This window comes from Lithobates pipiens, unplaced genomic scaffold, assembly GCF_037356315.1.
Source record: "Lithobates pipiens isolate NorthernLeopardFrog02 unplaced genomic scaffold, aLitPip1_a1.2 Scaffold_25, whole genome shotgun sequence".
NCBI classification, from domain to species: domain Eukaryota; kingdom Metazoa; phylum Chordata; class Amphibia; order Anura; family Ranidae; genus Lithobates; species Lithobates pipiens.
This window is the reverse complement of record NW_027507787.1, coordinates 205,070,189-205,188,969: the sequence shown is the minus strand read 5'-3', so window position 1 is coordinate 205,188,969 and position 118,781 is coordinate 205,070,189. Positions and strand designations below refer to the sequence as shown.

The window sequence follows — 118,781 nt, the reverse complement described above, 5'->3', positions numbered from 1 at the left end:
CAGAGGCCACAGTGTTTCCCCTTACATCAGGGTCCTCTGCATACATCAGAGTTCTCAGTGTTCCCTCTTAAATCAGGGTTCCCAGAGCATCCCTTATGTTAGAGTCCCCAGAGATCCTCCTTACATCAGAGTCTGCAGAGTCCCCCCTAAACAGTGAAAGGGAACTCTGCAGGTTCAGATGTAAAAGGGGAACTCTGTGGATTCTGATGTAAAGGGGGACTCTTGTGAATAACATAATTTAATCAGAAATGTTATTTAATTGCAAAATATATCTCTAGTTCATACTATAACAAAAGATTGCTGTGCGCTGCTAAAGTGTCCGGGTTTGACTTGAAGAAAAGGTGGCAACCCTATTCTGGGCGGAATGGGGTGGGCAGAACAGTGGGTGAGGACAGAAGCCGTCAGAAGATACCAGGACTTGACACAAACAGATGTCACACGCAGTACTGGTACAGTGCAATGAAATTCTACTCTACTCAGTTAAAGAGGAGTTCCCTACTGTGTCCCTACTGTGCATGCCTGAAGCACGCTTCACTTTTTGAATGTCTCAGCGGCGGGGGTGGGGGGGCTAAACTTCTGATAGACTCCACCACAGCGGCACCCGCCAGAAGTGGGGAAGGGTACTTATCAAAAACAGGTACCTGCTCCCCCCAGTGGTGGTGCGTCCATTAAGGGTGCACGGGCGCCGCCCCCTCTCTCCAGTCACCCCCTCTGTGACTAATGGATAGATTCATGCATTGCATCAATCAATAAATGAACGCCGCCACCACCCCCTATTCAGACGGCCGGGCCCTTTTTGGACGCCGCCTGAATTACAGTGGTGGGGTGGTTTTTGAAGCATCTGATTAGAGCCAGAAGCTCTAATAGGCTTCAAAAAAGGTGGACTCATGGCACAAAGCACTGCGCTCGGAGTCCACCCAGGTGTGTTATATTCATTCTCTTTCCTAACACTGAACCACAGCTGTGCCAATCAGGTGTGTGGGCTTTTACACGTCACCTTATTGGCTGAAAGGACAGGTACTGCGATTGGACCAGGAAGAGGGGAGGAGACGCATGGAGGACACAGGAGCCGCTGTCTGGCCCGCTACACAGTCCCACTGGTCGCCGCTATCACCCGCATGCACGTGGGGGGGGGGGGCGCACAGTGGCAGGATTTGATGTTTGTTTTTGTTTTTTCAGAATTTTTCTGTTCGTGCCCCCCAAAAAATGTTGAGCACCAGCTGCCACTGCGTTCCCCTCCCCCCCGAAAGGTTCCCTCGCCGCCTGCTCCTTTGTCACTGGCTTTGATTGACAGCAGTAGGAGCCAATGACATGCCCCACTGACACTGTCCTTTTTGGAGGGGGCGAACTGAGTCTTTGTCCCGGTTGAAACAATGTCTAGCTTTGCCACTGCATACAACACTTATATATGAAAAGAAGTTTGTTTTTCCACTTGCTGTGTTTATGGGAATCTGAGAGACTCCCACACTGTCAAAATACACAGATCAGTGCTGCAGTCTATTGCCTGCAGCGCTGATCCAGCAGATTTTATTTGACAGGGCATTTGAACAGAAGTCGATTGGAAGATCCCTGCTAAACCATCCGAATAATTTCAATCCATCTATAATCAGCTTTAGACAGTCACTGGTAAAAAGTGCCCTTACTGGAAACTATCTTTTCTATTCCTGTTCAGGTAACAACTCAAAAATGTGAAATTTCTCTCCTTTTTTGTCCCAGTGACAATGATCACCATAGAAGGTGAATCCCCATCTTCTGTTCTTCAGAACTATAGTCATAGCCCAAAATAGCGTTATACAAGTTCCTTAATGACCAATGCTGTAGGTCAATAATGTTGTCATGTATCAGTACTCTATACTGTATTGTACAGTTTTATATCTGTATGGTTTATAACTTTAATAAAAAACGACTGGAAAAGAAGGTGAATCTCCCCAGTTGGGACACAGACAGCAGTAAAACTATGATGGAGATTTTAAGCCTCTCTTTCCCCACTCTGTCTTTAGATACAGTTTGATGCAGCCTTTCTCAACCTTCTTTTTTTCCCAATACTTTATTTTAACCATTTGCTGACCAGCTGCTGTCATTATATGGTGGCAGGTTGGCTCATTCCAGCGAATCATCTCCTTTAAGAGCCATAGCAGGTGGGGGGGGCTGGGGGGGACCCGGTGCATGTAGCCAGCGGGCACAATGTCCGCTGGCCATCAGCGGTCACAGGCATGAGAGTGAGAACAGGGATGTGTGTATATAAAACACACAAATCCCCTTTCTGACAGGGGAGGAGAGACAGATCTGCTGTTTCTAGTAATTGGGAACAGCATTCTATTTCCTCCTTCAATCAGTCCCATCCCCCCACAGTTAGAAACACAAATGAGGAAACACATTTAACCCCTTGATCAACCCCTAGTGTTAACCCCTTCCCTGCCAGTGACATTTACGCAGCAATCATTTTTATAGCACTGATGGCTGTATGAATGTCAATGGTTCCAAAAAAAAGTGTCAAAAGTGTCCAATCTGTCCCCCACATTGTCGCAGTCCCAAAATAAATAAATAAATAAATAAATCGCAGATCGCTGCCATTACTAGTTAAAAAAAAAAAACATAAATCTATTCCCTATTTTGTAGATGCTATAACTTTTGTGTAAACCAATCAATATACGCTTATTGCAATGTTTTTTTACCAAAGATATGTAGAAGAATACATATTGGCCTAAACTGATGAAAAAATTTGTTTTTTTTTTCATTTTTGGGGATATTTATTATAGCAAATGTAAAAAATATTGCTTTTATTTCAAAAATTGAAGCAGTTTTTGTTGTTTATGTCGCAAAAAAATAAAAACCACTGACCTTCTCTCTGACCATCATCCAATTACATGAACTTTACGATTCCCTCAGAGAGAAACGTCTACCAAGATCTGGAGAATGGATGCTTCCCTTCTTACCGACCTGGGCGATGTAGCTTCCATTAGACAGGAGCTAGGTGATTACTTCCGAATCAGTGACAGGCCAGATGTTTCTCCCATGACTCAATGGGAGTCTCATAAGTGTGTTGTGAGAGGCCACCTACTTGCTATAGCGGCTAGAAAGAAAAAGGAACACCAGAAGTTTGTGAAGGAACTTTCTGACAAGATAACCAAGTTGGAAGCACAACATAAAGGCTCACTAATTATTAAGATAGCAAAAGAATTAGAAGTTACATGAGCACTTTTGTTGGAAGAACTATTTGCAAAAGCAAGATGGTGCCAGGTCTTATCTAGAAAACTGTTCTATGAACAGGGCAATAAGCCGGGTAGGCTCTTGGCCAGATTTACACAAAACGCACCCTTGATTCCATAGTACATCATGTGACTGAAGCGTCAGGTGTGACCTATTCCAAGAATGAAGATATTGCGCAGCAGTTCCACTGCTTTTATAGTAAACGTTATAACCTTAAATCTAGTGAACCAGACCCCCTAGCAGACAATACATGGAAAAAACTGATCCACGACTTTTTAGGCCAATATAGTCCTTGTGCCTGGTCTATAAAATACTGGAAAGCATTAGAAGCACCACTATCATTAGAGGAATGGGAGGGGGAACTGAAGACTATAAAGTCAGACAAAAGCCCGGGACCAGATGGCTTTCTGGCGCAATACTACAAAAGCTTTGCTGATCTTCTTGCCCCAGGTTTCCTTAAAGCCTTCAACACCTTATCTACTAATTCTTGCCCCTCATAAACCTTGTGAGAGGCATACATTTCAGTAATCCCTAAAGAAAAAGAAAAAGGACCCCACTATTGTTGCCAATTATAGGCCAATATCACTTCTAAACATGGACGTAAAACTACTCTCTAAGATTCTGGCAACCCAACCATCTTACCATGTGCCAGCTTGGGTTGGTCTGGATCAAGTAGAATTTTTCCCAGGCAGAGAAGTTAGGGATAATACTACTAGAGCCTCTAAAGGAGGGATTCTTTTTGGCAATGGATATGGAGAAGGCATTCGATCGTGTGGCCTGGGATTATATGGATGCAGTTTTAGGAGCTTTTGGGATTGGGGCCTGTATGCGTGCCTTCATCCGCTCACTATATGCCAATCCCAGAGCCAAAGTGAGGGTAAATGGCCACTTATCAGACACCTTCTCTATCCATAATGGGACTAGACAGGGATGTTCTCTTTCCCCCCTGCTTTATATTCTTACATTGGAGCCTCTGCTTCGTTGTATTCGGGCCAACTCAAATATAAAGGGAATTGAGGTTCACAACAAGGGATACGAGATTGCTGCTTTCGCAGATGATGTTTTATTCTTCCTTTCAACACCTTTGACATCCCCGCCTAATCTTTTGCCAGTCCTGGCTCAGTTCAAGCTTATCTCAAATTTGAAAATTAATTATTCAAAATCTTTTGCACTGAATGTTTCCTTAACAAAATTAATAAAGAAATACCAGGCCAATTTTCCCTTCCAATGGAAAACAGCTGCCATCACCTACTTATGCCACGTACACACGACCAGTTTTCCCATCGGAATAAACTCCCAAGGTTTTTCCGACATAGTTCCGATGGAGTTCCGCTGAAACTGTCTTGGGTACACACGATCACACCAAAGTCCGATCGTTAAGAACGTGGTGACGTACAACACATACGTCGGGACTAGAAAAAGGAAGTTCAATAGCCAGTAGCCAATAGCCTCCATCTCGTACTTGCTTCAGAGCATGTGTCGTTTTTGGTCTGTCGGAACAGCATACAGATGAGCGGTTTTCCCAATAGGAATTGGTTCTGTCGGAAATATTTAAAACATGTTCTATTTCTAGGTCTTGGTCCATCAGAATTTTCTGAAAAAAAGTCAGATGAGGCATACACGCGATTGGAATATACGATGAAACGCTTCCGTCTGACTTTTTCTGTCGGACATTCCGCTCGTGTGTACGTGGCATTAGGCACACAACTTCCTGGTAAATTAGCAGACTTCTTTGACAAACTTTTTTGCGGAATTAAAAAAGATACAAGATCTTTAACAATGGGATGAGCCCACCATCTCCTGGTTTGGGTGAGCCTCTATCATAAAGATGACGGTTCTTTTGCATTTACTGTACAAAATGCAGACTCTTCCAATTCACTTACCACCTTTCTTTGCAACCTACAAGAAAATATGTAGGACCTTCATATGGGGTAAGAATTCAGTGTAAATTGGATGGGCAAAGTTGGTCTTACCGAAGTCCAGTAGTGAAATTGGTCTTACCGACCTGCAATGCTATTACTGGGCGGTCCATCTATCTTGGGTAGTTGACTGGAAGATACATGCTTGGTACAAAGAGTGGGTAAACCTTCAATGCTTAATCTCAGCGTCTTATCTGGGCTCCATGCCTTGGTTCTCCAAAGAACATGTACCACATACCCTTGACTCGCATCCCCGTATTGGGGTTACTCTGTATGGCTTCGACAGAGCATGCAAAGCTCATGAGCTCTCTGCTATGGCGTGCCTGATAACACCTGTTAAAGGTAACCCCAACTACCCTCCAGGAGTGGCTAAAGTTTACCTAGCAGCAGATTGGTCTTATGTGGAGATGCAGGGAAGATGCTTCTTTTGTAGAGGAAGGTTCCTGAGCCAGAGGGAGCTTGCAGAATTATCCAACACCGACTCGTTTCCTTTCTGTTCCTATATCCAATAGAAGCATTACTTAGACAACCCAGAGAACAGAGGGGGTAATACTAAGGCCCACAACACTATTTGAATCTCTGTGTTTTGGCCCGGTCCCCCCGAGCCATGTGATCTCAGTGCTGTACGCCTCAATGTTTGGGAAACAATATAGTTCCTTGTGCTCTTAGCATATGTTCTGGGAGTCTGCTCTTAACACAGAGATAGATGATGCTCACTGGAATCGCATTCACTTATACATTCACAAAGGATCACTAAATGTGAATACCCAAGAAAACGGATATAAACTTAAAACGTGGTGGTATAAAACACCTGACCTGCTTCATAAATTTGTTCTGTCAGTTTCAGACCCGTTGCTGGAGATGCATAAAAAAAAGAGAAGGGGAAAAAAACATTCCGGAAGGCCAGGCAGAATCTCTGTACCCTGCAAGGGTTTTCTTTATTTTTTGATATCCAAAAAAAAAACCTGGCATGGTAAGAAAAAGAAAAGTGAAAAATATTGATTCTCCCACGCTATCACTAAAGGTGGAAGAATCCTGACTGCTGCAGACCCCGGTAAGCTGATCCATAGCTAATAGGGTAAATATAATATAAAAATGGTGCTGCCCCATCATATAATGATGTAAAATACTGTGATGAAATAAAATGAAAATTTTCTAAATAAATTGCCAAATACCGTACTTAACATACAAATGGTGCATACACCAACATCATAAAAGTGCAGTGATAGATGTGATTTACACAACAAATTCAAACATCAATAAATAAATATCCACCAGACAGACACTGAACTCTGATCAATAGTGTGCAATAAGTGACTTGGTGTATAAAATGACTGGTGCCTTTTTCCTTCCCATTATAGTGACACCTCTGTGCTCACAAGCCTCTCACCTTACTGCTATAAGGTAACAGCATAGGATGGATGTCTCTCTCTTTGGGATCCATGTGTCTCCACTTGTTAAATGGGGTCCTACTGAGGTGTATCCACCTTAAAGATCTTTTTAATGATTGGTGCTCCCTGGGGATCCCTCCCCGATGGTATCCTCAGTTATGCAGCATAAGAAAGAACGTTCCAATAGTGTGATGATGTACAAATCATTTATTGTTATAAACAGCTATTAAATTGCTAACTTTTCAGTGAAAAAAAACAAAACAAAACGTACACTCCGCGAGACATGAGCTCATACTCCTGCATCACTTCCGGTAGCCTGTTGCTTAGTCCCTAATCCAGTCAAACCCCCACCCCAGCAGATCCAGGATGCTCTCAGCACAATCTCCATTTAGGCGAGTTTAATTCAGCAAGGCCTTGTACTCATTAGAGTATACAAATTTGTGCAAGTAGAACCACTTCTTGAGGAATTTATCCCAGTGGCCTCTCTCAGTGGCCACCAAGTCCTCCATCTCATTCATTTCGGCCTCTCCTTTCAGCCAGACGGCTATGGGTGGATCCTGTGCCTGCTTCCAAAAGAGCGGGATGCAGCCTTTTGCCGCTGTGATCAAGAGGGGCAAATCTCAACCTTTTCAATACAGAGGAACCCTTGAAATAACTTTCCGGTCTCCCCGCTAATAATTAGCATATCTACAACTCATGATACAATAGTGTGATGGTCAGTGGGAAGAATGTTCCTTACTCTTGTGGCCATTGGGAGGAATTTCCCCTTCCAGATAGTTAACCACTTGCTGACCGCCTCACGCCCATATACGTCGGCAGAAGGGATCATACAGGCAGAATCACACACCTGTACGTGGCCCTTTAATAGGCCGCCAGTGGTGTGCGCATGCGTGCACAAGCTCCGTGAGTTGGGTGGCGGGTCCTGCGGACTCGATCGCAGCGGGGATACCCGCGATTGCCTCACAGGGAGGAAGAACGGGGAGATGCTAATGTAAACAAGAATCTCCCCGTTCTGCCTAGTGACAGTGTCACTGATCTCTGCTCCCTGTGATCGTCGGAGTAGAGATCAGTGACGTGTAGCATGTAGCCATGCCCCCCCCCCCCCCCACAGTTAGAAACACGCCATAGGACACACTCAAGCCCTACACTGCCACCTAGTGTACACTTAACACCTTCACTGCCCGTGCCATTTACACAGGAATCAGTGCATTTGTATAGCCCTGATTGCTGTATAAATGACAATGTGTTTTTTCAAAATGTACGCTTTTTTTTGTTTATAGCGCAAAAAATAAAAAACGCAGGGGTGATCAAATACCACCAAAAGAAAGCTTTATTTTTGGGAGCCACGTTGCACGACCACGCTATGGTCCTTTAAAGCAGCGCAGTGCCAAATCGCAAAAAGTGCTCTGGTCAGGAAAGGAGTAAATTCTTCAGGGGCTGAAGTGGTTAAAAAGATCAATGGTGTCAGTGGGAACTTAGAGGAGAAGAAACTACTCATTGTTCAAGGAACCTCTGGAGCAATTCTGGAGTTCCATGGAACCCTGGTTTAATATTATGTTTCTGGCAGAGTGTGCCTTGGCTTCTCCTAGGTGAGGTCTATGCCTGGTGAGCTACATAATTCCATAACTGGCACACACCTCTATTAAGAGGCCTCTTAATGCTGCTTTCTGCAGGCGATTAGACCAAAAGTTTGAATAGTCTCAGAAAACCCAGTACACAAGAGTACCCGACCCAGGAGTTACCATGGTGAGCTGGCGCCTGAGAATTATCAAGCTCCTTGATATCACAGACAATTGTGGGCCATGCTGTTCAGGAAAGATATACTGGGGTAGTAATCTGGGATGGCGATACAGCCAGGCATGTCTACAAAAATGGTTAATCTGGGCAACAAAACCTTAATTTCCATACATACTGTGCATAGTTCATAGACACAATCTTCAATGACACAGTTTTATCCTACACAACCAGGGGAAAAGTCTCTGTGTCATCTCTGGAGCAATCAAGCAGACTATTGCCAAATCTCTGCTGTAAAGTATCGCTAAGATTTGTAGAGCAGGACCTGACCCATTCTCAAATAAACACACAAGAAGCTTTTCTAAAAACCTGCCGGTACTGGCATAGGTTTATGTTTTTGGTAGAGGGCAAAATGTTGATGGCTGTGGTGGAGTGAAGGAGTATCTCACAATGTCCTCCCTTCCCTCATTTTTGATTTTCCTCTGTCTCTATCGTGGACTGGGCATTATTCCCCTCCTTTTTTGTTTTTACCTCCCCATTCTCTCTACCCATGAGATATATGAGCCAACCGCTCCTGCCCCCTGCACAGCCCGGTGCTCCAGTAAAGACGCTGGATGGGCAGAGCAGAGAGCTGATGACTTATGCCGTGTACACACGACCGTTTTTTCCATCAGAATAAACTCCGATGGTCTTTCCGATGGAGTTCCGCTGAAACGGACTTGCCTACACACGGTCACACCAAAGTCCGTTAGTTTAGAACGCGATGATGTATGACAGGACTAGAAAAAGGAAGTTCAATAGCCAGTAGCCAATATCTGCCCTTGCATCGTTTTTAGTCTGTCGGAATAGCATACAGACAAATGGATTTCCTGATAGGAATTGTATATTTCTAGGTCCGTCAGAATAATAATAAAAAAAAAGGCTGATGAAGCCCACACACGATCGGAATATCTGATGAAATGATTCCATCTGACCTTTGCTGCTGGAAAGTCCGGTCGAGTGTATACGGCATAAGAGTCACTCTCGGCTCACTGAAAATCAAGGACCGAGTGATCAGCGGTCTTTGATTGCTCGGTTGTTAGTCCTAGAAGCAGCGGGAGACAGATGCAGCATCACAGCGATGCTACATCCACCTAGTTGAGTATGGATTTTTTTTTTTTTTTTAATTTCTACACTTCTTTTTAATGTTGTCCACCCAGACAATTATGATGTAATTTATTTTGTGAACTGTTTAAGACTTCTCTTTACACAAGTGTATAAATAAAGAATAAAAAAAAAGAAGAAGAGGTGGCAGGAGGTGGAGAAACAGGTGTGAATGGGGAGCAGGCATGTTAAATTTGGTGTTATCGCTCTCACGTTCTCATACTGGTCGCTGAAAGTTCAACATGGCACCTCATGGCAAATAACTCTCTAAGGGTCTGAAAAAAAATATTGTTGCTCTACATAAAGATGGCCTAGGCTATAAGATTGCCAAGGCCCTGAAATTGAGCTGCAGCGTGGTGGCCAAGACCATACAGAGGTTTAACAGGACAGGTTCCACTCAGAACAGGCTTCACCATGGTGGACCAAAGAAGTTGAGTGCACGTGCTCAGCGTCATATCCAGAGGTTGTCTTTGGGAAATAGACATAAAAGTGCTGCCAGCATTGCTGCAATGGTTGAAGGGGTGGGGGGGGGGGGGGGTCAGCCTGTCAATGTTCAGACCATACGCCACACACTGCATTAAATTGGTCTGCATGGCTGTCATGCCAGAAGGAAGCCTCTTCTAAAGATGATGCACAAGAAAGTCTGCAAACAGTTTGCTGAAGACAAGCAGACTAAGGACATGGATTACTGGAACCATGTCATGTCCTGTGGTCTGATGAGACCAAGATACAATTATTTGGTTCAGATGGCGTCAAGCGTGTGTGGCGGTAACCAGGTGAGGAGTACAAAGACAAGTGTGTCTTACCTACAGTCAAGCATGGTGGTGGGAGTGTCATGGTCTGGGGCTGAATGAGGGGAGCTACAGTTCAATGAGGGAACCTGAATGCCAACATGTACTGTGACATACTGAAGCAGAGCATGATCCCCTCCCTTCGGAGACTGGGCCGCGGGGCAGTATTCCAACATAACAACCCCAAACATACCTCCAAGATGACCACTGCCTTGCTAAAGAAGCTGAGGGTAAAGGTGATGGACTAGCCAAGCATGTCTCCAGACCTAAACCCTATTGAGCATCTGTGGGGCATCCTCAAATGTAAGGTGGAGGAGCACAAGGTTTCTAACATCCACCAGCTCTGTGATGTCCTCATGGAAGAGTGGAAGAGGACTCCAGTGCCAACCTGTGAAGCTCTGGTGAACTCCATGCCAAAGAAGGTTAAGGCAGTGCTGGAAAATAATGGTGGCCTCACAAAATATTGACACTTTGGGCCCAATTTGGACATTTTCACTTAGGGGTGTACTCACTTTTGTTGCCAAAGGTTTAGACATTAATGGCAGTGTGTTGAGTTATTTTGAGGGGACAGTAAATGTACACTGTTATACAAGCTGTACACTCACTACTTTACATTGTAGCAAAGTGTCATTTCTTCAGTGTTGTCACATGAAAAGATAGAATAAAAAAATTTACAAAAACGTGAGGGGTGCAGTGTTGGTCATCTTACTTTAAAAAAGTAATTTGTTAAAGCGGTTCTCCACCCTAAAGGGGAAGTTCTGCTAATCTGATCCCCCCCCCCCCCCCTCCGGTGCCACAATCGGCACCTTTTAGGGGGGAGGGGGGTGCAGTTACCTGGATAATCCAGGTATCTGCACCCACTTTCAGGGACAGACCGCCGCAGACGCCCCCCCCCCCCCCCCCCGTGGTGTTCCCAGGACACCGCAGGGGCCAGCAGAGACGCGCAGCGCGACTCGCACATGCGCAGTAGGGAACCGGGCAGTGAAGCCGCAACACTTCACTTCCCGATTCCCTGACAGAGGATGGCGGCGGCGGCGGCAGTAGAGAGACGAGCGATCACTCGTCATCTACCGCCGACATCGCTGGACCCTGGGACAGGTAAGTGTCGATTTATTAAAAGTCAGCAGCTGCAATATTAGTAGCTGCTGGCTTTTAATTTTTATTTTTATTTTTTTTAGGTGCAGAACCGCTTTAAGTTACAAATTACTTCTCACAAAAAGTAATTGCGTTAGAAACTCAGTTACTACATTGGAAAAGTAATTTGTTATGCAGCAAAGTAACTGACTTTTTTTTTTAATATTCTATACGTGTAACTAAGGGGTGGGTCTAGTATTACTGTAACCAAGGGGCATTTATTATTATTGTTATATATTGTGTAACCAAGGGGCTGCTCTATTATTACTCTAACCAAGGGGCAGATCTGTTACAGCGTGTAAGCAAGGGGCGGGTCTAATATTATTATATCGTGTAAGGGGCGGATGGCTACAGAAGAGGGCGAATGTTAAATTAATGGGCAGAGCTCGATATATAACAATAATAATAAATGCACCCCTTGGTTACAGTAATACTAGACCCGCCCCTTAGGTACATGATAGACGCCCCTTGCAGAATAGCACGAGCATCGGAAGCGTGTGCCATCGCCTTGTACAATTACATGTTAACTGCGCCTGTGTGGTGTACAGTTCACTCAAAACTGTTCAGGTTCGGCAATTTTCGTAAGTTCGGTAGTCCTTCTTTGTGTGCAAGCGCTGCTCCTGAGCAGTACAGGGGGTCCTTATCCGGCAGGGGAACTTTTTCAGCAGGACACGGGAATTACACTACTGCCATCTAGTGGCGGTAGATGTAATTGCGGTAACGCCACCCAAGTAATGGGAACAGTAATCAGATTACTCTCTAAAGTAACTGCGTATTTTAACTCAGTTACTTACATCACTGGGAGGGGTGTACGTACACAGAACTGGTTCCAGGATGGAGCATCTCCCTAAGCATGCTGTTTTTTTTTTTGTGATCCCACTTACTTCAGCTGGGCTCATTAACTCTTCCCCTGTAGGACTCCCAGCACTCCCTCTAGTGGTATAAGTCGGCATAAAGCCTGAATCTAGGCAGGGCATATATATTTTACATCCTGGATGCAACCTGGTGACTTTATCTGCTGGCTGTCACAATATATATATATATATATATATATATATATATATATATATATATATATATATATATATATAATATAAAAGTATGAGCACTTTTTGCGATTCGGCACTGCGTTGTTTTAACTGACAATTGCGCATGCGATGCTGTACCCAAACAAAACTGAAGTCCTTTTTTTCCCACAAATAGAGAGCTTTCTTTTGGTGGTATTTGATCGCCTCTGCGGTTTTTATTTTTTGCGCTATAAACAAAAAAAGAGCGACAATTTTGAAAAAAACACAATATTTTTTACTTTTTGCTATAATAAATATCCCCAATTTTCAAATTTCAAAAAAAGGTCATTTGTTTTCTCAGTTTTGGCCGATATATATTCTTCTACATATTTTTGGTAATAAAAATAGCAAAAAGCATATATTGTTTGGTTTGCGCAAAAGTTATAGCGTCTACAAAATAGGGGATAGATTTATGGCATTTTTATAATTATTTTTTCTTTACTAGTAATGGCGGCGATCTGAGATTTTTATCCTGACTGCAACATTATGGCGGACACATCAGACACTTGACACATTTTTAGGACGATTGACAATTATACAGCGATCGGTGCTATAAAAATGCACTGGTTACTGTATAAATGTCACTGGCATGAAAGGGGTTAACACTAGGGGGCGATCAAGGGGTTAACTGTGTTCCCTGACTGTGTGTTTCTAACTGTATGGGGAGGCACTGACTGGAGGAAATGACGGATCGTGGTTTCTAGCTATTAGGAACTCACGATCTTTCTCTCCTCACAGAACCGAACAGGGATTTGTGTGTTTACACACACACGTCCCTGTTCTACCTCTCATGCCCGCGATCTCTCGTGGGTGTCAGTCATTGTGACTGACGGCCAAGAGCATCGTCACCCCCGCAGTGCGGCGTGTGCGCACCTGCTATCCTGCTTAAAGGAGCCGTATAGCTATGACAGCTCGGGGTTCGTGCTGACCTGCCTCAGTATAATTATGGCGGCCGGTTGGTAAGCAGTTAATGGCATCCCAGTCTTAGTCCGTAGGGTTCAATAAAGCAAAGTACATAAAGACATGGATGAGCGAGTTTGGGGTGGAGGAACTTGACTGGCCTGCACAGAGTCCTGACCTCAACCCTATAGAACACCTTTGGGATGAATTAGAGCAGAGACTGCTAGCCAGGCATTCTCGTCCAATATCAAATATCAGTGCTTGACCTAACAAATGCGCTTCTGGAAGAATGGTCAAACATTTCCATATACACTTTGCTAAACCTTGTGGAAAGCCTTCCTAGAAGAGTTGAAGCTGTAAAGAGTGGGCCAACTGAATATTGAACCCTACAGACTAAGATTGGGATGCCATTAAAGTTCATGTGCATACAAAGGCAAGTGTCCCAATACTTTTGGTGATGTAGTGTACATGTTACACATATGCCACAGGCCTTACACTAACAAAATATGCTTTAATACCCCGGTCGATGACAGCAAGGTGGCAGGGGTCACCCGGTGAAGTTACTGGGTGACACTGTTTCTTTGTTTATTTAGCGGCAGGTGGGAAGCGGAGCTGTCAGTTGATGGGAGCAAAGCACCAGATGTGGACTGTTTTTTTTTTTGGTGGGTCGGTGGACAGTATTCTTTGTGATTGATGCTGGATTTACTTCGGGGGGCATTTTTCTTTCTTTTTTTTTTAATAAAGGAAAAAAAACCTAGCATTCGGTTTTTATTTACTTTTTTTGTTGGTGAATGAGTAGGGTTACTATGATGCAGCCCCTACTCATTCACATGGGGGAAGGCTGGGATCTGGGGCCCTCTTTATTAACCACTTGCCGCCCGCCCTATAGGCAATTGACGGCGGCAAAGTGGTTTCATAATCCTGACCGGACGTCATATGACGTGATCAGGATTATGAGCCGCTGCGCGCCCCCGGGGGCGCGCATCGCGGCGATCGTTGTTGCGGGGTGTCAGTCTGACACCCGGCAACTACGATCTCGGTAAAGAGTCTCCGACGGAGACTCTTTACCATGTGACCAGCCGTGTCCAATCACGGCTGATCACCGTGTAAATGGGAAGAGCCGGTGATCGGCTTTCCCTCACTTGCGTCTGTCAGACGCGAGTAGAGGAGAGCCGATCGGCTGCTCCTCTGACAGGAGGGGTCTGTGCTGATCGATTATCAGCACAGCCCCCCCGAGGATGCCCACACTGGACCACCAGGGACGCCACCAGACCACCAGGGAAAAGGTAATAAAGGTCATAATCCTCCCTAGACCACCAGGGATGCCAGTCAGCACAATGGGTGCCAATCAGTGCCCATAATGGATGCCAATCAGTGCCCACAATGGGCATCACTGATTGGCATGCATTATTGTTTGGCACTGATTGGCATCCATTACTATAGTATAACACCGATGCCGCCTATGAGTGCCCACCTGTGCCGCCTATGAGTGCCCACCTGTGCCGCCTATCCATGCCCACCTGTGCCACCTATTCATGCCCACCTGTGCCGCCTATCCATGCCCACCTTTGCCGCCTATCCATGCCTACCTGTGACGCCTATCCATGCCCATCTGTGCCCATCCGTGCCGCCCATCTGTGCCGCCCATCCGTGCCGCCCATCCGTGCCAGCTATCAGTGCCAATTTGTGCCACCTATCAGTGTCCGTCCGTGTCGCCCATCCGTGTCGCCCATCCGTGTCGCCCATCCGTGCCGCCCATCAGTGCCACTTCATTGGTGCCACATTGGTGCCCATCAGTGCCGCCTTATCAGTGCCCATCAGTGTAGCCCCATCAGTGCCCATCAGTGAAGGAGAAAACGTACTTATTTACAAAGTTTTGAAACTGAAACAAAAAAAAACATTTTTTTTTTTCAAAATGTTCGGTATTTTTTTATTTGTAGCGCAAAAAATTAAAACCGTAGAGGTGAACAAATACCACCAAAAGAAAGCTCTATTTGTGGGAAAAAAATGATAAAAATTTCATTTGGGTACAGTGTAGCATGACCGCGCAATTGTCATTCAAAGTGCGACAGCGCTGAAAGCTCAAAATTGGTCTGGGCAGGAAGGTGTTTAAGTGCCCTGTATTGAAGTGGTTAAAGGGGGCTTCCATAATCTGGAAAGTTACTCCCGCACCCCCAGAGCCCTTGGGCCAGGGTTGGGAGGCTCTTGTTCTCATCAACATGGGGACAAGGTGCTTTGGAAGTATGGATTTTGGGGGGCCTCATGACAATTTTTTTTTAACTTTTGATGTGAGGTTACCCCAAAAACCCATACCAGACTCAAAGGGCCTGGTGTGGATGGGAGGGACCCCATGTTGGTTTTTTTTGTAAATTAATGTCGGCTCTTCTTTTCTTTACATCCTGCTGTCAGAGGCTGCAGACTCCTTAACAACCAGCTATTCACTGATTGTTAAAGAGGATGGCCAAGTTTCTTCAGCAATAAATCCTAAAAGAATAACCCCTAGACCAGTGATTCTCAATCAGGGTTCCTCCAGAGGTTGCTAGGGGTTCCTTCAGCATTGGGCCATTTCTGCCTCTCGGATAAATTTCCACTGACACCATTGATCTTTTTAGCTATCTGGAAGGAGGTAATTCTTCTCAATGACCACAAGTGTAAGGACCATTCTTCCCACTGACCATCACACTAATGTATCATGATTTCTAATTTTTAGCAGGGGTTCCTCGAGAACGGAGAAGTATTTCAAGGGTTCCTCTGTGTTGAAAAGGTTGAGAAAGGCTGCCCTAGACTGTCCACTGAGCCAGAAAGAGTGAATGTTGCTCTGTGCTTGGCTACTGCTATACCAATTTTGGGAAAGAACCTGGGCTAAATCAGTGGGCCCTTTGGGAGTGCGCTCCATACCTGGACCACTCTTTTGTTTTTTAACAATCAGAATGTTCCTTTATTGAAGAAAGGTATGGTACAGAGTACAGGTTATGGACAGCATCAAAGAACAAAACATATTATGCATTGACAGTTCTAAGGAGAGCAAAGAATATAACAGATACCCCGACAAACAAACAGTTCTAATACCATGGGTATACTTCAAGGCAGAGGATAATCATCAAAAAACAGAGTTGTGGAAGCATTGATCTTATTTCCCAATTAAGACCCAGCAGAAACAGTGTGAAGGCAAAGCTACCACCCCGGCCCAAGGCAAGGCACCAAAGAAAATAAATAAATAAAAAATAAAAGGGGGGTGGGGTGCCCAGCCTACTCCGTCCATGGCCGCCACACCTTGTCGAATTTCTTGGGGCAATTCCTGTTAATGTAGGTTAACTTATATAGATGACGGGTAGCATTAATTGCTTTTTCCCATAAAACCACGGAGGAAGGGGAGTGGGCATTCCCACTAAGAATAATTTCTCATTTAGCATAAAAGAAAAGGTATGTTAGTAGTAGTTTAGTGCATCTAGGCCATTGCTCGTCATCCTGAATTGCCAATAGAGCCATTTCCGGTGAGATCTGAAGAGCGAGCTGGAGGCGGCCATTAATGAGATCCATCACCTCCTCCCAATACCAAACAATCCTTGGACATCTCCAGAAGATGTGAATGTAAGTTCCCTCATTATTGTCACACCTGGGACATTCCTGCGATCTCTGGGGGTAAATCCTGTGCAGTCTCTGGTGGTATAATAGACCCTGTGTAAAAATTCCACCTGGATCAACTTGGAGGACACCCTAACACTATCCTCTAAACATTCATCCCATTCCTCCCTATCTAAGTCTGGAAGGTTGGCTTTCCACTTTGGCCAGAGCTTTTCCATCTTGGGAGATTCAACACTCAACAAGGCCTGGTACAGAGATTTAGTTAATGATTCTTAAGCTAGGAGTTCCTCGATTGGGTCCATCAGGCCCCTCCTGATTTTCTGTCTCCTCATCCTCCCCCCAGTCTCCTGCATACTTGCTCTGTGTGTCCCACTGAATCCCCCCTCTATCTTCAGTGCCATATGATGAGAGAACCCAGAGGAGGAGCACAGCTATTCTGCTCACAGGACATGCAGGGAGAGAGGTGAGCTGAGGGAGGAACATCAGTTTGGGGTGATAAGCTGAGCACAATACCTGGCAAAGTTTGCTGCCAGGAGGGAAGTTTATGTGGAAATATGTGAAGGGTTGGAATAGCAGCGAGTGTGTGTTGGAGCCCTGCAGAGTTTGCAGCCCCCCAAGCTAAAATACATCTCCTAAGCAGGAGCACATCACTATCTCCCCAAGCATTCTGTCCAGATAATGTGCAGTTCATTTATGACCTTTCCGTTTAACCCTGTGTTATCCAAACTCTGTTCAATGAAAAGTGTAAACTCACCACATAAACACTCTATATACAAAATAACATCCCCAATAAAGATCAGAACATGATGTTCTCGTTTGCATGGAAGCACAATTGAATGAATGCTGATTATTCAGAGAATTACCGTATTTATGTTTATTGGGGATTTTTTTTTTTATGTACTCACAGTTAAGCTTCATACACACAATACGAAAATTGGATGAAAAATACCACTTTTGAAGTGTTCGTGCATATGAGCGTATCATTTATTTTTTTTGGTGAAGGAGTGGATCTTGGGTGGGAGTTCCCACACTTTTTCCCCCAGGACTTGACCCCTGCCAATAGTGCAGTATTGTCTCTGTGAGATATACTTAATGGTAAAAATTGCAGTGCTGCATACAGGTATTCTGACTCAAACGAGTCTCCAATGCGAATAAAAATAAAAGGATTCCTTGCAAGTATAAAAATTCACAAACAAATGTGTGTAGGCGACTGTGCATGCGCAGAGCGTGTGAACGTGGCATCCCGCAATTTATGCTTCAAAATTGTGCCTGCTCGTGGAATGGTGACAAACTTTGCCATTTAAAAATCTCCATTGGCGACGTTTAAAATTTTCTACAGGTTACCAATTTTGAGTTAAAGAGCAGTTCTAGTGCTAGAATTATTGCTCTTGCTCTAACGATCGCGGCGATACCTCACATGTGTGGTTTAAACATCGTTTTCATATATGGGCACGACTTACATATGCGTTCTCTTCTCAGCGGGACAGGATACTGAATTTTGTTATTTATTTTTTCTTATTTACTGTATTTAAACTTTTTATTTTTACACTGTCCTTTTAAAAAAAAAACTAATTGGGTCACTTTTAATTCTATTACAAGGGATGCAAACATCCCTTGTAATAGAAAGAAAGCATGACAGAACCTCTTTAATATGAGATCTGGGGTCAAAAAGACCTCAGATGTCACATTTAGACTTAAATGCAATAAAAAAAAAAAAGAAAAAGTATTTAGAAAAAAAAAAAATCCCCTTTAAGAGCTTTGGGTGGAAGTAACGTTCGATGTACCTTCCATCGTCCAATGTTATGGAGCCTAGTGGGGGGCCATCTTTCCCTCACTCGGCATCCAGTCTCACAGGGGAAAGAGCATGACCATTTCCGCCACTACCGAAGCCTCTGGTAAGTGACAGAGACGACCGGATCCTGACAGGAAGGGTGGGGGGGCACCTTTCCCTCCAACGATAAAAGTGATCTTGCGGCGAATCCACCGCAGAGACCCCTTTAATCTGAAAGCCAGCCGCCCACTGTTTAAGAGGATAACGAGGTTATGGCAGCTATCTGATGCCATAACAATGGTATTCCACCTCAAAGTACCGTGGTATAATGACGGTGGCTGGTCGTTAAGTCGTTAAATTGCACAAATTCCTTCAGAGACGCCATAATAGATAAGGATGCAGATGTGCAAAATTCTAAGCCTCTATATAGGAGGCTATAGCAGTAAGTATGCTGCAAATATTCATGCCACAGGCAACCCAAAAAAGAGAAGATGATGAAAGGTCAGGTGCTCATACCTACAATCACAAAAAGCATGCAGATATTTCCAAACATAAAGAAGAAAGGACCTCCTTTTCCCATAATAACAGAGCGTAAAGAGCATGTTGATGAAGCATGTGAGAGACCTCATCAGAGGAGCAATTTACAGTAACAAGTTCTCTAAGCTTTATCCGATGAAGGCGGCTGATGCATGTTTAGGCGCTGCATTTTCAGTGGTGGATGCTGCCCTCTAGTGTCTGGCTCATCAAGTGTCTTTGCCTTTTTGTAACTCCGTTGCCTTTGGAAATCCTATGGATCGAAAAGTGGGCTGGTCTACATCAGATGCAGTCCAGTAAGTCATTTTTAATGCTGCATTAAGAACACATGGACAGTATTTAATATAGATTAGAATGACCTAGTTCACACCAGTGCAGCGCATTCTAGTGCAGTCAACAAAAGAAAGAATATGTTACATTTTTTTCTGTATGGAACACATCTGGAAAGTGGCAAAACGCATTGAGTGCACATCAAAAACACTTATGCAGAAACACACTCGGAACACTGAAATTATGGTGAACTAGCCGTCAGGCTTGCAGAGAATCAATACAGTTGACAGGTTCTGCCTGTTGAGCAGCAACAGCGTTAACTTCGATATATAAAGTGTTTAGAAATAGCTTTAAATTAAAGAGTGGAACCTGCACCTTGGCACAGTTCTGGAGGAGATGAAATTGGCTTAGTACAAGTGTTGGCGCATTCAGTCACAGCCATAAGAGCTTTGTCATTGCACCACTGGAGGACAGATGGAGCTTCCATACAATTCTTCTGTAACATTCCCCATAATGGGGGTTGTTATTTGGCAAAACTCTGGACAATGCAATTAAGAGAGTGAAAGAAGCAGCCATTTTTTTTACTCAAGTTTATTGAACTCCAGGAGGCCGAATCTTATAGGCCAGGGCTGCAAATTTAACAAATCACAAAGGAGATGGCTCAAAATTACTTTTTACATGGAATGAAATCCAGAGAAGGTTGCTAAGATGGCTGGAATCTTTTGAAGTTGTGCCTAACCAGTCTCTTCCCTAGGGGGCCAGGATAGCCTTCTTCTGTAGGGTTTGGACGACAAATATCAAAGACTGTAGGTCCGGTAGACCGTTAGGTGGGAGTAAAATGGAGAATTCCAAAGTCAACCACTAAATCAATTTCATTCATGACCAACAGGTCTCAGAAGAAAAAAATCTTGCAAGATTACTTATAAGAATTTATACTGCTTACAAGGCCATCGTGCCAGTGATGCCAGAAGAACAGAATCTGGGGTTTTTCTCCCCAATTTTTCTAGTACTCAAGGCAGGAGCCTTCTGACCTGTTTCGGTTTGAAGAAATCGAATGTGCACATACACACCAATAGGTTCAAGATGGAATCCTTGCAGACAGTCATGGTGATAGTTCAGCAGGAAGACCCGTTAGTGTCAATCGACCTGGCTGATTCATACTTCTATGAGCTAATCAATGCCGAGCAACCGAGACATGTGAGATTTACGGAGGTTATCTGTTACTTCCAGTTCAGGTGTCCGCCTTTTTAGAATTGGCACAACCCCAGGAATATTTTAAAGATCTTGTTGGCAAGAGTGGTGACTTGGGCCAGGTGGCACATGAGAGCGTTTAAATTTGCCTTTCTCAGTCAATGGGATGGGCTATCTATGGATCAGAAGCTCTTTCTGCCTGCACAAATTCAGCAAGAACTAGAATTCTTCGACATTGCCACTGTGCCTCTTTTGGGGCAAGCCTCTCAGCCCAGGAGATGGGATGATTTTGATGGCAGATTTCTGGGGCTGGGGAGTCCACACTCTGAAGAAACAGGTGTAAGGATGTTGGAGCTCGGTGGAATGCAGACAACCCTATTGTCTGGAATGTAAGGCAAAATTTCTAGCATTGCAAACCTTTTAGGATCTTCTTTAGCGTGGCCTGAGTGAAGTTAATTGACAACAAGGCAGCAGTAGCATACCTTGCATACATTGGAAGTAGACCTTCTGCTCCTAAACAGGTGCAAGCACCTTTGACAAGATGTGAGGAAAGTGGACTACCTTTTCATTTTGCCATCAGGTCCTCAAAAGTCATCTTCTATTGGATTACCAGAGTGATTTGATTGGTATGTAGGAAGTAGGCCTTTCCGCTCCGAAACAGGTGCACGCTCCTTCAACTAGAGGAGTGGAATCCTTTGGGGCAGTTATTCAGGATTCGGTGGATGATAAATGTTAGATGGCTAGCTTAAAGCAGACCTCCACCCTGAAGTGGAAGTTCTGCTCATCTGATCCCTCCCCCCCTCCGGTGCCACAATCAGCACCTTTCAGGGGGTTAGGGGGGTGCAGATACCTGGATAATACAGGTATCTGCACCCACTTCTGGGACAAGCTCACCGCAGCTCACCGCAGATACCCCGCCCCCTCGTTGTGTTCTGGGAAACACACAGTTCCCAGGACACAGCGGGGACCAGTACAGACGCGCAGCGCGACTCGCGCATGCGCAGTAGGGAACCGGGCAGTGAAGCCGCAATGCTTCACTTCCCGATGCCCTGACAGAGGATGGCGGCGGGGGCGGCGGAGAGACAAGCGATTGCTCGTCATCTGCCGCCGACATTGCTGGACCCTGGGACAGGTAAGTGTCAATTTATTAAAAGTCAGCAGCTGCAATATTTGTAGCTGCTGGCTTTTAATATTTTTTTTAAAGGTGCAGCTCCTCTTTAAGTTCTTGTACAGCATAAATCTTGCAAGCTAGATGTGCGGCCAGCGAGTTCAGCAAAGTTTGGGACAAGAGAGACTAAATACATTTTGTCTTTAGCAGCTTTTCTTTGATTGTCAATGTTTCTTTTCATGTGTTCTCTCCCGTCCATTTAGACCGCTAGTTATATCCCATTGTGTGCTAACATGAGGTAAGGCCAGGAAAACTGAAAATTATCAGAAAATTACTGTAATTTTCCTTTCCTGGTCCATCCTCACGTCAGCACAGGACTCGCTCCCTAGTGGCCTGTCGCAGGCTAGGTTATTGAACACTTCAGTTGGGGAGGGGCTGTCTTGTATTTAACTAGGAAGAGGTGGTCCTATGGTTCCCAGAGGGGGCTGTGCTGACGTAAGGATAGGCCAGAAGAGGAAAATTATAGTAATTATCTGATAACAAGTTTATTCTATTTTTCATGTTTCTTCCGGACCGCCCACCGTCGTTATACGTCAGTACTTTGAAGGAGAATATCCTTGTCTTCGGCGGATGGTCTGGTTTAAAATAAGTGGTCTCTGCGGCAGATTCGCTGCGAGATCACTTTTATCGGTGTCAGGCCCCCCCCTCCCGCCATGATCCGGTGCGCCCTCAGGCAGCGGCGGAAGTGATCGCATCTGTCCCCTATCTGGAGACGAGTGAGGGAAAGAGGGCCCCCCCCCACCTGTCTCCATATCACTGCATGGCGGAAAAAAGGGCCATTTTTTTTTTAAATGACAATTTTTTTTTTATTGCATCTTAATGTAAATATGAAATCTGGGGTCTTATTTGACTCTGGATATCATATTTAACCACTTAAGCCCCGGACCATTTTCCAGCTAAAGGACCAAGCCCCTTTTTGTAATTCGGCACTGCGTCGTTTTAACTGACAATTGCACGGTCATGTGACATGGCTCCGAAATAAAATTGGTGTCCTTTTTTTCCCACAAATAGAGCTTTCTTTTGGTGGTATTTGATCACCCCTGCGGTTTTTATTTTTTGTGCAATAAACAAAAAAAGAGCGACAATTTTGAAAAAAACGCATTATTTTGTACCAAAAAAATGTTTAACTATACTTCTACATATTTTTGGCAAAAAAAAATCGCAATAAGTGTCTATTGATTTTTATTGTGACTGCGACATTATGGCGGACACGTCAGACAATTTTGACACATTTTTGGGACCATTGGCATTAATACAGCAATCAGTGCAATTAAAAATGCACTGATTACTGTAAAAATGTCACTGTCAGTGAAGGGGTTAACCACTAGGGGCAGTGTAGGGGTTAAGTGTGTGTGTTTTTTTTAACTGTAGGGGGCGTGGCTTTGCGTCTGACGTCACTTATCGTCTTTTCCTATAACAGGGAACAGACGATCAGTGACAGCCTCAGTAGCGAAGCACGGGGAGAGGTTTGTTTACACTTACCTCTCCTCGTTCTTCAGCTCTGAGTCCCACGGCCACAGTCAGGGAGCTCAGGACCATGGGCCGCGAGTACGCTGGCGGCCGCGCGCTCGAGACCTAAGGCTGGGCACTTAAAGAGCAACGTACAGGTACATGCTTGTGCCCAGCTGTGCCATTCTGCCAACGTACATCGGCGTGAGGCGGTCCTTAAGCGGTTAAGAGGTCCTGTCATGCTTTTTTCTATTACAAGGGTACAATTTACATTCCTTATAATAGGAATAAAAGTGGCACAATTTATTTTTTAGTGCGCCCCATCCTGACGAGGTCATAAATGAATAGTGTCCGCATATGAAAACTATGTTCAAACCACACATTTGAGGTATCGCCGAGATCGGTAGAGCGAGAGCAATGATTCTAGCCCTAGACTTTCTCTGTAACTTAAAACATGCAACCTGTAAAAAATTTTTAACGTCACCTATAGAGATTTTTAAGGGTAGGGTAACCCCCAGACCTAAGGACTTATACTGCTGCCTGCAGCCCAAAGGTGATTCCATCTTACATACACTTTTTGCAAATGTATGTACTGAAGACCAAGTCGCAGCCTTGCAACGCACTGCCCAAGAAGCACCAACCGCTCTGGTAGAGTGCGCCTTAACTTGAAAAGGGGGAAGCTTTCCCTTTAAATCATACGTTTGAATTATAACTTGCTGAATCCACTTAGAGGCAGTGGATTTCGACGCTGCCTGTCCCTTCTTAGGACCCTCTGGCAGAATAAATAAGACGTCAGTCTTAGGAATCTGAGCAGTTATCTTCAAATAGATCTTCACTGCTCTCACTACATCAAGACAATGTAGAGACTTTTCTTCCCTGGAACCTGGTCTTAGGAAAAATTAAGGCAGGGCAATATCTTCATTCAGATGAAAGCCTGAAACTACCTTTGGCAAAAAGCCTGGACGAGGGCGTAACACCACTCTGTCCTCATGAATAACCAAATATGGCTCTTTACAAGAAAGAGCAGCCAATTCTGACACCCTCCTTGCTGACGATATAGCAACTAAAAATACCAGCTTCCTTGTCAAGAGGACTAAGGGAACATGCTGTAACAGTTCGAATGGCTGTTTTTGTAACACAGACAAAATTAAATTTAAGTCCCAAGGGCTTAAGGGTGATCTAACTGGCGCATTTATCCGCAGTACTCCTTGCATGAAACCCCGGACTAAAGAATGCGTAAAGATTGATAAGGCTGAGACTTGGCCCTTAATAGTACTCAGAGCCAACTTCATCTCTACGCCTAACTGTAGAAAGGCAAGAGTTCTGCCTATGATACAATCTCCGAGGGTGCCAACCCTTGGATTCACACCAGGAAACATAAGCTTTCCAGACTCTACAATATATAGCTCTAGAAGCTGGCTTCCTTGCATTAATCAAAGTAGAGATAACTGACCTGGAAAGCCCACGTTTATTCAGAATGTGGGTCTCAATAGCCAAGCCGTTAAATTAAGCATTCGTAAAGTAGGATGGAATATCGGTCTCTGAGATAGCAGGTCTGGCCTTAGTGGAAGGGGCCAAGGACCCTCCACTGTCATCTTTACGATCTCTGCATACCATGATCTTCTTGACCATGCTGGTGCTATCAGTATTACTGACTTTCTTTCCAGCTTGATCCTGGAAAGAAGCCGAGGCAGCAACCGGATCAGGGGAAAAGCATAGATCAGTGAGAACTGATCCCACGGGGCCACCAACGCATCTGTTCCGTAAGTGAGTGGGTCCCTTGTCCTGGACACAAAGTTGACTAGCTTTGTGTTGAATCTGGACGCTAGAAGGTCTACGTCCGGTGTCCCCCATCTTTGGCAGACAGCTTGAAACACTTCGGGGTGAAGAGGCCATTCCCCGGGAATAGCTGCTAGCGACTTAGATAGTCCGCCAGCCAATTCTCTACTCCCGGAATGAAAACTGCCAGGGGACATTCTCTTCGGCCCAAGTTAGAATCTGGTTCACCTCTTTCTGAGCTGAGAGACTTCTGGTGCCCCCTTGGTGATTGATATATGCCACAGCCGTGGCATTGTCGGATTGAATCCTGACAGAAAAATTATTTAACCTGGAGGTCCAGGTCTTTAGGGCCAGATACACTGCCCAAATATTTAGGATATTGAAGGGTAAGGTACTTTCGGTTCCTGACCATCGTCCCTGGACAGTCGTCTTCTCTAGTACTGCTCCCCAGCCTGAAAGGCTGGCATCTGTCATTACTATCTTCCAGATAATTGGTCTGAAGGTTTTTACCTTCAGCAAGTTCCGGGACAGTAACCACCAACTGAGGCTCTGGGGCACTCTTGGGGACAGCCGCATTTGCAAATCCAAAGCTTGAATCGTCTTGTTCCAAGCAGACAGGATACTGCTTTGAAACAGTCTCAAATGGAATTGGGCATGGGGAACTGCTTCGAATGAAGCTACCATCTTCCCTAACAATCTCATGCAAAGGCGAATTGAAGGATTTTTTCTTGACCTGATCATCCTCACTAGCTCCTGTATGGAGCTGATCTTTGCAGGAGGCAAGAACACCCTCTTCTGGGCTGTATCTATGATCATGCCTAGATACTCCAGCCTCTTTAGTGGCTTCAAGGAGGACTTCTTTAGGTTGAGAATCCAACCCAAACTTTTCAGGTAACTGCTTGAAACAGCTACACCCAGTCTTAAGTGAGCCACTGACCGGTCTATTAACAATAGATCGTCTAAGTAAGCCAAGACAGTTATGCCCTGTGCCCTTAACCTGGCTAGAGATGGGGCAAGTACTTTTGTGAATACCCAAGGTGCTGTAGCAAGGCCGAAGGGCAAGGCTACAAACTGAAAATGCTTCTTTTCTACCTCGAAACGCAGAAACCTCTGGTGAGGAGGGAATATAGGGACATGCACATATGCATCTCTGATGTCTGATGCCAGAAGCTCCCCTCCTTGTAGGATAAATACGACTGACTTGATTGACTCGATGCAAAAGGAACGGATCCTCAGGAACTTATTTAGATTCCGTAGATCTAGAATTGGTCTGATATCTCCATTCAGTTTTGGCACCATTAATAGGTTTGAGTAAAACCCCAAACCCTGCTCTTCTTTGGGAATCTGCATGATCACCCCTTGAGCCAATAATCGATCCAATGCTTGCAACAGGGATTGCCTTTTGGCTGGATCCCTGATAACGTTTGATCTGAGAAAATGGGCCGGTGGAAACTCTCGAAATTCTAGCTTGTATCCTAGAGATACAGTGGAGAGAGTCCATCTGTCCTGAATTTCCCTCTGCCAGACTTCTGAGAACCTCAGAAGTCTTCCCCCCACTTTGGTGAGGGGGGGATGCCTCTTCATGACGAGGCCTTGGTATTCTGCTTTGCAGACTTGCGGCCCCAGGTCCTTCTCTGTGTCTGGGTCTAACCCTGAGATCTCCTTGTTGGGTCCGATGCCAAAAGCCGTCGCCCCTGCCTAGAGGAGGATGCCCTTGGCGCTGGGGAAAAAGTCTGTTTAAACGACGTATATTTATATTTTCTTTTGACTGGTAAAAGAGTACTCTTTCCGCTGGAAATAGCTTGAATGTATTTATCTAAACTATCTCCAAAAAGGCTTTCTCCCTTAAAGGGGAAACCAGTTAGAAGATTTTTACAAGGCATTTCAGCTGACCAACCCTTTAACCAAAGGGTCCTTCGCATGTGTACAAGTACGAGCACCAGACGTGATGCCTGGTGAATAGAGCCCTTTATAGTATCTATGACAAAGCATAATGCTTTAGGTAGCTCGGCCAACTCCTGAGCTTGTTGTGCAGGGAGAACTTTGAGGGCATCTGTAAACTGGTCCTTTAAGGACTGACAGATGCCTATGGCTGCGATTGCAGGCTGAGTTACAGTTCCTGCTAAGGAAAAAAGAGGATTTTAACAGACCTTACAACTTTTTATCTGTTGGATCCTTAAGCATATGTGCATTGTCCACTGGATCAGTTAAACTTTTATTCACATTGGAAATCGCAGCGTCCACTGCGGGAATCTTCCACTTTTTACAGAATTTTTCCTCCATAGGATAGAGATTAGAGAATCTCTTAGGAGGGGAGAAATGCTTATCCGGATGATCCCATTCGAAATAAATAAGCTTTTCAAGTAATGCGTGTACTGGAAACGCATGTAAAGGCTGTAAAGGTTTCAAGGATTCCAAAGAGGAGACCGGACCTTCAGCTAACTCTGTTAGGGGTAACATGAAAGTAGAGCGAACCATCTTTGTAAGGCTCTGTACTTCAGTTTGTGATGGTGAAATTCCAAGTACTGTTTGCTCTGCAGAGGAATAACCGGTTTGTTCTTAATTAAAAAGGTATAATTTTATTTACAAAAGAACATGTTTACATAAATATATATTAAAAAAAGAAGGAACGATGGCAAGGTGCTGATATTGACTTCATGCCCGACATGTTTCGCACACCACACAAAATATAGTAAGGAATTTTTGCAATAATAATCTCATTACCCTTTTGCAGAGATAGAAAGGCGTAGACACCTATCACAGGGCCAGAGATCGTAATTTTATTCTATTTCTCCACCCAAGCTGGAGGGGTTTACAGGCAAGACGTATAGTTTAATGAGACTCCTATATGTTTTTATAGCAGGTTAAGAGCAGGAGCCCAAGAATATGATATTTCCTAAATAGGAAAATAGACAATAAAATAAGCTTAGAGCACCATTTTTTTTCTCCAGCATCAAATGTTGCACAAAGACTCAACATTAATTATATATTTTAATCAGGTACCAACATACACTCACCGCCAAGGGTTTACATGTAAGGGTAAATCTTACAATTTAAACACGTCCTCACAGCAACAATAACCAGTTATAAATGGAGAGATATTCGTAACAATGGATCAGTGGTACAGAAAGGTAGAGAAAGATAGTGGCAGTGGACTAACGGCAGAACCTGGAACATATATGGGTCTCATTAAACTATACGTCTTGCCTGTGAACCCCTCCAGCTCGGGTGGAGAAATAGAATAAACTTATGATCACTGTCGCTGTGATAGGTGTCTATCTCTGCAAAAGGGTAAAGAGATTATTATTGCAAAAATTCCTTACTATATTTTGTGTACCCCCTTAGTGCCCTATACAAGTTGTTCTATACTATGTGCCTTTACATCACTTTCAGTCCAGTTTGTCTAGACCCTTTGAAAACATGTGATTTCATAATAATTTCCATTGTGTCTTATTCATTAGTAAATCCTTGTTCTTAAGATTTAGTCATAACTGGGCCCCAGAGGAAGCGTCCTAAGTATGCGAAACATGTCGGGCATGAAGTCAGTATCAGCACCTTGCCATCTTTGATGTTCTACTATCTTGTCATCTCTATACAAACCTGAGACCATTTACCAATTGAAGACATCACCTTGTCACTCTTCAGTAATTATATTGTTTAAGATGATAGAAATGATGGTAACATCCTCTGCTGATAAACTTTGGAGTATATATGACTCGTTCCTTCTTTTTTAATATATATTTATATAAACATGTTCTTTTGTAAATAAAATTATATCTTTTTAATTAATACAATAGTTTTTTGTATCAGTGCCTAAAAAGTCCACAGCCCCCCTCCTTGCTATTTTCATTGAATGTAAATTAGGACGCGGCACTTCTATCATAATTTCCTTATAGGTGTATCCACCATACCACTAGGTGTATTGATACACCCAATTCCCATTTTCTTTTTTTCTAAAACCTCGTCTTGTCCCCATAGTTCTTTAGGACCCTCCACTGACTGTAAAGAGTCTAATGTGGGGGAGGGGGGATCTAGGACGTTTCCTATCCACCTGGATGGATGATGCAATTAAAGTCGCTAATCTTCCTTTAAGCCCTGCAGGGCAGAGGAAAGTGCTTCTTCAGTCACATATACAGGGGCTGAAGTGTGTGAAGCAGTTGCACCACCGCTAGCTTCCAATGACTCACCCTGGCTTGCCATGTCTGATCTCTCTGAAGACGAAGACAGTATGGAGGCATAACTGGGATTCCCAGCGCCTGAGGGTGACACCTTAGGTACCTTTACGGTAGGTCTGGAACACATAATGCTAAGTACAAAAGCAGAGGCTCACTCAATATTATCTGCTAAAAATTGTTCTAGCCAAACAATGCATGCTAACAACAGTTATTTTCCTGTACTGGAATTGCCTGTTTTACAACCTTACGTGTATTCCGCGCTAGATGTCTCTTAGTATAACAGACTCCTCTTCTCAGTGGACTATGGCTGCGATTGCAGGCTGAGTTTCCTCGTAACAGAGAGTGCTTCAATGTGTGAGCCTCAGGTGGACCTGTTTGGCGTCCACAGCGCTTCCCCCTCAGTAATCCAACGCTGTGTGGATAGACGTTGTGTCTTATACATAGCGTCATGTGACCTACGGCCACGCCCCTTTGCGTCATCCGCCAACACCCTTTCGATTTCAATATGCCTAGCTCGTGCGTGCGGGCGGCATACGGGTCTGCATTATGCAGACCTGAAGGGAGAGAGAACCTGCGCTGCTTTGAAAAAAACTGCTGGTATGTCGCTTCTCAGCAGGCTAGGATACCTACTATTAACTATAAGTAAAAGGATGCCAAAACAACTCTAAAGGAGGAGAGGGGAAGAGGGGGAGGAAAGGGGGTTCTGTCAGCATGCTGCTAAACTCTGCAAAGCCTTCATGATATGGGATAACTTTTCCCCTCAGCTGCTAAGCAGCTGATAACCATCCAGCCTGCTAATTCCCTCAAGCCCCATACACACTATCAGTTTTTCTGCTGAGTTTTTCCTTCAGATTTACCAAAACCATATAATATGAGGTCAAACCTTAGGAGTTTCAATGTGTATGCAATCAGGCAGGCCCTTCTCAGCAGAAAAACTGATAGTGTGTATGGGGCTTTAGGAAAGTAAGAACCCCCTCTGCTGGACTACACATATACTGAGAAAGCACTGTTCTATGGCTGTTCTATGGCATTTAGGCATATAAAGGTTCTTTTTTCTTTCAAAGAAAAAACGCATAACCTTTACCTTTTATTTTATTTTATTTTTTTTACCTTATCCTCGCTGCAGGATACTGCTGAAACAGCAGATCCAAACTTCACCCATCATGGCGGGCTGCGTTATCACACCCTCAAAGAGTGGGGCCCTTTAACCAGTTCCCGACCAGCGCACGCCGATGTACGTCGGCAGAATGGCACGTGCAGGCATATTGGCGTACAGGTACGTCCAATCTTTAATGCCGCCCTGCCATCGCGAGCGCTCTGCCGGCGGCTCGCTCGCGTGCTGGTCGGGACCCCCGTGAGTCCGGTCGCGGGTCCCGCGGACTCGATCGCCGCAGGCATACCCGCGATCGTCTCACGGGGCGGCTGAACGGAGAGATGCTGTTGTAAACAGCATCTCCCCGTTCTGCCTAGCAACTAGTGACGCTGATCTCTGCTCTATGTGATTGGAGCAGAGATCAGTGTTCACTAAATGAAAGCCCAGCCCCCAACAGTTAGTAACACACCCCTAGGAACACTTAACCCCTACACTGCCACCCACTGGTTAACCCCTTCACTGCCAGTTTAATTTTACCAGGAATCACAGCATTTATATAGCAGTGATTGCTGTATAAATGACAATGGTCCCAAAAAGGTGTCAAAAATGTCCGATGTGTCCGCCATAATGTCGCAGTCACAATAAAAAAAAATCGCTGATCGCCGCCATTACTAGTAAAAAAAAAATATATATATTAATAAAAATGCCATAAAACTATCCCCTATTTTGTAAACGCTATAACTTTTGCGCAAACCAATCAATAATCGCTTATTGCGATTTTTTTACCAAAAATATGTAGAAGAATACGTATCGGCCTAAACTGAGGGAAAAAAATTTTTTAGATATATTTTTGGGGGATATTTATTATAACAAAAAGTTAAAAATAATGCGTTTTTTTCAAAATTGTCGCTCTATTTTTGTTTATAGCGCAAAAAATAAAAACCGCAGGGGTGATCAATTACCACCAAAAGAAAGCTCTATTTGTGGGAAAAAAAGGACATCAATTTTGTTTGGGAGCCACGTCGCATGACCGTGCAATTGTCAGTTAAAGCGATGCAGTGCCGAATCGCAAAAAGTGGTTTGGTCTTTGGCCAGCAAAATGGTCAACACCTGAAGGTAGGCCCATAACCCACCAAGTAATTACTTGAGACTCTGTGTCCTATGATGTACAATAAAGAAATTAACACTGCACATCACCCTGAGCACATCATCCCCACCATGAAACATGGTGGTGACCAGATCATGTTGTGGGGATGCTTTTCTTCAGTAGGGAAGCTGATCAGAGTTGATGAGAAGATGGATGGAGGCAAATACAGGGCAATCTTAGAAGAAAACCCATTAGAGTCTGCAAAAGACTTGAGACTGGGGCGAAGGTTCACCTTCCAGCAGGACAACGACCCTAAACATACAGCCAGAGCTACAATAGAATGGTTTATATCAAAGCATGTTTGTGTTAGATTTGTCAAAAGTCCAGACCTAAATCCAATTGAGAATCTGTGACAAGACTTGAAAATTGATGTTCACAAACGCTCCCCATCCAATCTGACAGAGCTTGAGATATTTTGCAAAGAAGAATGGACAAAAAATATAACTCTCTAGATGTACAAAGCTGGTAGAGACACCCCCAAAAAGACTTGCAGCTGTAATTGCAGTGAAAGGTGGTCCTACAAAGTATTAACTCAGGGGGGCGCTATACAAATGTACCCCACACTTTTCACATATTTGTAAATCATTTTGAAAACCGTTTATCATTTTCCTTCCACTTCACAATTAAGTGCTACTTTGTGTTGGTCTATCACATAAAATCCCAATAAAATAAATGTCGTAACACGAAAAAAATGTGGAAAATTTCAGGCGGTGTGAATACTTTTTCAAGGCACTGTAAATAGTTTACTGGACCAACCAAACTATGACCTTAACAGATGCAGCGGCTCTCAGCATAGTACGAACTCTATGTAGCCTCAGCTGCAGGAAACATCGCTGTGTTCCGGTAGTGTGATGGGAGAAATTCCTTTCTCACACCCAGAACAAAATCCAAATGGGCTGTCCAGCTTAGACCAAATTAACTATTTAAAATTCATTAAAAACTAGAGATCAACTTTAATCCTTTTAGTTCCTGTGGATATTACTAGACCTATACTAAAATCTCTTCAGCGATCTTTATTGTTTAAAATGTTTTTCTGTAGCTGGAAAGACAGCCAGAGAGGAGAAAGAAAACGGAGAGAGGTTGAGGAAGGGGGGGGGGGTATCGTGGACAAACACGGCTGTACATTTGTAGAACTATTGCCACGTACACACTACCGGACTTTGAGGGACTAGGTCCAACAGTCTTCTCAACGGACTTTCAGCGGTGTTCCGACTGACTTTCTGAACAAACAGACTTGGCAACACGCAGGCACACCAAAGTCCGACGGATTCGAACGTGATGATGTACAACCGGACTAGAATAAGGAAGTTCATAGCCAGTAGCCAATAGCTGCCCTAAAGTCAGTTTTCGTCCATCGGACTAGCATACAGCATTTTCGACCGGACTCGAGTCCCTCGGAAAGATTTGAAAAATGTCGAAATTGTTCGGTGGATACGTTCCGTCGGACCTAGTCCGTCAAAAAGTCTGATCGTGTGTATGTGGCTTAAGAGGGCACTGCTGCATTTTTTTATTTTTTTTGTTTACAGAAATAACCACCAAGTTGAAACATATGATATTAAAAGAGAAGTATGGGTTTTTTTTTTTTGCTAATCATACTGATGCTGCAGCTGTCCCTGCACTGAGATACGAAACTCAGAACACCGCCGATAGCTCGGTTCTCACTCCTCCCCGAGCAGAGAGACGCTGCCTGTCAGTCAGCATCGCTCCTGGTCTGCTACTCCATGCTCATTGGAGCTCTGAGCTGTGGAGGAGCGGGGATCGGCTGAGACTGCCATCAATCAAGGCAGCTGGCGGATCCAGACTTGGGAAGTCGGGATAACGCAGTGCCTCACTGATGGCAAGGACGTCAGCAGAGAGCGTATTCAGACCACTCTCCGGTGAAAACCGGTCACAGGAGTACAAAATTAATTACACTCCTGTGACCCAAAGGAGAAGTCCAGCCTAAAAAGCTCAGGCCGAGCTTCTCCTTTAACTTATTTTGGAGTGACTTAACCGTTTAGATCCTTAAACCTTTTGTAAAAATTATAAATGGAATAGTTTCTACACACATGTTGGTGGATCCAGCTTCCTTTCAGCTGTTAAAGTAGAACCATAGGCAAGACTTTTTTTTTTTCCATTTTGAATAGAGTAAGGGAGGGTTATAACCCTCTCCCCGCCACCCCGTTTACATCCACTTGCCCCATAGACAAGAGTGGACTGGGTCTGTGTCTGCAGAGTGAAATGGACACGGACCTGTCATCCACCTGCTCAGTGGAGAGATCCACTGCAGAACAAGCGGATCCCGCTCCACGGAGGCGCCCGTGTGAAAGGGGCCTTACAATACTTTTCTGAGGCTGACTGATAATATGTCACCTCAGAACACACGGGTGTGCTAATTTGTTAATTATTAACAGCTTGGAAAAGTGGCAGTCGTAATTTCTCCCAGGATTCTAAGATAAGATGGAAACCTTGCACTCAAAACATGGATGCATTAGTGGGAGACATAGGTGGCTGCTGCCTAAATTAAATCCTGGAACGAAGGAGCTGAGGGTGAGGCCGAGCCATGCTGTTTGCGTCTATGGGCACAGGCAGCGTGTCTCCAAATCGAACCAAAATGAGTGCCCCCCTAGTAAACAGCTTGCCAGGGGGGCAATTGTAGAAGAGGAGGACCCCATTACACAGAGCAGGCAAGTATGACATTTTTATTTTTTTTTTTAACGAAGCTTTAGAATTACTTGAAAACAACGGTAAGAAAAAAAAAAAAAAGCAATAGTATAGTTGATCTTATAGAACGATTGATGTAAAAATCGCATGCCAGTCAGATTTTACGCTCCATCAGGTTACCATGCACTGCACGTGTGTTGTAGTCACAGAATGTTAACCATTTATAATGCTTCATTCTGTATTTATTTCTTCTCTTTAACAAAACGCACAAAGAGTTCACGGTAAAGGCTTCATGGTACAATGTCTGCAGGAGAAATCCTGGGGAATCCTGGCAGATTAGGATGACGACTCCTGCAGGCTGTTCTCTTGGCGGTAGCCCAGCAGAAGCTGGTTAATAAGAGTCTTGTCATTATCCCTCTTTTTAACAGGTAAAGGTGGATATGGGTTTTCCTTGTATTCTATTACGCCCATTTTGGCTCGGTCCAGGTTCTCTCGGTTCGGGATCTGGTACATGCTCGTGTAGTTTCCATTGTATGAACTGAAGCGAGGAACCAGAACCTTGAAAAGCTTATGAATGAGGTCCTTTTCCTGAAAAAAAAAGCATTAAAAAAATTTAGCTCCAAAAATATTACTATTAAAGCAAGCAATAAGGGCTGCAGCCTTATGAGTTGATGTGAAATCTCCATAAATACCTGTACAATATTGTAATTAGAAATATATTTCCATTAGAGGGAAATATATATTTAAAGTATTGAGTGTTTGTGTTGGTGTTACTGTAATTAGTTCAACTTCAAAGCTTGGCTTTTTGTTTTCCCTGATAACATCTCACCTGGGAAGTAAACTGATTGACTCATCCAATCAGGCTGTTCCCAATATACATTTACTTGGTACAGTGACCAATTAGGGAGAATTATATTAGCCACACTACAGAAAGTAGGGGGGGGGGATATAATGCTTTGTGAGCAAGCCAACTCACTCTGGTGTGGGAACACACGGCAGTCACCATGGGCTGACCTGAAGTTAACAGGTCATCTAACTCTGAACTTGCACCTTATATTGTATTGTAAATATGGTTCTGTGAGTAATTTGTAAATATCATGCAAGCCAGGGGACCTACACTGTACATTGTGTTGTAAATACTCTCTGGTGTGTAATTTGTATATATTATGTAACCCTATAAATAAATGTGTATTGCTGATTGAACTACCTCTTTTGTACAAAATCTCTCAGATCTAGATATGTATATGTCCATACTACTACAATGATTGAGGTGTATGCACATAATCATAAATACTAGTCAACAAACTTACCAGGCGTGTCTTCAAAAACACGCCAATATTAAAACATGTATGTTAAGGCACTGTGTCTTCTTGCTACAAATCCCCTTTGTTATAGTAAATGACTTGCCCCAGTGTACTGTATGCGTTTTGTAGAAAATATGCCGCTATTTACCTTATGTTATAGCACCGCTCATGTGACCGGTTGCCTCTCTCCTCTTTCGATCTGACAGCAAAGCGGGCAGGGCTGAGAATCCCCCGCTGACGTCAGCAAGGAGGAGAGGGGCGGCTGGTCACGTGAGTGTCACTCTAAAATAAGCTATATAGTGGCGTATTTTTTACAAAACACATGCACTGGGGCAAATAATTTACTATAACAGAGGGGACTGTAGCACTAACACTAAGTTATGATAGCAGCAGGAATGGAGGGCCGGATAGGAGCTGACAGAAGGCAGGGGGTTAGTTAGAGAGCTGTGAATGACGGAGGCACATAAACTGACCAGGGCTCAGTAGCCATGGTAAAGCGTGGTCAGTTAACTGGGGGGGAGGGTGTGTGTGTGTGTGTGTGTGTGTGTGTGTGTGGCAGAACCAGGTATTTCAGGTGATACAGGGGACCAAATGACACAGCACAAGCACTGTGCTGCATAATATGCTTTAAAGGAACAGGATCTCTAGATGAAAGGGTTACAAACACTTTAGGCCCCTTTCACACAGGGCACGTCCATTTTGACAGACTCGCTTGCTCAGTGAAGAAATCGATCCATTGATTTCCGCCGAGCAGGCGGATGACAGGCCCAGGTTCGTCTCCACTCACTGTGCTGAGACAGACCTTTCAGAGTCTCGTTCTCCTCTATGGGAGATCGGATGAAAACGGATCCACCTGTCTGTTTTCATCTGATCTGTCAGACAGTTGGAAAATAGGGTCTCCATCTATCTGGATTTGACAGATCGGAATGGCGGCAGATGTCAGCAGACATGTCACAGCCAACATCCGTTGCTCCATAGAGGTGAATGGATCGTCCAATCAGCTCCACCTGAAAAACAGACAGGCAGACCTGATCCGACAGCATGTGTGAAAGGGGCCTTTAACTACTTGGCAATCAGGCTTTTTCGGTCACTTTTTGTTTGCAAGTTTAAATCAGTATTTTTTGCTAAAAAAATTACTTGGAACCCCAAACATTATACTTTTTTTTTTTTTTTTTAACATTTTAGGGAAAAAAATGGTAATCATTTACCCAAATTTTTTGTATAACGTGAAAGATGATGTTACGCTGAGTAAATAAATACCCAAAATGTCATGCTTTAAAACTGTACGCGCTCGTGGAATGGCGACAAACTACAGTACAGTGCACAACCATGGAAGGATGGGGGAGCGTTCATTTTTTATTGTCTAATGCCCCCCCCCCCCTGCTAAGAAAGGCTGGCTTACAGCATTCAATAAAAGTTTCAGCTCTGAGCAGAGTGACACTTCAACCACTTCCAGCGGGGATATCTGAATTTGCCAGAGATTCTGTGCACCGTAAAAACAATCATAGAGGCAGTTCCACCGCTTGATCGTTCTTACAGGGACACCCCCCTTCTCCGGGCTCTCCCGTGCCATCGGACCCAGAGAAAGAATCTGCTGCCGCCAGGTGAAGAACATAGAGATTGATGACCATCTGGTCACTGGAAGTCATCTGTATGACCTTCAAAGGCCCAAGCGCGACATTATGACGTCACGTCTGGGCCGCGGATGTCAACAAAGCAGCGATCTAAACTGGAAAGCATCAGATATGTAATTTTTTTTTTTTGATCTGATGCTTTCAAGCCTGGAGGAGAGATGTGGAGTCTTATGGACCCCACATCTCTCCATAAAGAGGACCTGTCATACACACCATTCCTATTACAAGGGATGTTTACATTCCTTGTAATAGGAATAAAAGTGATCAAAATAAATAATTTTGAAAGAAAGTGTAAAAATCAAAAAAAAGCTCCCCGGTAGCTTGCGTACAGAAGCTAACGCATACGCAAGTCCCGCCCACATATGTAAACGCCATTTTAAACCACACGTGAAGTATCGCCACAGATGTTAGAGAGAGCAATAATTCTAGACCTCCTCTGTAACTCTAAATATGTAACCTGTAAAAAAATTTAAAGCGACGCCTATAGGGATTTTTAATAGGGATGCACCGAAATTTCGGCCGCCGAAACATATCGGCCGAAAATGCCCTTTTCGGCAATTTGCCGAAAGGAAAAAACGGCTGATAATTGAGCCGAAAATGGGGCGGGCCTGGGGGCGGAGCCCCGCCCCTGGTGCCGCCCATGATGGGGGTGAATAGCGCAGGACTGATGCAGCCAGCGATGCCCCTCTGCAGTGAAGAGAGCCGTCTGGTTGAATAGAGCGCTGGGGAACATCACAGCTTTCATTTCAATAGCTGTGTGTTCCCCGTCGCGCGCCGTCACACACAGCCCCTCCCCCTTGTCCGGGGAACTTTGATAGACAGATCACCTGTCCAGATTGGACGGGTGATCTGTCTATCAAAGTGCCTGGACAAGGGGGAGGGGCTGTGTGTGACGGCGCGCGACGGGGAACACACAGCTATTGAAATGAAAGCTGTGATGTTCCCGGCGCTCTATTCAACCAGACGGCTCTCTTCACTGCAGGGGGGCATCGCTGGCTGCATCAGTGGGGGGGGCATCGCTGGCTGCATCAGTGGGGGGGGGCATAGCTGGCTGCATCAGTGGGGGGGCATAGCTGGCTGCATCAGTGGGGGGGGGGGCATAGCTGGCTGCATCAGTGGGGGGGGGGGCATAGCTGGCTGCATCAGTGGGGGGGGGGCATAGCTGGCTGCATCAGTGGGGGGGGGCATAGCTGGCTGCATCAGTGGGGGGGGGGCATAGCTGGCTGCATCAGTGGGGGGGGGGCATAGCTGGCTGCATCAGTGGGGGGGGGGCATAGCTGGCTGCATCAGTGGGGGGGGGGCATAGCTGGCTGCATCAGTGGGGGGGGGGCATAGCTGGCTGCATCAGTGGGGGGGGGGCATAGCTGGCTGCATCAGTGGGGGGGGGCATAGCTGGCTGCATCAGTGGGGGGGGCATAGCTGGCTGCATCAGTGGGGGGGGGGCATAGCTGGCTGCATCAGTGGGGGGGGGGCATAGCTGGCTGCATCAGTGGGGGGGGCATAGCTGGCTGCATCAGTGGGGGGGGGGCATAGCTGGCTGCATCAGTGGGGGGGGGGGCATAGCTGGCTGCATCAGTGGGGGGGGGGGCATAGCTGGCTGCATCAGTGGGGGGGGGGGCATAGCTGGCTGCATCAGTGGGGGGGGGCATAGCTGGCTGCATCAGTGGGGGGGGCATAGCTGGCTGCATCAGTGGGGGGGGCATAGCTGGCTGCATCAGTGGGGGGGGGCATAGCTGGCTGCATCAGTGGGGGGGGGCATAGCTGGCTGCATCAGTGGGGGGGGGCATAGCTGGCTGCATCAGTGGGGGGGGCATAGCTGGCTGCATCAGTGGGGGGGGGGGCATAGCTGGCTGCATCAGTGGGGGGGGGGGCATAGCTGGCTGCATCAGTGGGGGGGGGCATAGCTGGCTGCATCAGTGGGGGGGGCATAGCTGGCTGCATCAGTGGGGGGGGCATAGCTGGCTGCATCAGTGGGGGGGGCATAGCTGGCTGCATTACTGGGGGGGCATAGCTGGCTGCATCACTGGGGGGGCATAGCTGGCTGCATCACTGGGGGGGCATAGCTGGCTGCATCACTGGGGGGGCATAGCTGGCTGCATCACTGGGGGGGCATAGCTGGCTGCATCACTGGGGGCAACACTGGCTGCACTTATCTCTTTTATCATGTCGCCAGTCTCTGACCACCTCCTGTACCATGTCGCCAGTCTCTGACCACCTCCTGTACCATGTCGCCAGTCTCTGACCACCTCCTGTACCATGTCGCCAGTCTCTGACCACCTCCTGTACCATGTCGCCAGTCTCTGACCACCTCCTGTACCATGTCGCCAGTCTCTGACCACCTCCTGTACCATGTCGCCAGTCTCTGACCACCTCCTGTACCATGTCGCCAGTCTCTGACCACCTCCTGTACCATGTCGCCAGTCTCTGACCACCTCCTGTACCATGTCCCCAGTCTCTGACCACCTCCTGTACCATGTCGCCAGTCTCTGACCACCTCCTGTACCATGTCGCCAGTCTCTGACCACCTCCTGTACCATGTCCCCAGTCTCTGACCATCTCCTGTATAAAAATATTTTTTAAAAACAGTCATTTTCGGTATCGGTGCTGTTTCAGTATCGGTTTCGGTTTTCGGCCTAGTGTATTTTTCATTTTCGGTATCGGTTTCGGCACCAAAAAAACCCATTCGGTGCACCCCTAATTTTTAACTACCAAAGTTTGGCGCCATTCCATGAGTGTGCACAATTTTAAAAGTGTAACTTGTTGGGTATCTATTTACTCGACATAAGATCTTTTGTATTATGCAAAAAAAAATTGGGTGGTTAAACATGCAAACAAATATTGACTTACCGTCAGCCAGAAGTCCGCCATCTTCATTGCTTTCTCGTTGGCATCTCCGCGCTTTCCATAATCAATAATCTGAGAAAAAGTAAGCAGAGATAAAAAAAATTTTTTTATATAAAACCGTAATTTTTGTTTGACGAGAATTCACAAATCATTACAACAGCAATGCATAGGATAATATAGAGAGTTCTTGTTTCTATTTTTAATGAAAATTTAAAATATTGCATTTTGCTTTTAAATTGATTAAATTGGCTGTAAATCCCAAATCTTATTATAAGGGAGAAAATGACTATCTGTACAGACATGCTGGCACCCCCTGCGCCCCTCGCTACACAGCACAGGCACCCCCTGCGCCCCTCGCTACACAGCACAGGCACCCCCTGCGCCCCTCGCTACACAGCACAGGCACCCCCTGCGCCCCTCGCTACACAGCACAGGCACCCCCTGCGCCCCTCGCTACACAGCACAGGCACCCCCTGCGCCCCTCGCTACACAGCACAGGCACCCCCTGCGCCCCTCGCTACACAGCACAGGCACCCCCTGCGCCCCTCGCTACACAGCACAGGCACCCCCTGCGCCCCTCGCTACACAGCACAGGCACCCCCTGCGCCTCTCGCTACACAGCACAGGCACCCCCTGCGCCTCTCGCTACACAGCACAGGCACCCCCTGTGCCTCTCGCTACACAGCACAGGCACCCCCTGCGCCCCTCGCTATACAGCACAGGCACCCCCTGCGCCTCTTGCTATACAGTACAGGCACCCCCTGCGCCTCTCGCTATACAGTACAGGCACCCCCTGCACCTATCTCCCTCACCATGCTTTGTAAGAGGAATATCATCCCCCCTAAACCGTACAGGTGAAGTGAAGAGAGATTTGTGTTAATTACTCCTGAACCCAGCATTCTGCATTACAATTAACCTCTGAACACTGCCGTACTTACTACTGACCTGTGCTCTGCGTTACCCGTTCCTGCCCTTGGTGTTACTCGTTCCCGACCCTCTGCATTATTCGTTCCTGGAACCTGCCCTTGTGGTACCCTTCCTTGCCCTTGGCATTAGTTGTTCCCAGCCCCTACCCTCTGTGTTATCTGTACCTGTTTTTGGCCCTCTGCATTACCCGCTCCCTGCCCTTGGTGTTACCCATTCCCGGCCCCCGCCCTCAGCGTTACCTGTTCCCAGCCCCTGCCCTTGGCTTTACCCATTCCTGGACCCTGCCCTTGGCGGTACCCTTCCCTGCCCTCTGCATTGTTCCCAGGCGCTGCCCTCAGCATTACCCGCTCCCTGCCCTCAGCGGTACCCATTCTCGGCCCCTGTGTTTCTGACCCCTGCCCTCGGTGGTAATTGCCGGTGACCCCTTGGTGTTCAGTGATCAGTAATCGCTCTACCATACAATGGTGTCTCATACTCCCGGATATAATGTACATCTGATGTGTCCCCTTCTCACCACCAGAACTCTCTCACGGTTACAAAGCTGATAGGTAGAATGTAGACATATGTCATCCACCAATCACACTAAACCCCCTCCCCCCACACACGATCAGAGAGCCCGGGGATGTCACCTTGTTAGCATAGAAGGTCAGCTCATCGGCCCGGGCCCAGGTGGTCTCTATTCTCTCATGTCTGACCAAAGCAGTCAGGAGATTCCGCAGCATATCTAGCCGGGATCGGGGCCCGAGCCCCATACGCCGGGCCACTCTGCCATGAGACACCAGAAGTCCCGGGAACAACCGCATGACAACAGCCACAGGTCTCCGATAATTCACTTCCGGGTCGTGAGGACTACTTCCGGCTTCTGTATGCGCTTCACGCACTTCCTTGTTCCGTACAAAAGAAGCCGAGTTCATTTCTAGAAATGCTCATATTTCTGTATGAATTTCCGGTCAGGGAGCGATCATACTTCCCAGATCTTCTTTATCTCCTCTCCATCACGCGTCTTACTATACCATCTCTTCTCATCAGGGACCTCATTATCTTATCTCCGCCCATCTCGGCGCTTATTGTCATATCTCCTCCTATTGGGTTTCCATAACTCCCCACTTTCTGAGATGGAATGAGGGACACCTGTAAGCGAAAGTATGTCGTCATAAGACACCCCCCTTGCCACGCCCCCTTAAAGGAGAAATATACAAAAAAAGAATGATAAGTTAAACCCACACGTGCTTTTTTATCACTACTATTCCTTTATATCAGCTTTTGGAATTTACAAATACAGCATTTAGAAATCAGATGAAAAGTTTAGCACCGGAAAACACTTTTTGAAAGATAAAAAGTGCATTTTATATACAACTATATAGATCAGACCAAAATGAGGGACAAATGAGGAGGAAAGAGGGACAGTCCCTCCAAATCAGGAGAAAGAAGGACAGAGGGGCTCTAGAGTAAGTGCAGCATTATTTTTATATTTCAAAGCTGCACTTAGTTTGGCGCCCCTCCGTCCTTTTCTCTTGTATTTCTAGAATTTCCTGCTTCACTGTAAGCGTAGAGAGCTACTAGTCATTGCCTGACATCATGGACAGGGGCGTAACTATAGGGGGTGCAGCAGTCGCGACCGCAACTGGGCCCTGTGATGCAGGGGGCCCATGCAGCCCCCTCTACATATGGCCGGCAGCAGCATAGGCAGCTAGGGGTACCAGTGCACCATGCACACGGGTGGCTGGAGGTGGAGGGTGACTAGCAGAGCTCCATGCTCGACTATCGCACTGGCTGCTCTTTAGTTGTGCATTTCCTGCATGACCTGTGTCCTCGGCCGGCTCCTCAGAGTACCCATCTCCTGCCCCATGCATTGCCGCTCAGTCCGATGTCTGTTCTCCCCAGACAGAGTCCCGCCCCCCCCCCCCACGAGTCCGGCCCACACTGCACTGCATACTTCTCCCAGGTAAACAAACTTTGAGCACACAGATGCAGTGCAGTCCTATGAGAGCCCCCCAGAGGACACTGCAGGCTTGTCTGCCAGCCCCCCTCCTCCCCTCATACACAGATGATGAAAGGTCTTTCTGGGAGATATGCTGATCGCTCATCCAGCACACTGGATGGAGCCCAGGCCAACATGGATGAGTGCACGGCCTGCAGCTTGGTCATGGTGAGTGAGAGGACCCCATCCCCCACACACCATTACATACCACCTCCATCTCTCCCTGGGGACAGGGACCCCCACCTCCCCTGGGGACAGGGACCCCTTCTCACCCGGTGGCAGTAACTTCATCTGCCCTGGAGAAAAGGAACTCATCTCTTCTGGGGATGGGGATCCCATCCTGCCTAGGGACAGTCCCCCAATGGGGCACCTAAAAATGTAAAAAAAAACGAATAAAAAAAAAACTACTGATACCAGTGGTGGAACTACAGGGCTCACAAAGGTCATACCTGTGACCACACCCTGGAGTTCCACCGCCGGACTCGGAGGGAAGGGCCCTGACTGGGGTTCAGGGGGGCCCTTCATGGTTTCTTGCATCGGGGCCCTGAAGGTTCTAGTTACGCCACTGATCATGGACTTTCTATTATGGACTCATTGTTTTACATTATGATGTTTTCATGACCAGTATCGCGCTTTTCTTTTATATTTGTACTACATACCTCTAGCGCCACTATCCTTGTTTGTTACAATGTTAAATCAGGAACAGTTGGAAGCTATGTGTTTGTAATTATATCTCCTCCCATTATGGTTCTCATTATCATATCTCCTCCCATTATGCTTCTCAGTATCTTATCTCCTCCCATAACAATTCTTAAAATAGTTTTACCTTTCATCACTGTTTTCCTATTTTACCTCTCCTTTTCACAGTGCTCATTATCTTGTCTCCTTCGTCATTTTACTTCCTCTTAGAAAACAAGATAAGGTCTGGTGTCACCGGTAACACACCTCCATCCCTGTAATATGCAACAAAAAAAAAGAGAAATTCGCCCTGGGACTTTAGATGAGGTGAGCACCACTAAGCCAATAAAAGTAACAAGAGTAAGTACAGTGTTTTTATTCAGTAAAAGTATTACAAGCATATTGTCATTAAAAAAAGCCACTTAGTACAAGGTACATAAAACTGGATTGAATAAAATTGGTAGTAATAGTAGTACAATTGTATATGAACAATCACATAACATAACATACAAACATCAGGTGTACCCGACATGTTTCGCGAGTCCCAGATCGCTCTTCAGGGGTAGAGGTGTATGATTTGTACCTAAGGTAAAAGGATACAGTTTGGTATATGGCAAATACTTGGTATTATAAGGCAGAGGGTAAGAGGGGCCTAATAAGTAGAGGCCCCATACTCACCAATACACATTTTTTTTGATTGAAAATGTATACTTTATTTTTCAAGAAAATATACAAAAAACAAAATACTTTTAACAGGGTACATTCCACACTGTACTGCGACGCAGCGCATAAAATACACTACATAACAATACAGTTCCAAACATACAAATAAATTACATTCATTCTGCGGTATGATGCCTGATGTGTTGTGCAGAGTAATAATACCCCGAAACATCACTTCATGCATGACGCCGCATTACCCTGAAAGCATTACCAAAAACCATTACCAAATACATGTCAAGTCATACAGTCTTAGTCAAAGTCAAAATCAGAATGGCATTTCAATGAGCAACAGGTGTGATGGGGGGGGGGTTGGAGAAGGTGGGGAGGGGAGGGAGAAAGAGTTCACAGGCCCGAAGCTTTATTGAACTGCCAAAAAGGGTACATAGTGGTGGGGGAGGGGGGGGAGGGGAAATCTTCAGACCTCCTCTTCCTCCATGTTGTCCATCAGGTGATAGTCTCTGAGCAGACTGTGAATCAGTCTGCGGCAGTCCTGGATGGACATCCTCTCCCTCTGGTGGATGAGGCGCTTTCTGGCGCACCAAACAGCGTCCTTAAAACAACACAGCACCCGCCAGGCACTTTCAATGTCCTCTTGTGAATGAGTCCCACAAAAGAGTCAGTTTAACACACCAAAGTGTGTTATAGCAGTCTGTGGAACAAAGTCTTTGAGATCAGATTCCAGAGCCCTCAACAGGCCCTGTGCAAAGGGACACTCCCAGAAAACATGCAGAGCAGTTTCCTCCTGGATGATGCAAAAGGGGCAGTGTCTGTATCTGCACAGATTTCTGGCATGCATGAATGTCCTGAGTGGCAACCCCCCTTGGATTGCCATCCATGCCAGATCTTTGTGCCTGTTGGTAAGTCTCTTTGAAGAAACATTCCTCCAGACCACTTTGCAAGTGGCTGAAGGGAGGCCTGGAACAGTCTCAGCAATGTCCGATGCTCTGATCAACTTGTGGATAGTTTTTGGCTTCCACAAGTCGGGCTTCACTCCATGTAGCCCCTGCTCCTTAATAAACTTGAAAGTATCCAAGTAATACCAAGGAGTGTCCCAGTTGTAGGGGATGGAGCTGTCCCATTTGTCCCATCCAAGGGACCTCCAGAGAGGCAGGAGGAAAAAACGGGACATGGAGTTACCGCCAGAGTCTACAGTTCTGTCCACCAAAGTTCTGCGGATGCAGTTACAGGCAAAGAAGACCCTCAGTAGAGTGGCGATGTCGGGCACGCCCTTACCGCCCTTGAGGGGTTCCTTGAACATAACCGCCCGCTTTACTCTGTCCATTTTGGAGCTCCAGATGAAGTGAAACACTGCCCTGGTGATGGCCTTGCAGGTGTTAACCCGGGGGGGCCAGGCCTGGGCGAGGTACTGCAACACAGGGAGAATCTCGCTGCGGAGTACCAGTGTTTTACCTTCGATGGTGAGTTCTCGGAGGCTCCAAAGTCCAAACTTCTGTCGCATCTTTGCCAGTCGTTCTTCCCAGGACTTCAGGGCTGCGCCCTCTGCTCCAAACCAGACCCCAAGGATTTTGATGAAGTCTGCTTTGACGCTGAAGGGCATAGGTGCAGAAGAAGGCAGGAACCACTTTCCGAAGAGCATGACTTCCGACTTCCCGCAGTTGACTTTTGCCCCTGAAGCTTGGCCGAAGTCCTCACACGTCTGGGCGAGTGTGTCGATGGAGTGCCGGTCGGCACAGAACACCGTCACATCATCCATGTAGAGCGAGCACTTGACCTCCCGTCTGTCTGGTCCTGGTGCGGTGATCCCTCTGATCTCTGGGTTCCGTCTGATGCTTCGGGCGAAGAGCTCTATACAACAGACAAAAAGCAGAGGTGAGAGAGGGCAGCCTTGTCTGACCCCAGACAACACTGGAAAGGGGTCAGTTTTCCAACCGTTTACCAACACCACACTACAAATTTCATTGTACATTACATTTACATATTAACAGAACATTTCCCCAAGACCAAACCTGCGCAGAGCGCTGCACATAAACTCATGGGAGACACGGTCAAAGGCCTTCTCCTGGTCAAGGCTGACCAGGGCCGCGTGCACACGGCGGCCATGAATGTACTGGACCGTGTCCCGGACAAGCGCGAGGCTGTCCGCAATCCTGCGACCAGGAATGCCACAAGTCTGATCCGGGTGGATGATCTGTCCGATGACAGATTTCAGCCTGTTGGCCAAAACCTTGGCGAGGATTTTGTAGTCCACGTTCAGAAGAGAGATCGGACGCCAGTTTTTCAGGTCCGATCTCTCCCCCTTGCGCTTATACAAAATCGTGATCATCCCCTCCTTTAGGGTCGGAGGCATTCTGCCCTCCACCACCATCTCCTCGTACAGCTCGAGCAGGTCCGGGCCTACGAGATCCCACAGCGTTACATAAAGTTCAACTGGGAGACCATCGCAGCCCGGGGTCCTGCCTTGCCTAAAGGATTTAGCGGCAGAGTGCAGCTCCTCCAACACCAAGGGGGCGTTGACGTCCGACGAACCTGCAGGATCAATTTGGTTAGAGATACCTGACAGGAACCTGTCGGCTGCCTGTGAATCTGTTGTTTTCGGGGAGTAGAGGTTGGTGTAGTAGTCGCTGACCACTTGCATCACAGCCTCCTTTCCCTTCTGGAGTGTTCCGGTCTCGTCACGCAGCTCAGACAAGGGTGTGTGTCCTGAGTGGAGTTTCCTGAAAAAGAAAGAATTACACTTCTCACCTTTCTCAAGGTTCTCCACCTTGGCACGGAAGACAATGTGCCTGGATTCTTCCTCAAAGTGCCCTTTCAGGCTCTTCTTGGTGTCCTCCAGGTCCTGCCTAACGTCCCAGCCACAGTGGTGAAGGTCCTGCAAAGCCCTCGCCCAGGTCACCCCGAAAGTGAATAGCCCTGTGGTCAGAGAAAAAGCAGGGGATCATGGAGAAATCGCGATGCTTGACTGCTCTTGAAGTGAGCACGAAGTCGATCCTGGAACGCACTGATCCGTCGGGACGGCACCATGAGTAGTTCACGGTACCTCTCCCTATGGATCCCACGGCGTCCTGCAGGGAAGCCTCCGAGATCATCTCCTTGAGCAGCCTGGATGTAGCATCAAGTTTTGCGTACATGCTGGAGCTGCGCCCATCCTCCTCTATCGGACAGTTAAAATCACCGCCGATTACTACTGCCCTGGTGGTGACGAGTTGGGTCCGCAGGGTCTGGAAAAGTTCCAGCCGCTCATTCTTATCTGGGGGGGCGTACACGTTGATGAGCCTAATTGGCTCTCCCACCCATGAGCCGTCTATGACCAGAAGGCGGCCACAGACTAGCTCATGGATGGAGTCAACCGCGAAGCGCCCACCCCTGACAAGAATGGCTACACCTGCAGACTTACAATCGCCACCCCCGGACCAGTAGGAGGGACCGAGGGTCCACTGGGAGGTCAGATGAGTGTACCTCCTCAGAGGAGGAAGTGCGCACTCCTGGAGCATGTAGACATCACTCTGCTGTGTGGCGAGAAATGTCAGTGCCGCTTGCCTTCTAGATGTATCCTTGATACTCCTCACATTAATGGAAAAGATTGAGATCTCTGCCATAATGAAAAAGGGGTATGAGGTCTAGTCGGCAAGGGACCGAACTTACCTCCCCGGAGGGGGGTCTTCCGCTGCCTCTTCTGCTTGTCCTGTGTTCGCGGACAGGCCGAGCTCCTCAAGGACAGCATCCATCATTTTCTGGGTGATGGGGACGTGGATGTCGGAGGGGAGGTCAGGCTCAGGGATGGCCATGACCTCCTCCTCCCCCTCCACGTCCTCATCCTCCTCCCCCGCTGACTCGAGGTCCTCCACTATTGGCTCTGGTCCCTCGCTTTCGCGCTGGTCGCCAGTGGGCCTTTTAGTGGAGGAAGCGGGTTCCTCTGCTGTTGGACTCCTAGGCCTCCGTTTCCGGTTTCCTGAGAGTCCACTGGTGGGGGTGGAAGGGAGGGTGGGGAAGTCCTCCAGGGAGGACAGGTCCGGGGTCGGTGGGGGGAGGGTGGGGGGGGTCACCTCCAGCACAGAGGGGGTGGGTGGGGGTGTGCTGGAGGCAGGGGCTGGGGCAGGGGTCTGGGCTGGGGCCTGGACAGGGGTGGGGGTAGGGGTGGGGGTGGACTTACCAGTCTTCGTCCGTGGTTCTTTTTCTGGCTGCTTCTTCTTCCCGGAGCTGGGGGATGGTTTGCCCTGGATCAGGACGCCAGCATAGGACCGGGACCGCTGGGGGCAGTGTTTGAACACGTGCTCAGCCGCTCCGCAGAGGTTGCAGGCTTTGGACCTCGGACAATCCTTGGTCTCGTGGCCTGCAACCCTACAGAACCTGCAAGCAGGTTCTTTGCAGTCCTTCCCCATGTGTCCGGTGTTGCTACACCTGTTGCAGGTGAAGGGTATACCGGGGTAGAAAAGGATGCCTGCGGAGTTGCAGGGCTGCAGGTGCAGGATGTCCCCCGAAGGGTCCTTCCTGAACTTGCAGAGTACTGACCACTTACCTATCCAGAAGCCGTTGGCATCGAGGATTCGGACGGGGTCCTTCACCATGGTGCAGAACCTCTGGAGGTAAGTGGCTATATCCTTACCTGAGGTATGGGGGTTCCTCATGGCCACCGTCACCCACTTCTCGTCCCGTGTTATGGGGCAGTTCGCAGCGAACTTACGGAAGGGGGATTCAGGTCCACTCGCCTTGACCATATCCCAGTATCTTCTGCAGGCCTGGAAAGACACAAAAGTTACAAAAAATTTACCTCTTGTGACGGCCTGCACTGAAAGCGTTTCCACTTTGCTGAACCCCTGCTCCAGGATCATCTTCTTGCCGAAGATCTCCGGGGTCATGTCGGGGACCCTTCCGTCCACCTCCTTCAGTTGCAGCACGACCGTCTGCTTCATCCAGGACTCCAAGGTAGGGAGCCCGTCTGCAGGGGGGGAAGGCTTGGCTGGTCCCGGCTGGCTGGTGCTGGCCGGGGTAGAGGTGGGGGTTGGGGCAGCAACATCCCCGGGGACCTTGGTGGAGGTGGCTGGAGCGGGGTTTTTCTTGCTGGTCTTTCTCTCGCTCTTCCCCATCGTCTTGGAGAGAGAGAAGTCGCTTCAGGTGTTCTTTCGGCGGCTTCCTTCTGGATTCCTCGACATCTTCGCTCTGAAGCCTTTATAAAGGCTCTTGCATCTACTGCCCGAAGGTAGTAATGCGGAGGGGGGGAGGAGGGAAGACCGCAATCTCGTTCCTTGTGGGGGCTAAGCCTCTGGCCCAATAGCAGCAAGTAGGTGAAGCTGAATTTAATCAACGATCCTACAAGGCCGAGCAGAGGGTACCCCACAAGGACCTAATGGCTTGGATAGATACAAGTGGTTCTCAACGTCCTAGCTGTGAAGCAGAGACACCCCTAAGGGCTATAGTCGATACTACACTTGATCTTAGCCAAAAGGCCGAGAAGCGATCACCAATACACATAGCCGAGCCAACAAATGTGAAGCCTTCAGACAGTGGCAGCAAATGTATCGCCAGGGAGCTGAGGAGGCAGAGCCAGAAGAAACCCCACACAGGGCAGATTGGAGGGAAAGCATCGCATGGATGGGAAATGTGTATCCCTATTGGTCTCACTATGTCCATGGTAAGTGTTGACTGTAAACAAAAAAGTGTGTATCAGATAATCTGGAGTAGTAGGTAAAATATAAGAGTAGTAACATGGACAATTCTATATACAATATATAAGACTAGAGCCTCTTATCACGGTTGCATTGTCATATCTTCTCTCACCATGGTACTCATTATCATATCTCCTTAATTTTCTCCCATCTTTGTTTGCATTATTATATCGCCTTCTTTCATGGTTTCATTATCTTGTCTCTTTCCACCATCTTATCCCCTTCTATCACAGTTCTCATTATTTTATCCCCTCCTATCAAAGCTCTCATTTTATCTCCTCCAATCACAGTTCATATTATTTTATTTCCTCATATAACAATTTTCATTATCTTAGCTCTCTCCTCCTATTACAGTTCTCGTTATTGTATCCCCTCCTATCATAGTTCTAATTTTATCTCCTCCAATCACAGTTCTTATTATCTTATCTCCTCCTATCACAATTCTCATTATCTTATCTTATCTCCTCCTATCACAGTTCCCATTATCTTATTGCCGCCTATCAAAGTTCTCATTATCTTATCTTCTCCTATCACAGTTCTTATTATCTTATCCCCTCCAATCACAATTGCCATTTTCTTATCTTCTCCTATCAGTTCCATTATCTTACCTTCTCCTATCACAGTTCAATTATCGTATCTCCTCCAGTCACAGTTCTTATTATCTTACCTCTTTCAATCACAGTTCTCATTATCTTATCTCCTCCTATCACAGTTCCATTATCGTATCTCCTCCAGTCACAGTTCTTATTGTCTTATCTCCTCCTATCACAGTTCTCATTATCTTATCTCCTCCTATCATAGTTCTCATTATCTTATCTCCTCCTATCACAGTTCCATTATCGTATATCCTCTTATCACAGTTCTCATTATCTTATCTCCTCCTATCACAATCCTCATTGTCTTATCTCCTCCTATCACAGTTCCATTATCGTATCTCCTCCAGTCACAGTTCTTATTGTCTTATCTCCTCCTACCACAGTTCTCATTATCTTATCTCCTCCTATCACAGTTCTCATTATCTTATCCCCTCCAATCACAGTTCTCATTATCTTATCCCCTCCAATCACAGTTCTCATTATCTTATCTCCTCCTATCACAGTTCTCATTATCTTATCCCCTTCAATCACAGTTCTCATTATCTTATCTCCTCCTATCACAGTTCTTATTATCTTATCTCCTCCTATCACAGTTCTCATCGTCTTATCTCCTCCCACACAGTTCTCATTATCTTATCTTCTCCTATCACAATTCTTATTATCGTATCTCCTCCTATCACAGTTCTCATTATCTTATCTCCTCCTATCACAATTCTCATTGTCTTATCTCCTCCTATCACAGTTCTCATTATCTTATCCCCTCCAATCACAGTTCTCATTATCTTATCCCCTCCAATCACAGTTCTCATTATCTTATCTCCTCCTATCACAGTTCTCATTATCTTATCCCCTCCAATCACAGTTCTCATTATCTTATCTCCTCCTATCACAGTTCTTATTATCTTATCTCCTCCTATCACAGTTCTCATCGTCTTATCTCCTCCCACACAGTTCTCATTATCTTATCTTCTCCTATCACAATTCTTATTATCTTATCTCCTCCTATCACAGTTCTCATTATCTTATCTTCTGCTATCACAATTCTTATTATCTTATCTCCTCCTATCACAATTCTCATTATCTTATCTCCTCCTATCACAGTTCAATTATCGTATCTCCTCCAGACACAGTACTTATTGTCTTATCTCCTCCTATCACAGATCTCATTATCGTATCTCCTCCTATCACAGTTCTCATTATCGTATCTCCTCCTATCACAATTCTCATTGTCTTATCTCCTCCTAGCACAGTTCTCATTATCTTATCCCCTCCAATCACAGTTCTCATTATCTTATCTCCTCCAATCACAGTTCTCATTATCTTATCTCCTCCTATCACAGTTCTCATTATCTTATCCCCTCCAATCACAGTTCTCATTATCTTATCCCCTCCAATCACAGTTCTCATTATCTTATCTCCTCCTATCAGAGTTCTTATTATCTTATGTCCTCCAATCAAAGTTCTCATTATCTTATCTCCTTCTATCACAGTTCCATTATCTTATCTTCTCCTATCACAGTTCTCATTATCTTATCTCCTCCTATCACAGTTCCATTATCGTATCTCCTCCTATCACAGTTCTCACTATCTTATCTCCTCCTATCACAGTTCTCATTATCTTATCCCCTCCAATCACAGTTCTCATTATCTTATCTCCTCCAATCACAGTTCTCATTATCTTATCTCCTCCTATCACAGTTCTTATTATCTTATCTCCTCCCAGACAGTTCTCATTATCTTATCTTCTCCTATCACAATTCTTATTATCTTATCTCCTCCTATCACAGTTCAATTATTGTATCTCCTCCAGTCATAGTTCTTATTATCTTATCTCCTCCAATCACAGTTCTCATTATCTTATCTCCTCCTATCACAGTTCCATTATCGTATCTCCTCCAGACACAGTTCTTATTGTCTTATCTCCTCCTATCACAGTTCTCATTATCGTATCTCCTCCTATTACAGTTCCCATTATCTTATCTCCTCCTATCACAGTTCCATTATCTTATCTCCTTCTGTCACAATTCTCATTATCGTATCTCCTCCTATCACAATTCTCATTGTCTTATCTCCTCCTATCACAGTTCTCACTATCTTATCCCCTCCAATCACAGCTCTCATGATCTTATCTCCTCCAATCACAGTTCTCATTATCTTATCTCCTCCTATCACAGTTCTCATTATCGTATCTCCTCCTATCACAATTCTCATTGTCTTATCTCCTCCTATTACAGTTCTCATTATCTTATCCCCTCCAATCACAGTTCTCATTATCTTATCCCCTCCAATCACAGTTCTCATTATCTTATCTCCTCCTATCACAGTTCTCATTATCGTATCTCCTCCTATCACAATTCTCATTGTCTTATCTCCTCCTATTACAGTTCTCATTATCTTATCCCCTCCAATCACAGTTCTCATTATCTTATCCCCTCCAATCACAGTTCTCATTATCTTATCTCCTCCTATCACAGTTCTCATTATCTTATCCCCTCCAATCACAGTTCTCATTATCTTATCTCCTCCTATCACAGTTCTCATTATCGTATCTCCTCCTATCACAATTCTCATTGTCTTATCTCCTCCTATTACAGTTCTCATTATCTTATCCCCTCCAATCACAGTTCTCATTATCTTATCCCCTCCAATCACAGTTCTCATTATCTTATCTCCTCCTATCACAGTTCTCACTATCTTATCTCCTCCTATCATAGTTCTCATTATCGTATCTCCTCCTATCACAGTTCTCATTATCGTATCTCCTCCTATCACAGTTCTCATTATCGTATATCCTCCTATCACAATTCTCATTGTCTTATCTACTCCTAGCACAGTTCTCATTATCTTATCCCCTCCAATCACAGTTCTCATTATCTTATCTCCTCCAATCACAGTTCTCATTATCTTATCTCCTCCTATCACAGTTCTGATTATCTTATCCCCTACAATCACAGTTCTCATTATCTTATCTCCTCCAATCACAGTTCTCATTATCTTATCCCCTCCAATCACAGTTCTCATTATCTTATCTCCTCCTATCACAGTTCTTATTATCTTATGTCCTCCAATCACAGTTCTCATTATCTTATCTCCTTCTATCACAGTTCCATTGTCTTATCTTCTTCTATCACAGTTCTCATTATCTTATCTCCTCCTATCACAATTATCATTATCTTATCTCCTCCTATCACAGTTCCATTATCGTATCTCCTCCTATCACAGTTCTCACTATCTTATCTCCTCCTATCACAGTTCTCATTACCTCATCCCCTCCAATCACAGTTCTCATTATCTTATCTCCTCCAATCACAGTTCTCATTATCTTATCTTCTCCTATCACAATTCTTATTATCTTATCTCCTCCTATCACAGTTCAATTATTGTATCTCCTCCAGTCATTGTTCTTATTATCTTATCTCCTCCAATCACAGTTCTCATTATCTTATCTCCTCCTATCACAGTTCCATTATCGTATCTCCTCCAGACACAGTTCTTATTGTCTTATCTCCTCCTATCACAGTTCTCATTATCATATCTCCTCCTATTACAGTTTCCATTATCTTATCTCCTCCTATCACAGTTCCATTATCTTATCTCCTTCTGTCACAATTCTCATTATCGTATCTCCTCCTATCACAATTCTCATTGTCTTAGCTCCTCCTATCACAGTTCTCATGATCTTATCTCCTCCAATCTTAGTTCTCATTATCTTATCTCCTCCTATCACAGTTCTTATTATCTTATCTCCTTCTATCACACTTCTCCTTGTCTTATCTCATTCCACACAGTTCTCATTATCATATCTCCTCCTATCATAGTTCTCATTATCTTATCTCCTCCTATCACAGTTCTCATTTTCTAATCTCCTCCTATCACAGTTCCATTATCTTATCTCCTCCTATCACGGTTCCCAATATCTTATCTCCTCCTATCACGGTTCTCATTATCTTATCTCCTCCCACACTGTGTTCATTATCTTATCTCCTCCCATTACGATCCTCATTATCTTGTTATCTCCTCCTATCACAGTACAAACAAATGGCCACTGCCCCCACCTATTACTGGCCTCTGCAGCAAGGATCACATGGAAGGGTGATGCATGTCAAACAAAACCAAAGAAAAATACCAGCTCAACTTACTGACCAGTAGGGATGAGCCGAACACCCCCCGGTTCGGTTCGCACCAGAACTTGCGAACGACCCCCGCGTTCGAAACGAACGTTAGAACCCCATTGAAGTCTATGGGACTCGAACGTTCGAAATGGAAAGTGCTAATCACAGTTCTCATTATCTTATCTCCTCCTATCACAGTTCTCATTATCGTATCTCCTCCTATCACAATTCTCATTGTCTTATCTCCTCCTATTACAGTTCTCATTATCTTATCCCCTCCAATCACAGTTCTCATTATCTTATCCCCTCCAATCACAGTTCTCATTATCTTATCTCCTCCTATCACAGTTCTCATTATCTTATCCCCTCCAATCACAGTTCTCATTATCTTATCTCCTCCTATCACAGTTCTCATTATCGTATCTCCTCCTATCACAATTCTCATTGTCTTATCTCCTCCTATTACAGTTCTCATTATCTTATCCCCTCCAATCACAGTTCTCATTATCTTATCCCCTCCAATCACAGTTCTCATTATCTTATCTCCTCCTATCACAGTTCTCACTATCTTATCTCCTCCTATCACAGTTCTCATTATCGTATCTCCTCCTATCACAGTTCTCATTATCGTATCTCCTCCTATCACAGTTCTCATTATCGTATATCCTCCTATCACAATTCTCATTGTCTTATCTACTCCTAGCACAGTTCTCATTATCTTATCCCCTCCAATCACAGTTCTCATTATCTTATCTCCTCCAATCACAGTTCTCATTATCTTATCTCCTCCTATCACAGTTCTGATTATCTTATCCCCTACAATCACAGTTCTCATTATCTTATCTCCTACAATCACAGTTCTCATTATCTTATCCCCTCCAATCACAGTTCTCATTATCTTATCTCCTCCTATCACAGTTCTTATTATCTTATGTCCTCCAATCACAGTTCTCACTATCTTATCTCCTTCTATCACAGTTCCATTGTCTTATCTTCTTCTATCACAGTTCTCATTATCTTATCTCCTCCTATCACAATTATCATTATCTTATCTCCTCCTATCACAGTTCCATTATCGTATCTCCTCCTATCACAGTTCTCACTATCTTATCTCCTCCTATCACAGTTCTCATTACCTCATCCCCTCCAATCACAGTTCTCATTATCTTATCTCCTCCAATCACAGTTCTCATTATCTTATCTTCTCCTATCACAATTCTTATTATCTTATCTCCTCCTATCACAGTTCAATTATTGTATCTCCTCCAGTCATTGTTCTTATTATCTTATCTCCTCCAATCACAGTTCTCATTATCTTATCTCCTCCTATCACAGTTCCATTATCGTATCTCCTCCAGACACAGTTCTTATTGTCTTATCTCCTCCTATCACAGTTCTCATTATCATATCTCCTCCTATTACAGTTTCCATTATCTTATCTCCTCCTATCACAGTTCCATTATCTTATCTCCTTCTGTCACAATTCTCATTATCGTATCTCCTTCTATCACAATTCTCATTGTCTTAGCTCCTCCTATCACAGTTCTCATGATCTTATCTCCTCCAATCTTAGTTCTCATTATCTTATCTCCTCCTATCACAGTTCTTATTATCTTATCTCCTTCTATCACACTTCTCCTTGTCTTATCTCATTCCACACAGTTCTCATTATCATATCTCCTCCTATCATAGTTCTCATTATCTTATCTCCTCCTATCACAGTTCTCATTTTCTAATCTCCTCCTATCACAGTTCCATTATCTTATCTCCTCCTATCACGGTTCCCAATATCTTATCTCCTGCTATCACGGTTCTCATTATCTTATCTCCTCCCACACTGTGTTCATTATCTTATCTCCTCCCATTACGATCCTCATTATCTTGTTATCTCCTCCTATCACAGTACAAACAAATGGCCACTGCCCCCACCTATTACTGGCCTCTGCAGCAAGGATCACATGGAAGGGTGATGCATGTCAAACAAAACCAAAGAAAAATACCAGCTCAACTTACTGACCAGTAGGGATGAGCCGAACACCCCCCGGTTCGGTTCGCACCAGAACTTGCGAACGACCCCCGCGTTCGAAACGAACGTTAGAACCCCATTGAAGTCTATGGGACTCGAACGTTCGAAATGGAAAGTGCTAATTTTAACAGCTAATATGCAAGATAGTGTCCTAAAAAGGCTTTGGGGACCTGCCTCCTGCCTCAGGGGACATGGGTCACTGCAAAAAAAAGTTTTAAAAACTGCCGTTTTGGCAGGAGCACTGATTTTAATGACGATTAAAGTGAAAAAAAAAGGTGAAATATTCCTTTAAATATGGTGCCTGGGGGGTGTCTGTAGTATGCCTGTGAAGTGCCACGTGTTTCCCGTGTTTGGAACAGTCCCTGCACAAAATGACATTAAACGGAAATAACACCATTTAAAACTGCTTGCGGTTTTAATGTTATATCTGGTTCCTGCAATATGGTTGAAAATCATTCAGAAAAATGGCATGGGTAGCCCTCCCTGCCCATTACCAGCCTATTTGGGTCTTGTACGCATATTAAGGGGAACCCCGTACCCATATTAAAAAAAGGAAATGCGTGTGGCCCCCAGGCCCTATATACTCAGAACAGCAGTATACAGGCGGTGCAAACAAGACAGGGACTGTGTAGGTTTGTTGTGTTAAGTTGAATCTGTTTGTAATTTTCAACCGGTACATTTTTAAAGTGTAGCTCCAGTCAAACAAACTATTTTTAAGCTTTTTGGAAAACATAGGGAAGGGTTATCACCCCTGTATAATTTGTTTTGTCGTCCATCTTTTTTCATCTCACTTGCTGCTGTCTCCTTGCGTTTGCAAGTAGGAGATGTTTGTAAGTTGGATGTTTGAAAGTAGGGGCCTGCCCTATATTATAGCGGTATGTACTGGGTACAGAGCACGCAGACAGCACGCACTATCTCCTAACACTACTGACTGCAAGCTCTATTATTAACCACTTGACCACTGGGCACTTAAACACCCTTAATAACCAGACCAATTTTCAGCTTTCGGTGCCCTCACATTTTGAATGACAATTACTCAGTGATGCAACACTGGACCTATAGGAAATGTTTGTCCTTTTTTTCACACAAATAGAGCTTTCTTTTGGTGGTATTTAATCACCTCTCAGTTTTTTTTTTTTTTTGTGCTATAAAAGAAAAAAGACCGAAAATTCTGCGAAAAAATGAATTTTTCTTCGTTTCTGTTATAAAATTTAGCAGATTAGTAATTTTTTCTTCATAAATTTTGGCCAAAAATTATACTACTACATATCTTTGGTAAAAATAAGTACAAATTGGTGGATATTATTTGGTCTTTGTGAAAGTTATAGAGTCCACAAGCTATGGTGCCAATATCTGAAAATTGATCACACCTGAAGTACTGACGGCCTATTTCCTTTTTTTTTTTTTTCCACAAAATTGTCATATTATCAGGTTATTTCACACACACAGCATATGCATACCAAAAGACCCTGGAGAATACAATGGTGGTCGTTGCAAATTTTTATCTCACACGGTATTTGCCCAGCAATTTTTCAAACGCGTTTTTTGGGGGGAAAAAACAGTTTTGTGCTTAAAAAACAAACAAAAAAAACAGTAAAGTTAGCCCAATGTTTGCATAAAGTGAAAGATGAAGTTATGCTGAGTAAATAGATATCAAACATGTCACTCTTCAAAATTGCACATGCCCGTGGAATGGCGCCAAATGTCGCTACTTAAAAAATCCCCATAGGCGACGCTTAAATGGTTACATGTTTTGAGTTGCAGAGGAGGTCTAGGACTAGAATTATTGCTCTTGCTCTAACGTTCTCGGCGATACCTCACATGTGTGGTTTGAACACCGTTTTCATATGTGGGCGGGGCTTGCGCATGCGTTCGCTTCTGCATGCGAGCACATGGGGACATGGGCGCTTTAAAAAAAAATTTTTTTTTTTATTGTTCATTCTACTTTATTTATTTTAGTTGGACATTTTTTTCCCCAAAAATATATTTTTGATCACTTTTATTCCTATTACAAGGAATGTAAACATCCCTTGTAATAGGAATATGGGGTGACAGGTCCTCTTTACAGTGAAATCTGGGGGTCAATATGACCCCACATCTCACCTCTAGGCTGGGAAGCCTGAAATAAAAAAAAGATTCTGGCTTTGATCGTACTGGCTAGTTGGTAGAAGCACCGGAGGGCGGTGAGGGGTGGGGGGCGTCTATGGCTGGGTATTTCAGGGTATCACCGAGTATGGCTGGGTATCTCCGAGTATGGCTGGGTATGGCAATTTATGGCAGGGTATTGCAGAGTATTGGCGGGGTATTGGCAGGGTACTACAGAGTAATAGCAGGGTACTGCAGAGTATTGGGGGGTACTCCAGAGTAATGGTAGGGTACTGCAGAGTAATGGGGGTTACTGCAGAGTAATGGGGGGTACTGCAGAGTAATGGCAGGGTACTCCAGAGTAATGGCAGGGTACTGCACTGCAGAGTAATGGCGGGGTACTGCAGAGTAATGGCGGGTACTGCAGAGTATTGGGGGGTACTGCAGAGTATTGGGGGGTACTGCAGAGTAATGGGGGGTACTGCAGAGTAATGGCAGGGTACTGCAGAGTATGCACTGGTATTGCAGAGTATTGGTAGGGAATTGAGGGGTTAAATTCGGTGAGCAGCGATGTGGGCACTGCAGATGCAGCCCACATCGCTGCTGACACCGATCTCTTTCCCCTCCGCTGTACCGATCGGTACAGAGAGGGGAGGGAGGAACCGGCGTCATAACATGACGCCGGTTTGTTTACAAGTGATCACTCCGTCATTTGACGGAGCGATCACGTGGTAAACGGCCGCTATGAGCGGCCGTTTACCGTGATCCGTGATCACAGGACCCGGCGGTCACGGATGCCCTCGAGTGCGCGCCCCAGGGGGCGCGCGAGAGCAGAATTCTGGGAGGCCGTTAATTAACGGCCTCTCAGAGTTAAACAACCGCCCTGAAGCCGTTAATCGGCAATGGGCAGTTGTTAAGTGGTTAAAGCTAGATCACTAGCTATATAGGTGAGGTGAATATAGTGGTGTATACTGCGGTCAGGGCACAGACAACAACCACTACACAGCAGCAAGATAGGAAATCAGCCAAAAACGATTGGTGTGTACTGTGTTGAAGGTACACAGAACACCCACTGCTTCAGATGCTAACACACTACACGAGGCCGCCTCAAAGGCGGCCTTATATAGTGTGGGGCGTGCACTACACAGCCTGAGCTATGATTGGCCACAGGCAGGATGCCTGTGGCCAATCATGGCTCTCCTCGCTGCTGGCGCTACGATTGGCCAAGCATGCGGGGTCACAGTGCATGCTTGGCCAATCATGAGCCAGCAATGCACTGCGCCACCGCAGTGCATTGTGGTCCGCGCGCGCCACTCGAATTTTGACGCGAACGGCCCAAACGTTCGGAATTCGCCGAACAGCCAATGTTCGAGTCGAATGTACGTTCGACTCGAACACGAAGCTCATCCCTACTGACCAGCCTGCAACCAAACAAAATATCCTGTCTAACAGTTTGTGATAAAAGCAGGGGTTACTTTGCACACATTTGAAAATACATGCATAAGCTGCAGAGCCACTTCATGGCACCACAGCATTATCTGCAGTCCTAACTCTAAAGTTTGAGAGCCTCCATAGTAGAAGCACATGCATTTAAATGTATTACGCATTAATTTGCAAATATGTGCAAACTAAACCCCTGTTTTTAATGCATATGGTTAGACAGGATAATTTGGCATTTGTTTGTACTGTTGGAATACTGGTTAGGGGACACGCTGGACACCTTTGCTGCCATTGTGCTATGTGCTGGGTGTCTAATGCATCCCTGTGCCTTTAAGGAGGGGTGGACTCCCTCCAGGCTCACCTGCCTTGGCCTATCCATTATAATGCATGTGCTTCCCCCTATCACAGTTCTCAATACTTTATCTCCTCCCATGGCAGTTCTTGATATACTTTCACTTCCCTTCACTGTTTTATTATCTTATCTTTTGCCATTTTGGTGCTCATTATTATATTTTCTCCTATCACGTGCAAATTATCCTTTTTCCTTCATTATCTGATCTACTCCTATTATGATAATAATTTTCATATCTTCTCCTACAGCAGTGCTCACCATATCTCCTCCCATCACAGTGCTCATTATCTGATCTCCCCCGATTATGGTTCTTGAAATGCTTTCACCTGCCATCACTGTTTCATTATCTTAGTCCTCCCATCATGGTACTCATTATATAATCTCCCTCCTCCCCGGTTCTCATTATACTATCTCTCACCATCTGGGTTCTCATTATATTATCTCTTCCTATCTCAGTTCTTATTATCTTATTTCTTCCCATCACAGTTCTCATTACACCATCTTTTCCCATCAGAGTTCTAATTATCTTATCTCCTCCCATCATTGTGCTCATTGTCTTATCTCTTCCCATCATTGTGCTCACTATCTTATCTTCTTCCATCATGGTAATCATTATCTTATCTCTACCCATCATTGTGCTGAACATTCCTTCTTCGATCATGGTGATCATTATCTTATCTCTTTGCATCATTGTGCTCAACATACCATTTCCCATCATGGTGATCATTATCTTATCTCTTCCCATAATTTTGCTCAACATACCTTCTCCCATCATGGTGATCATTATCTTATCTCTTCCCATAATTTTGCTCAACATACCTTCTCCCATCATGGTGATCATTATCTTATCTCTTCCCATAATTTTGCTCAACATACCTTCTCCCATCATGGTGATCATTATCTTATCTCTTCCCATAATTTTGCTCAACATTCATTCTTCCATCATGGTGATCGTTATCATATCTCTTCCCATCATTGTGCTCAACATACCTTCTCCCATCATGGTGATCATTATCTTGTCTCTTCCCATCATTGTGCTCAACATACCTTCTCCCATCATGGTGATCATTATCTTATCTCTTCTCTTCCCATCATTGTGCTCAAAATAACTTCTCCTATCATGGTAATCATTATCTTATCTCTTCCCATCATTGTGTTCAACATACCTTCACCCATCATGGTGATCGTTATCTTATGTCTTCCCATAATTGTGCTCAACATACCTTCTCACATCATGGTGATTGTTATCTTATCTCTTCCCATCATTGTGCTCAATATATTTTCTCCCATCATGGTAATCATTATCTTATCTCTTCCCATCATTGTGCTCAACATTCCTTCTCACATCATGGTGATAATAATCTTATCTCTTCCCATCATTGTGCTTAACATACCTTCTCCCATCATGGTGATCATTATCTTATTTCTTCTCTTCACATCATTGTGCTCAAAATAGCTTCTCATATCATGGTGATCATTATCTTATCTCTTCCCATCATTATGCTCAACATACCTTCTTCCATCACAGTGATCATTATCTTATCTCTTCCCATCATTGTGCTCAACATACCTTCTCCCATCATGGTGCACATTATTTTATCTCCTCCCATTAAGGTTCTCATTGTCCTGTCTCCTCCCATCATGGTGCTCTTTGTCTTCTCTTCTCAGGTCTCATTATCATATCTCATTACAGTTTGTGTGTAGTGAGAGGAAAATGACGACACAGGGGGGACACACATCAAACATTATTTGGTAAATGAGTTTATTTGGTATAATATAAGCAGATTTATTACCTATCTGGAGCTGCCAGCAAAATCATATTATCATATGGACAGAGTTAAAGCGTATGTTACCACAACACTTCATATTCCCGGTATGTGCCTGCTGTTGTACTTTTATAAGAAAGCATCCTGTTCTCGTATTGCTTCCTTTGTGTGAAATCCCTGGTGTTACTGCCAGTACCTCTGCTTTCCTATTAATAACTGATTACACTAAGCATGGAAGCACAGCATGGTGAGCTCTCTAGCTATGCTGGGAACTCAGTGTACTCTCCTCCAATGATTAGACTTGTCCTGACAAGCCCCCACTGCACAGCCATTCACTGGGAAGCTCAGCGAGCTGCTGCTTCTCCTCCCCCAGCTTTTAAGCAGCTGAGTACAGAGGGAATGTGATCACTTATAAAAAGGTATTTATAATTTTTTTAAATATCTATACAAAAATGTTTTGCCATTCATTTCTATTTAAAAACGTAATGGGTTGTTCTGCAAGGTGATCGTTTACAATCACAATACAATCACAATCACTTTAACATACATTTTGAAAGGACAGTGTTTCTTTTCTCCATCAACCACAGTCACAGTGTCAGACTTCAATTACACTTCATTTCCACTGATATCACAAACAATTTCTCTCTTACATGATCAAATCCAGGCTTTATTTATACCTTATTCATTTTAGCAGTCAAAGATCAAACACATTTCCTGTGTGACCTGGGCATCTGACATACCAGTTTTGCTCTGTAACTTACAGGTATATCAGCTCCACCATGTATTGTGTTTATCCCCCTACAACCCCAGCACTCCTGTGTCCAAAGCCTTCCCACTTCTGGGGACTTACTGATCAAGCCTAAAATAAATTGACATGCTAAAGGGGCAAAATCACAATGGGCAACATCTGTTTTGTGGCAGCACCTGAACTACAGACTCTCAATGGGTAATTGTCCTTTCCATCACTGGAGTTTTGGCTCCCACAGTAGATGCCCAATGCGATTTGAAGGTAAAGTTTATTCTGAATCCGCAAAAACAAAACACCAAAATGAACTAAAAAAGTGTATATGAACATATTAAAAAAAGTGCACTTAAAGTGGTTCTAAAGGCAGAAGTTTTTTTTTAGCTCAATTCATTGTATGGGACCCTCTTCACTGGCTGAGACACACAGCGGGTGCCATTGGCTACCACTGCTGTCAATCAAAGTCAGTGAGCCAATCAAAAGAGAGAGGGGGTGGGGCTGAGCCGCGGCTCCGTGTCTGAATGGACACCCAGAGCAGCGGCCCGGCTCGGGTGCTTGCTTCTCGGAACCCGAGAAGAGGAGGATCTGGGCTGCTCTGTGCATACCCACTGCTCAGAACAGGTAAGTATAACATGTTTGTTACTTAAAAAAAAAAAAAAAAAAGACAAGACTATAGTATCACTTTAAAGTGGTTGTAAACCCTTACATATATCCAGTGAAGTGATTGTCCCCAGGTTATACACAGAGATGCAAAAAAATCCTCCTACATAAGTTGTACCTGTTTAACTACAGCCCACTCTCCTCTACAGCCATTCAAAGTCCATAATTTATAGAGTTTTTCTGAGCTGTCAGAAAAAAAATTGGGGCTAAAGTGCTAAAGTTACACTCTGCAGAGCTCAGTGAAAAGAGCTCTGAGAGCTGATTGGAGGGAAGAGACACACCCCCTTCACACAGCACACGGGAACAGAGCTGAGGCTGTCAACCAGCTCCAGCTCCATCCTCTGTCACCTTTTTTCTCTTGGTGTCAGGAAAACTTGTTAGAAGTGATTTATGCGGCCAGCAGAAGAATGAATAAAAGAAAATGAAAAAGGTGCCAGTGCAGGGAGCCTGTTAACAAACTTTGCCTATTCTTCATTGGGGAGGAAGGCATGAGTGCCGAGACTGTGAGGAATATGGGTAAAACATGGTGGAGATGATTCTTGTGACTTACAGAGCAAAAGTTGTTATGTACAATGTCCAGTCACACAGGGAATGTGCTCAGTCACTAACTACCGATAGGAATATGGTATAAGAACTGGTTTGAACTTGTAAGAGAGACCTTGTCTTTGATATTAGTGGAAACGGATTGTGATTGAAGTCTGATTCTGGGAGTGCGGTTGAGGGAGAAAAAGAGTGCTGCCATCTCTAATGTGAATGCAATAATCAGGGGGTGGGAAGGATCTGTGTGGCCTTGATGGTTGTAATGAGGAGTGGGGGATATCTGTGTTTCAGCTATGGCAGTGATTAGGGGGTAGGGAAGATCCATGCAGCAGGAATGGCGGTAAATATTGTTACATACACAGGATTTATATAGCGCCAACAGTCTGTACATCACTTTACATTATAACGGTGATAACAATAGAAGCTTGAAAGCTCAGAATCAAGTCACTTATTCTCTTCTCTAAGCAGGCATGTACTGGCCATAGGGACTATAGGGAGATTCCCGGTGGGCCGATGGCTCAGTGGGCCGGTTTCAGTGGCAGCCAGTGGCATCACTGGGGGGGACTTTTGGGGCTATAGCCCCGAATCTGGGGCCCATAGCCCCGATACGGTCCAGGAGTCCCCAACCACAGGGTCCCAGCCCACTACCTGCCCTCTTTCTGGTGACCCTAAAGTAAGGAGGGGATCTCTGGGGACCCTGATGTAAGCCGGAGGCTCTCTGGGGAACCTGATGTAAGAGAGAGGCTCTCTGTGGACCCGGACATAAGGGGGGGCTCTGCGGGAACCCGGATGTAAGGGGTTGGCTCTCTAGGGACCCTGATGTAAGGCGGATGATCTCTGGGGACTCTGATGTAAGAGGGGCTCTCTGGGGACCCTGATGTAAGGGGAAGGCTATATGGGGACCCTGATGTAAGGGGAGGCTCTCTGGGGACCCAGATGTAAGTGGGGGGCTCTCTGGGGACCCAGATGTAAGGAGGGGCTCTCTTGGGACCCTGATGTAAGGGGGGGCTCTCTAGGGGCTTTTTTGCCCAATTGTGTACAGTTTATATACAGTTTTTTTGCGTGTTTGCAAAATTAAAGTGGGCCGGTCTGGATGAAGTCCAGGGCCAAATTTTTGTCCCAGTCCAGCCCTGTCTCTAAGTCTGCACAAGGCTGAAAGCCTCCACATGAGTAGAACCAGAAACAACTTTTGAACTTCCCTCGGTTCCGCGGCTTGGCTCTTCCCGTCCTTTCACCAATCCGAAACCGCTCAGCATCTTCCAGAAGCTGTTTCTAAATTTACTGCCTACAAAGAAATATAAGATTGGGTTCAAGCAGGCATGAAGATATGCCACACTTTCCAGTACTGCCAGGACCTCATATAATTGGGGGTCCCTTTCCCTTACAATAAAGATCAGAAGAGTCACATTAAAGGGCAGCTGGGTGACCATGAAAACCACCACCAGCGCCAAGATGATTCGGATGGATTTTTTCTTCTGTAAACTCTTAGAACGAATCAAAGTGTTCAGAATAAAACTGTAACAGATCACCATGGTCGAGGATGGCAGGAAAAAGCCAACAACCAGCTGGAATGAATAGACAGTTAGCCACAGCTTCGTATCTTCATACTCTTCCAAGCAGTGTTCATTATTAACCTTTGAGAATTTAAACTGCGGCACAGCTAGGAGCAAAGCGATCATCCAGATGAAGGCACACATTGCGGCTCCCCACTTGTGTTTGCGTTGTTGGTATTTCTGCGCTTTCACCCCTTTAACAATAGAGACAAAGCGGTCAAAGGTAATAGCGGTGAGGGTGAGCATTGATGTGAAGAGGTTCACCCTGTACATCCCAAAAACAACTTTACACATGATGTCTCCGAAGATCCATTCGTCGTAGCGCAGCTGATAGAAGAGAAATGGAAAGCAACAAAGAAACAAAATATCGGCCACAGCCAGATTAAGGAAAAATGCCTCTGTTAGCGTCTTTTTCTTTTCATAGAAGACAAACACAACAATGACCAGCATGTTGCCCAGCAGGCCAGCCACACAAGTGGAAATGTACATGATCGGGAGGTAGACTTCATAGATAGGGTCAAGCATATTGATGTAAGGAGTTATTGTCGATGTGGTGATGTTTTGGGACGCCATCTAAAAATTAACAGAAAATAGTGTTAGAGCATTACAAGTGTTAATAACATTCAATTACAATTTGACTTGTATGGCAATCATATATGATATATTTTTGTTTGCTAATATTTTTCCCCACGAAAGTGGAGTTACCCTTTAAGGACAAATAATATGACATGCCTGGCACGTTGGCCACCAAAAACCAATAATTTTATACTTCTTCTTGATCTGTACAACAACATCTTTAGTAATCATCTTGAATTTAGAAAAGTAACATAGATGGTAAAATTGTCTCCCCCTTGGAGTCTTGGGGGGCATGGCCTGGCCGGAGTCCAGGCTGAGGTTACCACTTACCATTGTAGTTTGGGATGACATGGATGTGCAGTCACAGGGGACACCTTCCTTCATACTGAGCTACAGTGGTGGCCGCTCCATTAGGGGCACAGAGGCGCTGCACCCTTAATCCATGCGCTGGCCCCTAATCTACATGCAAGGCTCCAGACGCATGTATTTCAAAGTTTTTTTTGAAGCACATGATTAGAGCCAAAGGTCCACCCAAATGTGTGGCATTAGCGAATTAATATTCGTTAATGTCTTTCTGCTTCTCCTCCTGGGCAATCAGGACGCGAGAGTCTCAGGTTACACTTCCTGTTTGGCCAAGAGGAGAAGCAACGGCTGGCACTTCCCACGACAAGCTGGAGTGAAGAACAGCCTAAAGTAAGGCCACTGATCACTGCCTTCCGGTCCTTCTCCCACGGCATGGGGGGGGGGGGGCGGTCACAAATTTGTCATTAGTGGCCAGCGTAGATGTCCTTCCTAGCATTGGTGGTAAGTGTAGGTAGGAGATCAATTTGCAATTGCTCACTGAACCACTGGCAACCTTTAGGAGGAACCCTAGCTTTTTTATGAATTTGCTTACCTTCATTTATAATATATTTAAAGTTGAACTATGGGCAAAACGTTTTTTTTTTTTTTTCATTTTGGATAGAGCAAAGAAAGGTGTTTTTTTTTTTTTTGTTCGCAATTTGTGTTCAATTGCGGAGATTTCCCTTCACTTCCTATCCCATAGCCAAACAGTAAGTGAAAAGAAATCCCTGAATATTAAGAGAATTTCTTGGGGCCTCCAGATCACCAGAACTAGTGTCCCCATTGGAAGATTTCCCCTCTATTACTTTTCTGGGAACATCCCAAAATTTGGGATTTTCTTTTACTTTCACTTGCAATGATAATGGTAAACAGAAGAAATAAGGTGAATTTCCTGAACCGGGACACAGACAGCAATAAAAACTGACAAGCGTTCTAATCCCTCTTCACTCTGTCCAAAACTAAAAAACAAAAGTTTGGCTTTTAGTTCTACTTTAAACAGGTCACAGGTAGGGGTGTCGTTAGGGGTGGCTATTGGGGCTATACCCTGAATCTGGGGCCCATAGCCCAGAGTCCCTTGCTACAGGGTCCCTGCCCAACCAGCGGATCATGGCTGCGGCGGGCGGACGGGCAGAGATGACATCATCTCTCTCTGCCCGCTCCACATCACTGCTCTTCTGCCCTCACAGCTGGACCTCTTCAATGTGGGGGCAAGGTGCGGTGGGGAGCAGAGAGATTACATCATCGCTCATTGCCTGCCACACATCAGTGCCCTTCCGTCCCTCACAGCGTGGGCCTCTTCAATGTCAGGGGTGTGGCGGGAAGCAGTGAGATGACATAATTTCTTACTGCCCGCCACGCATCACCGCTCTCCTGCCCTCACTAAATGGACCAGTGCTGCCAGCTTGCCACCAATGCAGTGACAATGCACATTTTGTGGCACTGGCTGGCATGGCAAGTGAAAATCCACATTGGTTAACAAGTGACAATCCACATCTGGTTCCAGGCAACATGACAAGTGACGCTCCGCATCAGGTGGCAGGTGACGTGGCAATTGACAATCTGCAAATTGTGGCAGGTGATGTGGTAAGTGACAATCTGCAAATGGTGGCGGGTGATGGTGGCAAGCAACAAGCTGCATCTGGTGGCAGGAGATGGGGGCAAGTGACATGCCCAGGGCTCCCACTGATTATACATTGTGGTGAGTCTAACTATTTAATTTTATATTACAAGGTAATAATAGAACAATGCACTTCAATCATCCTGGAAAAATGCTTAATAACCCCCCCCCCCCCCCCCCCCCCCCCCCCCGCCTGCAAAAAGGTTAGTGACCACTGCTATGGGCTCTAGCCCCAGATGTTTTGCAGACTTAGCAACGCTACTGCAGGTCTTTGTATAATATTGAAATTTTACACAGCACTTTGCATATCGTACATTAACATCAGTCCCTGACCTCAAGAAGCTTGCAATCTAAGATCCTGATCTCACATACATGCATACATTCTAGGGTCAGGTTTGATAGAGCAAATGAACCTAGATTCTCCATAGTTAGCTGCAGGTCAAACCATTCAGCTGAAATTAAAGTGATGGGATCCTACAAACTATAAATAATCATATTTGTGATAAGCATTGATAATAGTATTGTATTTGACTTAAAGACCCTAAAATATTATTGTTGCCCTATCTGGTACATGCACAACCAAGGGACCTCTAGTATAGAGTTAGAGCTGCACACATTTATTTACAGATTGCCTGTTCTGTTATTATTAGATCATCAATCAACTTCCCAGGTAACATACATTATGTGAGATGCAATTATTAAATTCCATTATTTTAAGATACAATTTTGTCATTTTTTTTCCAAACATACACAACCTTCCCTGTTGGCAGTTTAATCCCTTCACGCCGAAGGGTAAAACAAATCAAAATCTAAACCTAAGCACAATTTTGCAAGTTTGGCATGTGTTAGTAAAACTGTACATATCAAACCACCTTATGTCGATCTTAGATCGAATGGTGTGTGGGCACCTGGGCACTACCTGCAGCCTCTCCCCCTACCTCCCCTTTTGTTTTTCCCCCCCCATCACTTTTTCCTTATTCACCCCTCTTCTCTTTTTATAATCTTTTTTAAGAACAAAAATTGATGCACATTGCCACAACTTGGTGCTGATCATTATAATTATTTATTGTTAGACTGTATTTTGCCAGTTGTTTCATAATCTTTATTGACTTCACATGCCAACCTTTCCCAGTCCTATTTCCATGTTATTACCCTGCTGACTGTATTGTTTCTTGGCACACCAGCCGCTTGCTGTTTTACTTTTAATTGTCATATTTTGTGCATCTTTAAAAAAAAAAAAATTGTACATATCATCACAACTACTTTGTGCATCCAGATGGATTATACTGCGTTTTTTAAGGACAGATTGGGCTTTCATTGGTAAATGGTCATGGATTATCTCCATTTTCTGTTTTTTAATTTAGCTGTATATTTCTTACCACTATCACAATTTACCACCAAAAAACCCAAATTTAATTCTCCTGCTCCTGACGATTGCAGCCCTACACAAAAAAGGCCAGTCCAGTGGCGCCAAAGGGTTAAAACAGTTACAGTCAAACTGTGCTCTGTTCAAATTTAGATTATAGAAATTTTTTCATATCTAAAACATAGTCCTAAAGGTATAAAATTAAAAACAAGAGCTAAGCGGGACTTTAAATGAAGTACGGGGTCTTTTATTGAAAAAAAAGGAGAAATATTGTTATGCGATTATATGATGCGACAAAATTACATGTATATTAAAGAGGTGCACAGACAGACACATTATTAACATTGACATTTTGTTTTATATAATCTTACTGACCAATACAGAGTAGGTTATAAAAGCGCACCTCCATTATATACATAAGACAACCAAATATGGAAATAAATTAAACAAATAATACAATGTAGGCAACAACTTTGAATCTATGACTTCTTGGTTGTTGCAGTGGATTAGTAAAGAAAAAAACAACATAGTTGATGCAATTTTTCAAGAATTGATGCTAGTTGAAATTGGGGTACCAAAATACACGGCGATTATTGGCTCTACGCGTTTCGCGGCTTACTACCGCTCGTCAGGAGCAAGCTCGTGATTGGTCTGAAAATACAGAGTAGTGGTAAATTAAGGTTTGCAATGATGGAACATGGGGAGATTGAAATACCCCTACCTAGTGGTCACTTACACATAGCCATGCAGTCAAAAGTGCAGCGCCGAAAGCCTAGGCACCCAAAGCGATGATACGGGAGTTGAGGAGGCCCATCCAAGGGCGAGGAGGCCCACAGAATGCACACACAGGCAACCACCGGGACAACAAGGGCGTTTAGTAAGTGAAAACGAATATGGAAATATAAAACTGAGCCTAATGGGTGAGAAAATGCATGGTAAGAACTACAGATAATCTGAGAATTGTGAAAGAAAAATGCGTTGAAAAAAGAAAATGTTGGGGTGGATGTGTGATGAGTGTAGGAGAGGGTTAGCATGGGAAAGGGGGGGAGGGGGAAGAGGGCGGAAGAAAAAGGGGAAGGAGGGGGAAAGTGGCTGTGTATGACATGACCCAGTCTGAATGCCAGGTGACAGAGTGAGTAGTGACAGAAAAAAGTAAAGAAAGAGGGACATATGGATTGATTGTGCAAAAATACCTTGTGTGTGGAAAAAACGCGAAAACAAGGGGTGACAGTGTATGGTAGGTGAATAGCCCCAGTTGTTCCGGTCCCGCCTGCCGCCGCCAACCATGGATACAGCCAAACCGCCGTCTGGGGGCCCCCAGCGTCACACACTCAAGGACACCAAATGGAAGAGTGAGCAATGCCAGACCCGGGATATATACACACTCCGAGTCAGCGTCCACACCCACACTCCAGGTGAAATGAGGATGTAAATCAACCTAGCCTGAAAGGCGGCACCCATAACAGTGATGCCGTACAAACGGTGGTGAAAGTGTGACGCCGATACGGTTATCTGTAGTTCTTACCATGCATTTTCTCACCCATTAGGCTCAGTTTTATATTTCTATATTCGTTTTCACTTACTAAACGCCCTTGTTGTCCCGGTGGTTGCCTGTGTGTGCATTCTGTGGGCCTCCTCGCCCTTGGATGGGCCTCCTCAACTCCCGTATCATCGCTTTGGGTGCCTAGGCTTTCGGCGCTGCACTTTTGACTGCATGGCTATGTGTAAGTGACCACTAGGTAGGGGTATTTCAATCTCCCCATGTTCCATCATTGCAAACCTTAATTTACCACTACTCTGTATTTTCAGACCAATCACGAGCTTGCTCCTGACGAGCGGTAGTAAGCCGCGAAACGCGTAGAGCCAATAATCGCCGTGTATTTTGGTACCCCAATTTCAACTAGCATCAATTCTTGAAAAATTGCATCAACTATGTTGTTTTTTTCTTTACTAATCCACTGCAACAACCAAGAAGTCATAGATTCAAAGTTGTTGCCTACATTGTATTATTTGTTTAATTTATTTCCATATTTGGTTGTCTTATGTATATAATGGAGGTGCGCTTTTATAACCTACTCTGTATTGGTCAGTAAGATTATATAAAACAAAATGTCAATGTTAATAATGTGTCTGTCTGTGCACCTCTTTAATATACATGTAATTTTGTCGCATCATATAATCGCATAACAATATTTCTCCTTTTTTTTCAATAAAAGACCCCGTACTTCATTTAAAGTCCCGCTTAGCTCTTGTTTTTAATTTTATATCTTATATCTGATAGGGATGGAGGCTATGACCTCATTTAAAGTCCCAAAATTTCCCCCTCCCCTTTTCCCATCATGTTACTATAGTCCTAAAGGCTTACACAGCTTAATCTTTTTTTATGATTCTTTGGATTTTTTTTTTTTGTATATAATACTATAAACCATTACAATGTGGAAATTCCAATTGTCTTCGCAAGGCAATTTTCATCATGCAATAATGTGCAAGCAAAATTACAGTTTTTTTCACATTTCTTGCAAATGATTGGGTATTTTTACCACATTCTTTAAGCTTAGTCTTTAGTAAAACAAGCCCAATGCTGGGTGAAAAGAAGAAACACTGAGATGCTAATGCAAGGGTCAAAAAAGTCGGTACAAATACACAGATGAACATAACGTCAAACACACTTAGCCCTTGTACACACGGTCGGAGAATCCGTCGGAATGTGTCCTATCGGACCGTGTCATCGGATAATCCAACTGTGTGTGGTATGCATCGGACTGATTCCGTCGGAATATCCGTCGGACCCAATTTTCCAACATGTTGGAAATATTTCCCGACCAACTGGACCGATCAGACATACTCTGATCATGTGTAGAGAATTTGGATCGGACCAAGTGCCACACATGCTCAGATCAAATTCCTACATCAAAGCTATTGGCTACTAGCCTGAATGTAGTCCCATCGTAACTAAATTACGTCATCACGTTCTGAAAGATCTGATTTTTCGCCAACTTTGTCCGACGGTGTGTATGCAACAGTTTCGGACAAGATCCGACGGACAAAATCTGACGGGCAAAATCCGACGGATTTGGTTGTTGGAATCTCCGACCATGTGTACAGGGGCTTAGGATTGTGGAGGTAGATGACACAGCCCAATCTTACCACAATGTCCACATTTCTTTTCTTCATTCAGCCTACCTCTAATTCCTGTTTTAAGGCCCTGTTGATGAGCTCTGAAGCATCAAAGACCCCAGCTGGTCCTTACTTTTCTTCATTTCTGCATTCTCTTAGTGAATTAAAACACAAGTGGTTATATATCAAGTGTTCTACATCAGGTTTTATATCTGCCTCTGTATCTTCAACTAAAAAAAAAAAAACACGTAAAAAGGAAGATGAGTGAGGACCTTTCCTTCCTCTTTCTCTGGCCACTAGGTCCCACTTTTACAGTAATTATAGGGTGTTTACTCATTTTAGTTTTAAGACATGACCTTTGTACCTGTTACCATGTTGCTCGACTTCTGCTCAATCTGTACATTGGTCCCTTTTGTGTCGGCCACGGGTTGGAATCAGTAATTTGACTTGCACTTTTTTCGGGAACTGAAAACCTTGTTAATAGAATGTTTAAAACAGTGATTGTCAACTTATAAGCTAAAGGGGGTCTTAAATGTGGCCCCCTACGTTCACCAAAGTATATTACATAAAGTTAAATATATGTAATGCTAAAGAGCACTGTGGGAAACTGCACACCTAATAGAGGAAATGAGAGTCATGCCACGTACCCACGATCGGAATTCTCGTCGGAAAAAGCTCTGATGGTTTTCCTGATGGAATTCCAACGGAATTCGGCTCAAGCTGTCTTGCCCACAATTTTTTTACTTTTCTGTAATTACGTTGGCAGACTCTGTCTATTCCCCCCCCCCCCCCCCCTTTTCCCCTCTCCCTGTCCATTTTTTGTGTGGGCTTCTCTGTCTTTCTGTTCTTTCTCAGCACTGTTCTTCTCAAATTAAGGGTAAACATTCTTGGTGATAGTTGAGTCCATATATGTTGACCATAAGCGGGCTGCATACTGCATAGCTATATACTCCCTCTGGTAAGTTTGCAATCTATGTGGGAAATGCAGATTTGCACATGGATTCATCAGAGTTTGTTATTATCAGTGGTGATTTATTTCACTGTTCCACCGAATATATGCTAAATACTACAACTGTGATGGAACCGCTTTGGCATCTCGCTTGGGTGCTTCCTTCAACCAGACAATGTCTTCTGCCCTCTAAACCATTTCAAGCAGAGCGAGAGCTAATACCAGCCCCTTTTACCCCAAACATCGCACACAGGCAAGATGTTGGGATAGAACCAAAGGATTGACTGTTTATTGAAAAGAAATACAGGTTTTTATACACTTGACATTTAAGTCAGCCACCACATGAACAATAAAACAAAATAATTACCCCAAACATCACACAAAGGTTTAGATAACGAGGTAGAGCTGACAGAAGTCTAATCACATCATAGAGGATCCTCCAAGAGTTAGCCAAATTAGCCAACAGACAGAAACAATAGGTGACTCAATTAACTTAAAGTGGTTGTTACCCTAAAAAAATATAAAAAATAGAGATCCTGTTTCCTTATATTCCTCTGGCAACTGTAAAAAACCTGGCTGATCCTGGCAGTTTCTGCCCTCCCCCCTGCAAACTGACCACGGTTTATCATGGCTGCTGGGCCTTGACACTGTGGTCAGTTTGCGTGCCTCCGTTGTGCCCCCTCTGTGCTCCTCTGTGCTGTCCCCTTTCCCCTCCCTGCCTGTCAGCCCTGGAGTCTGTGTCTCTGTCTCCACCCCCCCCCCCCCCCCCCGCCGCGCTGCTGTTAGTAAAATACTAAAAGTTTCTGCCAGACCCTCTCTTTTAACTGCAATCTTGCACTGTATAAGTGTGTATTAAGCCTCTAAATACCTTTTTCTGATGTATCTTCAGGCCGGTCACTTGACTCCCGACTCTGATACTCCGATCAAGGACTACAGCAGGAGGAGCCGAACAGCCAGCCCAGTGGTCATGGGACTCCGGGGCTGACGTCAGAGGGAGAGCCCAGCTCCTCCTGCTGTAGCCCTGGATCGGAGTGTCAGAGCAGAGGCGGGAGTCATGTGACTGACCTGAACATACATCAGAAAAAGGTATTTAGAAGCATCAATTTTAACAAACCCTTAGGCCGCGTACACACGGGCGGACTGTCCGCCCAACCTTGTCCGCTGAACAGTGTTTGGGCGGACAGTCCGCTCGTGTGTGGGCTTCCAGCGGACAGTTTCAGCGGACAGTTGGACGGACAAAGTCTTTCGGAAATTCCGAAAAACTGTCCGCTGAAACTGTGTTTGAGCGAACAGTCCGCCCGTGTGTGGGCTTGTCCGCTGTACTTTCGAAATGAGCGGACTGTTCCCGCTCGGAAAGTCCGCCCATTTCGAGCGCGTGTACAGGTAGGCGGGGCCCGCGAAGGAGACGTCGCGGGCTCCGCCGCCTGGAATGGGCTTAAAGGGGAACCCCAACGCCGAAAAAAATCGGCGTGGGGGTTCCCCCAAAGTCCACACCAGACCCTTGTCCGAGCACGCTACCCGGCCGGCCAGGAAAGGGGGGCGAGCGAGCGCGCCCCCCCTCCTGAGCCGTACCAGGCCGCGTGCCCTCAACATGGGGGGGTGCCTTGGGGAAGGGGGGGCCGCGCGGCCCCCCCACCCCAAAGCACCTTGTCCCCATGTTGATGAGGACAAGGGCCTCTTCCCGACAACCCTGGCCGTTGGTTGTCGGGGTCTGCGGGCGGGGGGCTTATCGGAATCCGGGAGCCCCCTTTAAGAAGGGGGCCCCCGGATACCGGCCCCCCACCCTATGTGAATGAGTATGGGGTACAATGTACCCCTACACATTCACCTGTGAAATAAAGTACAAAAAAAAACACAACACAGGGAAAAAATATTTTATTGCACAGCTCCGGGGGTCTTCCGTCTTCGGGGGTCTTCTCGCCGGACTCCTCCGCTATCTGTGTGTAGCTCTTTTACTAGCGGAGGAGTCCGGCTTTCTTCCTCCCCGCCGCCGGCCTCTTCTCCCGACTTCGGGGGTCTTGTCCCCCTCTTCGGTTCTTCTGCCGGGCCACCGCGCCTTATTATAGCTCTTTTACAGGCGGTGGCCCGGTCTTCTGTCGCCGCTGTCGTCGTCGCCGCCGCCGCCGCCGCCTTCCGTTCTTGTTCTTCTTCTTGTTCTTCTTCTTCTTCTCCTGGAGATGTTGACTCGACGATCTCTCCGGCCGGAATGCCAGGGACACGCTCCGCTGCCACTTATATAGTGACAATGGGGCGGTGTCACATGGTATATGTCACATGGGTTGGTCACATGGGTTGATGTCACATGGGGACTATGACATCGTAAGGGGGCGGGGTCACCATGTGACCAACCCATGTGACATATACCATGTGACACCGCCCCATTGTCACTATATAAGTGACCGCACAGCGCGGCTCTGGCATTCCGGCCGGAGAGATCGTCGAGTCAACATCTCCAGGAGAAGAAGAAGAAGAACAAGAAGAAGAACAAGAACGGAAGGCGGCGGCGGCGGCGGCGGCGGCGGCGACGACGACAGCGGCGACAGAAGACCGGGCCACCGCCTGTAAAAGAGCTACAAGAAGGCGCGGTGGCCCGGCAGAAGAACCGAAGAGGGGGACAAGACCCCCGAAGTCGGGAGAAGAGGCCGGCGGGGAGGAAGAAAGCTGGACTCCTCCGCTAGTAAAAGAGCTACACACAGATAGCGGAGGAGTCCGGCGAGAAGACCCCCGAAGACGGAAGACCCCCGGAGCTGTGCAATAAAATATTTTTTCCCTGTGTTGTGTTTTTTTTTGTACTTTATTTCACAGGTGAATGGGTAGGGGTACATTGTACCCCATACTCATTCACATAGGGTGGGGGGCCGGTATCCGGGGGCCCCCTTCTTAAAGGGGGCTCCCGGATTCCGATAAGCCCCCCGCCCGCAGACCCCGACAACCAACGGCCAGGGTTGTCGGGAAGAGGCCCTTGTCCTCATCAACATGGGGACAAGGTGCTTTGGGGTGGGGGGGCCGCGCGGCCCCCCCTTCCCCAAGGCACCCCCCCATGTTGAGGGCACGCGGCCTGGTACAGCTCAGGAGGGGGGGCGCGCTCGCTCGCCCCCCTTTCCTGGCCGGCCGGGTAGCGTGCTCGGACAAGGGTCTGGTGTGGACTTTGGGGGAACCCCCACGCCGATTTTTTTCGGCGTTGGGGTTCCCCTTTAAGCCCATTCCAGGCGGCGGAGCCCGCGACGTCTCCTTCGCGGGCCCCGCCTACCTGTACACGCGCTCGTAATGGGCGGATTTGCCTCCTCCTTACGTGGGCGAGTCCGTTCATTTCAAAAGTTGAGCGAACTGTTTGCCCAACCTTGTTCGTCAAACAGTCCGCTCGTGTGTGGGCAAGTCCGCTCATGCAAATTTTGAGCGGACTGTTTGCCCAAATTGTTTGACGAACAAGGTTGGGCAAACAGTCCGCGCGTGTGTACGCGGCCTTAGTGCAGGATGGAAGCTACAAATAGGGAGGCTGGCAGAAAATCAAAATGTAGGGTTAAAAACACTTTAACAATGGGAATGCACACAATGGGAGAAAGACACTTAACACATAACACCGTAAACAGATTATATCAGGATGCTCCACATGCAGGTTGCTTTGAGCTGATGATATTAACATCTGCTCTGATTATCACAAGCTAAAGCAGTCATTGCTGGTTAGGGCCTAGAGACCCCAAATATGTACATGGGTCCTTCAGTTCCCAGAGTCTGTGTGTTTTGGAGAAACATGGACTTGAATCCGAAGCAAGACCAATCTAAGGGTCCCCCAGAACACACCTCTCAAAAAGTAGTGTTCCCTTAAAAGCAAGGGCCCATAGTCAATAGGAAAAAGGCTAGCCTGCCGTCCCTTCCAAAAGCCTTCCTCCTGGTTGGGTCTGTCACACACACACTATAAGGTTTTTCTGTTTAGAATGGCTGGTTTTGATTGCATATGATCTGGAGGAAGTGACCACATTTGACACCAGATGTAAACTTATATGGAGAAGTACATTTGCATTGTATTCAGGGCTTTTTTTTCAGCCAGAACGGCCTGGAACGGAATTCTGCCACCTATAGCAGCCCTCTCCTTTCCAGACTATCAGTCAACACTGAAGGCGGTAGAAGAAGCTTTCTATATTACAGAAGTTGCACCAAAGTTGGAGTTGTACAAGTCTGAATGGAGCCTAATGCCCAGTACACACGGTCAGACTTTCCGACAACAAAACCGTGGAATTTTGTTCGAAGGTTGTTGGCTCCAACTTGTCTTGCATACACACGGTCAAACAAATGTTGGCCAACAATTACGAAAGGTGGGAACGTGGTGATGTACAAGACATACGACAAGCCGAGAGAAAGGAAGTTCAATAGCCAGTGCGGCTCCTTCTGCTTGATTCTGAGCATGTGTGAACTTTTATGTGTCGGACTTGTGTACACACGATTGGAAATTTCTACAACAAAGTTTTGTTGCTGGAAAATTTGAGAAACTGCTAACCATTTGTTGGCGGAAAGTCTGACAACAAATGTTCGATGGAGCATACACACGGTCGGACTTTCAGCCAACAAGCTAACATCCAACATTTGTTGTCGGAAAATCCGATCGTGTGTATGAGAAATAAGCCTAGTCTCAGGCACTTTTTCTAAGACTAATCTATCTAGCCCTGTAAGGGAAAAAATTGCTATACTTACCTATTCTGAGGCCGCTCCGGTCCGGTCTCCAGCGGTGTCATCTGTGTGCAGGAGAAAGCTTGCTTGGAAATGCCTGGGATGTGACATCACCTATAGACTTACTATGGGGTTTGCCTTGTTGGCTGCCTCAACTTCACACTGAAGCCGGCGCTGACAGCTCAGCCTAGGACTGGACTGGAGCAGCTGCAGAATTGGTAGGTATAGTAATTCTTTCTTTGCAGAGCTAGATAGGTTAGGCTTATGCCGCGTACACACGATCAATCGGGTGGAAAAGTCCGGCAAACTCAAGTCCGCCGGACAATCCCACCGTGTGTAGCCTCCGGCATACTTTTTTGACCCGAAAGTACGCGGACTTAGAAAGTAGTTTTGCACTCCAATCTTCCCGCAGGACTTACATTTTGGCGGACAATCCGGCCGTGTGTGTGCCAGTCCGCCGTACTTTTTAAATGAACTGACTTTTCCCGCCCGGAGAAAAGTCCGCTCATTTCGAGCGGGTCTCCAGGTAGGCGGGGCCCGCGAAGGAGACGTCGCTGGCCCCGCCACCTGGTATGGACTTAAAGGGGAACCCCAACCCCAAAAAATCGGTGTGGGGTCCCCCCCAGGTCCACATCAGACCCTTGTCCGAGCACGCTACCCGGCCGGCCAGGAAAGGGGGGGACGAGCGAGCGCCCCCCCCTCCTGAGCCATACCAGGCCGCGTGCCCTCAACATGGGGGGGCCACCCCAAAGCACCTTGTCCCCATGTTGATGAGGAGGGACAGATAGATAACATGGGGATAGATAACAGATAGATAACATGGGGGTGCCTTGGGGAAGGGGGGGGCGTGTGGCCCCCCACCCCAAAGCACCTTGTCCCCATGTTGATGAGGACAAGGGCCTCTTCCCGACAACCCTGGCCGTTGGTTGTCGGGGTCTGCAGGCGAGGGGCTTATCGGAATCCGGGAGCCCCCTTTAATAAGGGGGCCCCCAGATACCGGCCCCCACCCTATGTGAATGGGTAGGGGTACAATGTACCCCTACCCATTCACCTGTGAAAAAAGTACAAAAAAAAAACACAACACAGGGTAAAAATTGTTTATTGCACAGCTCCGGGGGTCTTCCAGGGGTCTTCTCGCCGGACTCCTCCGCTATCTTCTTCTAGCTCTTTTACTAGCGGAGGAGCCCGGCTTTCTTCCTCGCCGCCGCCCTCTTCTTCCGACTTCGGGGGTCTTGTCCCCCTCTTCGGTTCTTCGGCACCCGGCATGTTGAGGGCACGTGGCCTGGTACGGCTCAGGAGGGGGGGGGGGGCGCTCGCTTGTCCCATCTTTCCTGGCCGGCTGGGTAGCGTGCTCGGACAAGGGTCTGATGTGGACCTGGGGGAGGACCCCCACCCCGATTTTTTTAGGCGTTGGGGTTCCCCTTTAAGTCCATACCAGGTGGCGGGGCCAGCGACGTCTCCTTCGTGGGCCCCGCCTACCTAGAGACGCGCTCGAAGTCCGCCGTATTAGTCCGCTGAAAAAGTGCCGTGTGTGGGCAAGTAGCCCGTTCGGAAAGTCGGACAGACAGTCTGGCGGGAAGTCCGCCAGACTAAGTCCGCCGGATAGTCGGCTACATGTGTACGCGGCATTAGCATGGGGCTGAGAGTACGTTTAGAGTTAGTCAGGTTTTGCCTTTACTTCCACTTTAAACCACTTACGCCCGAAATAATTGGCTGCTCAATGACCAGGCCATTTTTTGCGATGCTGCACTGTGTCGCTTTAACTGGCAATTGCGCGGCCGTGTGACACTGTACCCAAACAAAATTTACGTACTTTTTTCCCCAGAAATAGAGCTTTCTTTTGGTGCTATTTGATCATCTCTGCATTTTTTTTTTTTGTGCTATAAACAAAAAAATAGCAACAATTTTGAAAAAAAAAAACACAATATTTTGTACTTTTTGCTGTAATAAATAGCCCCAATTTTTTTTCATTTTTTCCTCAGTTTAGGCCGATACGTATTCTTCCACATATTTTTGGTAATAAAAATCGCAAAAAGCGTATGTTGATTGGTTTTCGTAAAAGTTATAGTGTCTACCAAATAGGGAATAGATTTATGGTATTTTTTTTTTTTTTTTTTTACTAGTAATGGCGGCAAGCTGCGATTTTTATCGGGACCGCAACATTATGGCGGACACATCGGACACTTTTGACATATTTTTGACATATTTTTGGGACCATTGCCACTTATGCAGCGATCAGTGCTATAAAAATGCACTGATTACTGTGTAAATGTCACTGGCAGGGAAGGGATTAACACTAGGGTGAGATCAAGGGGTTAACTGTGTTCTCTATGTGTGTGTTCTAACTGTGGGGGATGGGACTGACTATAGGAGATGAGAGATCGTGGTTCCCAGCACGTAGGAACTCACAATCTCTCTCTCCTCTCCTCACAGAACTGGAATGTGTGTGTTTACACTTCCCTGTTCTGCCTCTCGTGCCCGGACGATCGTTACCACTACCGCCGGTCACGAGCATCGGCACCCCCGCTGTGCAGCGGGCGTGCGCCTGCTATCCCGCTTATAGGGACCGATGTACAGCTACAACGGTTTGCTGCAGTATGACACCAGCTGGTTGGCAAGTGGTTAAGCATTGATATTTACTTCTAATGGCTGTTACAACCCAACTTAAAGATCACATATGGTTTCTTCTGTGCACTTCCTCAGACAAACAGAGTGGTGGTGGGGTAGCAAAGTAAAGGTGAAAATAAGCATCATGGTGGAACGATAAGGCCTCGTGCACACGGACGTTTTTACAGCCGCCTTTTTGAGCTTTTTTTGCAGCTTAAAAACGGCTGTCCATGTTAGTCTATGGCTTCATGTCCACCTAGGCGTTTTTGAGATGCAAATGGCATAGGCGTTTTTAAGCTGTAAAAAAAACCCAGGACCAGTGCGTTCCGTGGCATGGAGCTAGAGCTGTAAAAACGCGAATCGCGGGAAAACGCGCAAAAACGCTCAAAAACGCACATAAACGCGCAACATATTTTCTTTGTTTTCTGAGTGCTATAGCCAAGAGATGTGTTTCTTAACCACTTCCTGACCAGCGCACGACCATGTACGTCGACAGAATGGCACGGGCAGGCATATTGGCGTACATGTACGTCCAATATTCGTTGCCACCGTGCCATCGGGTGCGCGGCGCCGGCGGCGCGCTCCCGCGCTGGTCGGGACCCCCGTGAGTCCGGTCGCGGGACCCGCGGACTCAATCGCCGCGGGCATCCCCGCGATCGTCTCACGGAGCGGCCGAATGGAGGAAATGCTGTATAAACAACATTTTTCCATTCTGCCTAGCAACTAGTGACGCTGATCTCTGCTCCATGTGATTGAAGCAGAGATCAGTGTACACTAAATGAAAGCCCAACCCCCCCACAGTTAGTAACACACCCCTAGGAACACTTAACCCCTACACTGCCAGTGTCATTTACACAGGAATCACTGCATTTATATAGCAGTGATTACTGTATAAATGACTATGGTCCCAAAAATGTGTCAAAAATGTCCGATGGGTCCCCCACAATGTCGCAGTCACAATAAAAATCGCAGATCGCCGCCATTACTAGTAAAAAAAAAAATAATAAAAAATTATTAATAAAAATGCTATAAAACTATCCCTATTTTATAAACGCTATAACTTTTGCGCAAACCAATCAATAATCGCTTATTGCGATTTTTTTTTACCAAAAATATGTAGAAGAATACGTATCGGCCTAAACTGAGGGAAAAAAATGTTTTTTTATATATTTTTGGGGGATATTTATTATTACAAAAAGTAAAAAATAATGCGTTTTTTTCAAAATTATCGCTCTATTTTTGTTTATAGCGCAAAAAATAAAAACCGCAGGGGTGATCAAATACCACCAAAAGAAAGCTCTATTTGTGGGAAAAAAAGGACGTTAATTTTGTTTGGGAGCCACGTCGCACGACCGCGCAATTGTCAGTTAAAGCGACGCAGTGCCGAATCGCTAAAAGTGGTCTGGTCTTTCACCAGCAAATTGGTCCGGTCTGAAAGTGGTTAAAAAACGCTACTTAACGCTAACGCTAAAAAACGCGCAAAAACGCGCACAAACGCGCAACATATTTTCTTTGTTTTCTGAGTGCTATAGCCAAGAGATGTGTTTCTTAAAAAACGCTACTTAACGCTAAAAAACGCGCAAAAACGCCAATGCAAAACGCGGTAAAAAACGCGTTTTTAACGATGATTTTTCCAGGCGTCGGAGCTAGCTTTGCAGCCAGTTTTTTAAAACGTCCGTGTGCATGAGCACTAATGTTTTGGTCTGAGTCTATTCTTAGAAAAGTGGTAGTACACAATGCATTACTCTGGACCCTTGAAAGGGTTCTCACTTTCTGTAATGACATCCCATGTCTCATCAGCTCCAAGCCTACTTGGATGCTAGGCCGCCTGATACCTTATTTTCCTCCTCTTTGGATTTCCCACAAGAGGTCATATGAATGGATTCTTGAGCCCACCACTAGTGATTGCTCCTATTGCATCTGTCTATGTATTTAAAATCTCTAATGCCGTGTGCACACGGACAGACTTTTTGACAGCAAATGTCCAACGGAACGAATCCGTTGGACAATTAGATCGTGTGTGGGCTTCATCGGACCTTTGCTGTCGAAAAACCAGACGGACTTTAGATTTAGAACATGTTTCAAATCTTTCCAACGGACTCGAGTCTGGTCGAAAAATGTCTGTATGCTAGTCCGATGGACGAAAACCAACGCTAAGGTAGCTATTGGCTACTGGCTATGAACTTCCTTATTCTAGTCCGGTCGTACGTCATCACGTTCATATTCGTCAGACTTTGGTGTGGTTGTGTGTAGACAACTCCGTTTGGAACTCAAGCCGCGTACACACGGGCGGATTGTATGGCCTACTTAGTCCATCATACAATCCGACGGACAGTCCATCCTACTTTCGAATGAACGGACTTGACCACACACGGATGCACAAACAGTCCGTCGAAAGCTTGCGCGATGACGTGTACAGCACGTACGACGGGACTAGAAATAGGAAGTCCAATACACAGCAATGCAACCTTCCGCCGTGTAAATCCTTTCTGAGCATGCGCCATTCTTAGTCCGTCGAACTAGCCTACTCACGAGCGGATTGTCCGCTGAAACCAAAGTATGACGGACAATATTACGGAAATTCTGAAATACTTAGTACGCCAGACTGCACGCTGAAAAAGTCCGCTGAAGCCCACACATGAGCGGACTGTCCGCTGAAATGTGTTTCGACGGACTAAGTTGGTTATACAGTCCGCCCGTGTGTACGCGGCTTCAGACGAAAAGTCCTTCGGAGTGTAGTCTGACGAAAAGTCCGGCTGTGTGTACACGGCATTACTAAAATTGCTTATGATGTTGTATTGTGATATCTACTACTTTCAACATTAATGCTGAAGTTGTGTAATACAAAGTTTTTTTTTGTATCTTTGAGTCTTTGGACTTTTCTAAACCCTTTTCCAAAATACTCTCTGTAAACATACAAGGGTTGCTCTACTACGAAAAAGAATTATAGCCCTTGATAAAACCCATCATTCCCTATTTTCTATGTACTGTAGCAAAAGCAACACTCATGTTACATGGTAGAAATTTCTCCTAGAGTCTGAAATACACTATATTACCAAAAGTATTGGGACGGCTGCCTTTACAGCCACATGAAATTGAATGGCATCCCAGTCTTAGTCCGTGGGGTTTAATATTGAGTTGGTCTACTCTTTGCAGCTATAACAGCTCGAATTCTTCTGGGAAGGCTGTCCACAAGTTTAGGAGTGTGTCTATGGGAATGTTTGATCATTCTTCCAGAAGCGCATTTTTGGGGTCAGGCACTGATGTTGGACAAGAATGCCTGGTTTGCAGTCTCCACTCAAGTTAATCCTAAAGGTGTTCTCTCAGGTTAAGGTCAGGACTCTGTGCAGGCCAGTCAAGTACCTCCACCCCAAACTCATCCGTGTCTTTATGGACCATGCTATCTATGTAACAATAAATGTCTAATATTCACATTAAAAAGTATCATGAATCCTGTCTAATACCACAGGAGCTGGTGTCAAAATTTGATGCCTGACCATCCTACTGGTCATTACTTGAATTCCCTTGTATTTCTATCTAGTTATCTGCTGCACTATAACAGGTCTGCCTCATTTCATTCTATGGAAGAGCCATTCTCAACTAAGGTTCCTTCAGGGGTGGCTAAGGGTTTCTTGATCTGTGGCTAACTGACCTTCTATCTGATGGTGCCTGCACAGTTTCAAGTCCAATGCCACTTGGCTGAATCAGCAGGATGCCTGCAAGGAAGTCATTCTTGCAACCACTGTAAGGGGGCATTGTTCCTATTTATCACCACCACCATTTTCCCAATGGCCCTTGATAGATTAATTGTACCAAGGGCTCCCTAGAACCTGAAAATTATTTCAAGGGTTCCTCCGGGGGAAAAAAGGTTGAGAAAGGCTGCTCTAGAAGTTCAGAGAAAGACCTGACGGTACATTGTGTCAACCTCACCCACCCAAATCAAACCTTACATCCACATTTCAGAAGTGAAGAACGCTGCCATCTCATCTCAGCATAATTTTCCCTGATTGGCATTTAGTGAACATTTTCCACATTCAGAATTCTATAGATATACTTAGCTTTGTCCTTAGATTCTCTCGTTGTTCAGGTTGGCTCATTGCTGAATTGTGGTGCAGAAGCTGGGGCAGTGGGGACATTCACATAGTCCACTTCTGATATCGGTAATATAAGAGGTATATTTGTCCAAAAGGGCCAAAGACAGCAAAAAAGTGACTTTTATTAATAGAAGAGGGAGGGTTACAAACACCTTTTTCCAGGGGTCAACATGGCACCATACTACCACGTGTGTGCTGTTATGGATTGACACCAAGAATTGAAAATGACATATTTTATACAATTTTCCATTTTACCGTATAATTTAGCTTTGGTGTGGTATATGCTTTACGTCTCATCAGTTATGGTGCGTTCATTAGGGCACACGGGTGCCGCCCCCTCTCTCCAGTCACCCCTTTATGACCAATGGATAGATTCATGCATTGCAATAAATAGCTGGGCATTAGAATCCCACCTGACCTTTCCCAACTATACACCGTGAAGTATGTACCCCTATTGCAGCGTACTATGCAAGATCTCAAGACTTATGACCACTCCATATAATAATGGTTCGGCAGGGTCAATATTCTAAACATGGATATAGTACTGCCTATGACGAGCAGACGTTCACTCCCTATGAGGAGCAGGCGCTCACTCCCTATGACGAGCAGACGCTCACTCCCTATGAGGAACAGGCGCTCACTCCCTATGAGGAGCAGGCGCTCACGCCCTATGACAAGCAGGCGCTCACTCCCTATGACGAGCAGGCGCTCACTCCCTATGACGAGCAGGCGCTCACTCCCTATGACGAGCAGGCGCTCACGCCCTATGACGAGCAGGCACTCACTCCCTATGACGAGCAGGCCCTCACTCCCTATGACGAGCAGGCGCTCACTTCCTATGACGAGCAGGGGCTCACTCCCTATGACGAGCAGGCGCTCACTCCCTATGACGAGCAGGCGCTCACTCCCTATGACGAGCAGGCGCTCACTCCCTATGACGAGCAGGCGCTCACGTCCTATGACCTACAGGAGTTCCCTGGGTCGATCCTGCCTATAGAGTTCAGCCCTCTTCTACTCCTTCTTATGTCAAATTTTTTGTGAATTTGGGACAAATAGGTGTCCAGACTCAGCATATCCTCCAGGGTAGGTGCACTGGATACTACCAGGGTACCTACTCTTGGCTCCATGTTCCTTCTTTTCTAACCTGTCTCTTCCTACTTTTACCCCCCTCCCCCCGTGAACGTAATTGTAACCCTATCGACTCCTGAGCATTTAACACACATCCGCTCCCATTCCTCCGTGGTACACCTACGTATCTGTGATGGTGCTTGTTTGTATATGCCAACGTTATTTTATTTTAATTTTTGCCCTGGATTTTGTAAGTATTTGATTGTATTTGTATACTTTTGTGCAGCTTTTGTTGAAAACAAATTCACCAATACAGATAGAACATAAATGGCGGCACATGCTTGGGCTGAAATATTTGCATACACATTTTTCAAACTCAGCAGCTGATATTTAACATAGACAGATAGAAATGGTAAATAGGTTTAACTTAAAAATGGATGATAACAATGGTAAATAAGGTTAGAGAAAAATATAAAAATGGTTAATAGGGTTAGGATATGTAGGGCAAAAATAGGAAAATAGCCTCAAATTGGTTTTAAAATTGAATTCCCACAATTTCCTGCAACTCTAAAATATCTTTGTTATGTAGAAACATCAGATAATAGAGGTGCCTGGTTATCATATCTCAAAACTGTGAACCAAACAAAGGTTAACTCATCTGATATTTGTGTTCTCGGTGGTTAGCACTTCCTGTATTACATACAAACCCCCTAGTATCTTTGCTATGGTGATGCTATCAGCCAAACCATCAGAGGTTCTGTCAAATGTGTCTTTTTAGAGATAAAATAGAGGAAAGCAAATGTATACTGCTTTGACACGATCTAGAAAAAAGCACTTTACTAGCACATGATGGCCTAGTCCCATCATGATTTTTTCAGTTTTATTATTTGCATTGGCTTTTCAAGGAAAGGGGCTGTGCCAAATTGTTAAAAGCATACAAAGCATTGTAAAAAGTAAGATGGCAGCCAGCGAAACAAAGAAATAGTGCAATTAATTTGAAAATAATATAAAACTTTCGGCACACCCGGATAGGTGGCCCCCATTTCATGATTCACATGTAAACATAGCTGCAAATACTGAGGGATGGTAATAAGGAAAGATGAAATAATTAAAGATAATTGAGGCTGGATAGATTCAAGATAGGTAGTGTGAATCCAAGCCAGGGTTGGTTGCAAGCAGCCCAGCGAGGATGCTAGAGTGTTTCTCATTAACAAGCAGCACATTCATGTTTTACTTTCTTGTAGGGCCACCGTAGGCTTCTTCCAGCTTTGGTGATAATCTGTTTAGCCACAATAAAAATAAAAATGGTGAGCTTCTGCTGGTAATTGATGAGGCCTATAATAGGGAGATGTAGAAGAACTATTCTAGGATCTTTAGTTATTACAGCCGGCATCTGAATTCTACCTGTAGGCCGGCTACATGTACTCAAGGACCCAGGGGCGGACTGACAACTCATGGGGCCCCCGGGCAATAGGAGATTATGGGGCCACACAGTATACACACACATAGTATACAATCACACAGTATACACATACATGTACACATAGTATACACAGACATGTTTCTATTGGCTGAGAAGGTACTGGAGAGGTGGGGCAGCTATAATCTCAGGATTTTTAGACCAAAAGGATGTCGGTAAGGGACATTTCAGAGAGAGATGTAAAACAAAACACAGATTTTTACATACTGTCCCTGGTTTTACTGAGGATGGCAACCCTGATGGGGCCCCCTAGTGGCACGGGGCCCTCGGGAAGTGCCCGAGTGGCTGAATGGTCAGTCCGTCCCTGCAAGGACCAATAGGTAGCACAGCTGCTAAGTAGTTAGCACTTTTGCCTTCCCTTTTGGGATCCCCGGTTCGTATCACACTTAGAACACAAATGCATGGAGTTTGCATGTTCTGCATCTGCTTGTGAGACATGCTGTTAGGTTCATTGGCTACTTTGTAAACTGTAATACAAAATGGTGCAGCGCTAAAATAGACAATATAAAGCCATTTTTCATGTTTTGTTGCCTCGCAACCTGGAATTAACATGGCTTGTTTGAGGATTTGCATCATTTAATTTACAGAAAATGCCCACAACTTTGAAGATGTTTTTTTCTTCTAATTGTAAAGCATACAACAAATAGGACAAAATAACAGAAAAAGTCAATGTGCATAACTATTCACCCCCCTAAAGTCAATACTTTGTAGAGCCACCTTTTCCGGCTAGCACAGCGCCAAGTTACTTTGGATAAGTCTATATGAGTTTGCCACATCTTAACACTGGGACCTTTGCCCATTCCTCCTTGCAAAACTGCTCCAGCTCCTTCAAGTTGTATGGTTTGCGCTTGTGAACAGCAATCTTTAAGTCTGACCACACATTTTATACTGGATTGAGGTCTGGGCTTTGACTAGGCCATGCCTACACATTTACATGTTTCGACCCTTAAACCACTCAAGAGTTGCTTTAGCAGTGTGTTTGGGATCATTGTCCTGCTGGAAGGTGAACCTCTGCCCTAGCCTCAAATCACACACAGTGTGGTACAGGTTTGGCTCAAGAATATCCCTGTATTTAGCACCATTCATCTTTCCCTCAAATCATCCCACTCCTGACTGCTGAAAAACATCCCCACAGATGGTGTTCTTTGGGTAATGTGATGTGTTGCACCAGACATAGCATTTTCTTTGATGGCCAAAAAGTTAAATTTTAGTCTCATCAGACCAGAGCACCTTCCTCCATATATTTTGGGAGTCTCCCACATGCCTTTTCGCAAACTCAAAACGTGGCATTTTGTTTTTTGCTGAAAGTAATGGCTTTCTTCTGGCCACCCTGCCATAAAGCCCAACTTTATGTTGCATATGGCATATTGTTGTCCTATGTACAGATACTCCAGTCTCTCCTGAAGGGTTACCTTAGGTCTCTGTGCTGCCTTTCTGATTAATGCACTCCTTGGCCGGTCCGTGAGTTTTGGTGTGCGGCCCTCTCTTTGCAGGTTTGCTGTTGTGCCATGTTCTTTCCATTTGGTTATGATAGATTTGATGGTGCTCCTAGGGATCATCAAAGATTTGGATATTTTTTTATAACCTAACTCTGACTTGTACTTCTCAACAACATTGTCCCTTGTTTATAGAGTTCCTTGGTCTTCATGGCAGTGTTTGGTGAGTGGTGCCTCTTGCTTAGGTGTTGCAGCCTCTGGGGCCTTTCAAAAAGGTGTGTATATGTTAAGACACGTATGACTGCTATGTTACTTCAAGAACGTATGTCCAGTATTGTCCATGACTCTCATGCTAAATTTCTGAAGATCTGGGAGCCGTGGATCTCTTATGAGTTCCCCACGCTCCAGGCGGCATGCCTGGGCTTGGTCTGAATTCTCCTGGCGGGGCGTCCGAGCCCGAGCTTTCCCCCCTTCCTTTTCTCCCCCCCCCCTTTTTTTTTCTCTCTTTCTTTTCTGTTTTCTCTTTCTCCCTACCCTTCTTTCTTCTGTTCTCTAGTTCTCTTCTCTCTCATTAGTAATCTCTCCCATTGCTAATTAAAAACTGCTACCTCCCATGGACGGGGGTGGCAGGAACAGGGCTTACTCGCAGAACATAATTAAGAGACGAGTTGTTTGACACTGAATCAGTCTGGATTCCATTTTTTACTCATCTCACTTTATTATCCTGAGTTTATTAGAAATATATTGTGATGGTTAGCCCTTTGGATTTATATTCGTGATTAGTGGCCCCTGCGAGGGCTCACAAGGAGATGATTATGCTCTTTTGTTTACTACTGTTTATTCAAAAAACTCACAATAAACATATTGAAACAGAAAAAGGTGTGTATATGTAATAACAGATCACGTGACGCTTAGATTGCACACAGGTGGACATCATTTCACTAATTATGTGACTTCTGCAGGTAATTGGTTACACCAGAGCTTTTTATGGGCTTCATAACAAAGGGTGTGAATACATACGCACATGCCAATTATAATTTTTTTATTTCTGAAAAATAATTTTATGTATGTATTTTTCTAATTTTACTTCACCAACTTAGACTATTGTGTTCTGATCCATGACATATAATTCAGATTAAAAAAACATTGAACTAAAGGCTGTAATGTAACAAAATTGGTAAAAAGCCAAGGCGGGTGAGTATGTGTCTGCGATAGGGACCTTTAGACTATGAGCGTCTTAAGGACAGGGGCTAATATGAAGGTTAAACACTGCTAAAATTTGTTAGTACTATATAAATACCTATAATAATTATTATTCATCTTAAAATTCAAAATATGGAAGAGATATTGCTTGCAGTGTCTGGATACATGATTCGTATCCCACTGACTGACTGATAATATCAAGGAAATAAATTGTTGATAGAGAGGGATACTGCCAAAATACATTTCCTTTAACTGATCAAGATAAATGGATCTTATTTCCCAGACATTTTCCAACAGATTGATGCGTGGCCATCAAAATTTGGTTTGGTTTGTGAATATGAAGCATTCTGATACATATGCGTAAAGTTTTGGCCGATGATGGTCAGCAAAAAAGAACAATAATGCCCTGTACACACGGTTGGATTTTCCGACGGAAAATGTGCGACCGGATCATGTTGTCGGAAAATCCAACCATGTGTGGGCTCCATCTGACTTTTTCCGTCTGATTTTCTGACGCACAAAGTTTGAGACAAAATCCGATCGCATAAATTCAGATCGTGTGTAGACAATTCCAACGGACAAAGTACCACACATGCTCAGAATAAACTAAGAGACGAAAACTATTGGCTACAGGCCCGTTTATAGTCCCGACGTACGCGTTTGACGCCACCTCGTTCAGAACGATAGGATTTTCCAACAACTTTGTGCGATTGTGTGTATGTAACACAAGTTTCGGCGAAAATCCGTCTGAAAAAATCTGACGGATTTTGTAGTCGGAATTGTCCGACCGTGTGTATGGGGCATTAAAGTGATGTACGTCCATACAAAATGTAAAGAAAATGGTTGAGTTTTACTTTTTAAGAGAAGAAAAATGATATTGTAGTCAGCAACTGTAGCTCACAACAGCCAAGCCAAGAACATGACTCACTGATAAGAGGACATAAAACAAGTCTTAAAATTAACTTGTCACAAGCCTGTAGTATCTAAACTTAGCCACATAATGAAAAAATCTATAAGCAGAGGTTGACTTCAGTTTTGCAGGCAGGGAATGACAAATGTGCGCTTGTACATTGATTCTCCATATACTGTATATCTTTGTGGTAATAATTACCCAGCATACTGAAGTTCCTATGCTATCTATGTAACAATAAATGTCCAATATTCAAATCAAAAAGTATCATGAGTCCTGTCTAATATCACAGGAGCTGGTGTCAAAATTTGATGCCTGACTATCTTACTGGTCATTACTTGAATTGCCTAGTTATCTGCTGCGCTATAACAGGTCTGCCTCATTTCATTCTATGGAAGAGCCACTCTCAACTAAGGTTCCTTCAGGGGTGGCTAAGGGTTTCTTGATCTGTGGCTAACTGACCTCCTATAGTTTCAAGTCCAATGCCACTTGGCTAAACCAGCAGGATGCCTGCGAGGGAGTCATTCTTGCAACCACTGTAAGGGGGGCATTGTTTCTATTTATCACCACCACCACATTTTCACAATGACCTTTGATAGACTAATTGTGCCAAGGGCTCCCTAGAACCTGAAAATAATTTTTTTGTTCATACATCACGGGGCACGGAGGCTTGGTAATTTCTTAGTGGGTCAGATAGTACCTTCAGGTGATTGGACACTGGTAACCCTAATTACAAAGTGAGTTCCTCCCCTATATAACCCCTCCCATATGGAGAGTACCTCAGTTTTTTCGCCAGTGTCTAAGGTGGTTGGTCACGTTCAAGATGTGCCAAGAAGAAAGCTCTGTTTTATGGTCTCTAAGAGGGCCTAGGAGCTATACAACCGGATCCATGCCTCGGGCCTATACTCAAATGCCTAAGATGGATGGTACCCGGGTCTCTTGATTAGAAGAAACAAGGTTTTGCCTGTAATATCTCTGCTTGAAGGTCTGGGCTCTGGGATACATGCTCAGTGAAGCTGGTCTGTGAATGCCGCTCACCTCCTCCGCTGCAGGCTCTGCCACATAAACACTAAGGGGGGATCCCACACAGTCCGAGAGTCCCACGCAGTCTTCTGATGGTCTCCTTTCTCCCCCCTCACCAGGCCCCCACCAAGACCGTCCTACACGTGTGCGGGGGGCACGTGCTTTAACAGCAGGGTCAGCGGGGAAGAAGGGGTGGTTGGGGTGTCGTGCACGTGTGGTGTGCACGGCAGGCGCCAGTGGCCGTTTTTAAAAAGACCAAAGCGCCAGAGCTCCTGTAAGCGGTGGGACACAGAGCTGTGGGCTTAGTAAGCATCCCAGTGGATCCGATCTTGGCAAACCTAAGACACCTACTGGTGTGCAGTTTATAGCTAATGTTTATATTATAAGACTATAGCACAACAGTAATTGCGCTTTACACTAGTACCTCTGCTTTGCAGCTTAGGACTACGTTTCCTCGTAAGAGGGCTTCAGGGGGAGGTAAAAGGGGCACCAGGAAATCACCGCCTACATCTAGGGGTTCTGGACATGCCTGCAGGATACCATCCCCTCCTGCTAGACTGGAGGCAGCCTCACAGGATGAGTCTGTACCCCTGTCAGGTTTTGCAGCCTCTCCCAATGTTTCAGTCCCTGTTGATGTCACAGAAGACACTTTAAAGTCTGTATTGGATGTTTGGAAGGAAGGATTACTACCTTTGTCACATCTTCCTTAAAAAATAGCAAAAAAAAGGGGTAGATCCCCACCCTCTGCTTTGAGTTCCCTATCAGATGAGCATTCTGACAATGAGGAAAGATCCCTATCAGAGGATAGGGATCAGGTGCAGTCGGACAAATCAGGGGAAGAGGATAAGCTGTCTTCTACCTCCCAGGCCCTCAAAGCACAGGTGCAGTACTATACTGAATTGGTGCGTTCCACATACAGATTGCCTTCTGCTGAGGTTGCCATTTTCCCTGTTTCCTCCCTGGGATCCCGGAAATCCCCAGAGGCTGCGTACGCCTTCCCAACACACCCTTTACTGGATGAATTTTTGTTATTTTTTTCTCCTCCTAATAGGTTTTCTATGCTTTATCTGGTGGAGGAAAAGTTTCACAATGAAATTGGGAGTCCCAGCCATAGATGCGGCTGTTTCATGTGTGAATAAGAGGCTGACCTGTTCTGTGGACAATGCTCAAGGATTTAAGGATCCAACTGACAAAAAGTTGTTAACTTTATTTAAAGTCTCTTTCTCTGTGGCAGGCGCTGTGGTCCAACCTATGGTTGCAGCACTTGGCATGTGCCAGTTCCTCAAGGAACAAATAAATGAAGCAGGTGCTTAGCCTCCTTTCCATGGAGGAGGCCGAGGTTTATGCAGAAATTCCTAAAGCCTTGTGTTTTATGGTTGATGCCATTATGGATTCTGCTCAGCAGACATCTCGCCTCACTCTCCTGCTGGTACATATGCGCAGGTACCTTTGGCTTAAGCATTGGGCAGCTGAAGCTTCATGCAAAAAATATTTAACTGGGTTCCCGTTTCGTGGAGAAAGCCTGTTTGGGGATGATGTGGACAAATATATCCAGAAAATTACGGGGGGGGGGGTAAAACCACATTGTTCAAGTCAAAAGGAAGAGTAAACATCCTTCATTTAGACATTCTCTGTCCCCAGCCCCTGGAGCCTCACCCTGCAGGCAGTGGTGACGGTCTCCCCAATTAAATACTAGGGGAAAGGTCCAAAGTCAAGCCCAAGGACAAAAGAAGCCTTAGGGCCCAAGATCTGGTAAACAGAACCCCAAAGCCTCCCTATGAAGGGGCGCCCCCACTCAGCCGAGTGGGGGGAGGCTGCTTCAGTTTGCAGGCGCCTGGCATGAAGAGATTCAGGACAGATGGGTAACCTCCACGCAGTGGCGTAGCGTGGGTTGTCAGCGCCCCGGGGCAAGGCAAGTAATTTGCCCCCTAACTTGAGGACTTTTAGCATTCCCCGAGTCCTGTCCCTTCCCTTCCTACAATAGTACTAACCAACCTGATTCCTATATTGACCACTAAACTACAGGGACCACTATACTGTCCACTGCACTATACTGACCACTATACAACACTGACCACTATACTGTACACTATATTACACTGACTGTCCACTATACTGTCCACTACATTATACTGTCCACTATACTGACCCCTACATTATACTGTCCACTATACTGACACCCATACTACACTGACTACTATACTGTCCACTACACTACACTAACCACTATACTGTCCACGATACTGTCCACTATACTGACCACTACACTACACTGTCCTCTACACTGCACTGACCACTACACTATACTGTCCTCTACACTAGACTGACCACTACACTATACTGTACTGTCCACTATACTGACCACTATACTGTACTGTCCACTATACTGACCACTACATTACACTGACTGTCCACTATACTGACAACTACACTACACTGTCCACTACATTGACCACTATACTGTCCACTACATTATACTGTCCACTATACTGACCCCTATATTATACTGTCCACTACACTACACTGACCACTATACTGTGCACTACACTATACTGTCCACTATACTGACCACTACACTGTACTGTCCACTATACTGACCACTACACTACACTGACCACTATAATGTCCACTACACTATACTGTCTACTATACTGATCACTACACTACACTGACCACTATACTGTCCACTACACTATGCTATACTGTCCACTACGCTATACTGTCCACTACGCTATACTGTCCACTATACTAACCACTACGCTATACTGTCCACTATACTGACCACTACACTATACTGTACACTACACTGACCACTCCACTATACTGTACTGATCACTACACTATCCTACCTACAGTATTCCCATACTGACACTACACTGCACTGCTCTTCTACTCTCACTCTCTGGCTGCTCCCTTTCCCACAAACCGTGTCCAATCCCCCCCATCCCCCGAATACGCCTTAACTTCTCTTCTTTGTTCTCCATCGGTCTGGAGGGGAGAAGGAGGAGGCGAAGACAGCGGTGGCTCACATTCACAAGGGCGTATGGGGTCATGTGCGGTGGCTGGGCTGGCCTGTTAATGTTGCTCCTGGAGTTCCACCTCCGCACATGACCCCATTCGCCCAATCATAGGGTGCCAGAGACTGAACATGTGCAGAGGCGGGACTCCAGGATCTACCGGGATCGTGGATAGGCCAGCCCCGCCGCACATGACCCCATACGCTCAATCACAGGGCGCCGGAGTTTTAACATGTTGAAGCGCGGGAGACACAGCAAAGTAAATTTAGGAGGAGGCAGACAGAATTTCGCCTCCCTAAATGTTGCGCCTGGGCCCAACTACTTCACCCCCACGCTACGCCACTGCCTCCACGGTGTCTCTGGGCTACAAGCTAGAGTTCCAGGTGCTTCCGCCATCTCGTTTCCTAAGGTCAAGAGTCCCCAGGGATCCAGAAAAAAGAAGGTTCTTACTTCTGGCCTTAGAACATCTGTTATTCCAAGGGGTAATTATAGAGGTGGCCCTGGAAGAGCAAGGCTCAGGGTTCTACTCAAACCTCTTCACTGTTCCAAAACCAAATGGAGATGTCAGACCTATTCTGTTTCTAGAAGACCTGAATCAATTTCTAGACATTCATTCTTTCCGCATTGCGTCTATCCACTCAGTAGTATCCACCCTTCAGGGGGAAGAATTTCTGGCATCAATAGACATCAAGGATGCATATTTGCATGTGCTCACCAAAGATTCCTAAGGTTTGTGGCCCTTTCTTTTGGTCTTGCTACTGCCTCTCGAGTGTTCACGAAAGTTCTAGCCCCACCCCTAGCAAATCGAAGGACTCAGGGCAAAACTGGGACAACTTATCTGGATGATTTGCTACTCATAGATCAGTCCGTAACACGCCTAAGCCACAATGTTCTCTGCACGGTAAAGTACTTAGAGTACATAGGCTGGGTCCTCAATATAGAGAAATCCTCCTTGCAGCCACTAAAGAGGCTGGAGTATTTGGGCATGGTCATAGACAAAGCCCAAAGCAGAGTGTTCTTACCCAGGTCAAAAGCCAGGGCAATAAAGGATTTGGTCTGGGTAGTCTCAGCAAAGAGGAAACCCTCTATTCGACTATGTATGAGACTAATGGGGAAGATGGTCGCCTCTTTCGAGGCTGTCCCTTACACCCAGTTTCACTCAAGGCCTTTACAAAACAGCATCCTCTCTGCCTGGAACAAGAAGGTTCAAGCCTTGAATCTTCCAATGTGCCTACCCCCAGGGGTACGCCAGAGCCTCAATTGGTGGTTACTGACCAAGAATCTTCTAAAAGGAAAATCCTTTGTCCCAGTTACTTGGAAACTCGTAACCACCGATTCCAGCCGCCTAATAGGCTGGGGAGCAGTTCTGGAAGAAGCTTCCACCCAGGGAAGATGGTCCAGAGCCGAAAAGCAAAAATTTGGGCAATTCATTTAGCCCTCAAGGTCTGGACTTGCAGACTACAGGGTCATCCTGTCCGGATACAGTTCGACAATGCCACGGCTGTGGCTTATATAAATCACCAGGGAGGCACCAGGAGCCTGGATGCCCAAAAGGCAGTGAATCTAATTTTTCTCTGGGCAGAAAGGCATATTCCTTGCCTGTCTGCGGTCTTAATTAGAGGGGTAGAAAATTGGCAGGCAGATTTTCTAAGCCGCCAGCAGCTGTGTCCAGGAGAATGGTCTCTACACCCCGACATATTTCAGACCATATGTCAAATTTGGGGTACCTCAGATGTAGACCTCTTTGCGTCCAGGTTCAACAGAAAACTGGACAGCTTTGTGTCAAGAACACTAGCACAGGGGTCCGATGCTTTAACGATTCCATGGGATCAGTACACTCTGTTCTATGCCTTTCCTCCAATTTTGCTTCTTCCGCAGTTCCTTCGGTGGCTCAAAGGGGAAGCAAAGTCGGTCATGCTGGTGGCTCCGACTTGGCCCAGGCGACCTTGGTATGCAGAGATCATAAAGATGGCAGTGGGGAGACCTTGGGTTCTTCCACTGCGTCCAGATCTACTCTGACAAGGTCCTATATTCCATCCTGCCATACAAAGTCTAAATTTGACGGTTTGGATGCTGAGACCCACATTCTAAAAGGTCGTGGACTCCCGGAATCAGTCCTTTCCACTCTGGTTAATGATAGTAAGCTGGCCTCCAGGCTCATCTACTACAGAATCTGGAAGGCATATGTTTCCTGGTGTGAACCCAGGAGGTTGCACCCTATAAAGTATACCATTACCAGGATTCTTACCTTTCTTCAATTAGGCATTGAAATGGGGCTGGCTTTGAGCGCGATCAAGGTCCAGATCTCGGCTTTATCAGTATTCTTTCAAAAGTCACTTGCTTCACAATACCTAGTCCAGGCCTTTGTTCAGGGGGCACTGCGCTTTAATCCGCCAGTCAAACTTCCTATGTGCCCATGGGATCTGAATTTGGTTTTGTCTGTTTTGCAGGAACAACCTTTTGAACCATTACACTATGCTTCTTTAATTCTTCTGACAAACAAACTGGTCTTTTTGGTAGCCATTTCCTCGGTTAGAAGGGTAACAGAATTAGCGGCTATTTCTTGTAAAGAGCCATACTTGATTATTCACAAAGACAGGGTGGTGTTGCTTCCTCATCCGACTTTCTTACCTAAGGTAGTGTCAGGATTCCATCTGGTATTTGATGGGCACAGTGGCAGCAATTGATGGGCACAGTGGCAGCATGTGATGGGCACAGTGGTGGCATTTGTTTGGGACAGTGGCTGCGTTTGATGGCACAGTGGCTACAATTGATGTTTTTTTTTCGTATTTTTCAGTTTGTTTGGCGCCCCCCCGCCAAAAAAATTTGAGCACCAGATGCCACTGCTTATGCATATAGCATGGAGAAAGGTTTCCCATATTATGCCACTGATTTTATTGGATACTGTACATTGTGGTCTCATTGGGGGAGGGGTTGTATAACAAACTGTTAGAGGGCGGAAACACAAGTGGTGTCTGGTCTGCCCATTAGGAATTCTGCGTATACCAAAAACTTTACAGAATTATTTGTTTTTATTTTCATCACAGTTCTATTCCCTTCAAAAAAAACAAAAACTGTGACTTAAAGTAATTTGACATTAGTTTATTACATTTCTAATTTGATTTTATGATTGGAGGCTTTTTGTTTTTCTGCTTTCTACACTGTGTTAACTGGATGTTATCAGCCATCACTTCATTGTGTCTACAGGATTTCCTCTAGTTGTGTTATGAATATGAATATGAATATTTAAGCAGAATTTTAACCACCACATCAACTTGATAATGCTCTTAAGCAAGAAACATATTCCACATTAATAATTATGTAACCAAAATAAGTGTGTGCTGTAAATTGCCCTCAAGATTGCTTCTGTTTCTTCTTGCTGCAGGATGTAATTTTGCTGAACTCCAGAGCCCCTGAACAACAGTAAATATTCAGGCTGTCAACAGATTGACTGCTAGTGGCCCATTGGGGGTCACATGCAGTGATAAACATGTGAAAGAAGTGTTTATATTTATCAGGTCTATCCAGAACTGGAAAATAAGTTGGGCAAAGAAGGAAACCTATGTGTTTATTACAGGTATAGTGCTAACAATGTATACAGAGCTTTACATACTGTGCATTCACATCTGTCTCCTTAGGAAGGGGCTCTGAAAGGTAAGTACAGGCTCATGAGCATGAGTGCAGGCTCCCGTGGAGGGAAAAGGGACACAGGCTCATAAGGAGGAATGCAGGCTCATGAGGAAGGAGGACACAGGTTCCTGAGGAGGATTCGAGTTCTTGAGGAGGAATGTGCAGGCTCCAGAGGAGAAGTGCAGGCTCCTGGGGTGGAATGTGCAGGCTCCTGGGGAGGAGTGCAGTCTTCTGGGGAGGAATGTGCAGGTTTCTGGGGAGGGAGGACACAGGCTCCAGACGAGAAGTGCAGGTTCCAGGTGAGGAATGTGCAGGCTCCTGGGGAGGAGTGCAGGTTCCTGGGGAGGAATGTGCAGGCACCTGGGGAAGGATGTGCATGCTCCCAGGGAAGACACAGGCTTATGAGGTGGAGTGCAGACTACTGAGGACAAAGATACAGGTTCTTGAGGAGAGATTTGCAGAGTCCTATTGAGGGATGTGCAGGCTTCTAAGGAGGTAGGCTACATGTTCCTGAGGAGACATGTGTAGGCTGCTGAGGAAGGAGGAGACAGGTACCAGAGGAGGAGTGCAAGTTCCTAGGGAAGAATTTGCAGGCTCCTGTTGAGGGAGGATACAGGCTTGAGTGGAGCAAAGAGGTTCCTGGGGAGGAACCCGCACTCCTGGGGAGGGAGGATACAAGTTCCAGAGGGGGACTGCAGGCTATTGAGGAGGAGAGTGTAGCACACCCCACGTAGGAGCTGCAGTTGAACATTGATTCCCCACTCCTGCACCACCAGGAACACTGAATCTTCACAAGCACACAAGTCCGTAGCTTCATTTTTGCTATTTATTAGGGGGTTCAGCAATCTTCAGGGACAACTTCCTATATACAGTACATACATCTATATACCATCTCCTTCACTTTCTTCCTGCACGCTCTTGTCAGCGTCAACTGAATCACTCTTGGGGGATCTGATAGACTTCTTCTCAGTTGTGCAACAGCCTATTACAGGCAGGAACTAGCAGTCCCTTACATTTAGCTCAGCTACAACTTATCTGTAGCCACTGATCCCAGCTCCATCTCTTCAGGCACTGCCAGCCTACCTAGCTGCATCTGCCCTTTTCACCATCCCTCCTGGCTAGCTTTCTACACCAGCCCACCCGTCTGACTCTCATGAAATCTCTTGGGTAAGAACTTAAAGCTTAAGCACACCCCTGTCTTCAAGGGAGACTGGCTACATGTGGCAGTCTCCCCCCTTTGTTAGTCCCCAACAGTGTTGACTAGTCACTATTCATCCAGTCTTCTCTCGCTTCTGTGCCTCAAGGAAGTCCTCCTCCCCTGTGTTTTGGCAGGATCCTTCCGGCACTTGTGTACCCAAACCCAAGGCAGGGCACTCAAACCACCCCTCCCCAGACTAGGAGCCACCAACAGCCTCCTCAACACTGCATCTCCATCTTTCACCCGACTGCCCCTGCTGGCAGGCTGATCAATATTTAAAGGCTCCCTGTCAGGCCCACTCCGGGGATTAGCCAGAGACCTCTAAATATGCTGAGCGGCCCCTCCTAGTCTCCACCCCCTATCTTCCAGAACATTCTCCAACACTCTGGGAACAGGAGAAGGCCTCAGAGAGCTGCTGAGATGAGTCCTCCAGCCTTGACCTCTAATAAACCTTGACCCAATTAAGACTCACCAGCTTAAATGTGAGTCAGAGTATGTTTTACCTACACCCACTCCTAACACACACACTAGATGGTGCTACAGGGGATATAGGCTCCAGAGGAGGAGTGCAGGCTCCTAGGGAAGGATGTGCAGGCTCCTAAGGAGGGAGGACACTGGATCCAGAGGAGGAGGGTGGGCTCCTGAGGAGGAAGGACACAGGCTCCAGAGGGGGAGTGCAGCTTCCTGAAGAGGGAGGACAAAGGATCCAAAGGGTGGAGGACACAGGCCTCAGAGGAGTAATGCAGGCTCCTTAGGAAGAATGTGCAGGCTTACAAGATATGATGTACAGGCGCCTAAGAAGGGGAGACACATTCCTGAGGAGGAGTGCAGACTTTTGGGAGGCTCTTTACACTCAGCTATTGATAAAGCTATGTATTAGGAGACAGCAAGAACACAGGCTGAGAAAGATGTGGACTAGCATTGTTATAGGAAATGGCTAGAAGGAGATGTGTTCAAGGTAAGAATTAGGCAGAGGACCAGGATAATGCCTGAACAAATTCTCTATACAAGAATCTTACATCTCTGTATAGATACCCAAATGAAGGTGACAACAATTATTGAGAAAAGCCCCAGGAATCCCATATAGATTGCAAAATAATTAGTCATAGTGATCCAATAAATAATTGTAACTCTAGATTTCTTCATAAATATTATAATATTATTTGAAATAGCTCCTTAATGTATAAATTAGGGTTAATTTACTGAAATGGGAGAGTGCAAAATCTGGTACATCTCTGCATAGAAACCAGTTTCCAGGTTTTTTTTTCAAAGCTTAATTGAATAAATTGAAGATAGAAGCTGATTGGCTACCATACACAACTGCAAATATTACACGCTTCAGTTTAAGTAAATCAACTCCATTGTATTTTTAATAATACAGCAATAATTATTATTCTTGCTGTTTTAGATTTCCCCTCATATATTTCCAATAGATAATTATAGATTATTTCTTGAGTGGACTTATGCGTAATATGTCCAGCAGTTAAGTCACCAATACTGCTAGATGACTGCTGATCAATTTACTCTGAGCAGAAGAGAAGAGCAAAGCAAAATAACCAAACAGCAGTAGGTTGTAAGAAGTCTATAATAATTAAATCTACCCCTGTGCCCCCATGTAAATAAATAAAATATAATAAAATAATACAAATTTAAAAAATATTCAATGTTTTTCAAACAACGACACAAATAATTTATTGGGAGCTCAATACATTTACCTCTTGGTTACCAAAACTAAAAAGGTGAGAAAATTGGCAACGACTAACCTTGTATGTTGCTGTCAGAGATGCTGTCAGAGAAGGTCTCAGCTATGTGTCAGCCTAGCTTCAAAACTCAATGTATATTAAGTAATAAGCAGAGGTTTCCTGTCTTGTTTCCTTTCCCTGCAGTATATGCTTAGGGCTCAATTCACAAAACTATATTGATCATATTTTCATTTATGCCTATTTGCTTTTATTTTATCTTTGTTTTTCAAAAACATAATTATTGTAACTGTGAAGAACAATTCATATAGAGCAGGGATATGCAATTAGCGGACCTCCAGCTGTTGCAGAACTACAAGTCCCATGAGGCATAAAATGACTCAAGTATGACATCCAGAGGCAGAGCATGATGAGACTTGTAGTTTTGCAGCTGGAAGTCCGCTAATTGCATATCCCTGATATAGAGTGTGTAGAGAGTTGCTCCTACCTCTACTGACTGTATTTTTAAGTAGCTGTTGCTTGATAAATATCACATATATAGTTGGTTATAGACAAATACTTCCTGTCTCTGCAAGCTGGGTCAGAAACCTTGATTAGAGGACTGTTATATTTTATAAAGGGGAGTTTCCCAGCGGTAGACACAAACGGACTGCATCTGTATTATCTAGATCAGAAGCAGAGACTATTGGGCAAGTGTTCCTTTGTTCTAATAGTTTAGCTGTTGCAGCTTTTGTGTGTTTCTGAAGTCTGGTGACACGTGTCTCTGTCCTATTATTATCTAACATGCACAGTGCCCAATAGCTAGGTATGGAGTATAGTCGGTGTTTATCTGGCGCTCCAGATGGAGTAATCCTTAGGGGTATAGTCTGTATTCGGGTACTCTGATGGGCTGGTGACTGGTATGAAGGGAGGTGACAGGTACTCAGGTACTCGATACTCATATGGACTGTGATAGGTACGCAGATGGTCTGACAGGTACTCGGGTACTCAGATGGACTGTGACAGATACTCGGGTACTCAGATGGACTGTGACAGATACTCGGGTACTCAGATGGATTGTGACAGGTATTCTGATGGACTGTGTCAGGTATTTGGATACTCTGATGGATTGTGACAGGTACTCGGGTACTCTGATGGATTGTGACAGGTACTCGGGCACTCTAATGGACTGTGACTGGTACTCGGGTACTCAGATGGACTGTGACAAATACTCGGGTACTCTGATGGACTGTGACAGGTATTCTGATGGACTGTGTCAGGTATTTGGGTACTCTGATGGATTGTGACAGGTACTCAGGTACTCTGATGGATTGTGACAGGTACTCGGGCACTCTAATGAACTGTGACTGGTATTCGGTTACTCTGATGGACTGTGACAGGTACTCAAGTACTCTGATGGATTGTGACAGGTACTTGGGTACTCTGGGGGGTTGTGACAGGTACTCGGGTACTCTGATGGACTGTGACAGGTACTCAAGTACTCTGATGGATTGTGACAGGTACTTGGGTACTCTGGGGGGTTGTGACAGGTACTCGGGTACTCTGATGGACTGTGACAGGTACTCATATGGACTGTGACAAGTAATCGGGTACTCTGAGATGATGCTTTCCATCAGTATCAGGCTAAAATGACACCTAAACCCAACACGACAGAAGGGCTCCAACCTACCAAGTTTACCACCCAGTTCCATGAACGCTACAGACAAATGGAAAAAATCTTCATCAAGAACTGGCCCATCCTGCTGGAAGATCCTTTTTTGGGTTCCACCCTAACATCCAAACCCAAAGTTTCCTACCGCAAGGCCAAAAATATCAAGAGCCGGATTGCGCCAAGTAAGATCCGCTAACCCAGGTCAGGTCCCACCACCTACACCCCCCCTGATCCCACTAGAGGGCATGTTTCAATGCAAGAAAAAATTATGCATGATGTGTAAATTTGTCCAGCATGGACAAAAAAGCTTCTCTACAAAAGGAAAAATTTACACTATAAAAGAGTTTCACAATTGCCCAAGGGATCATGTAGTATACTGTCTGACCTATCCTTGTGGCCTCCTATATGTTGGCAGAACCATCCGCCCTCTCCGCCAACGGTTTGGCAAGCACAGGCGGTTCATTGAACAAGGATGTGATGAGCACAGTGTGCCAAGACATTTTTTGACTGAACATCAAAAGTCCACCAAAGGCCTGAAGGTATGGGTCATATAGAGCCATCTCCGGAGGTTTGCCTGCTGTGGAGCATTTCAAACCACTTTGCCAGCGGGAGACTTTCTGGATATATTCCCTGAATTCCCTCTCGCCAGGGGGACTCAATGAGGAGTTAGACACATACACCTTGTTATAACAGATCACATGCCCCCATTTCTGGTTTGTTTTTCTCCCCCCTTCTTCCTACCTTCCCCTTACCCCTGTCTCCCCCCCCCCCCCCCCCACAAACAGGTCTGTCCCTGCTCTACCAGTTGGGACTGGTAAAGTAAATATATTACATTAATATTTCATATATATGTATGTGCGTGTGTGTGTATATATGTGTATGCGCAGACATATATGCATGTTGCTTGATTCTTCATTAGGTGCACCCCACTTGGTATCCACACCATGAGGGGAGACACACACATCTACATCCCTTGTATACCAACTAGGGGAAATACAGCACCAACTGTATCTCTACTGTTCATTATTATTAATTCTTTACACTACAGCTGGTTTCCCCTTCATCACCTCTTCATGTTTACATGCATATTATCCCCCCTTTTATTTCTATTTTACTTGTTTGGCCCTTCATACACCATCAACCTCTTCAATAGGCTTCTATACACATAGAAGAGAACTATGCTTCAAATATTTCCATGTGTATCATTTTTTATCCTTTTTTTTTTTTAATATATACATATATATTTATATTATTATTATTATTTTTGTTAATCCGAGACTGTTAACCCCTGCTTCACCTTGCCCCTTGCTATAATTTATTGTTTACCGATTGGTCTGCTGGAAGTTCCAGTTCCACGGCCACACCCACATGCTCTCCATTGTGTATATAGAGCTGTCCTCCTCTAGAGGGCAGCATACCAATAGAAGGAGCAGTCAGCTCCAAGCACGTTGCCTTTCATCACTGCAGCCCTGATTTGCAAGATTCCAGCCCTGCCTAGGTCCAATCAGATGTCGCTGACATCACTTCCTGTTCCATGGTCCATGCTGGTCTGTGTGGAGCTGGTTCCTTTGCCCCTGGAGAAACACTGTGATCCATTCCAGCCAGCTTCTCAACCCTTTCCAGCTATCCAGAACAGCGGTGGGACCCACAGTGCCATGTGGAATGCCAGGACTGCACTTTACTTTGATGAGCATGCATCTTCTATCATCTTGTAAGTGTTTTTAATCTTATCCTATTAAAGTCACCATTTTAATACTACACTCAGGTCGGCGCCTCCCCCTCCCTGTTTTTACCTTAAATAACTAGGTATATGCTACTGTAGGTGTGTAATGGTCAACCTGCAGTATATTATTAGGTGAACCACCTTCATAAAATAGAGTTTATATATAGCTCCTGATACCTTAGTTAACTGCTGTCCCTTCTGGTTTGATTTTGTATCTAGCTTTAGCTCAGGGCTCAGTAAACAGCATAGGCTGGAGCCAAGTTAGGCATCCAAAAGCCCATAGTTTGTTAGAGGTCTGGTTGCAAGGCAGATTAGAAATTGTTAAACCAGACATAGATAGAGTTTTTTTTTCTTTCCTACAATCACGGCGCTATAAAAAGTACAGTACCTGTAATAAATAAATAAATTATTAATTATAATGATTGATTAACTTGGGTGCAGTCATCCTGCCCATACATGGTTTGAGTCTTGGCCGGTCCCTGTTGAACCGGCCAAGACTCAAACCATCTAAGGCCCGCTTTGGGGACTGAAAAGCAGTAGATAGGCTGGCAATAGACGGAGTCCCAGTGTCACATGACAGACTTTGTCAACAAGAAGCTCCTTCTCAGATAGATTGAGTGCCGGTTGGAGGATCTCACACCACCACTGAACCACTATTCATTTTTTCTAAACCAGAACAGATGCTACACCTACAATCTTCACAAGGGGCTCCTGCAACTGGACCTTGTTGCCACTTTTATTCAAAGGTATCTTTGTAAATACCCGTATACAGTATCTCACGAAAGTGAGTACACCCCTCACATTTTTGTAAATATTTTATAATATCTTTCATGTGACAACACTGAAGAAATTATACTTTGCTACAATGTAAAGTAGTGTAGTAGTGTAAAGTAGTGAGTGTACAGCTTGCATAACAGTGTCAATTTGCTGCCCCCTCAAAATAACTCAACACACAGCCATTAATGTATAAACCAAGAAGAGGCATTAGATGTTTTGGTCACTCAGTGGAATCAGTAAAGGCCTGATAAATGCATTTTCTCCTTGTAAAATTCTTCTTCGTCTGCTTTTCAGGATTGAGATGGAGGGCATTCTTGTGATCCTCAATGCTCGAGACTGGCCCACTAGATGTAGTACACTGACCTGGTGAGATTCCTGCTAGATTGTGTGCACTGCTAAAGTGCCAGGATCAGCTGACCCAACATACTATGTTGCTTCACCATTGCATGGCTGTTGATGACCAGGTTCTGAGAGACAGGGGCATCTCTGAATCTTCATTTGATGTAAGTCTTAAGACTTCCACAAAAGCCAACATAGCAGTCCCCTGGCACCTCTCTTCCATACCTAATCAAATAAATTGTAAAAAATGGCACAAGTTCACTTTTTTTTTTTTTAAATGACACATCCCTTAACTCCATTAATAACTACTCCATTAACTAATACAAAAATTGATTGAACATTTAAAAAACAAAACATTTTAAATAAAATTCTACTATTTGTGCCTAACTTAAAGCGGGAGTCCACCGGGACTCCGCGTTTTTATTTTTTTTTTTAAAAGCCAGCAGCTACAAATTACCTGTCCAGCGCGCCCGCGATGTCGGCACCCGAAGCCGATCTCTAGGTCGTCTGTCGGGTCCTGCCGCCGCCATCTTGGGTGTGGGAATCAGGAAATGGAGCCTTTCGGCTTCATTTCCCGGTTCCCTACTGCGCATGCGCGAATCGCGCTGCGCAATAAGGACGCTCCCCTCTGCCTCTGGGATCTGTGTGTTTCCCAGCAGGCAGCGGGGCACTTGCAGGAAGGGGCGTAAGTTACGCCCCTTTCCGCAGAGAGCTATCCCGGAAGTGGGTGCAGTTACCTGGTTTATCCAGGTAACTGCACCCCCCCTCCCCCCTGAAAGGTGCCGATTGTGGCACCGGAGGGGGGGAGGGTTCCGATGAGCGGAAGGTCCACTTTAGGGTGGACCTCCGCTTTAAGTGTATATCCAATTTTGCAGCCAAATTGGTACAAAACCTACTTTATATTTGTTACATGTCCCAATTCACATAGCATAGTCTAAAAATTGCAGCTTACCAGTTTTAGACACTATTCTGATTCCTCCAGCAAGAAACAATTCTACATAGCTCCCTTTGTTTGTGAGGGAGCCCCCCAGTTTACTTACCTGAGCCCTCAAAAGTCCAGTGCTTGGCTATGGACACTGGATACAGGACTTTGGAGCACACCCACAAGGTAACCCCCCAGGAGAGTGCTTCCCAGAGGGGGTTACCAGAAGCGGGGAGGAGCCAAGACAGCCACCGAGGAACCCCAGAAGACGAAGATTGGGGCCACTCTGTGCAAAACGAGCTGTACAGTGGAGGTAAGTATGACATGTTTGTTATTTAAAAAAAATAAATTGAAGCTTTAGTATCACTTTAATCAATCTGTACTATGCATGCAGACCTTCATTAGCAATTGTAACTAAATTTGAGCACTGTCTGTCCTAACAAAGGGTTAAAGGTGACAAGGCTGGGCTTGTTGCATTGTATATTAATCAAGACAGTCTTGGGACAAACTCACACTTGTCCTTGTCTTGAGAAACATCTAAAAGGGTAAGAAATATTAGTAAGAAATATTAAAAAAAATTAGGTATGCTGTGTAAATAGGAAAACTTAGCTAACTTCTGTTGAGTATTTATGACTAGTACCATTGGTGGGTGCTGCTCACAAAACATTGGCTGCACTTGGTTTCACCCCCCAATAGAATATGGAGATCTGGTTTGTCTCTGAATTTAGATAGACCGACCTCCACAAGCTATTATAGCCATCTTCTTTAGGTTTTGGGTCAGGTTTGACTAATGATCCTAACATTTCCCTGTATTCTCAGGAGCGAGGTGGAGCCACCAAAACAAACGATACCACATCCCTAATAAATATACAAATGTAGAACAGGGGAAGCGGTAACCAACATCACGGGACTTTTAAGGGTATTGATAATTACATAATATAGAAAGAACCCCATAGGGATCAGACACAATAGACCAAAGATAAAAAATCTTAAAAATTTATTACAAAGAAAACAGAAAATTGACAAATTTTGCTAAAAAACACCATGTGTAAAGATCCCCCCCAGATTTCCCTGTATTCTGTTTCCCCCTTCCCTTTTTTTAGGCCACCAGGACGGGAAACCTCTATAAAGCTCTGTTCATTTAATAAATGGGGCCTGAATGAACCAACTAAAAGATCACAGATTTTATACCACCTTCACAAGTCCAAGGTTAGCATTGCTTTTTTTCAGGAAACTCATTTCTGTACAGATAAGATTCCTACCTTACTGAGCAAGTACTACCCAACATGATACCACACAGTACATATGGTCATTCAAAATCATGGGGAGTTCCGACTGCATTCCACAAATCCATCACCTATAACTTATTGGACGTCTGTGCAGACCCGAGGGCAGGTAACTGTTCTTGAAACTCACCATTTGTGGCAAGACCTATACTCTGGTGACTATGTATGTACCTAATCAGGTTAAAATTAATTACACACTAGCCTATCTTCACAAATTGCTAGACTTTTCTGAAGAGATGATATGCCTTGCAGGGGATTTCCCCTGTGTACTTAACCCCATGCTGGACACATCTACGGGCAGGAGCTCTGTATCATATTTGAGACTCAATAGACTGAAAAAATTCCTATTGCAATATACTGTAATTTGCTGGATGTTTGGCGCCTCTCTCATCCTATGAATAGCGATTATTCCTTTTATTCCCCAGCTGACAATTTGTATTCTTGAAACAACTTATTTATCGTTAGCCAGTATGCATTGAATCTCCACCCCAGAGTAGCATCAGGAACATGTTATGGTCTGATCATGCACTGGTATACTTTCCCTACCTGACCTCTCTTCTCAAGAGTGGAATCAGAGATTAAATGACTCATTGCTCCGTGATGAACTCTGTGTGTCTGAGGTTAGAACTACCATAACCAATTGCCTTTTGGATCACCAGACTGATAGTACCTCCGCTTCTGTACAAGTCGTCGAAAAAGCCAGACTTCAAATTCTTACACCTCTTTGACCAGAAAACTAGTTCAGTCAAAGATAGAATGCAGAAATTGTTCTATGTGGATGCTAACAAACATGGCAGGCGCCCTGAGGTGATTCAGTTCACATAGGTATCGTTATACAAGTCATTCATTCATTCGGCAGGCTGTTGGCCAGGGCTTTGTATGCCAAAATTGGCCCTTTCTTTTATTTTGAAACTGAAAGGCTCAGATGGTGGGCTCACCCATCACCCCAAAGTAATCAAAGGCCTGTTTGCACCTTCTACCAGGCCCTGTACAATTTGCCCTCCTGCCCTTCTGATACGATGGCGGAGGAATTTAATTTGAGAATACTTGATTACATCACCAGGACTACCCTCCCAACTCTTTCTCTCTCGGCTATACAAGATCTTGACCACCCTTTTTTTAGAGGAGGTATTAGATGTCGTGGTGTCCTCACTTAAAAGTTATAAAAGCCCAGACGGTTTCACCGCCTAATGGTATAAATTCTTTCATGTGTCCCTCAGCAATCTCATCAGATTCCCCCTTCCCGTCTCAGGTGCTGGAGGCCCATATAACCATAATGCCTAAACCCGGTAAGGACCCCACGCTGTGCAGGAGCGATCGCCCAATATCCTTAACAAATATTGATATTCGCTTATATGCTAAATTGATAGCTAATCGCCTCACACCTCTGCTGCCGACCCTGCTCCACCTTGACCAAGTGGATTTCGTCCCTGACAGAGAAGTTGGGGATAATACCCTAAAAACAATCTCTCTAATGGAATGTGCCCAAAAATGTCACATTCCTGCTTGCCGGATTTTGGTGGATGCCAAAAAGGCGCTCGACTGGGTTTATTAGACATCCCTTTAACATACCATGAACCAGATAGGTCTAGGCGCAAACTTGTTGCAGAAGATACTGGCTCTCTATAGTCGACCTTCCACAAGAATCTGTTCCCATAGTCTTCACTTGGACCCCATTTTGATTCGTAATGGAACCAGACAAGGATGCCCTCTCTCTCCCCTGCTATATGTCCATGGCTTTTCAATTGGGCAAAATCAATATACATTTCCACTTTATACAGATGATATCCTGTTATATGTCACCAATCCTCACATTTTTATCTCCTCCATAATCAGAACATTTCAGGAAATAGGGGTTGTCAGCAACTTCAAGATAACTTTTGATAAGACTGAATTTCTCAATCTCCCTACCTCATACCACTATATCCCACCTTCAAGCTAATTTTGCCTTCCAATGCAAAGGACAGACTTACAATATCTGGATGTCCATAGCCTGTCGACATTAACCTCTCTGGCTGATCGTAACTATATCCCTTTACTACATACCATTCCCACATGCCTCAAAGGCTATGATAAACCACACATTTCCTGGTTCGACTGTATGAATGCAGTGAAAATTAATGTTTTACCAAAACTTTTATATACATTTCAGACTATCCCTGTCCCACCACCCTCTGGCTTTTTTCAGGCTATTTGTACTTATGTATGGCACAGCAAGAAGCCCAGAATTCAGCAATCTATCCTTTCTTTACCCAAGGTCAGGGATGGAGTTTTCCTTCCTCGAGTGGCCCTATACTTTCAAGCTGCATCCCTTCTCCACATAGTTGACTGGTATCACAGTAGACCCACTAAACTATGGACTCACATCGAAGTGGACTTGATCTCTTCAGACCTTATCTCCCTGCTTTGGACAGATCCCATTCATAGGCCCTCCCGAGACCTGCTGCCTACACTCGTTGACGCTACCTTACATATCTAAGATGGTTACCTGGGTTGGAAATTGTTTTCTTCTAGACCAAGCCCCCTGACCCCATTGTTTGGCCTTGCATCCTTTCCCCCAACTTTGACTAGACCTAACTTCCTTTCCTGGCAGAGGAGTGATAATCCTTTACCTTGCATGGGGGAACAAGCTTACCTCTCTCTCAAGTTGTGTTGCTGTGGGAATCTAATCCAAGCTCACCTTCATTTCTTTCTAAGTAGGAGAGGGACTTGAATATATTGGCGGATGAAATTTTCAGGGACAAAGTACTAGAATTGTCATACAAACTGTTGAGCCTCTTAAGCCCAAGAACACAACTACCGGATTCTCACCTGCTGTTATCGTTTCCCAGTGACTCTTCATAAAATTGATCCCTCCATTTCTGATATGTACTGGTGTTGTTTGAGGGCCCCTGACAGCATGCTTCATATTTGGGGTTCCTGCCCACTCATTATCCTCTTTTGGGACAAAATACTGCAATTATATGATACCCTGATGGGAGACAAATACCCTAATCAACCTCAAATTACGGTACTCTCCATGCTGCCAGGCTCTTACAAGCAAATCAAGAAAAGTTTGATCAGACACTTTTTGACGGCAGCTCAGTCTGTTATTGCCAGAAGCTAGCACCAGCCTAAGCCCCCGTCACTTGCTGTCTGGGCTTGTGAAGTGAACAATATTGAATATATGGAAAATATGCATGCTTGCTTTTCAGTGCACTTACTTTCCTAATGTGACTATATTCATGCCTCGCATCATGGAATGTTGTACTTTTTTTTCCCCCACAAGCATACTACCGATGCTGTTGTCAGTTGCGTAATTGTACACTTTTCACGTGCGTTGGTATGCCTCTTAACTTTACATGGACCTACTTATGTCTTTATGGTCTATGATGTACTTTATTATGTCAAAAACATAATGAAACAAGATTCAATACAAATAGGAACAAGTAGTAAACATATATAATGAGGTTTTCGCAAATTTAACTGCAAAAGTGGAACTACACCTGTGGTTTGTTGCTGTGCTCTGATTTATTTTGCTGCCCTCTTTAACCTCCTCTTGTTTGTAGAACAGTTTCATACCTCCTACACAGGTGATTCTGTTTGATTTAATGGTTGTATCTTGACCTACATGTTATCATGTTGAACATCAACAACACCTGTTTGGTATAATTCAGGGATATTGAGTGCAAAATTTTCTTCCAACAGAGGTTTGAATCTCATATTCGTACTAGGACCCTTCCCATCACAGACCTCCACCCCCCCTTTCACACTACCCCCCCCCCCTTTTACATCACATGCCCCCTTTACTTCAAAGTGGCCCATCTTTACAGTCTCCCTTTTAAATGCAACTAGCAGCACCACTCTTTACATTACAGGCCACCCTTTACATTACAGCCCCCCTCCTTTACATCACAGTATTCTTCTTTGCATCAAAGACCCCCTTTAAATTATACAGTTTTATAGATCTCCCTCTTCCTTTAAATTACAACCCCCATTACACCACAGCTCCACTTTACATCACAGTCCCTCCATTTAAACCACAACACATCCCTTTACATTGCTGTCCTCCACTTTACATAGCAAGCTACCCCTTTACATAACAGCCCCCACTTTACATTGCAGTGCCCCCTTTAAATCACAGCCCCCCTCCCCCTATAGTTTACATCCCTACCTTTAGAGTACAGTGCCCCCTTTACATTGTACCCCCTTTTTCTAGTGCTACCTTACACAGGACAGAGGGCAGGAGATATGACAGACCAGGAGCTTCCCAACTTTTTCTGATAACTAGTGGGTGATTGGTTGCTGGCACTGTCCTGCATCATAGCAACCAGTCACCACCGAACCTTGAAAAGTAGGGCTGCTCCCGCCCTCCATCCAGACCTCCTGCTCTTCTCTTCCTCTGCCCCGCTGTGAAGATGAGAGTAGCAAAGTGGGAATTGAGGACACACAGGCAATTTAGTGATGCCTGATATAATGGTTTCATCTTGCACTGGACTATATGTCTGCCAAATTCTTTATTCTACGTTCACATAACAGTTTGCTGCATTCAGAGGCATTACCCTTTGATGCGATAACACTGTGCTATGGCTGCATACAAACTGGTCGATTAGCTGTGGCCAGTTTGCATTAAGCCAAAATTCCATAGAAACGTTGACTCTGGACACACACTGGCTGCACTCAGGGTCAAGGGAACTCTATTCACATGTGAACAGTGCTGGCGCCAGGGAACTCATTTTTGCTGGCGGCCGCCGCGGGCTGCTGTTATACTGCAGTGTGAATGTAGTTTTAGGCCTCTTTCACACTGATGGCTGGTGGGCAGTAAAACAGACTCTTGAGCTGTGGTTCTACTGCCCCTTTACCACTCACCTAATGCCTACACTACAACCAGTGGCAAGTAAAATTGACAGTTGGCACTGCCTGACAAGCTCAGCTACTGGATTCAGTGAGGCCACTTCACAACTGAGAGCCAAACGCTTGCCATGTGTTGCATTAGTCCCATTTAAAATTGCCAAAAAAAAACACAGGCATTCAGGAGGCTGCAGGATTTATATAGTGCCATCAGTTTGCACAGCGCTTTACAATATAAATTAAGACAGTACAGTTACAACACAATAAATTACAAGAGAATTAAGAGAGCCCTGCTCATAGGAACTAACAATCTAATAGGACAGGGCAAGTGGTACAAAAGGTTATAAGTAACTAGCGGATGAGCTGAAGGAACTGATAAAATTTCATTTAGTTGGAGGGCTTGATAGGCTTCCTGAAGAGATGAGTTTTCAAGGTATGATACCCTGGTGGGAGATACTCCGGAATGAAAAAAGGGGCACATTTTAGAGATGTTACAGAGGTTTAGTCTTAAAGCTTTTGACAACGATTGTATTTCGGGCTGAAAGGTCAAGTCAGAGTCTAGGACTACAAGTAGTACCCTTGCCTGAGGGGAGGGACTGATAGTTGTATTATTGATCTTCATGGAAAGGTCATGGAGGAGGGCACGAGTGGGGGGGATATTATCAGCTTTGTTTTAGAGAGATTTAGTTGAAGGACATGGTGTGACATCCATGCTGATATGTCAGTTATTAAGTGTGAGAGGAGATAGAAGGAGTGAGATGAGAAGAAAGATAGATAGATTTGGATATCATCAGCTTAGAGATGGTATTGGAAGCCATGGGAGGTTATCAAGTAACCAGGGGAGGACATGTAGATCGAGAAGAGAAGGGATCCAAGAGCAGAAGCTTGTGGGCCCCCTACAGAAAGAGGAAGCATTGAGGAGGAGGCAGAGGGAAGGAATTGGAGTTTACTGAGAAGGAGTGGGTGGTCAACAGTATCAAAGGCTGCAGAGAGGTCAAGTAGTAGGACTAGTAGTGGCTATTGATTTTAGCGGTTAGTAAATCTTTAGTGAGTTTTAGTAGGGCAATTTCCATGGAGTGCTGCAAAGAAAGCCAGACTGTAGAGGGTCAAGAAGGTTGTTGTCAGTGAGGTAGGAGCCAAGACAGTTGTAGACTAAATGTTCCAAAAATTCAGAGGTGAATGGGAGCAATGAGATTGGTCCAGTTGTTCAGTTTGGTGGGGTCCAGTGAGGGCTTTTTAAGTATGGGGGTGATCTATGCATGCTTTAGAGGGGATGGGAAGGCGCCAGTAGAGAGGTTGAAGATGTGAGTGAGGCTAGAAGAAGAGGATGACTATAGTAGTTGCAAGGGAACAGAATTCAGGGGACAGTTGGCTATGTGGGCATCTGAGAAAGGTTTGGTAATCTCTTTAGTAGTAACCAGTTCAAAAGGGGAAAGTGTTGACCAGTGGCCGCTGGTGCAAAAATTTTTTGAAGGGTGTAAACAATCTGAAAACTTCTGGAAAAAAAAAACAATTGCGCTTCACTGTGCCCATCAAACACAGACACTCTGCCCATCAATTGCAGCCACTGTGCCCATCAAACGCAGCCACTGTGCCCATCAAATGCCGCCACTGTGCCCATCAAATGCTGCAAATGTGCTATCAACCGCAGCCAATGTGCCCACCAAATGCAGCCACTGTGCCCACCAAACGCTGCCACTGTGCCCATCAATTGCAGCCACTGTGCCTATCAAACACTGCCACTGTTCCCATCAAACGCTGCCACTGTGCCATCAAATGCCACCACTGTGCCATCAAATGCCACCACTGTGCCCATCAAACGCAGCCGCTGTGCCCATCAAACACAGCCACTGTGCCCATCAAATGCAGCCGCTGTGCCCATCAAACGCAGCCGCTGTGCCCATCAAACGCAGCCGCTGTGCCCATTAAATGCAGCCACTGTGCCCATTGAATGCCGCCACTGTGCCATCAAATGCTACCACTGTGCCATGGAATGCTGCCACTGTGACCCCCCCGCCCCTTCGCAGTCTGCCCAGTACTTACCCTGTAGTGCTGGGGCAGTGGGTGATGGTGGCGAGCAATGTCCTCCATGCATCTCCTCCTGTCCTCTTCTCCTGAAAGGCATCCAATTACAGCACCTGTCGTTTCAGCCAATGCGGTGACTGGTAACAGACCCGAGCACCTATATGGCAGAGAGGCAGTTCAGTGTTAGGAAAGTGAACATTCATTCGCTTTTCTAACACACCTGGGTGGACTTATTTTGAAGCCTATTAGAGGCTATGGCTCTAATCAGGTGCTTCAAAACCCCCCGTCGCTGTAATTCAGATGTCAGGCGCCCCCGAAAAAGGGCCAGACGCCTGAATAGGGGGTGGCAGCAGTGGCCATGGATAGATTCATGCAATGCACGAATCCACTGGTCATGGAGGAGGTGACTGGAGAGAGGGGACGGCGCCCGTGCGCCCTTATGGACACACCGCCACTGGTGTTGACTGTGCTGTTAGACAAGGTATGTTAAGTGGGGAATATATCTGTACAGTGGAGGTGTCCTCATGTATTGCATCAATCTTGCTTTTGAAGTGATTGACAAACTCTTGGGCAATGAGCGAGTTAGTGGGTAGGGGTGGGGGTACAAATCAGAGAGTTAAAAAGGTAGAGAAGAGCTGACAAGGAATGGATGACAAGTTTAATAAGAGTGACAAAAGAGTGGCAAAAATTGTTTGGCAGAACGGAGGCAGGAATTGTATTTTAGGAGTGAAGATTTGTAAAAGGTGAAGTCCTGCAGGGATTTGGCTTTACACCACAGTCATTCAAGAGCACGGCAATGTCTCTTGAAATTTCTGGTGTAGTCAGTTTGCCAAGGTTGTAGCAGTCCAGTCGGTATCTGGATTTGCATGTAGTTAGAGGAGCAAGTGCGTCCAGTGAGGATGAGAGTGAACTGTTACAGACAGAGGTGGCCAGGTTAGGACAGGAAAGGGGAGAGATTTTTGCATAGAGGGGGTCAGCAGCATAATAGAAAAGAAAATGGTTGAAGTGACAAATAATTGTTTGCTACTTGGAGGGATAGGTGGTTGGAGACAAGGATACAGTGAGACTGATGATGTTGTGATCAGAGAGAGAAAGGGGGTGTTGGTGAGCTAGCCAGGAGTGCAGAGAAGGGAGAATACAGGGTCAAGGGTATTACCATCAGAGTGAGTGGAAGTGTGTGTCCATTGTGTTAGGTCAAAAGATGTGGTTAAGTTGAGAAGTTGAGATGTAGCCAGGCTGCTAACATTAACAGGGATGTTAAAGTCATCAAGAATGACAGTGGGTATTTCAAAGGAGAGAAAATAGGGTAGCCAGGCAGAGAAGTCATCAAAAAAGGTGGTACTGGTCCAGGGGGGGGTGATAAAAACCACTGCAATCCTCAGAGTAATTGGAAAAAAACAGACAAATACAGTGAATCTTGAAAAAAGAAAGAGGGATAGGAAAGACTTGAAAGGTGCTCAGTGGTGATAGAAGGAATCCAACTTCACCTCTTTTTTGTCCACTGAGTGAGGGAGTCCAGTGAAGGCCACCATGAGAGAGGGCAGCAGGTGAAGCAGAGTTAGAATCTTGATGCTAGGTTTCAGTAATGGATAGATATGTGCATTAGTTTTCGTCTGAATGCATTTTTGTCCGAATTTCATGTATTTTCGTTATCGTTTTGACAAACGATAACAAAAGCAGAGTCCAAAGAACGAAAGATCCGACATAAATAAATGCTTTATTTTCGTTTTGACACAGTTTGATACAGATAGGAGATTCGACGTGACTCTGACAATAACAATCTGTATCTATTGAACTTGTATCGTAACAGTCCATTCACACAGGGGCAACTTGACTTCCAGCACGACTTTGGGAGGCAACTTGGACACAACTTGAGTGTGAATCACAGCGCGACTTACAACACGACTTTAATGTAAAAAAAAAAAAACGGCATGGGTTCCCCTTCAAGAGCATACCAGGCCCTTCAGGTCTGGTATGGATATTAAGGGGAAGCCCACGCCAAAAAGTATGGATATTAAGGGGAACCCCACGCCAAAAAAAAAAAATGGCGTGGGGGTCCCCTTCAAAATCCATACCAGGCCCTTCAAGTCTGGCATGGATTTTAAGGGGAACCTCGCACCAAAAAAAATAAAAAAAAAATGGCATGGGGGTCCCCCTCAAAATCCATACCAGACTCTTATCTGAGCACGCAACCTGGCAGGCCACAGGAAAAGAGGGGGGAAGAGAGAGCACCCCCCTCCTGAACTGTACCAGGCCACATGCCCTCAACATTGGGAGGATGCTTTTGGGTCCCCCCCAAAGCACCTTGTCCCCATGTTGATGAGGACAAGGGCCTCATCCCCACAACCCTGGCCGGTAGTTGTGGGGGTCTGCGGGCAGGGGGGCTTATCGGAATCTGGAAACCCCCTTTAACAAGGGGACCCCCAGATCCTGGCCTCCCCCCATGTGAAATGGTAAGGGGGTACAAAAGTACCACTACCATTTCACCAAAAAAGTGACAAAAGTGTTAAAAATGACACGAGACAGTCTTTGACAAGTCCTTTATTGAAGTCTTCTTTCCTCTTCTTTCTTCTGGTCTTCTTCCTTCTTCTTTTCTTCATCCTTCGGTTTCTTCCTCCATCTTCTTCTTCCTCCGATCCTCTTCTTCCTCCGATCCGCTTCTTCTTGCTCCGGTGTTCTCATCCGGCATCTTCCTCCATGGCATCTCTTCTTCGTTCTCGGGCCGCTCCGCACAATGGGAGGCTCCCGCTTTGTGACGCTTCTCTTCTTCTGACAGTTCTTAAATAACGGAGGGCGGGCCACCTGGTGACTCCGCCCCCCTCTGATGCATGGAACTGTGAAGATGAAGAAACTGAAGGATGAAGAAAAGAAGGAAGAAGACCAGAATAAAGAAGATGAAAGAAGACTTTAATAAAAGGACTTGTCAAAGACCGTCTCTTGTCATTTTTAACACTTTTGTAACTTTTTGGGTGAAATGGTAGGGGTACTTTTGTACCCCCTTACCATTTCACACGGGGGAGGCCGGGATCTGTGGGCCCCCTTGTTAAAGGGGGCTTCCAGATTCCGATAAGCCCCCCGCCCGCAGACCCCCACAACCAACGGGCCAGGGTTGTGGGGATGAGGCCCTTGTCCTCATCAACATGGGGACAAGGTGCTTTGGGGGGGACCCCAAAGCATCCTCCCAATGTTGAGGGCATGTGGCCTGGTATGGTTCAGGAGGGGGGGCTGCTCTCTTGTCCCCCTTCTTTTCCTGTGGCCTGCCAAGTTGCGTGCTTGCATAAGGGCCTGGTATGGATTTTGAGGGGGACCCCCACGCCATTTCTTTTTTTTGGTGCGGGTTTCCCCTTAAAATCCATTCCAGACCTGAAGGGCCTGGTATGGATTTTGAGGGGGACCCCCACGCCATTTATTTTTTTGGCATGGGGTTCCCCTTAAAGAGGAGGTCCATTTAAAAAAAAAAAAAAAAAGTCAGCAGCTGCAAACACTGCAGCTGCTGACTTAATAAACACACTTACCTGTCCAGGGCGCCCGCGATGTCGGCCGCCCGA

At 45.2% G+C, this 118,781-nt stretch overlaps 2 protein-coding genes and 1 pseudogene across 2 annotated transcripts; all 3 read right to left on the bottom strand.

The window, feature by feature from the left end:
- Positions 1-34,117: 34,117 nt before the first annotated feature.
- Positions 34,118-41,777, bottom strand: MRPL17 (mitochondrial ribosomal protein L17). The gene is made up of 3 exons (XM_077455476.1): positions 41,433-41,777; positions 39,880-39,948; positions 34,118-34,682 (listed from the first exon to the last, which is right to left on the bottom strand). Exons 1-3 carry the CDS (start codon positions 41,715-41,717, stop codon positions 34,431-34,433), a joined length of 606 nt encoding a protein of 201 aa, XP_077311602.1. The 5' UTR covers positions 41,718-41,777; the 3' UTR covers positions 34,118-34,430.
- Positions 41,778-49,450: 7,673 nt separating this feature from the next.
- LOC143932465 (U2 spliceosomal RNA) lies at positions 49,451-49,602 on the bottom strand (annotated as a pseudogene).
- Positions 49,603-62,160: 12,558 nt separating this feature from the next.
- CXCR6 (C-X-C motif chemokine receptor 6) lies at positions 62,161-104,053 on the bottom strand. Its single transcript, XM_077455475.1, has 2 exons — positions 101,744-104,053; positions 62,161-66,254 (listed from the first exon to the last, which is right to left on the bottom strand). Exon 2 carries the CDS (start codon positions 66,252-66,254, stop codon positions 65,265-65,267), a length of 990 nt encoding a protein of 329 aa, XP_077311601.1. The 5' UTR covers positions 101,744-104,053; the 3' UTR covers positions 62,161-65,264.
- Between the last annotated feature and the right edge of the window lie 14,728 nt (positions 104,054-118,781).

Excerpts from the sequence above, each read along its gene's own strand:
- MRPL17 (XM_077455476.1), bottom strand. The coding sequence starts at position 41,717 with ATGAACTCGGCTTCTTTTGTACGGAACAAGGAAGTGCGTGAAGCGCAT. Across the intron at positions 39,949-41,432 it reads TGACCTTCTATGCTAACAAG|ATTATTGATTATGGAAAGCG; the intron begins GTGACATCCCCG and ends ACTTTTTCTCAG. Across the intron at positions 34,683-39,879 it reads TGGCGGACTTCTGGCTGACG|GAAAAGGACCTCATTCATAA; the intron begins GTAAGTCAATAT and ends TTTTTTTTTCAG.
- CXCR6 (XM_077455475.1), bottom strand. The coding sequence starts at position 66,254 with ATGGCGTCCCAAAACATCACCACATCGACAATAACTCCTTACATCAAT.